The 144,179-nt window shown below is 41.8% G+C and overlaps 1 protein-coding gene, 1 long non-coding RNA gene and 1 pseudogene across 2 annotated transcripts; 2 read left to right on the top strand and 1 right to left on the bottom strand.

Moving 5' to 3' along the window:
• Positions 1-46,214: 46,214 nt before the first annotated feature.
• On the bottom strand, positions 46,215-110,752 carry LOC111178175 (uncharacterized). Its single transcript, XR_016394278.1, has 10 exons — positions 110,447-110,752; positions 86,429-86,536; positions 84,137-84,269; positions 76,695-83,854; positions 73,203-73,300; positions 69,147-72,509; positions 66,014-66,237; positions 53,257-53,412; positions 50,356-50,615; positions 46,215-49,824 (listed from the first exon to the last, which is right to left on the bottom strand). It is a non-coding gene; the product is annotated as an uncharacterized LOC111178175 (long non-coding RNA).
• Positions 54,254-61,673, top strand: LOC111176115 (aldo-keto reductase family 1 member B10-like; annotated as a pseudogene).
• A 46-nt stretch (positions 110,753-110,798) lies between the features above and the next one.
• BPGM (bisphosphoglycerate mutase) lies at positions 110,799-143,170 on the top strand. Its single transcript, XM_022580715.2, has 3 exons — positions 110,799-110,966; positions 122,936-123,597; positions 141,086-143,170. The coding sequence occupies exons 2-3, from the start codon at positions 122,997-122,999 to the stop codon at positions 141,262-141,264; spliced, it is 780 nt and encodes a 259-aa protein (XP_022436423.2). The 5' UTR covers positions 110,799-110,966; positions 122,936-122,996; the 3' UTR covers positions 141,265-143,170.
• The last annotated feature ends 1,009 nt before the right edge of the window (positions 143,171-144,179 follow it).

Raw genomic sequence — 144,179 nt, 5'->3', positions numbered from 1 at the left:
TATGTTGTTTCCCCAGCCTGTTCATTGTTTCCTTATTTTCCTTGTTGATCAGAAAAGTCTCATTTCTATTTTTGCTGCAACAGTAGTGCAGATAAATAAGTCTCCCGCACTCCAATTTAGGAATAGGTTACTGGTGAGATTGAGGGGTCTCCTCATTTGTCTGGGGTCCTGGTTTTGGAGGGGTGGAGTGGGGTGGGTGCAGGTCAGTGAACCTACAGAATTGCTAACACAGGTTTTGGTATTTGTAGGCAGCTTGGACTTGAGCCTGGACTTGGATGACATGATTGATAACTTCCTGGCTGCCAGCCCCTGTTTCATCCTCAGTGGCCAGCACCATACCTGTCCTGAGAAAATCTACTATAAGAAAAGATCTCTGTGCGTAGGTAAAGCACATGTAGTATTAGCAAGTTTGGTACCTTTATGGAAGAAGTGTATTCAGTCAACAAACTCATTCACTTATCCAATAAATATTTACTGAATGTTTAATGCCAACAGTTACTGTTTTAGGTCCTGGGATTACAGAGATAAACAGGACAGTCTCTGATCACATGCAGCTTCCTTTCTAGCTGGGGAGAGATAAATAGTAAACATACCTAAAAACAAGCTAATGTAATATCTGGCCAGATAATGTTAAGCCACTTGATGAAAACAAAGGAGGTGATCAGGATAGAGATGAGGGCAGGGTTGGCAGCGTTGGAAGGAGGATGGAGAGGGAGGTGATGCATGTGCATACCTAGAGAGACACATTCCAGCAGGTGAGAAGAGGCCTCCGTGGACCTTGACGGTGGTTGAGTTGTTTTGTGTGTACATGGGGTGGGGGGGAGGGGGCGTGGTGGAGAAGCAAGGAAGGATGGTGACTCTTCTTGCTTGCTTGTCCTCTGGCACAAGACGCCCCAAATGCCTAAGCAACAATCAGAGCTTATCATTTAATGGCACTCTTGCTGTTTCCCAAGAAAAGCATCTTCATTATGATAGTTTCAAGATGCAATAATTTGTGCTTTCCTTTCCTTGGATGGAATGTCCCAGAATGCCCCAACCACTGGACCCCTAAAAACTTTACTGGTGTGGCATGCATCCTGAGTCTTGATGGGGTTTACTTCCCAACCTCTGGAGTACATGTTTCTTTCCAGGGTTTCCAGTGTGCTAGCCATTTCTTGCTCAGACAGTCCCATTAGCATGCTGTCATTGGTATAGTGGATCAAGGTGGGATGTCCAGAGGTCCAGATACCTTTGAACTACAACAGAAAGAACGACAGTTAACTGAGCCCTGGGGAAAATCTGTAAATGCATACTGTTGTCTGTTCTGTCTGAATACAAAATGTCTTTGATCCTCCTATTGGTGGGAACAGAAAAAATCCATTTGCCAGCTAAACATAAATGCGAAGAACAATTATTGCAATAGACCATGGAATCTAAGCTGGATAAAGAGGGAATCAAGGACAAGGGGATGCTGACTGTCTAGGGAAGGTGGAGGTGATGGACAGTGAAGTGAGATAAGATTAGTGGATCAGGGGTCTTAATGGCGCCAAGGAATTGATGAAGTGTGAGTGTTAGAGGCAGGGGAAAGAGGTATTGGTCAGGATGCGATGCTGAAATTTGAGATTTAATGGTAGGAGATGTATTGGTAGTAACAGTAAAGAGAGGAAAAGTTCATAACAATTGAAGGGGGTCAACTAAATGAGATACCAGAGGCACCAAGAATTATACGGATGTTGCAAGTCTTGGAGAATGGTTACAGAAGGGGTGGTGAAAAGTGGAAGAGTGACCCTGGGGTCAGTAGAAGGGACAGTGGGGCTTACAGTTTGATGCCATGTACTTCAAAGTATCTGAGATGTTGAGAGAGGAAATAAACGAAAAGCTGCGATATCCCAGGAGGATATTCACCTCACTTTTAGGCTCAGTGGAATGAAGACTGGCAGAGGAAAAACAGCCCCCCTCTTAAGAGAGCTGCAGGGGAAGCATCGTCCTCCAGGGGGCGCTGGTTTTCACTTACAGCAAGTTCATGAACCCAACATTCAGAGAAGAGCTGGAGGATAAAGTACAAGGGCTTCTGGCAATGAGGCTTGTTGGCAGTGGTCTGTGGATAGTGTTTAATAACCAGGGCTCTGGGGAGCGGGGAGCGGGGGAGGTCTGATTTGCAGTGGTTGCCAGTTTCTGTGGAGTAAATCCTCCCCACACCCCTCAGTCCAACCTATTTCAAACTGCCCAACCTCGAGGGCCAAGATCAGGGTGGGTCAAGGGAGGCACTCACTCACAATTTGGTGCAGAGACAAAAAGCTCAGTAATCACGATGAATAAGATTTTAAGACGATAGTTTTTAAGGAAATAAATTTATTAAACAAACGACTGTGATGATTTCATATAGGGATAACAACGTTGAAAGAATAACGGGGTGGGGAGTGCCTCGGGGCGGGGGAGGGACTCCTTGGGTGTGAGGAGGCCCCACATTGCATTATAAATTTCGAATACTCTGCGAAAATCCTGAAAGAAGCCTTGTCTGCTGCTGCAGGCATCATCAGTTTGCTCAGAATCAGGGCTTTGAGTCACCAGTAGAATCACAAGACTTTGTCGAGAAATGGGAGCACGCTCCCGAGAAACTCACGGACTTTTGTTAAGAGCAAAGGAAAGCCCATTGTCAAAACAATTCGCCAAGCTTGAACATTTATGAGAGTGAATGAGTCATAAATCACTGTACATTTTTTAATATTATTTCTGAGAAAGAAATACATTTTCAATGCAATAAAAACCCACTACATGCACCATTAGGAGTGTATGTTTTTATGTGCATTCTTCCAGGGAGGACTTCCAAGCTTTCTTTTAGATTCTCAGGTGGGTTTCTGACCCCCCAAAAGTTAAGATTATCAGAGGGCAGCCTCCAAAAAATGTAAATGACAAATATATACACTATAAGCCCATCGACTGCAGCACGTCTACACACACATGCAACTTGTTTCATATATGTATATATGAAACTTCTTGGGGGAAAATGTTTTCTGAAACTATGTGATTCGTTCTGATTATGAATGCAGAAAAATCCCCAGCAAGTTTTATAGGAATTAAAATTATAGTAGAGAAAAGGCTCTAATTCCATGCTAACCAAGCAAAGGGAATTGAGTTTTCTAAGAGAACATTTCTCGGTAAACCTAACGACTAAGTAAAGGGTTATGTGTATACCATCCCTTCTTTGCCCCTTCTTCCCTTCTGCTGCCTGGATTGTGGATGTAATGCTGGAGCTCAAGCAGCCAGATGGAATCATGAGACAGTGTGGATAAAGCCGCAGGATAGAAGGAGCCTAGATTCTTTTAATGGTGCCGCTGCCATATCAGACCTGGAGTGCCTTCCTTCAATCTTCTTTTACATGATAGAAAAATATAAACTTCTGTCTTATTTATGCTACTTCTTGCCACAAACTCTGCACAGATGTTCCCAATTATGCATTGTAATCACCCCAAGAGGTAAGTATTGTTATACCAGTTTTATAGATGAGGAAGCCAAGACCTACAGAGGTTGAGTAGGTGGCAGGTTGAGTCAGGCAGTCTGGCTCCAGAACCAGTGTTGTTACTCCATGCCAGGCATTATTCCAAGCCTGTTAATTAAGTAATCCCTACAGGAAACTTACAAGACAGTTACTATTATTCCCCCAATTTGTGAAAGGAGAAATTGAGGCATGGGAAGGTTAAAAGGTACCACAGATCATAGCGAGTAAGATGGAGCCAGGGTCTAAGGCAGGTATCTGACTCTGGGATTCATTGCTAACACTCTGCAATACAGCCTTTCTCAGAGGGCTGCTTTTGTCCAGTGAACAGGCATCAGTCATCTGGGTAAACCTGATTTAGGACCATGTGCCCAGAGTTGGCCTTGATTTAACTCTGGCATTGAAGAGGGATCAGCTTTGTAGCATTGCCAATGCCCAAACTATATATAGACATTAATTTTAAAAAGGCAGAAACAAAAGCCAATATTTGCAAAAAGTTCTCCTCAGTAGTCATTTAAAAAATCTCAAAGAGGGCTTCCCTGGTGGCGCAGTGGTTAAGAATCCGCCTGCCAGTGCAGGGGACACGGGTTCCAGCCCTGCTCCGGGAAGATCCCACATGCCACGGAGCAGCTAAGCCTGCGCACCACAACTACTGAGCCTGCGCTCTAGAGCCCACGAGCCACAACTACTGAGCCCGAGTGCCACAACTACTGAAGCCCGCATGCCTAGAACCCATGCTCCGCGACAAGAGAAGCAACCCAATGAGAAGCCTGTGCACCTCAACAAAGAGTAGCCCCCGCTCACCGCAACTAGAGAAAAGCCTGTGCGCATCAAGAGACCCAACGCAGCCAAATAAATAAATAAATTTATAAAAAAATAAAAAATCTCAAAGAGAGTTACCCTTGTAGCAAAGCTTAGAAAGATATTTACCCAAATGATAATCTGATTTAATGCCCCCATATACGAAAGTTGTATTTGTGTATTTTAAGAGTATCAGAACTTGTTTGAGAAGCGAACACTTATCTGATGTTCAGAAAAATAGCATATTGTATGTTCCTAGCCTGGAAATCCCTGGGCAAACAGAAGTCAAAGTAATTGTCAACATGTATTAGTCACAGTCTGTTGGAGTTTGAGGGTGACTGCTCTTCATTTCCTGAGCTGAGAATAAACTGAGCCATAGACACAAGGATACAGAAATCAAATATCAGCTTTGTTTCTGACAAGCCTGAGTTGGAGAATAGGGTTTGAACTTTGCAGCCAGGATCCATCATGTGCCCCATGCACCCGGATTCAATGTGTCCACCAGGGCCATGTAAATCTGGACCACTGTGTCTCCCTTTCAGAGGTTAGTCAGTTACCTGGTGGAAAATGCATGCAACCCAAAGACAGGCTTGCTTTCTCTGACACACACACACAGAGAGAGAGAGAGACAGAGAGAGACAGAGAGAGAGAGAGGGAGAGAGAGAGAGAAGGTCTGGAAAAGGCTGTCCCAAGTATGCACGATTCAAATTCAGGAAAAGTCCTAGATTCACCGAATAAGTCACTCCACCACCCTTAGGGAAGAGTAAGTGAAGGGGCAGGTGAAAGGGAATGAATGTTGTCCTCTAAAGAGCTGCCGGAGGGCAGACTGTCCTACTTTATGGGGGCAACGTGGAATCTAGAGACATACAACCAAGAGGTCCTGCTAAGATGACTCGAGTGAAAGGCAATGCGCCAAGAGTTTTATATGACGAGGTGACAGGTAGTCTGACTCCAGAGGCCCCATATAGAAGCCCCACACTGTACGGGCATTTCCAGTGTGTGAAGGGCAGTCACCAAGGGCCATCTTGGATCAGGGGACCCATCTCATCAAAGGAGTCATTGTTCAATCACACAAATGCGAGTCATTGTTCAATCACAAGCGTGCATCCTTCTCTCCATCCTTAAAGTGGGTTCTAAAATGAAGGAGGGAGTGTGTGAAATCACCTCCTCTGTGAAGCCTACTTACATTCAGGTTTTATTAATTCAGCCTGTAGGTAGGCATTGGTGCTACCTTACAGGTGAGGTCTTTAACCCTCAGAGGGGTTAAGTGACCTGCCCCAGACTACAGAACTAAAAAGAGGATGAGGCCAGGATTGAATATTTTAGAAATGCCCTTCTCTTTGCCTCTTATTTCACTGCCAAGGAGAAAATGATCTTCCAAGAGCTTGAACCAGGTTGAGTATAACATTAACTGATCTGTACCTTAAGATCTCTCAGTAAGAGTGGTTATAAGATCTATAAATAAACAAGGATCATGGCGAGGGAGCTATGAATATGTGATGAGTTTAGAATTTTTTCCTTTTTCTGGCTCATCTAAGGGTTCAAAGCTGAAATCTCTTTCTCCTTCCTGTGAAATCTCATAACTATGTGATAGTCTTGAGTACCAGGTAGCAGAGATAATACATATCTGTCAGCCATACATCTCAACAATTGTTTCTTGTGGTAGAATCTTGGGGGCCTTGTGTTTCACAGTTACAGGTTCTTGATGGGCCAAGAAGGGTTCAGGGTGAGAAGCTCTGTGGAGCTGGAAGAGGTGATAGTGACGGGTGGCAGTGGAAGATGCATGCAGACACCACTTGCCAGAACTTGGGTGTGAGCAGTTCTCTGATTTTTCTTTATTTAAAAATATAAATATAAAATATAAAATATATTTTAAAAATATATATAAAATATATAAATATATAAAAATATATATAATATAAAAAATATAATATAATGTTACTTAGAGTAACATTAAAGTAACTAATCGTTTATTAATTTAATAAAGAGTTATACTTTTTTTTTTTTTTTTGCTTTACGCGGGCCTCTCACTGTTGTGGCCTCTCCCGTTGCAGAGCACAGGCTCCGGACGCGCAGGCTCAGCGGCCATGGCTCACGGGCCCAGCCGCTCCGCGGCATGTAGGATCTTCCCAGACCGGGGCACGAACACGTGTCCCCTGTATCGGCAGGCGGACTCTCAACCACTGCGCCACCGGGGAAGCCCAAGAGTTATACGTTTATAGAAAGAAGGAAGCACATGCATTGCCAGGATTTTTGCTAGAGATGGTTCATACATTATTCTCTTTAATCCTCGCAGGAACCAGCAAAAGTAGGCTGTAATGTCTCTCTTTCTCTCTCTCTTTTTGAGCTTTAGTACATGAAGATCCTTACACTCAAAAAGATTAACTAACCTAAGTACAAAAGTCCAAAACCCAAACTCCTTTCAACATACGAGAATCCATTCCAACAACTAATATTCTTAAAACACTATTGAGTTACAATGAGTTCTGCATACAGTGAGTGTGCAGTTCACATACACTGTCCTCTTAAGTGTTTCCCAGACCCCTCTTGAGCTACTTTTTGCTGTGCTCACTTTGCAGGTGAAAAAGCTGAAGCTCAAAAAAGTTACTTCTTATAGCCAATAAATAGCAGAGTTGGAATTCAAATGCAGAATTCAAATGACACACCATGTCAAACTCTGCCCAGGACACTGCCACTGCCACTGAAATCTGAGACACGTTCCTCTTCACCCGCAGGAAGCGTTTCTATTTGCATAATGGCCTCACAGACAAAACAAAGCTTGCTGCCTAAAGACAGACTAGGGGGTTTGCGTGCTCAGACTTTGAAAACCTAAATCTAAAAGTGATGGCTAACACCATTATCTTTAAAACAAACAAACAAACAAACAAAAACCCTTAGGTACACTTATGGATGGCAGCTCTGGAGAGCATTGTTAAAGGAAACCTTTGGCATCCATCCCTGTATGAGTCGGTGTTGTGCTAAGAACAGAACCAATAGGATGTATATATTTCTCTCCATAGATAGATAGACGGATAGATATACATTCTTTGTCTCTCTCTCTGCATATATATACACACACTCTCTCTGTTTCTCTCTATATACATAAATATATAATAAATATATTACTGTATATTATATATTATCTCCTTTAATCCTCACAAGAACCTGAAAAATTAGGCTATAATGTCTCTCTCTCTTTTTGATCTTTATCAGGATCCTTTAGCAAGATCAATAGAGAGAATTTATATATAGAAAGATCTCCTTTAACCCTCACAAGGATATCAATATGTCTATATATCTACATGTATCTATCTAGATAGATGGGGTGTAGATTTATTATAAGGATAAATGTGATTATGTGATTATGGAGGCTGCATGGAAGTCCCAAGATCTGCAGTCAGCAAGATGGAGACTCAGGAGAGCTGGGGGTGTAGGTTCCAGTCAGAGTACAAGGCTGGCATCTCAGTGCCAGCAGTCAGGTAGGCAGAATTCCCTCTTACTCCACCCTTTTTCCTATTCAGGTCTTTAACTGATTGGATGAGGCCCACCCTTATTGTGGAGGGTAATCTGCTTTCCTCAGTCTACCTATTCAAATGGAATCTCATCCAGAGACACCCTCACAGACACACCCAAACTAATGTTGATCACATGTCTGGGCACCCTGTGGCCTAGTCCAGTGAACACATAAAATTAACCATCACATTACCTAACCAATGACATTGGCATTAAGAAAGATAATGGAGATCTTCCACCACATACACCTCATTGCTCTCTTATGAGAGGCAGGGTAACTGGGCAAACATTATATTCGTAAAGTTTAGATGTTTGCACCAAGCCCATAACTTCTCTTTCTCTCCCACTCTTACTATTTGCTCTCTTCACACATCTCCTATATTAAGCTGCTCCATAATTCCACTTGGCAACACTTGTCTGTCAACTGAAATAAAAATGCACACATAAAAACTGTGAGTTAGGTTTTATTTGGGGTCCTTACTGAGGAGTGTAGCCCAGAGACAGCCTCGCAGACAGCCCTGAGGAACAGCTTGGAAGAGATAAGGGAGGAGCCAAGATAAATAGAATTTTTTTTTTTTTTGCTGGAAAAAACATGTAGTCAAACATCAAAAATACTACTGCTGATCACAAAGAACAGACATCTCAAGTTAATGATTTTAGTGCTTTTTTATGTATGGGAAGACGTAAGAATCTGAAGTTTTTCCTTAGATATGCATCTTAACTATCATTTGAAATTTGAAAGTTTTGAAATTTTTGAAATTTGAAAATTTTCCTTAGATATGTATCTTAACTGTCTAAGGGCCGGTATATCCAAAGCACAAAATGCATCCTGTTTTTCTCCAACCTGAATTCCTCTCAGGGCAACTACAGTGGCTAATGGCTTGAACCTTGTAGAACTGGAATTGCAGGCAACATTTTTTTTCCTTTACATGTCCATCTGAAAATAAGTTTCACTAACAAAAGTTAGCAATGTATGGAAGTGCAAGGGGCTGGGACACAGAAGGCTTGAGTTTGGATTACAGCTTTGCATCATACTAACTAACAAAGATTGAACTATATAAATGTATAAATATTCAGCTTTTTAAAATATAGGAAATGTCAAGTTCATGTGGTTTAATATAATAATGATAGAGTAAGGGGGTGATACTTATTATCTCATGTAGCTCTCACAAAGCTATTGTGAAATAGGTTTCTCATCACCTGCATTTTACTGATGAAGAGAAAGCTTCAGAGGGTTTGACCAAGGCCACAAAGCTATTGTGTGACTGAACTGAGATTCTAACCAGGTCTCCCTGTTTCCAGAGCCAACACTCTTCTAGGCTTCACTTCCCATTTATACTGTGAGTCACATAAGCATTCTAGGTCTCAGGCATCATCTCTTCTATTTATCCTACGCAAGAAGGAACTTGGGGTTTTCTTTTTTCCACCAGTATTAACAAAGGAGTAAAACCATAAAAATTGACAGAATTCATAAGTAATGGAATAAAGATTTAAAAAAAGTCAGGCAGACAACTAAAAGAATAAAAATAAAGAGTAAAGTCTAGCTACATGCAATAAGCATAGGGTATTACTCGTGAAAGCAATAACGATTAATAAAAACGTGTGATGCCATCTGTACTCAAGAGTCATTAAGTTATAGTATTTCTCAGTGAAAAGAACTGTCTCTTTATCAATGACTACAGGATATGAATTGTGATAAACAACACAGAGAAATAATGGATTCCTTTCTAGATTGTTAGTTAGCTCTGCGTTTTACTCAGATTGCATACTTTCTTGTCTATGCAGGAGATGGGGCTAAGGACAAAGCTTCCCCCTCTCCTGTCTTGAAGAAGGAATTTTGCAAAGCAATGCGTGTAACATAGACCCTCAGCCTCAATGGGGGACAGTATCCTTCCCGGAATGCAAGGCTTAGGTGATCCCAATGAAGGCCTGCCTCTGCCTAGGCCAGTCTGTGGGTCCCTCCACTTGGGCTTGGCACTAACACTTCCCAATCCCATGTCTGCCACAGCCGAGACAAAGCACCATAAATAATATATGTACTCCTCCCTTTGTACCCCTAGACCCTCTTCCAGGGCTGCCCAACGCGGCAGCTGCACTAAGAAGATGATACTTGATACACATATCGGCAAGGGGGTCTAGGGGTTGTGGCTGTCACAAGTACTAGAGATAGGACCCGGTAAGGCAGGCAAGGGTTCCCAAAGATGGTGGGCAAAATGAGAGACATGGAAAAACATTTTTTTTTCACAGTAAGAAACACCATGATCAGCCTGTGAAGGCCGCTTCTGCCTGACATGCCTCCCTAACCCCAGGCAGCTCTCTGGAGGGAAAGGGCAGAGAGCCATTCATGGGTCTCAAACCACATAAAATGGAATCTGCTCTCCATCCTGGATCAACTCCTAACATCCAGGATCAATTGTCTATAGGTGGGAGATAGTCATTCTTGAGGTGAAGAAACAGAGTAATCATTAATAATATCTATCTTTAAATAAGATTCTATTTGTCTCCTGCCTGGAAACCAGAAGCAAGAGGAACACAGCTTTGACAGGGAGTCGTCATGGAACTTAGAGTCGAACTTCTTGGATGTTCTTATTCTTTTTCCATTTCTCTCATGCATCTGCTCACTCTGTAATGCAATAAGGAAACCACCACAGGGGTTAAAAATACAGCAGAACAATAGAAGTGTGCAAAGTGGCAGGCTTACGTCAAGCTAAATTCAACCAAACCAAGTCAAGTTAATGCAGTTCAACAGTGCACCAACCACCTGCTTAGAGCAAATGTACAGAACTAATGGTGAGATGGCGGGGCAAGGGCAGTAGGGATGCACAGGAGGGAGGATGGGAAAGTTTTCACAGAGGGGGTCCTATTTGTACTAGGTAAGTTGGGCAACATGATACAGAGAGTTTGGGAAGGGCATTCTAAGAAGTGGTTACCTTGACATGAATGAAGATGCAGAGTCCAGGAAATGGCAAGTATCTTGGCATCAGTGGTCAGGAAGGCACTGGGGAAAGAGACGGGACAGAGAATGTGGCCAGAAAGGTAGACTGGTCCAGGCTGCATAGGTCTTGAGTGCCAAGCAAAGGAGCTTTAACTTCATCTTGTGGATGTGCACTATTATGGGAATTGTCTCAGAAAATCAGAGCTTGTCCATTGCTAAGCAGTGATTAAAGTGCTATCAGCAATGCTGCCTTGAGGAAACAACCATGGAATTTTCACCAAGTAAGTGGATGGTTCTGTTTACTCAGCACTGATTGGTGTGAGTGGACATACCATTGGTTATTATAGGTGTCATTCTTTTGTTTGAATGTTAGGGTTATTTCTTTGTTCACGTCTCTCAATGTTTTCTTAGTACCTAACAATTTCTAAAATTCTTGCCTAACTTAGCTATGCCAAGGGAATTCAGAAGAAAGTATATTTTTGTTCTTTATTGGCTGGAATTGTAAACTGTACTCAGGGAAATCGGGCATGGTGGTGACAAAGACATTAAATATTAGAACTCATGGAGGAAGGAGAAACTTGGGGGACCGAATCAGACTGCTGGGTCAGTTTCTCCTCCCTACCTAGAGTTTTCATTCATTCATTCACTAAATACATATTTATAAATATATTTCTTTTTATAATGTATATTATTTATACATATAATACATATTCAAAATACAAAATTTATTTAAAATATTTATATACTAGGCATCCTCTTCTCCACAAAAATTTTGTGGTCCTCTGTTTTCTTTAAATGAGAATCACACTGAGAACTGAAACCATCTATAACGCACAGCTTACTGTCTATGTCTACGTTAACATGAATTTACTTTATTCATCAGCCTACTCCTCCAGGAGATTCTTGCCCAGGAAAATTAAAATTGAAGATAACATTATTGTTCATGTCAGGACAATAAAAGACCCATCAACTCTTAATTAATACACAACATTAAATGACAGTTTATACCCTGAAAATCTTTAAATCCTATCCTCAAAACCTTTACCTTTCTGGATCCACCAATTCTAGTCTATTACATCCTGATTCTTCCCCAGTTCTAATCAAGCTCCACCTCTGCCCCCTCCTCCTTCAAAAGACCAGACTTCAAAAGTCTCAATAAGGGACTTCCCTGGTGGTCCAGTGGTTAAGAATCAGTCTTGCAATGCAGGGGATGCCGGTTCGAACTAAGATCCCACATGCCACGGGGCAACTAAGCCTGCGCACCACAACTAGAGAGCCCATGTGCCACAACTACAGAGCCCACGTGCTCTGGAGCCATCACGACAACTAGAGCCAAAACGAAAGATCCCACGTGCCGCAACTAAGACCTGATGCAGCCAAAAGATAAACAAATAAATATATTTTTTTAAAAGTCTCAATAAATATTCCAACTTTGCCTGTCCCCCCTGAGATGCTAATGAGACTCCATAGAGGCAGCATTCTCCCTTACCTCAGTCAGGTCAGCATCCTCTTATCAGCAGGTTGTTTTGGTCTTATTTTGGGAACCTAGCATTCCAAAGAAGCCTTTCTCTTAAATTAGTAGGAATATGAATGTTTGAGCTGGAAAAGTGTATGTGGGAAAAGGTTTTAAGCGATTGAATTGATTGATGTGCAGCCTTGCCTAGAAATCAGATCGCAATAGTAGGAAAAATCAGATGACTAGGTAAAAAAAAGAATTTGAGAGATGCATGGAAATTGTTAGCAACAAATGAGAAGAAGCAAAAGGAGTGTAGGAAGTTAGATCCTTTTGGAAAATGATTAGACAACTTCATCTTTTACTAAACAAATATTGTGATTATTATCTAATTATTAAGAATAAGCTGTGGACTAGGCCATAAACTTGGATTGTTTTGAGAATAATCTAAATATTATAGCAGTACTAAAAAGTAGAGAAATGGAATTTGTTTTGTTATTGGGCTTTTGTAATATGGTACCACAAGAGCAAATATTTAGACTGGTCAGTTTAATACTTTCAGTGGAAATAAGCTTTTATTGTTTGTAAATTAGCACAACATTTTCATCTCAATCTGCCAGAGGTTTAACACATATTGTGTAAGTACATGTTTTTACAAATTTATAAAAATATAAATTTTGTCATGCATAAACAAGTGCATTCTTGTAAATATGATCTGAAAATTTTTAGTGTTGTGGAAACATGTAAGTTTAAATTTAGCTTAAAAATTTTAGTACAAGATGGAGTGTTCTTCAGTTGTAATTTAACTTTGTATTTATCCCAACACGTTCACAGAATAATTGTAATAAAGTTTATGTGGAACTGAGGAAACAGGGAAAATTACTTGTAAATTGAAAATCCACTTTGCTTTTAGATTTGTGAATCAAGAAATTACTTTTTGGACAACTTCAAATTTAAATTTCCTCATAAATGTTCAACTTTGACATGACCCAGTTGTAACATTTTTTCTAGATAGTTTCTTTACAGGTGAATCATTTGAATTTATAACAGCCAATGATATGATGCTGTCAAGAGGATTGAACTTCTGGTTGAAGGTTGATACATCTCGATTGTGGCAAAATCAATCAATCAATCAACAATCCTTTTATATTTTGGTGAATTCACATGTGGATGCTTTCTTCCAAAGTATTGATAGAATCCTCTCAGTCCTGCACTGAAAGAGGAGAGCTGGCTTATTCATGTAGTATTATTTGTTTGATAAAGTGGGTTGATGTTATTAGGCAATAAAAGGGTTAAAATGTGGCTGGTATGTGCAAGATGTTTTTAGGGGGTTCCTGAAGCCAAAACTATTTCATAGTACTTCTAAGACAGCATTTTCCTTTTTGACTGTCATTCTCTTACAAGCATACAGTGGAGTTTTCAGAGGTTACATGGCATACAATATTGCAACAGAGTTAAATGCAGAAGATATGAGAATTTGGCTGTCTTCTCTTAAACCACACATTAAAGAGTTTGTAAAAATGCAAAATAATGCCAGTCTTCTCACTCAATTTTTGTATTTGAAAATAGTCATTTTTGCCTAAAAATATGTTATTTGTATAATATGTCATGGTTTTATTATTGTTATTTTTAATGAACTAATACATCAAGATTTCTTAATTTTCTCAGTTTTAATTTCTAACATAGCAAATATTAGTTAATATAGCACACATTAAACTAAAGCCCTTCAGGGTCCTCAATAATTTTTAAGCATATAAAGGGGTCCTGAAACCAAAAAGTTTGAGAACTACAGCCACAAAGTTCTACTACTGTTCCCCATTCAATGAGGAATCATTTCCGGCATCCCACACGGTTGGCCACCCAACCCAAGAAAAGATGACGAGTTCAGAGGTTTGGGAGGTAGCTTGCCAGTTTGTCGGACAATCATAACGTCATAATGTCTCTATTTTGTGCCCCATTGAACTCCTGAAAATATCTTCTTTTTGGTCTTAGTGCTTGCAGTCATAAAAGTTTCATATTGTATGATAGTTCTTCAATTTCTGAAGACAGTATCATCTCTTGGCCAGTTTATTCTCCAAGCATATTATTCCTATTTCTTTAGTGTATTCTCTGTCTGACATGATTTCTAACCTTCTCATCAGCACACTTCAGTTTTTTATGGTCTCAGCACACATAGGAAGAAAAGAGAATTTCTCTGGAAAGGGATCTTACCAGAGCCAAGTGTAATGAGGCAATAGCTTTCTTGATTGGTCATTCTATTATTTTATACTATTATTTTTCTTACTGAATTGCTGGTAGCCAATCGTTATCTCTTTTTATTATGAATTTCTCCAAGAATTAGGTCCCTCTATCTCTCCTATTCTGTGTTTGTGCAATAGAGTCTTTAAACCCTAACCCTGATTCAAACATCATCGTGCTGGGTTTGGTCCCAAGTTTTAGCATAGCACATTTTTTATCTTCCCTTAGATGAAAAATGGCAAAACTTTATTCCATTATTAATCTTCTTCCATTCTTGGAATAAGGAATTGGAATATGAAATTTTAAAGCAAGTAAACCAGCAAAAAACTGATGTTGTATTAGAAATAGAAAAGTTAAATAATATTGATAATTATGACCTACCTATTCAGTGGCTGTGGAAAGGGTAAAAACTGGAGTGGGGAGCAGTTTCACATCTTTTTAGGATTACCCGAAATAATCTTATCTTTTAGGCAAATTGCCTGAAATGACTGTACCAGGAAAAAGTGCGTTACTGGCTTTTATCTCCAAAGGGAATGTTAAACAAATCATCTTACTTCACCCTCCTTCCTAGATCTAATTTTAAGCACTGAATGTACTGTGTATTTATAGTTATCTTGACCCCCAGATGAATTTGTCTAACAGGAATTATTAAATTAACCTTTGAATCTCATTGGCTTTGTTGTGGGGCAAGTGAAAGTTATTTGGCACTCACCTGTCAAAGGCAAAGTGTACAAACCCTTCAGAGTGTCTCGCAAGGGCCAGGTAGGAGAGCATAACCCTGTCTGTTCCATTCAGGTGACTTTAATAACTCAACTTAATAACTCAAGCTTTTAAGTTGAAAATCCAAAATCAATATCTACAGTATCAACTTAAAGAAAAATGCACAACATGAGAGTTGTGAATTTAAGTTTTATTCAGGGACTTACTGAGGACTATAGCCCAGGAGACAGCTTCTAGTAGCTCTGAGGGAACTGCTCCAAAGAGGTAGAGGAGAAGTCAGTTTATATATGAATTTTTTTCACTAGGAAATACATGCAGTCAAGTATATATCTTGGTAAAAGATCACAAAGAACAGATATCTCAAGTTAAGGATTTTAGTGCTTTTCTATGTATAGGAAGATGCAAGAATCTGGGGTCATTGAGATTCTTCCTGAGATACAACCAACTAAGGGCCTGTTTATCCAAAGCACAGAGGCCCTCATCCAGTGCTTCTTCCTCTCAGGGTGCACTGTCTGGCAATTGCAGTGGGTTACAATTTAACCCTTGTAGAACTGGTGGGTTAAAGCTGGCGTGTTTTAACTGGTGGGTTAAAACAACACTCTTCGGTGTGTTTTTTTTTTTGTTCACAATAGTAACATTCAACACAACTTTTAACAAAGCTAGCTAGTGTGCTATACTCTTCACATTTGGATAAATTGCTCTGAAGAACAATCTCAAATTAAAACTAACATTGGTAAATTTCAGTGAACATGAAACCTTTTTTAACAGTTGCATTGAGGGCTTTCCCTGGTGGTCCAGTGGTTAAGAATCCGCCTTCCAATTCAGGGGACACGGGTTCAATCTCTGATGGGGGAACTAAGATCCCACATGCCCCCAGGGCAACTAAGCCTGTGTGCCGAACTAGAGAAAAGCCTGTGGCTGCAACGAAGATCCCACCTGCTGCAACTAAGACCCAATGCAGCCCAAAAAAAAAAAAAAAAGTTGCATTGAGACTGTGTAGGTTAAAAATGTATACTTTAAATCCTAAAGCTACCACTAAAAAATAAAGCAAAGAGTTTTAACTAATAATCTCACGAAAGAGATAGACTGAAATCATAAAAGATACTCAGTTCATCTAAAAGATACAGAAAAAGAAAAAAGAGAACAAAGAACAGCTGAGACAAATAGACAATAAATAGCAATGTAACAGATTTAAACCTAACTACCTCAATAATCACATTAAATGAAAATGGTCTAAACACCCCCATTAAAAGGCAAAGACCATCAGATTGGATAAAAAGCACAATACAACTATATACTGTTTATAAGAAGCATTTTAATTATAAGGAAGCAATTAGGTGAGAAGAAAAAGGGTGAGAATTATATTCCATGCTAACACTAATCAAAAGAAAGCTTGAGGGACTATATTAACATCAAACAAACTTACCTTCAGAGCAGATGATATTTCATGGATAAAGAAGGTTATTTCATAATGATAAAGAGGTCAATTAATCAGGAAGGTATAACAACACTGAGCTTTTATGTACCCAATAATAGACCTTTAAAATATATGCAGCAAAAACTGATAGAACTGAAAAGAAAACAAATCTGCAACTATACGAGATTTCAATATTCCTTTTGTAATAATTGATAGAACAAGTAGTCAGAAAATCAGTAAGGATATATAAAACTTGAACAACACAATCAACTTGATCAAATAAAAATTTATAGAATACCCCACCCAACAACAGGAGAATATATATTCTTTTAAATGCATATGGAATATTTACCAAGATAAACAGTAATCTTGTCCATAAAACAGGTCTCAATAAATTTAGAAGTATTCAAGTCATACAAAGTATGTTCTATGACCAAACGAGAATTAAGCAGGCTCATGAAAAGATGCTTAACATTGCTGATCATCAGGGAAATGCAAACAAAAACCACAATGAGATATCACCTCACACCTGTCAGAATGGCTATCATCAAAAAGGACACAAATAATAAATGTTGGTGAGGATGTGGAGAAAAGGGAGCTCTCCTACATTGTTGGTGGGAATGTAGCTACTGTGAAAAAAAGTATGGAGGTTTCTCAAAAAAACTAAAAATAGTAACTACCATATGCCCCAGCAATTCTACTCCTGAGCATATATCCAAAAGAAACAAAAACACCAATTCAAAAAAATACATGTACCCCAATGTTCATAGCAGCAGTATTTACAATTGCCAAGGTATGGAAGTAACATAAATGTCCTTCAACAGATGAATGGATAAAGAAGATATGGCATATATATATATATACAATGGAATATTACTCAGCCATAAAAAGGAATGAAAATTTGTCATTTGCAGCAACATGGATGAACCTGGAGGGTATTATGCTAAGTGAAATAAGTCAGACAGAGAAAGACAAGTATCATATGGTATCACTTATATGTGGAATCTTAAAAATACAACAAACTAGTGAATAAAACAAAAAAGAAGCACACTCACAGATATAGAGAACAAACTAGTGGTTACCAGTGGGGCAAAGGGAGGGGGAGGGACAACATAGCTGTAGGGGGAAAAAGGGTTATTATGGGATTTTATGGAATCATGTATGTGAAACTTTTGAAAATTGTGAAGCACTATAGAATTTAAAGATTCTTTCATTCAATTAAAAAAATTTTTTAAATTAAAAAAAACCCTCACAACATAACCAGTCCCGCAAACCAATGCCTTACTCTTTTTTTTTTTTTGAACTAAAGGGTGGAATTTAATCTTTTTCTTTTTTATATTTTTTTATACAGCAGGTTCTTATTAGTCATCAATTTTATACACATCAGTGTATACATGTCAATCCCAATCACCCTACTCATCACACTCCCACACCCCCCGCCGCTTTCCCTGCTTGGTGTCCATACGTTTGTTCTCTACATCTGTGTCTCAATTTCTGCTCTGCAAACTAGTTCATCTGTACCATTTTTCTAGGTTCCACATATATGTGTTAATATACGATATTTGTTTTTCTCTTTCTGACTTACTTCACTCTGTATGAGTCTCTAGATCCATCCACGTCTCAACAAATGACCCAATTTCGTTCCTTTTTATGGCTGAGTAATACTCCATTGTATATATGTATCATATCTTCTTTATCCATTCGTCTGTCGATGGGCATTTAGGTTGCTTCCATGACCTGGCTATTGGAAATAGTGCTGCAATGAACATTGGGGTGCATGTGTCTTTTTGAATTGTGGTTTCCTCTGGGTATATGCCCAGTGAGGGATTGCTGGGTCATATGGTAATTCTACTTTTAGTTTTTCTTTTTTTGTTTTTTTTTTTGCTGTAGGCGGACCTCTCACCGTTGTGGCCTCTCCCGTTGTGGAGCACAGGCTCCAGACGCGCAGGCTCAGCAGCCATGGCTCACGGGCCCAGCTGCTCCGCGGCATGTGGGATCCCCCCGGACCAGAGCACGAACCCGTGTCCCCTGCATTGGCAGGTGGACTCTCAACCACAGCACCACCAGGGAAGCCCTACTTTTAGTTTTTTAAGGAACCTCCATACTGTTCTCCATAGCGGCTGTATCAATTTACATTCCCACCAACAGTGCAAGAGGGCTCCCTTTTCTCCACACCCTCTCCAGCATTTGTTGTTTGTAGATTTTCTGATGATGCCCATTCTAACCGGTGTGAGGTGATACCTCATTGTAGTTTTGATTTGCATTTCTCTAATAATTAGTGATGTTGAGCAGCTTTTCATGTGCTTCTTGGCCATCTGGATGTCTTCTTTGGAGAAATGTCTATTTAGGTCTTCTGCCCATTTTTGGATTGGGTTGTTTGTTTCTTTAATATTGAGCTGCATGAGCTGTTTATATATTTTGAAGATTAATCCTTTGTCCGTTGATTCATTTGCAAATATTTTCTCCCATTCTGAGGGTTGTCTTTTCGTCTTGTTTATGGTTTCCTTTACTGTGCAAAAGCTTTGAAGTTTCATTAGGTCCCATTTGTTTATTTTTGTTTTTATTTCCATTACTCTAGGAGGTGGATCAAAAAATCTCTTGCTGTGATTTATGTCAAAGAGTGTTCTTCCTATGTTTTCCTCTAAGAGTTTTATAGTGTCCGGTCTTACATTTAGGTCTCGAATCCATTTTGAGTTTATTTTTGTGTATGGTGTTAGGGAGTGTTCTAATTTCATTCTTTTACATGTAGCTGTCCAGTTTTCCCAGCACCACTTATTGAAGAGACTGTCTTTTCTCCATTGTATATCCTTTCCTCCTTTGTCATAGATTAGTTGACCATGGGTGTGTGAGTTTATCTCTGGGCTTTCTATGCTGTTCCATTGATCTATATTTCTGTTTTTGTGCCAGTACCATATTGTCTTGATTACCGTAGCTTTGTTGTAGAGTCTGAAGTCAGGGAGTCTGATTACTCCAGCTCCATTTTTTTCCCTCAAGACTGCTTCGGCTATTAGGGGTCTTTTGTGTCTCCATACAAATTTTAAGATTTTTTTGTTTTAGTTCCATAAAAAATGCCACTGGTACTTTGATAGGGATTGCACTGAATCTGTAGATTGCTTTGGGTAGTATAGTCATTTTCACAATATTGATTCTTCCAATCCAAGAACATTTATTTACATGACACTGCAAGATATGAAATTCCACATGGAAATAAGAAACCCACTGAGAGGAGAAGCTTCATACAGTATGTACAGTTTGGAACTGTTCAAGTAGAGTTTCGTTGTAAAAAGTGCTACAATGACAAACCGCATTTAAAAAGAGTTCTTAGTAGAGAAACAATGGGACAAACTTATACCAAACATAGTACACAACAACTTTGTGTGTGTGTGTGTGTGTGTGTGTGTGTGTGTGGTACGCGGGCCTCTCACTGTTGTGGCCTCTCCCATTGCGGAGCACAGGTTCCGGGCGCGCAGGCTCAGCGGCCATGGCTCACGGGCCCAGCCGCTCCGCGGCATGTGGGATCTTCCCAGACCGGGGCACGAACCCGCGTCCCCTGCATCGGCAGGCGGACTCTCAACCACTGTGCCACCAGGGAAGCCCCATAACAACAACTTTATGCCTCAGATGTGCAATCTAAAAGTTGAAGGTCCCAGCAGTGCCATCCTGAACTTGGAATGTAATACTCTCTTAGCCCATGAAATACAACTTTCCTGATCCCCAGACAAAAGCAAATCCTACTCTCCTCTTCCTTCAACTCAACACAGAAAGGCATTTACTCTTAGAATTGTTAAAATTTGTCTAATAACCTTAGGGTTTGTTTAAGCTCTTGATTTGCCTTGGTAAACTATCATACACATTGTATGCCTGGCTGGGCTTTTGGAAGCATGCTCCCTGAATAATACAATTTCTTTCTCCTTTTATTTTCACACCCAAATATTCTCTAAGAGTCACAGATTTGTTGTTCAGGTGTGCTTTTTCCTTCTTTAGTGCAGTGTTATCTTTCTATTAAGTGTGCTTTCTTACAAGAACACACATCCTTCATTTACCAAATTCCGATTCATTTGTATTAAACTACCTAGTTCTCATTCCTATGTTTACTCCATGCAATATTGTTTTGGGGGCATCTGAGGTCCTAAGTAGGGTGGCTAATTCATCTTGGTTTACCTGGGACTTTTCCGATTTTAAAACTGAAAGTCCTGGGACTTCCCTGGTGGTGCAGTGGTTAAGACCCTGCCTGCCAATGCAGGGGACACAGGTCCGACCCCTGGTCCAGGAAGATCCCACATGCCGTGGAGCAACTAAGCCCGTGTGCCACAATTACTGAGCCTGCGCTCTAGAGCCTTCGAGCAGCAACTACTGAGCCCTCGAGCCACAACTACTGAGCCCACGTGCCACAACTACTGAAGCCCACGTGCCTAGAGCCTATGCTCCGCAACAAGAGAAGCCACCACAATGAGAAGCCCATGCACCGCAACGAAGAGTAGCCCCAGCTCACCGCAACTAGAAAAAGCCTGCGCGCAGCAACAAAAATCCAATGCAGCCAAAAATAAATAAATAAAATTTTAAAAAACAAAAAAACCTGAAAGTCCTGTGATCAGGAACTCTCCATGGTCCCAGGCAAACAGAGATAGTTTGGACACTTTAGTAAGAATTATTCCTGACAAGTGACCTTATCATATTTATTTAAGAAGTTTAAGCTCACCTCTCCTTTGCTGCCTCTTGTCATGTTTTTTTCATTGGATCCAATTTTACCGAGTTTCCTTCCTTTCCAAACTCTAAGCATCATAATCTATTAGAGTTGCAAGGAAACAGATATTGTCCGGTCAAACTCATTGATCTACAGGTGATCAAACTAAGCCTAGAGAGAAGTGAGCAGCTAAATTTACACCTCTGAAATCCTGTGGCAGTTATGCCTTACAACCATAGTATCTATAATAGTCATCGTGGCTAATACTTCTATGTCCTCAAGCCTTCCTGCTTGGTGGGGACAACTTGTCCTTTAAGATTAAACAAAAGCTTTCTCAGATTCAGATCCCATCTAATGACAAGTACCTGGCGTCTCTCCCAACGTCCCCAGGATTCTTGGTGTTCTCTGTTTTGCTGGGACCTCTAGGTCAGTCCCTGGCTCTGCTGATTTTCTGATGCTGGACATGTGCTCACCTTCTGTGTGGGGTGTTCTTTTCCACACAGTGTTGCTGTGGCTCCACTGCTTGGGACTTCAGCAGTTGTGGGCCTACTTTCCCTTCCAGTGTCCTTCCTTCCAAAGTCGTCATCATTGTGTTGACCAGGTCACTCTATGGCCATGCTCACCGAGGGTCCTCTTCCTGCCATCGCTAAAATCCTTATTGTGCTTTCCCTTTTAGTGTCTTTTTTTTTGGCCATGCTGCGTGGCATGCCGGATTGGCATGTGGGATCTTAGTTCCCCAACCAGGGATTGAACCTGTGCCCCCTACATTGGGAGCGCAGAGCCTTAACTGCTGGACTGCCAGGGAAGTCCCCCTTTTAGTTTCTTAAAATGATTTTTCTTTAGCTCATCCTTCAGTGTCAGACAAGCACATCTCTTCTAAAACTTGGAGTTAGTTTTGTTGGTCCAGATGGAGGACAACTCGAGAGTACATTTCTCCCACCCCAGTCATTCTTTTAATACATAATCAAGTCAGCGTCCCTAAGCCTTGACACCTCAACTTGATTCTACCCCAGGAAAGTTCCCTGCCCACCCCATACACTGCCCCTCAAAAGTGAGGCCTGGTCTTTCCTTCTCTTTTTACACCTGATTATTGGTTCCAAAATGTCCCCTTATGGCTTTATCCAGCAAATGGATCATAACCCCACGCAGAGGCTCTTGAGGCCCCCTCAGCATTTACCTGGGTCCCCACAGGTGCAGACCATGCTTTCTCAGGATCCCACTGCATTTAATGATCTCTAATAATATCTATAATAATTCCCAAGACCCAGCTTAGTTGCACCGATAACAATTTTCACGGTGTTACTATAAGAATAAAGCGATTTCTACCCCAAGCCCTAATCTAGTTTTGCTCATATAATTTATGTGATTATATGCTGAAGAGAGATGCTAGAATTACAGAAACACCCTGCACTGATTATTTGCTTACTCTTCTGAGGGAGCAGGGATGAGCTGCTTCTTTATCCTACAGTAGACAAAGGACTGTTTTCATTTCTCGACTCTTTTCTGTTAACCTATATCAGTTTTTGGATAATAAGAAACTATGCTCAGGCCTCTCAGATTGGGCCTACCCTGACCCGAGGAGCAGACTCGGTGGGCTGCAGAGGGCTGCTGGGGAGGACACTTCCTCTTCCCTGTGCCCTTATCACTCAGAGCCGGCTTCGGCTCAAGCTTTGAACCTTTATTCTACACCTCAAACAATCCCCCATAAATAAAACACATCAATCTCTTTGGGGACAGTGTCTCCCTAGGCCAACTTGTCTTTCCCTGGGAGCTGGCCATCAGGCACTTCTAGGGGTGTCCTGAAGTTCCTATCAGAAAGGCCTGCTCAGCATCTTGCATTCTGGCAATGAGAGCTTCAGCCTCTTGCCTGGCTGCAGGTAAATGCCCCTCCCAAGAGGGCTCTCACACCCAGCCAACACTGGGTAACACTGGTAACAAGGCAGAGTCATCCAGGAAAGGTCTGGTCCTAAGTCAGCTCCTAGCCACAGGTCACTCTGTCTCTCTCTGAAAAACTGATAGCTGGTCTGGGTGCATCTACTTGGAGGTAGGCGCTGGCAAGGGAAGCAGAGCTGCTCTTATACATGATGTGCTGTGCCTGCCTATGAACATGACCTTGAACGTGGTGTACTAGGTCTGACCCAGGAGATGAATGTGATAAAAGTCAGAGTGAGTAGGAGAGCCATGGAGATGTAGAACAGAAATTCAGACCCAGCCTGGGTCCATAAAGGTGCACAGATTTTACTAAAAAGCACAGGTTGTACCTACCTCAAGCGCTTCTGCGGTTGAAGAATGATCCGTTATGTGCCTTGCCAGCATCTCCCCGGTTTCCTTCTGTAAAGCCTTTAAAGATCATCTGGAAAGGTGTCCCCGGTCGCTTTCCCACTGTGCCCACCATGGATACTGTATCTATTCAGTTCTTAACTCATTCATTTACCCATCAGATAACGGTGACTGTCTTCACTGGAGTGAGCGCTGAGTTGAGAGTATGTAAATGTGCGTGGCTCCTGATCTTAGGAAGCTTCAGGCTAGTGGAAGAGGCTAAAGCTCATACACTTAGCAAGGTTCAGGTGGTCTGAGCAAAATGCTGAGAAAGCACAAAGGATTTAGTGATTGACTCCTGGCTGCTGCCTGGAGGGGTCAGGAAGGGCCTCACAGGGGAGGAGACATGGTGTCTACACCTAGCGGACGAGAGACCTTTGCCAGGTAGGGAAGGTGAAGACAGGTGTCACTGGGGATCTCACCAATGGTATAGGACCGTCACCACCGCGCCCCAGGCAGTCTCTGACCTCAAAGCCGACAGGTGGCTTCATCACCCTGGGGCCGCCCAGTGATGCCTCCTCCTCCCCTCCTCGTAGGCATTTTTCACCGTACACAGGCCGTTTTCTTTTTCTTTTTACATTTTTAAAAAATTTTATTTTATTCATTTATCTAATTTTTGGCTGAATTGGGTCTTCCCTGCTGCATGCAGATTTTCTCTAGTTGCTGAAAGCGGGGTTTACTTTTTATTGCAGTGCGTGGGCTCTAGGCACGCGGGCTCAGTATTTGTGGGGCATGGGCTTCAGTAGTTGTGGCTTGCGGGCTCAGTAGTTGTGGCACACTGGCTCAGTAGTTGTGGCACACGGGCTCTAGAGCACAGGCTCTGTAGTTGTGGCACAGCGGCTTAGTTGCTCTGCAGCATGTGGTATCTTCCTGGACCAGGGCTGGAACCCATGTCCCCTGCATTGGCAGGCAGATTCTCAACCACTGTGCCACCAGGGAAGTCCCCACAGGCCGTTATCTATCCTCACCCAGGAAGCAGAAGACTCTGGGCCCATTCATTCCCCAAGGACTGCACTTACTCTATGTGAGGCCCTGTCCCAGGCCCTCTGCAGGGGGAGCAAAGAACACGAGGCCCTGGGCCTGCACTGAAGAGCTGCAGTCATGTTAGGGGCTGTGCAAGGCCATGCAAAGGCATCAGTGTGAGTCACAGAAGCAAAGGCCATGGGTTTGTCATGGGGGTGCAGGGCCTTCCACATGTCATGGAACACAGTACTGAATATCACAAACACTAAAACTAGCTTTCTCAACTTTTCTCTGATTGTTTACAAGTAATGTGTTTACCCTGACAAATCTTGTTAGACTCAGAGTTTCAATGGCCAGGGTTGCTATGTTGATGGCAATGCACATCATCCATCTCTGATGTCATATCAATAATTCAGTGTTCACGACGTCAGTTTTTTCAATAGACATTATTTACCCAAGAACTCACCATCACCACCGTGACTATAGTTTTGTTGCCACTATATATTCCATTTTATTTTTCATTTAAAATATTGGTTGAATGCCCACCCTAGGTCCAGCCCTTTTCCAGGTGGGAAAATTCAAAAGCAGGGGCCATAGGAAGAGGCAAATACCCTTGAGATGAGTGACATACTCAGCGCCTTCTCCCCATATACTCCACCTTGGAATCCAGCCTTCTCTGCAGATGGAATAACAGACCTGCCTCACCCCTCAGACCTTCTCTACCAACTCACTCTCAAGATTTCAACTCAGCTCCAGGCTTTTTTTTTTTTTAATTTTTGGCTGTGCTGCTTGGCAGGTGGGATCTTAATTCCCCGACCAGGGATCAAACCTCCTCTCCTCCCCAACACCCCCTGCAGTGGAAGCCCAGAGTCCCGATCACTGGACCACCAGCGAAGTCCCATCAGCTCCAGGCTTTTAAATGCAAATAGCCGGAAAGACGTAGCTCAAGGATCCATGGATCATTTATGGCTCAAGGTGAATACATTTCCAGTGGGTGTGATTATGAAGAAGAGAGCAGAGCACCCATGGGGTCTGGGCTTGAGAGACCTGGAGCATTCAGGTGAGTTGTAGGGAGGAGGGATTGGGGAAAACGACACACGAAGGCATGCCCTGTTGACAAGATGAGTTCATGTTATAATTGCTTTTTAGTGTAGAGGAAACAGGGAAGAAAGTGCCCAGCGTGAGGGAACAGGGACACAGAAGGGAGGGAAGGGAGGAGGGAAGGGAGGAAGGGAGGGAGGGAGGAAGAAAGCAAGTGCTCCTATTTCACAGATACCTCCAAGCCTGGGCCTGGAGCAGGCCTGTTATCAGTTTCTCCCCTTCTCCTGCGTGTACTTCCTGAAGGAAGGGAATTCGGGAATTCATACGGTGACTTTCTTCCTGTCTTGTATTCTTTTTCTAACCCCCTGCCCCATCCCCCCACCCCACCCCGTCTCCCCGCAAAAGGGAGAGGGAAGGAAGGCAAAGACTAAAGGCAGGGCTGAGAGGAATGAGGGGGAAGATGCCTGGGGAGGTGTCAGCAGGCTCCTGCCTCTGTTGTCTGAGCACAGAGCGTCTCGCACCTGTGGGAGCATCCTTCATCCCACACTGCCTTTGGAGAGGCCGAGCTCTTCCCAGGCCAGCGCCCTGCATTCACACAGTATCAGCAGCAGCTCCCACAGTGACAGCCATTCTTCCCAAAGGGTCTCTCCCACAGTCCCGGGGCCGGGCATCCATCTCCAAGGACCCATTTGACAGTCCTGGGGAAACACTCTCTCACCAAAGTAACTATGAGGCTACAACTTAAAACCCCTTATTCTGCAGAAAGACAAATCTCCCCTGAAGAAGCTCCTGACAAGTACTCACCCCACAAAAGGAATTTGCTTCCGTTTGCTTTCTCCTCCACAGCAAGCTAAAGACAACTTCTTTGGACAGGGAGAGGAACTCTCCAGACAGAGCTCCTTCCTCAAAGATGCACTGAGCAACTGGGCGGGAAAAAGCACAAGGTGTGGGATGTGCTCCCTGTGGTGACATAAGGAAGAAAAAGGGGCTGGCTTGTTACTTTCCACTATTTTAAGGAATAAAGTTCCAAGTGGTAATAAACAAAGCAATCATTTTGGACTCATAAGCCATTGATTTCTGTATTTATGCAAACCAGCTCTGGACTGTGGGCTGTGGACAGGCTTTCAACATCTTTGGGGATCTGGCCCCAGTGTTCCCCTGCTCCGCAGTTACCTAAAGACAAACGTAGCTGGATGGGTGGAAACACTCTGAGGTCCTGAAGAGGGAATCTCACAGCTGTTCACCCCAGGCCACACCACCGGCCCTCTTCCAGCCTGAAAGCAGCAGGAAAGCCTGTGTGGTGCTGTAGGGTGCGTGGGTGAGGGTGCGGAGGGAGGCTGGGGTCTGGGTGGCTTTCTGGGTGGGGGGGTGTATGCAGAGAAGGGGTGTTTATCCTAGTGCTTTTCAAACTTCCATGTGAACGCAAATCACCTGGGAATCTTGTGAAAATGCAGATCCTAACTCAGTGGATCTGGGGTGGGGCCTGAAATTCTGCATTTCTGACAAACTCCTAGTTCAGGCTGATGCTGCCAGGCCCCCAACCATACTTTGAGAAGCAAAAGAGAGACAAAAACGGGAGGTGGTGAGGATTCAAAGACAAGATTTTCCCGGTTCCGAAAATGGCCTTGGTCTAGCTCTGGACCTGGGCCTGAGTTCCCGATTGTGTTCTAAATGGCTTTTAAGTGATACACCCAAGTAGGCTTCGTTAAAGCTAGTTTGTCTCTCCCCAGAAAGGATACCTGAGGGCCAGTTTTGTGTTAGATTTGCCTGGAAAGCCAGGTGTGTAGGTATGTGCTGGCCTCTGCTGGTCAAGTCTGGCATGCACATTCAGCTGGATGGGGCAATTTGGGGTCCACATCCAAAGTCACTAGATTCAGTCCTTCAAACACGTAGGTTCACTCCGTATCAAGCCTTTAGATAGTCACATTTTCAAGCTTTAACACAGGTTACTATTGCAGAGTTGGTTCTCCAGACTACATGTTAGATCTGTTAGGAACCCTTCATGGCCATTTAGTACTGGATGGTGGGTATGTCAGAATGACTTTGAAGTTTTTTTCCCAAGAGACAAGAATACCATTCCAAGCTGTTCTGGCAGGCAGCCCCTTCTCTCTGCTGAGAATCACCACAGCACTGCTATTTTTCATATGAATAAACTGAGGGCTCACAGAGGCTAAGTGATAGGGCACGTTGACAGTGGAAAAGCTGGCCCTAGAACCTGACATGGCATCTACCCACTCACATTTGAGTCCAGGTCATGGCTCTGTGTGAGGAGCTGGTCAATCCCCTTCAAGACTAGGATGGAGCTCCCCTTCAGAGCTACACCGACCCCTCCTGCCCAATAAATCTGTTTGGTCAGAAGGAGGGAAGAACGGGCAGCGGGCAGCCTCTCCTAATTTTTTTTTTTTTTTTTTTTTGCGGTACACGGGCCTCTCACTGTTGTGGCCTCTCCCGTTGCGGAGCACAGGCTCCGGACGCGCAGGCTCAGCGGCCATGGCTCATGGGACCAGCCGCGGCGCGGCATGTGTGATCTATCCCGGACTGGGGCACGAACCCGTGTCCCCTGCATCGGCAGGCGGACTCTCAACCACTGCACCACCAGGCAAGTCCTCTCCTAATTATTTTTAATGCAACAGCTCAGCTGTGGCTGTCTCCAGGCTTCCCTTGTCAAGGACAATGCTAGTAATGACCACTGAGAAACCCTAGAACTGGGAATTTAAGCCCCAGGACTTGCCTTTAAAGATTACCATGAAAGACAGGGGTGGAAGGGATCATGAGAAACCCCTCTTCTTATAAATAATAAAAACAAGATCCTTCAATGTCCATCTTACGATGAAGGGCAACTTCAACTGTGATCTTAAGCTTTGTGCACGTAACCCAGTTAATAGAGATTCACCAGCAGGCCACAAGGGACCTGTTGACCGATTGTCGGGAAAAGGGCCAAAAAGAAAAGCACAAGACAGTACGGCTTCCAGCAGCCAAAGAGAAAAGAGGCAAAAGAAAATTGATTGGTGGGAAAAAAAAATCCAAGAGGCCAATTCTGCTCTCTGTCTTTTACTGCTTACCCTCCTTCAAAACTGTTTTATGCCTTCTCCTTTCTCCTAAAATCACCAACACTTTTCCTTTCAAATTTAGCAGATGATCTCCATGCATGTTTAGAGACACTGATACATGGAGAAAATAGACAAGCACCACCTCCTTCACCCTACTGTCATGTCCACCACCTCCCCCCTCTGCTGTCCTACACCCAAGAGAAGCTTCCTTCCCATTGCAAAAGGAGACATGACTGTGGTCCTAATGAGGACTTTCTAAGGGATGAGAAAACAAGAATAGTTTAAGGGAATGAGTTCCCAGATTCTCATGGAGCCCCAGCATTGCCTAAGCGGGTCATGCAGACATTCTTGCTATGTAACCAGCCCCCGTGCCATACTCCTCTGCGGGCCTCACCAATACCAGGGGCAAATCATGCATATCATCACGGAGCTGCATTTCTTATTTCGTAAGACTGTTCAGGCTAATTCCAGGCCTGGTGGAATTAACCCTAACAGCACGGTCCACCCCCAATCTGCAGTCAAAGGCCTTTTTATGATAAAACAAACACTCTTAGTTTGACAGTACTTATTTGCCTTGTAACATTGCCTAATCAGATAGACATCAAACAGTACATACAGATTCCAAACATTTTCAATAGCCGGTGAGGGGTTCTTTTTAGATTTAAACAAATAGGTGAAGCATTCAGGGATTCTAGCACAAACTATCTCACATTTTTGTAGTTAACTTTACAAATCTTTTACCTCCCTGATCTTTAGCTATATGCACTTTATGCTATACATCTGTTGAATGGTTAAGAACTGTAGTCAATCATTAATTACATCTAAATCTTCAGACCAATTCTCCTCCATAGAGATAATGTCCTTCAGGGGCTTTAATTCAATTTCCCAGTAAATGTGATTACCATCATCAGTATTATCATAAGTATCATTAGCTTCAATGACACTAGTTTTATCTGTGCTTCCTGAATTATAGGAAGTAGTACTCTGGATATAAGGTTACAATTTGAATCAGATATAAGCACATTATAATTATTTTTTTCCCTCTCAACAAAATCTCTCTTTGCATATGGTATATGAATTACTTTCCTAATGCTGCTGTAATAAATGACTACAAACTTAATGGCTTACAGCAATGCAAATTCGTTATCTTACACTTCTGTAGGTCAGAAGTCTGACATGGTTCTCACTGGGCTGAGAGCAAGGTGTTGGCAGGGCTGCTTTCTCGTCTGGCGGCTCTAGGGGAGATTCTGTTTCCTTGCCTTCTCTAGCTTCTAGAGGCTGCCTGCACCCTTGGCTCGTGGCCTCCTTCCTCCATTTTCAAAAGCCAGCAATGTTGGGCTGAGCCCTTCTCGTGCTGCCATCTCTCGGATTCTCTTCTCATCTCTCTTCCTAAGCTCTTCTACTTATAAGGACCCATGTGATGACATTGGGCCCACCTGAATAACCGAGGGTAGTCTCCCCATCTCAAAGTCAGCATATTAGCAAACTTAATTTCATCTGCAACCTTAATTCCCGTGTGCCGTGTAACCTAACATATTCACAGGTTCCAGGGATTAAGGCGTGAATACCTTTGGGGGTTTCATTATTTCGCCTACCATTCCTTATGTATTATTTCTCGACAGAGTATGAACTTGAGGCCATGTCTTTGTTATTCCAGGATTCAAAATGTCTGAGTAAAAAAATAGAAAGTCTTGAGTACACAGCCAAATTCCTTTCCTCTGGGTATATGGCTTAAATAAATACTCCTGCCCAATAAGAAAGGTCCACAACAGGATCTATGGGAAACATTCTTGTCCTGTGTAAAATGTGTCCAGTGGAAAGAGTAATAAAACAACTACCTATAAAAAGGGCACCAGGTCCAGACAACGTTAAGGATGAGTTTTAGAAACTTTCAAGGAACAGATCATTGTCATGTCATATAAGTTGTTCCAAAATATAGGGAAGAAAAAAAGAGAGATTGAAAGAAGCCAGCCAATTGTTTTATCAGACTAGAAAACCCAGTAACAAATAACTATTATTCAGTGCACAGCATGTTCCCTCCGGTGCGTGCAAGGCCCCTCAATTTGTCATCTGTTCTCACTTTCATATTTTTCCCTTTGCCCTTCAACCCTGCTGCCAGCACCGTGTCGCCTTCCCAGACCTTGTCACGGGCCAGCACGCTAGTATATTTGCAACCTTGTAAAATGGGTTTTGATGCCTGTGTTTTTAAATTCCATAAACAACATGCTGTTAAAAAAAGTGTAGGGCAAGAAAAGAAAACTTGGCTAATCTCATATGAATTTAGACACAAAATTCTAACTACTTTTCCGGTACACACCTTGTTATATTACATGTACTATTATGTTCACATGTCCAAGATATTGTTCAGCAAAAAAAGTTGTCAAGAAAGTGCATGATATTATCCAAAAATAAATAAAGAAGTAAATAAAATGTGTCCAATTACCATGAGTTGCACGATGGGGGAAAGAGTTGTTAGCACTCAGTCATGGTGCTGACTCTGGGAAAGAGGGTCTCAATGGGCTGCATTCCCCAATTAAACATTTTCATGGACTGGGGAGCCTGTAAGTCCCCCACAAGCATTCACTTCGGCTTCTGCTCTGAGCACCCCTGGCCATGGTGCCTGGGATACCTCAGACTCCATTCGCATGAAGACATCTAATAACCCAGCTTGTGTGGACCTGCCAGCTTGTTTTCATTGCTGGGTTTGGGCATGTTGTCTTAATATCTGCCCTAATTACAGGGCCCATTTTATCAGTGCTGTGTTATCATCCCAGGTGACTTGCTATGTTTGTCCTTCTCCCTGGAATAGGATGCCTTCCAGGTGCCCTATCTATGTTATAAGGTCTTTTTCTGCAATATGTCTTTCCTCATGAAAAATGAACTCTGCCTGGCCCATTTCTCCTAGCCCAGCTCCTAATTCTCTTAAGGTCTCTTATTTTGAGTGGGCTGAATGCTGTTTGATCCTCCAGACATGTTGTTGCTGGTGAGTACTAACTGTTTTCATACAGTTAGGAAATAAAGTGAAGACCCCGAAAGATTGAGTTCATCAGGCTAAGATCAAATGAGTAGCAATGACCCCTAAGTGACCTCATGTTTGTAAAAGGCCTTCGGTTTACATGGCCAGATGGGGTTCAAATGCTAAATTAGACTCACAGGATCCAAAATGGCAATGCACAAATCTACAGGTTATTGTAGGAAAAGGATACAGTATAGAACAGCATCAAAGTAAGAATATCCGTCACAGCCAAAGCCTGCCTCACAGCAGAGGGTCTGCAGAGACTCCTGAGATCCCATTTTTCTCCCACTATCAGGGCTGTGCCAGGACATACTTTGTCTCCTGAATCAAGAACCACCAACTTATGTACAGGATCCCTTGGAATGAGGGTGTCCAAATGGGATCTCAGACAATGCTTCTTACACCTCACTGGCTTAATCAGCATTTTCTCGCTTACATAACCTGAAGTAAAGGAAAATTTACACTGAGGTGTAAAACCATCAATTTCACTGTTGTCAGCAAACAATGCTGACATACTGGTATGAACTGTCTTGAAAGTCCTCAGACCCAAGGTTACAAAGCAACACTATTAAATCATTATTTTCATGCCCAGAGACACATAGCCACATGCCACGTAGCCACATTTATTATTTTATGTCATTCAGGCCTATGGAGTTAACTCTCACAGCACACATGGATACAGAAACTGCTTTTTAAATAATCTCCATTTGTCTTCTTTAGAGATGAATTTCCAGTGAAATTTTATAGATTTTAATGATTTATAAAAAATTTAAACTATATTTATGTTTCTTTAAAAAAATCATTTTTGTGCTAATAGTAATGCTAATGATAACTCAATTCAGAAGAAAAACTTCCTGATCTTTCAAATTTCATGGTCACAGGAAATAAAATATATTAAAATTTTAAATCTCTATTTTTGTTGGAGAGAAACATGATCTAGTGAACAAGAGAAATGCTTCGAGCATAAAAAGGTGCTACATTAGGATAAAATTCCGTAAGGGTGGAAGCCTGGAATTATGAGTTAAAGGAGCAAGAGGCAAGATGAAAAGTTTCTAAATGTTAAAGAAAATCTTACATTTAGGAGTGAAGCTTTTGTTTTAAAATGTCAATATTGATAATCAACTGGGATTATGTCCTTTGCAACTCTTTCAAAAATTATATATTTTGCAACATTTCTTTGGACAAAAACATTAGATTTCAACATAAAGAGTGTGAGAAGGTTCATATTTTTTTCCAAATCCTCTTTGGAAAAGTGTGAAACATTGGAAGGCGTTGCCCTAAAGAAATTTACTCAGGTGTATTAGAAGAACTGTCAAAATTTTTCACAGTAGCATTTTCAAATAGCCAAAAAAATAATTATTTTTTAAGTGTAACAAACCAAATGTCCATTAAGAGGACTGACCCCTGGCATGAGCAAAATATGCCAAAGGGCAGGTGTACCCAGGTGCTCCAGAACTGGTCTAGTGCAGTGGTTGGCACACTACAGCCCATGGCCCAAATTTAGCCTGTCACCTGCTTTTTTGTTTTTTAAGATTTATTTATTACTTTATTTATTTTTGGCTGCATCAGGTCTTAGTTGCGGCACACGGGATCTTTGTTGCGGCACGTGGGCTTCTCTCAAGTTGTGGCACGGGGTCCGGGACGCGTGGGCTCTGTGGTTGGCGGCACACGGGCTCTAGGGGAGGCGCGCGAGCTCAGTAGCAGCGGCGCACAGGCTTAGCTGCCCCGCGGCCTGTGGGACCTTAGCTCCCTAAGCAGGGATGGAACCCGCGTCCCCTGCATTGGAAGGCGGATTCTTTACCACTGGACCACCAGGGAAGCCCCTGTCACCTGTTTTGTAACTAACATTTTCTTGCAACACGCCAATTCATTTACGTATGGTTCATAGCTGCTCTCATGCTACACAGCAGAGTTGAATATGTGGACACCACATGGACCAAGCTAATTTGCTCATTGGATAAGTTTTGGCTTTTTACAGAAAAAGTTTTCTGCCCCCTGGTTTAGTTCATCAAGCTGGGGGTGTGGAGGTGAGGCGGCAGGCACAAGCATCCTTTATTTTATTGTTTTTAAAAAATTCTTTTAAAAATTGAAGTCTAGTTGTCATGTTAGTTTCAGGTGTACAGCACAGTGATTCAGTTCTCTGTATATATGTTATTCTATACATATATTCTTTTTCATATTTTTATACATACATTATACGTTATTATAAAATATTGAGCATAGTTCCCTGTGCTGTACCGTAGGTCTTTGTTGGTTATCTAGTCTTTATAGCTTATTCGTACTTTATGTTTATTTTTTTGTAGGTACGAAATGTGGTATGTATTTTTATTTATTATAAAATATCAAAGAATACTTTCTATTTCCATACAACACAAAATTCTAAGGAGGTCGTAAGAGCACCCTGGACTATTAGAGCATAATTTTTGAGGAATAAGTTTTCTTTAGTATCGTTTCTCACTGTGTGCTCTGCAGTTAACTCGTGTCAAGGATGATCTACTAACAAAAGTATGTAGAAATAGGAGGATGGTGTTCCAGGATCAAAAAAGTTTAGAAAAACCACATCTATACCTCCACTTCAAGATTCACAATGCACATGATTAATGCATTAAAGGCTCTGACAAGTCCTGTGCAAAAGTGACCTGTTTACACTTGTTTAACCCTGAATTTTCCAAAAACTTTTGAATACATCCTTTTTTTTTTTTTTTCACACAACATCTATTCCCTGGGACATGCTTTTGGCAACTCTCTAATAATCTAATGGCAGCGGGAGGAAGAGAGGTCCAGAGAGAAGCAAAGGGCAATGACAGTGGTTTTGGGTGATTCTATATGGTTCTGTTTCTGTGGAACAGAAAGGTATGGATTGAGATAGGAAACACTTTAAAGAAAGACTCAAAATACTAGAACTATATTTGAACATGAGGAAGGAGGCAGGGAGATAGAACATGACCATTCTACACATTTGCATATCGGAGTGAATGGGGACAACTGAAGGGGAGAAGATTGTGGTGGCAGAGGCTGGACCAGTCCATCTGTGGCGCAGACTAAGTGCCTGCTGCCAGATCTGATGAGGCTGCTGCCTGTGTTCCTGCCGGTCAGGGAAAGGCAGAGAGGGAGCTGAACAAAAACTCTAGTAGATCAGCATGAATTTATTGCTGGATAAACCCACCATTGCTCTCTTCTCACAGGAGAGAGGGCAAAGCTCACCGGCTCTGCTGATGAGGTCTTCAGGAAACCTGTCAGCAAGCATACTCTGCTTTGGTTCATAAAGTTTTCAGTTATTTCTTGTTATTACAGAATGGGACAGCCAACAAATTTCCCTTCAGTGTGCTCATGTACTGTGGCCTGAGCCAAGGTCAGGGTTGGTGTTTGTGGAAAATGTTGTAAGAGGGCTTTGCATCCGCTGCTGCTTGTACTTTGTTTCTGAGCAGAATGTTGGAAAGGAGGGAAGATTCTTTGATTATTGGACTTCAGCCTTATATGTCAAGTGGGTCAGAAACTCTGAGCAAAGTGGAGGAATGAGGTAAGGACGAAACTGTGAGAGAAAAAAAACGAACACAAAAAAGTGCACTTGTCTGTCTTTGATCCTGGCGAGTGAGAAGAGCTGGAGAGCTGGCGAGCTCGTGGGGATGGCCCTTGGAAATGTCCTTATCAGCTGCTCTTCCTCGGGTCCAGGCCCCACTCCTGCCCTCAGGACCATCACCATCAAAACCCCACGGCTGATCCCTGTCCCGTGGAGCCGTCTAATCTTCCCTAAATACAGCCTTTTCCCTTATTTTCTTCTGACCTTAAGGTTGTCCCTGAACCATCTATAAAGAATACCTGTTTTTGAGATTCTGAACAAAACAACAGCTTAAAGCCATGCTTTCTCTTAGAGTGCACTAAGTCACGTAGGCTAAACTTCAAGGCTCACCAGCCTGAGCCTGGGCCTGCTCAGGCACCTGGGGGCCCTCGGCCTCCTGCCCTGGCCTCCCTGGCCTGTCCAGGCTACCTGCCTTGTTCTGTGAGAACACTGTCCTGACGCCACAGCTCTGCTCTTGGTGGCCCCCAGCCCTTGAGGGGCCAAAGCCATGCTGTGGCCTGTGCCACACATCCCCCTCCACTACCTGTGTGGGGAACCACGACCTCCGGGAGGGCTGGGACTGCAGCCTGGCATTGAGTGGCTGGCCCATGGTGGACACTAGTGGCTTAATAAATGTTGGGCAAAAAGTGAATTGATGAGAGTGGCAGCACCATCACCTGTGTGCCTGTTCCAGCTTTCGCTAGGTGAGCAGGAAAGGACAGGAAGTGAGAGGCTGAGGGAGGAGGGCCAGGGGCAGTGGGGAGTACGAAGGAACATGCATGCTTGCTGTTGGCCTTGTAGATTGCTTATAGTTTTGATCAAGCGACCTTTCTTCTGAAGTCGAAACAGTGGAGCCAGATTTCAATGGGAGTTTATCATGAAATTATATCATCTGAAGGCTGGCAGGAAGAGATGGGGGCAGGAACAGAAGAAATGCCTGAACCACGAGACCAGTGATGGTTATAGAAAGCTCTAACACCCAGACATCTGTACTTCTGCACTATTACAAGGCGATAATTATTTGTAAAGGGGGCAAGAGGACTGACATCTTGGAAGGGGTGGCCTTTGTGTCAAGTGCTCTACTTAATTTATTTAAGAGGAGACTTCCCTTAATTGAACTCAGATACTCAGCAAAGGAAATGTTTGATCATTACCAAAAGTGTTGGGGGAGGGGGAGCAGCCTGATAGTAACATCCTGTTTCTCTGTCTGCTCCATTTCTCCCACCTGGGTCTTCTCCAGCCATCATTCTACAGCTGTCGAGGCACCCTCTGCCCTCTGACCATCTTGCCCCACCTCCTGTGTTAACACTATCAGGGTGGCAGGGTTTTTATGGAATATACTAAAAGCCATGGGCCACTAGCACCGGGGCATGGAGTTATCTTGCTTCTTCCGGGCTGGAGCTGTTCCCTAATTCTTCAGGCTGCAGCCAGTCTGAGAGAAGGTTTGGCCTCCTCCCTACTTAATCCTTCAGTGTCCTCTGAGAGCTGTAGGAGCCTTGTGCTGGAACCCTGTCACTCTTCCTGGCCCCTCCACTCCCAGCCACCAGATCATACTGTTTTTCTCTCCTTTAACCTATTAAAACATGATCTAAGAATGGGACTCCTTTTGATCGTAAGGTAGATTTTTGAAAAAGTGTTGTTAGATTCTATATTTTAACATGGTTAAAATTCTATATTTTTACACCAATACCCATATGTGTATTGGCTTGTAGTTTTTTCTTTTCCTTCCAGTTTTACTGAGATGTAACTGACATACAATGCAAAGTTTAAGGTGTGCAACATGATAGCTGGACATACGTATATCTTATGGAATGATTATTGCAATAAGTTTAGTTAACATCCATCACCTTGCATATACTAAAAAAAATTTTTTCCTTGTGATGAGACCTTTTAGGATCTACTCTCTTAGCAACTTTCAAATATACCATATAGCAATGTTAGCTATAGTTATGGTGCTGTACATTACATCCCCAGGATTTATTTATCTGATAACTGGAAGTCTGTACCTTTTGACCCCCTTTACCAGTTCCCCCGACACCAACCCTCTGCCTCTAGCAACCAAAAATCTGATCTATTTTTCTATGAGTTTTGTTTTTTGGGGTTTTTTTAGAGTGCACACATAAGTGAGATCATACAGTATTTGTCTTTCTCTGTCTGACTTACTTCACTGAGCGTCATACCTTCAAGGTCCATCCATGTTGCCACAGAGCCTGTAGTTTTCTTTTGGTGAACTATCTTTGTGAAGTTTTGGTAACAGTGTCATGATGAATTCATAAGAGAAACTGTGAAGCTTTTCTTCTTTCTCTGGTAAAATCAAAACATAGAGGAATTATTTGTTTGTTAAAGGTTAGAAGGGAATTGACCTCTAAATCCATTTGGACCTGTAATTTTTTAGGGGGTGGGAGGGAAAGAGATACTGCTCTTTGACAAATTTCTCATCTTCTCCATAGTTAGTTATAGGTTTAGATTTTCTACTTTTTTTAGTACACTTTAGCAACGTATACATAAAAATATTTCACAATTTAAAATTTATTTGTATGGAATTATGTAAAATAATTTCAAAAAAATTTAAAATTTCCCCTATATCTGTGGTGATTTTTATTTTTGGGGAGAAGTATTTGTGACTTCCTTGTTGTTTTCCTTATTAATCTAGTGGGAGGTGTTGCTCTTTCGCTATTGTAATTCATCCTTATTTATCTCTTAAGAACATGTTGCATAGATTTAGCTTTCTAACCCAGTTTGATAGGCTTTGATCATGTACTGAATTAATCATATTAATTCAATAAATATTTATCATGCATAATCCTTAAAAGATACCAGAGGATTATTGTACAGATGAATTGTTTTACAAGCATTAGCACAATTCCAGAAGAATTGTAAGTGCTCAACAAGGGTTATTCTATGTAATAATAAATTGCGAATAAGACAGTGTCCCTGCCCATATAAAGATGACAGTTTTCTTTGACTTTTAATAGGTAACTTAAATGTATTCATATTATTGTAATGTCTTTTCAAATTTCTATTATCTAACCTTATTTTATTTTTGTCATGCTTTGCTGACTTTTTCCCTATTAAAAAAGTTTCCTTTAATCCTGATGGTTTCTTTCTATTGGTTTGGATGTTCTACAATCCATTCATTCATTTAGTTTTTTATTTGCTCTTTCTTGGATATTCCTTCCTTCACCTTTTATACCAAATTTATCTTCCGGGAACTTTCCACTATCAGCCATGCTGGGTGGTGGCAGCTGCATACAGAGAAGAAATGGGAGCACCAGCTTCAGAGGGTAAATAGTTCCCACTGATCACGGAAAAAAATGATAAATAACAGATACAGAGTAAAGCAGCAGGAAGACAGAGTGGTTGGCTATTTTTTAAAAATTGCACTGACTCAAAACTTTGAAGCAATATAGCAGGCTGTGTAGCCCACTCCCTTGAAGACCAAGACATTCACCAGCCACAATCGTTCATTCATTCATTCATACACGAAGTATGTACTGAACACCTGCTATGTACCAGGTACTCTCCCAGGCAGTGATGGTGGTGAACAAGACGGATAAGATTTCTTCCACGTGGAGTTTACATTCTTGTGATGGGAGAAAGAAACAAGAAGTAAACACACTAATTCAGATTGTAGTGAGATGACGTGAGAAATAAACCTGATGGTAGAGACTAGTTGGGGGGGGAGAGGGTAATCATGCCACTTTACGTGGGTTGGTCAAGGAAGGAAGCATCAGTTCAGGAGACAATTTTGCCAAGACAGGCAGAGAGCAGTCAGCTCTGCTAAGAGCCAGACAAGAAGATTTCAGGCAGAGGGAAAAGCAACTGCCTGTGCCCTGTGTTGACTAAACGAAAAACACACAATGTAAAAGTTATGAGTTAAATTTTATTCACGGAGCTTACTGAGGACTATAGCCTGGGAGAGAACCACTCAGAGAGCTCTGAGGAACTGCTCCAAAGAGGTAAGAGAGGAGCCAGGATGTCTCTGAACTCTTTTCTGCTTGGAAAAAAAATGTAGTCTGGCATCAAAAGATGACTGCTAATCATAGAGAACAGACATCTCAAGTTAATGATTTTAGTGCTTTTCTATGTACGGGGAAATGTAAGACTCTGGGGTCATTGGACATTTTTCCTTAGATATGTATCTTAACTACCTAGGGGCCGGTATATTCAAAGCACAAAATGCTTCCCGTTTTTCTCCATCCTGAATTCCCCTGAAGGCGACTGAAGGGGCTAATGGTTTGATCTTTGTAGTACTGGAATGGCAGGCAACATTTTTTTCTTTACCCCTAGGACAGGAAAGAACTTGGAATCTTTAAGGAACAGCGAGGAAGCCTGCAAGTGGGACACATGATAAGCCAAGGGAGAGAGTCACAAGATGTGGGAGGAAAGGCAGTAAAGGGACAAAGTGCAGAGGCCTTGAAGGCTCTATTGGAAGTCTGTATTTCACTGTGAGTGCAGTGGGAACTCCTTGATGCATTTTTAAGCAGGGGGTAACATGATCCATTTTCATTGTTAAAAAGGTATAGTGAAGAGAATGGTTTGTAACAGTCGTTCTCAAGCTTTAGCATGAATCAGAACGACCTAGGGAAAACACAGATTGCTGGGCCCCACCTCCAGTGTTTCTGAATCAGTAGGTTTGGGGCGAGGCCTGAGAATTTGCATTTCTAACAAGTTCTAGGTACTACAGACTGAATTCTGTCCCTCACAAATTTGTATGTTGAAGCCCTAACCCCCAGTGTGGTGGCATTAGGACATGGGGCCTTTGGGAGGTAATTAGGTTTCAGTGAGGTCATGAAGGTGGGGTCCACATGAGGGGATTAGTTCCCTTATAAGAAGAGACATCTCTTTCACTTTCTGTGCCATGTAAGGACACAGTGAGAAGGCAGCTGTCTACAAGTCAGGAAGCAAGCCCTTATCAGAGCCCAACCATGCTGGTACCTTGATCTTGGGCTTCTAGGCTCTTGAATTGTGAGAAATAAACTTCTGTTGTTTAAGCCACCCAGTCTGTGGTACTTTGTTATGGCAGCCTGACTAAGATACTAGGTGATGCTGATACTGGGCTGGGCCCACTCTGCTGAGAACTACTGCTCTGAGAGAACCAAGAATAGGTCCATGGAGACCAGTTAGGAGCTATTTCAGGGATCCAGGTGAACATGGACATGGTGGTACAGTTTCAATGGAAAGGAGGTTGAGAGGGAATCAGTCAGTTGATCTATAAAAAGCATTTACAGTCATAAAAACAAGAAAAGTCGATGTAGTTCCTGACTAAAATTTACTCTAAAGTTTGCAAAGAAATTCTACAACCTTGTTTCAACATTATTCTATTCTTCTTTTAAATATTTTAAAGTCCCAAATAAAAAGGTTGAGATAAATCGGTAAAACTGAGAACTGAACGTTTTCTCTGACTTACATAATGTGTGGGCATCTTTTTAAAATTCTTATGTCAGCATAGGATGTCCCTCCCTTTCTGTCCCTTTTTAAAGCACCTAATTAGGCATCCATCCATGAATAAAAATGCCTTGTGGGAGTTGTGGGATCCAGCACTATACACCAAGGGACCCAAAAGGAGTCTGCCCACCTGTGCATCTGGTAATACACAGACCTCAGTAAGGGCCATGGGACCAGGGGAGCCAGCAATCCTGCCCCAAACGCTCTTGGCTGTGGCCAGGGAAGACCTGGAGAGTGCTGACTTGGGAAAATACCCAAAGATGAGAGAGAATTTGTTGAAGTCCAGCCTTCCCAAGAGGAGATTCCAGCATGCTGTTAGAAAAAAATATATATGAGTTTGCACACAGTGGCGAGGGTAAGAGGAACTTGGCCAGTGCTGCTTTTCCCCCCAGGACAACACAGTGAGGGGCTGAGCTATCCCTCGGGGACCTCTCCCACGGGGAAAGGGGAGTAGTGAGTGAGTGCCCAGCTACCCCCAGCTGTGAGGAACACAGCTGGAGAAACCCATTTCTCTCCAGAAGCGCCCAGTGCACACAGGCAGGACCTCCATGGTGGGTGGGAGGGAGGAGATCAGGAAAGGGGCAGATGAAAACATCAAAGGCCATTTAAGGGATGCAATTGCTGCTGACTGAGCTCAGGACTCCAGCAGGAAGCTCGCCCACAAGCCACTGGGAGCACCTCCCCTGAGGATCTCTCCACCAGGCACAGGCACCCCCAAGGCCCCAAGACTAAACACACACCTCCCCTCACTCTGTTGCTGGCTTGGTTCTGAGTGTGGTGGCGAGAGAGTCTGGTAAAAGCAGTGCCATCAGAAAAACAGACCAGGATCCGTGGGCAAGGGAGAAGCCACAAACTTGGGCTATAGCGCCACCTTCTGGAAACAAGAGAGGTTTCAGCAGCCAGCCAGGTGAGTTTTAAGAACCAGAGAAGACAGAAAAGCTTAAGAATCCTGCCACAAAAGAAAGCAAGATGTGTGGAGCAGGTAGATACATATCAAGGCAGACAGAAAACCTCAGATGTAATAGCCCCAATGAAAAATACACCCCATCTGAAGGCAACTAGTAAAGCTCTGAGGAGAAGTCTGCTACTTCAAGCGCAAAAGCAGCAATGCAAAGCTATAAGGAACACGATGAATCAAGGAAACGTTGCACCAAAAAATAACAATAATCCTCCAATAACCGAGCTCAAAGGCACAAAATCTTGTGATCTAGCTGTTAAAGAATTAAAAATAGCTGTTCTGACAAAGTAAATGAGCTACAAGAAACAGAAAGACAATTCAGTGATGTCAGGACAAAAATATATGAACAGACTGAGAAATTTAACTAAGAGATATATATCATAAAAAAAGAACCAAACAGAAATTCTGGAGCTGAAGAGTTCAATGAGTGAAATGAAAAATGCAACAGAGTAGATCAAAAGGAAGACAGAGTAAGTTACCTAGAGAACAGGAACTTTGAAATAACCCAGAGAGGAACAAAGGGTGAATGAAAAAGAGTGAAGAAATCCTACATGACCTATGGGACTCAATGAAACATACAAATATCAGAATAATCAGGTTTCCAGAAGGAGAAGAGAGGGAGAAGGAAGCAGAAAGTTTATTTCAAGAAATAATTGCTGAAGAACTTCCCCACCCTGAGGAGAAACATGAACATCCAAGTTCAGGAAGCTAATAAATCACTCCTTATCTCAATGCAAAATGACCTTCTCTAAGACATATTATAATTAACCTATCAAAACTCAAAGATAAAGAGACCATGGCTATCATCAAGAAGACAGGACACAACGTGAGCATGTGGAGGAAAGGGAACCCTTGTACACTGTTGGTGGGAATGTAAATAGGTTCAGCCAAATAGAAAAGGAAATGGAGGTGCCTCAAAAATTAAAACTAGAACTATCATATAATCCAGCAATCTCACTTCTAGGTATATATCCAAAGAAAATGGAAACAGGCTCTCAAAAATATATCTGTACTCCCATGTTGATTGCAGCATTATTCACAATAGCCAACTTATGGAAACAACCTAAGTGTGTGTCAACAGGTGAGCGGATAAAGATGTGGTACATACATGAAATGGAACACCATTCAGCTTAAAAAGAAGGAAATCCAGCCATTTGCAACAACAAGGGTGGATCTTGAGGGCATTATGCTAGGTGAAATAAGACAGAGAAAGACAAATACTGCATGGTATCGCTTATATATGGAATCTATGAGAAAAGCCAAACTCATAGAAACAGAATAGAATGGTGGTTGCCAGAGACTGGGGGGGGTGGGGGAATTAGGAAGAAGTTATTAAAAGGGTACAAATTTTCAGTTATAAGATGAATAAGGTCTGAATTTCTTAATATCATCAAATATCCATCATTGTTCAAATATCACTTATTGTCTCATCTTTCAAAATGCTTAGTTTGAACTTAAATTCAAACAAGATCCTTTTACTGCAATAGCTTAATATAGCTCTCATGTCTCTTTTAATCTAAGAGGTCTGCTCCCAACTTCTCTCTTTTTTTCCATGGATTTTATTTATTGAAAACTGTCTTGTTTTTCCTATACACCTCCCCATATTCTGGATTTTGATTATTGCATCCTTGTGAAAGACTTTAGCTCATTCCTTTGTATGCTTTGTTCTGATATATATTTTCCTATACTTTTATTTAGAACCTTTGTATATACAGTCTTATGTTCCAGGGTTGGCACTTTTAAACATGATATATCTGAGTTTTTAAGACCAGTCATGATTATTTTAATAATGCTATTTTGGTTTTATTTTCATCATCTTATTTTTTGTTTTCTATTAGTTCCATTTTTTCTCTTTGGTCTTTGTTGCTCTCTTTTGAATTGATAGTAATTTTTAAAAAATTCCTCCAATTAAAAATATCTGTAGGTTTACGTGATATGTAACAGCTCTTTGCCCCAGAATTGTCTATCCCAGAAACCTGTGCATTTCCAATTTAGCATTTATCACAAGCATTTTTAGCTTACTTAAAAATAACAATAAACATTCATTGAGTGAAAAAAAAGATGAATAGGGTCTGATGATCTAATGTATAACGTGGTGACTATAGTTGATAACACTGTTGTATAATTGAAATTTGCTAAGAGAATAGAACTTAAATGTTCTTTCTCTCTCACACACACACACATACACACAAAGTGTAAATATGTGAAATGATGGATATGTTAACTAACTCAATGAGCAGACTCCTTTCACAATGTATACATATATCAAACTGTCATGTTGTACAGTTTAAATATCTTATAATTGTGCTTGTCAATTATACCTCAATAAATCTGAAAAAATAATAAATAAAAATATCTATTGAGAAAAAAGATAAGAGCAACTGAAACTTAAGTTTCATCATAAATCTACCTCTGTGAACATGACTTCGTGGCTCTGCACCATCCGGTTTCTTTATACTTCTCTGGCTTCATCCTTAGCTCTGCTCTGGGAGCGTCCACACACTGGCTTCCTCTGATGAATTTCAGGGTCTCTCACCGCAGGACCTTGGCTTATACTATTCCTCTGCCCAGAAAGTTGTGTCTCACCATTCTTGGAACTGTTCCTTTCCTCCTTGTTTCTAACAGACACATGAGTTGCTGCTTCCTCTCCCTCTTGGATACACTGATGTGGGAATATTACAGAGGGTGAAAAATGGTCACTGCCCCTCACTCATTCTTCTATAAAATAATTTTCTCTTAACTTGTATTTATTTTACACAAAGTAAAACTTATTATAAATACATATTCCTCAGACCAGATAAAAGAGAACTTCAGTTTCTTAAAAGTATAAAACCATGAAGCTGGAAAGTACCTAATCAAAGCTCTTACTAAATCTCCTGGCGTTGATCAAAACTAGCCACAAATTCTCTGTAACAACTCTCAACAAGCAGTGGAGTTTGTTTTCCCACATCTTGAATCTGTGTTGGCCCCGTGACCTGCTTTGACTGATAGAATGTGGTGGAATTAACACGGCAGATGTTCTAAGAATAGGTCCTAAAATGCTGCTGTCTCGTGAACAAGTGCAAGTTAGCCTCCTGGAGGATGGCGGATGTGTGGAGGGGGGTCTCGGCCGTCATCGCTGGCAGCCCGCAGCCAAATGAAGCTGAACACGTGAGTGAGCCCAGCTGACACCACGTGGAGCAGAGACGGGATTGCTGACGGATTTCAGCCCAAGTTGCCAACCCACAAAATCATGAGCAAATAAATGGCTGTTGTTATAACGAGCTCATATTTGACGAAGAAACAGCTGATACACCTTCCTAACCCCAGTTGTCCAATAAAGATCTCCGTTCTCACTGGCTCACAGTTTAAGTGGTTCTAGAAGAAATATTAGGAGGGATCACACACCTTTCTGTATTCTGTGAGTCACAAAGAATTTACTAATTCAATAATACTTGCATTGCCATGTCATCATTATGTGCTGGGACGGTAAGATGCCCCTATGTGGATTCACGAGATTTTACTAAAACCCAGTGGCCACAGTGGGTTTATGAGACATGCATATGTTACCTGATATTGAAGTAGATAATTTAACAAACATTAATGGAGTCTGAAGATTTTCCGTTCATAGGTGCAAATATCATGCCAATTGACTCCAATGAGCTATGTCATAACCCACAGTCTAGAGGTTAATGTTCACTTCAAGAGTCAATCAAAGCCAACTCACAAACAAGGGAGAACACAAAGACAGAAGACCCCCCTACCTGCAGGCTGAAATCTATGCTGTGCCATGCCATGAGTCTCTGTCATGTCCTCTGTATTGCTGACTACCCAACTAGTCACAGCTGACTTAGATCACGATTTGGCCATCTCGCAACTAAGCCTGGAATTGCAACCTTCAGCACTGATGCACTGCTATTCCTCTCTCCTCTTCTAGACCCCATTTCACAGTGGAAACAATCACAAGGCAAGAAGAGTCCCTTTCTCCCCTTCCTTCCTCCCTTCCTTCTTTCCTTCCTTCCTTCCTTCCTTCCTTCCTTCCTTCCTTCCTTCCTTCCTTCCTTCCTTCCTTCCCTCCCTCCCTTCCTCCCTCCCTCCCTCTCTCTCTCCTCTAGCTGAGATCCTTTAACACAAAAGTCCACCTTTCCAAATTCCAGTTGTACTGACTTTGTTGCCTTACCATGAACAAATAGAAACTTCTATTGCACTTCTATGTGATCTAGGGCTCTGAAATTAATTCAGGTCTGTTAGCAAAAACCTGACTGAACAGAAATGGGCCCTTTAGATCTTGTTTCTCCCCTGCTTTCATCAGTGAAATAGGATCTCCCAGACAGCAATAAAGAGGCCATGTAGTTAGAAGCCCCATGGACTTGTCAGCAGGATGGAGTTGAAAAGGAATGCTGGGGCTGAGGGGAAAGCCTTCTCATTGTGGGAGCAAGCACACACTTTTCAGAGAAAATCACAGCGGGTGTTTTGATACCTTGGACAGGTGCGCTGGGTGTGTAAGAAGTAAATGCAAGGTTTCAGGAAAAAAATATAAGAATAAAACTGAGCATACTGTTTCCATATGACCCAGCAATTTTGCTCCTTGGTATTTACCCAAATGAGCTGAAAACTTAGGTCCACACAAAAACCTGCACATGAATGTTTACAGCAGCTTTATTCAGAATTGCCAAAACTTGGAAGCAACCAAGATGTTCTTCAATAGGTGAATGGGTAAGCAAACTGTGATATGCCCATACAATGGATACTGGGAAAGAAAGAAATGAGCTATCAAGCCATGACAAGACATGGAGGAAACTTAAATGAGTATTTCTAAGTGAAAGTAGCCAACCTGAAAAGGCTGCACACTGTATGATTCCTACCATATAACATTCTGGAAGAGGTAAAACTATGGAGACAGTAAAGAGATCAGTGATTGTCAGGGGTTGGAGGGGAAAGGGGTAGGGATGAATGGGCAGAGCACAGAGAAACTTTAGGGCAGTGAAAATACTTTGTATGGTATTTTAATTATGGATACGTGTCGTTATATATTTGTCAAAACCCATAGAACGTACAACGTAAAGAGTGAACCTTAATATAAACTATGGACTTTAGTTAATAATAATGTATGGATAATTTTTGTAAACCTAAAACTTTCCCCCAAAATGAACCCTATTAATGAAAAAAAAATGTCATAAGGATGAGGCTGTCCCGTCTTGAAACGGTCTATGTGCAGGGCCCACATATCCATGAGGCCCAGCAGGCACAGGGACTAGGGCCCATGATATTTTTTAGGGACCCACAAAGATGTTTTAATTTCTTTAAAACTCAGGAGGAAAACATGAATATAATAACACATATATTGGGCTGGGTTTTTCTGTAACATCTTCCTTTAAGATGTTACAGAAAAACCCAAACGAACTTTTCGGCCAGCCCAATATAATCATAAATCCAGGCTTTATACCACCTCAGTCATAAAATATACTTTAAAATATATGATGGGAGAGGGGGCTCATAAAGGCACAAGTGTCCAGGACCCACAAATGTTATACTAAGGTCCTTGCTGTGTGGACGTGAAACATAATACCCAGTGAATTTGGTTGTGGGCCTGCTCTATGGCTGGGGCTCAGCTGGAAATGAGCTAAGAGCTTCACACAGAGCTGGGATGTTAAGAAAAGAAGGGGCCTGGGGTTGTTCTTGAAGAAGCCTGGGCAAACAGCCTACTGGAAAAAAAGTAAAAAGCAAATTAGAAACTTCATGAGCGGGAATAGAATGGGGCTGGTTGGGAAGCTAGAGTATTTTCTGTGTAGGGTAAGAAGCTGGGCTCAGAGGAATTAAGGCCTTAGGTACCAATTACAAAGGAACCTCCAGGTGGGAGCTGGATTCCTGGAAGCAGAGACCAGCTGAGACAGAAGAGTCCTGTTCTCAGGGTATGGGGATGCCAGAGGGAAAGACTCCTCTCTGGCTGGGTAGAGACTGAACAGGCCTGGAAAGCACTTCTGCTGGTTGTTTGTGTTTCTCACACACACACACACACACACACACACACACGAAATCATTCCTGGCAGAAAACCTGTGTGTGTTCTTTGTCCATCACAGATAAGATTGCTACGGCCTTGACTTAGACCCATCTCATGCCTCTCATTTTACGTGAGTAAATGAAGCATATTTTATCAGCCCCAGAGATAAGCAATCCAACCAAAGAGTGCTTTCATGAGCTACAAAAGCTTATAAACGTTTTTATCGCCATTCTTTTTTTTGTTTGTTTTTGTTTTTGCAGTTGGCGGGCCTCTCACTGCTGTGGCCTCTCCCGTTGTGGAGCACAGGCTCTAGACTGCGCAGGCTCAGCGGCCATGGCTCACGGGCCTAGCCGCTCCGCGGCATGTGGTATCTTCCCAGACCGGGGCACGAACCCGTGTCCCCTGCATCGGCAGGCGGACTCTCAACCACTGCGCCACCAGGGAAGCCCTATCTCCATTCTTGTAGCAAACTTACAAAATTAACAATGCCTGAGAGGAGTAGGTCTTACCCATAAATCCTCACTGAAGGCAATTAAAACCATCATTCCATTTAGTTGCTGCATTTTCATCAGTTTCAAAAGATCTTGGGTCGAGAAATACTACTGGGTCTGATCTGACTTCTTTGCAATGTGATATAATACAGTGGTTCTCCAACTTAGATGTGTGTAAGAATCACCTGGGGGGTTGTTAAAAAGGTAGATTCCCAAGGACCACATCCCCCCTCCACATTTTGGTTCAGTGGATGCAGGAATCTTCATTTTTAACAAGAATTTGAGTTGGTTTAGGTGCCAGTGACTGGTAGATCGTATTGTAAGAAATAAAGTAAGTCCTCAACATACTAACAAGTTCCATTCAGAGAGCGCGTTTGTAAGTCCAATTTGTTCGTAAGTCTAAGTTAGCCTAGGCACCCAACTAACACAATCGGCTATACAGTACTGTACTGTAATAGGTTTATAATACTTTTCACCCAAATAATACATAAAAACAAACACAAAAAATAAAGAAAACATTGTTACTCTTACAGTACAATGCAGTACAATACAGTCCAGTACCTTGAAAAGTACAGTAGTGCAGTATAACAGCTGGCATCCAGGGGCTGGCATCGAGTGAACAGGCAAGAAGAGCTACTGACCGGAGGAGGGAGAGGAGGTGGGAGATGGTAGAGCTGAAGGATCCTCAGCAATAGGAGACGGAGGGCAAGCTGAATTTCATTCATGCCTGACGTTGATGGCACAGGTTCTGGTTCCTTGCTGGATTCAATTCTATCTACCCTCTTGAAAAAATGATCCAGTGATGTCTGGGTAGTAGCTGTTTTTTTCTCGCCACGGACAACACAGGAGCGCTGCATTGCATTCTAAACAGCTGCTACAACCTTCATGTACTGTTCTATGTTCGGGTGCTGTGCCTCAGAAACTAACAGTGCCTCCTCAAATAAAGAAAATCCCCTTGCCATTTTCTGCGTTGTGAGTCTCTTCGGTTCTTCAGTTACTTCTTTCTCTTGTCTCTCTTCATCCTTTCTCTGGGCCTCCAGTTCCATCAGGTCTTCATTAGTAAGCTCCACGTTTGCATCTTTGAAAGTTCACAGCTTGAAGGTTCGTATGTAGGGAACTTACTGTACCTTCATGGTGCTCAAGGTATAATCTCTAGTGGAGAGAAGGGTTTCTCCACTTTTTGGGCACCTTAGGATCCCCCAGGGAGCTTTTTACAATGCCAGTGTTTTACCCTCAGACTTAGCAATTCCACTCCCATGTAAATATCCACCAGAAATATTCACCAAAAGATACATACAAGACTGTTTAAAGCATCACTACTTCATAATATCCCCAAACTGGAAAAATCCTAATGCTTATCAATCATGGAACAAGATGTCATAGAGTGGAATACGACACAACAATAGGAATAAACAAACTACAACTTCATCCAGCAACATGGATGAATCTCACAAGCATACTTTTCGATGAAAGGGGCCAGACACACAAGAATGCACAAGTACGGTTCCATTAAAACATGTAAGTAAAGTTCAAAACGGGGCACAACTGCTCTATGGTGTTAGAAGTCCAGAGAATGGTTGTCCTTGAGGGTCTGGGGAGGTGGCATGAGGGGCTTCTGTGTCTGTAATGTTCAGTTGCTTGCTGTGGGTGTGGTTACGTGGGAGCATTCACTGTGTGAAATTCATCAGCTTATGCCCAGGTCCTGAGCACTCGTCTTGAAGGGTATGTTAAACTTCAACCAAATATCTATTAATACTTAAGGCTAAAAAAAAAAAAAAAAAAAGTCAGTGTCTGGGCTCTACCTGAGTCCAGTTAAATCTGAATGTCTTGTGTGAGTGTGGGCGCATGTAGGTGGGAGGTCACAGGCGTCTGCAGTTAGAAGCTTCCAGGTGATGCTACTGTACAGCTAAGGTCGAGAAACACTGCTCTAGAAAAAGCCTAATCTGGGTCTATAGCAAAGATCTTTTACTTATTAATTGTGTGACTTTTAAGGTGACAAACTGTCCCCTCAGATAAACTGACTGACCTGAACGGTTTACCTAACCTCTCCGAGCCCCCTCCTCTATCATAAGAGGTTGATAATGATGTCTACTCAGTAAAGTTACTTTGGACGTTAAATGGGAAAATTACACAAAAGCACTCGGCATCATGCTGACCGCATCCCTCCTCTCCTTCTCTCCTTCTCCAGGGTGGTTCCTCTTCTATCTGATTTCTCCCTTGCCTGACAGACTTTCTCAGGGGATCGTCTACCATTTGGGCTGTCTTCCTCCTTGAGAAGAAAGGGTGTCTTTACCTGGATAAAGATGGAGTTTGCAGGCACAACGTGGTGAATGCACAGGGCGGAGCACCGTGTGGAGTATGTGGACTAAATGTGCATAACACAACACTGTTTATATAAACTCCAGGGCTTCCCTGGTGGCGCAGTGGTTGAGAGTCCGCCTGCCGATGCAGGGGACGTGGGTTCGTGCCCCGGTCCGGGAAGATCCCACATGCCACGGAGCGGCTGGGCCCGTGAGCCATGGCCGCTGAGCCTGCGCGTCCGGAGCCTGTGCTCTGCAACGGGAGAGGCCACAGCAGTGAGAGACCCGTGTACCGCAAAAAAAAAAAACTCCAAACACAGGCACACTTCATACCAATAAGCGTTATGAAAGCATTGACCAAATATGTTAGCATGATGTCCTGCATGAGCAATAGAAATAAAACAGGATAAATATGTAAACCCAACAGACAAAGAGGACTTTGTATGAAACAATGATGTTCATATTCCATGAGGTCAGTTCATGCACCTGACCCCCCAGAAACACATGAATGAGAAAACATAAACTGATATTTAGAAATGTGTATTTTTTATGGAAACAAAGACAAAAGCTCAGGAATCCAATACAGTTGGTTTCCTCCTACACTATCGGGAGCCCCATGCCTGAGGACCCCTTCTCATGAGAACATGGTTTTCTGGGAAGCAGAAACGAAGCTTGAGAGCCTTCTCCTGTTCTGGCAATCTTTTCCCCAAATATGTTTTCTCTTATGCTCTCGATGATTCATTTATCCTTAATTACAAAGTTGAATATGTGCTTGATCAGTTTGGACGTCTGGGTTGCTGGTCGTGGATCATTGTAAGTCATCAACCCGCACAAACTATGAGAAAATAGATGTTTGTTGCTTTAAACCATTAGGTCTGGGGATGACTTATCATGCAGCAGCAGATAATACAGCAGAGAGTACCCTTCTCACGCTCGTGGACACATCCTGTTGGCCATCATCTGCCGTCTGCCAGGAACCACCACTCCGTCCAATGAGTGTGTAAAACCTGCACGCGGTGGCACCATTTCTGGGCATGTCAGCCATCTCCACTAGTTATTAGTGTCCCCGAGAATCCCCAGTGCCATCCCCTACCAGATGCTACAGTCTCTCTCCTTCTCTGGTGTTTGTTTATAGGGGTAGCAATAAGTGGAATACAGGGATTGGGGTGTGAGGGTAGCAGAATAGCACAAGAGTTAGTCGTGGAGCCTCTGGACTCTGAAGGCCCGTTTGCCTCTTGGCTTTTCCAGTTGACCTTGTACCTCTTTCTCAGTTTTCTCCTTGGTATAAAATGGGATTAATAATCATATCTACCTTATAGCACGGTGACAATTGAATTGGAGAATGTGTATGGCACTTAGCACAGCGCCTAACTATAAACAAACAAATAAATGGCTCTAGAGCCCAATAATCTGTATTCAAATCCCAGCTCCACCATTTACCTTGAACAAATTACTTAACATCTCGATGTGTCAGTTCCTCATCTATGAAATGGAGATAAGAAACGTATCTACCTCATGAGGCTACTGGAAGAGTAAATGAGCAAATACATGTAATATTATGTAGCACAGGCCTGTTAACAGTAATAACAATAATAGCAAACCGTAATCAGAATCATCTCTCTCCTCACCTGACAATGACGGCTTTTTTTTGCTTGTTTGTTTTAAGCTAGGTAAGACCTGTGCCTGGGTCACTCTTCCTGTGAGATAAGTTCTGAAGCACTTATTCCTCATTTCGTCACAGAACTAAAACTTACTTTTTTTATATAAATGAGTTTGAAATTAATTTTTGATGGCATGAACTAAAAAATGGGCTGCAAGCAACTGCTTCTGGATGATTATATCCACTTCTGAAAATTTTCTGTATTACACCTCCAGCTTACACTGGCTTTCTCCTTTAGGTCAAAGTCTTGACTTTGATTTCCTTGTATTTCAGGATTAAAATCTACTACATTTAGGATTCCTTCTCTGTAGTTGTCAGCAGGGTTTAGGGGAGACTTGCAAAATCCCACAGAGTGGGAATGGTAGCCGGTGTGGATCATCATCTATACACTGGCTTCCCCTGAGATATGACTCATCTCTCCGGTGCTTAGGTGTGATCATCCATCCCTTTGTGCAGTCATCCAAGATGTCCTTATCTCCATCAAGCCCTAGCCATACAGCCCACTCTATAACCTCCATCCTGAATATAACCTCCCCTGAATATAATGTGTAGGATGAACTTGTACACGTCACAACTTTCACAGTCTCAGCCTTGAGATGTTCAGGGGCTCACGCTCCTTCGGAAACCTTACCCTGTAACTTACACACTCAAGGCCTATAAGGTAGCAACAAAATAATTAACAGAGACCCTCAAGCTTGTCTTGCAGAGTACCAGGGAAACCAGGTATGGAAACACTAACAGCCCCTGCCACTGAGCATCACACAGGCACACTGAGGGACTAGAATGATTGATCACGAACCTTGGACATCATATGCCGAAAATCTACCAAGTGTAACGTATGGAACTCTCCTGATATTGCACATGCCACTCATGAAGAGACATGAAGGACATTCACACCTGCACAGAGGACTCCTGAAACTTCCTCTTAACTTTCCACCAATCGTTTCCGAGCCGCCTCCCTGTCTTACTCCCTACTTCCACGATAAATACCCCACTCAAAAGCCCACTGGGGAGACAGGGCTGAGCTATGCCTTCTGTCTCCTCACTTGGCTGCCCTGCAATAAAGCCTTTCTCTTTCTGCAAAAGACCTTTGCCTCTTTTGGTCTTGCTGTTACACAGGGCAACAGCCCCACTTGCTCGGTTACACTTCCTTTCAGCCAATTTTGCCAGTGGACGTCAGTAACCCAGCTGTTCTCCCAATGGGACACCCTGAGACTACCTCAGGCCCACTCACCTGGACACCTCCTGTGGTCGTGGCGATCCAACAGCTTTGGGAACCAGGAGATTCCATCCTAGACTTGGGGTCTTCCCCACAGCCTCACCCCGGGAAACGAGGCACAGTTCTCCTCTGCTTTAGGATGTCCCAACTCAATAGGGTATCCACAGATGCCTGAAGATATTAACAATAATCACCTCTAAATGTGGGACTATGGATGGGTTTTATTTTCTTACTTAATCTATTCTTCATTCTCCACTGATTTTTCTTTTTATATTTTACAAAGAACATAATACTAAAAAATGAAAGTTGTAAATAATTACTGAAACATCACAAACAGTAAGGTGTATTATTCTATAAATGGTAATACAAAAAAAAAAACCTCTCAATTTTGAACCACATTTCACATGATAAACTAAAACAAATTTCCTTTGACCACATAATCCTGCTTCTGGAGAACAAGCCTAAAATTAATCAAAATGTGTCCAATGCTTTACTCACAATGCTATTCCTTGAAATATTATTTATAATAGAAACAAACTAGAAATAAACTAAATGTCTAAGAATAGGGAGAATGATTGAGTACATTATAACCATAAAACAGAATTTTTTACAACAACTAAAAATAGTTGATGTAAAAACAATTTTAAGAAGAGCATTTATGAATGTATAGAAAAGTTTATTTTGTGGTCCTAAGTTTAAAACTATATGTGTAACTGAGCAGGACCCTATGGGGCCTTCTTGGAACTGACCTCCCCGCATGTCCTCTGCCTGTCCCTTGTCAGTAGAAGAACTTAGGCAAAGAATAAATTTAATCAGAGAAGTGAGAAAATGCAGAAAGGAAAATAGTCAAGCAAGAAAAAATAATAATAGTTTAACCATTTAACAAAGTCGAGGACCTTTAGTTCCTCCGCAAGGGCTACAGATAATGTTCTGAGCCATGTCCTTCAAGCTCTATTCCAGATATTGAAACCCCCATCAAGTATAAGAAGTTAACTGTATGCTGCTCACAAGCATGGAGACCCCAGACCAGTTGGAACCAATAAGGTTGATGATGTCGACTCCCGATTTCCTCACCACCAACCTATCAGAAGAATGTCCACGAGCTGATCACACATCCCACAAGCCTCAGCACGTAGCCCCTTCCTCTTTTCCCTGTATATATACGCACAGAAACAGCACTCTTGTAATGGTATCATGAGTGGTGAGAATATAGATGATTAATATTTCCTTGCTTATAATCTACATTTTCTAGTTTTACTATAATGAGCATATATCATTTTGTTATCACAAAGCTTTTTTTCTTTAAGGAAGTGACAAGAATCACTAAATAAATATACGAAGAGTATTAGCATCCTGTCCAGGTGGTTAACAGATAAACATATTCTTATACTTCTGTAATTTCCATGTTCTGAGGGAAAAAATTTGCAACTGTTGAGCAATTAGATTGGAACAAATTAAAATACATGCACCTTTTTTATTTTCCATTTATTAAACTAGCAAAAGAAAAGAAAAATGGATAAAATCTCTAAGTGTCACTCTCATAAAATAATCCATGCATTTTGAATCAGGGAGAACTGGACACAAGGTTGCAATATTTGAAGTTCATTCACATGAATCAATATTACAAAAGGCTGAAAGGGCTTTCCTGTTCTTTCCAGGGTTGGAAATGCCTGCCCACCCCCAGCCTCTAGCTCCTCCCTCTGCAGCCAGAGTCAGCACCATTAAGCGGGGCAGAAGACAACTAATCTGCTCACTCATGACTATTTTGCACTCACCGTGGCCACCTTTGTGGAGCTCAGTACTAAGGCCAACTTGGGCCTGGGCACCTGGAAGGTATGTACGCAAGGATTTGGACACCTACTTCCCTCGAGGGGCTTTGGACATTTTCTCCTGTCAGTAGGGAAAGCTCAGAGGCAAGGGTTTGGAGAGGTAAATGTTGGGCCCTGGAGGCAGGACCGAGGTTGCTTTGCTTTCTCAGGGCTGATTCAGGCTGCAAAGCTCCAAGACTGGCTTTTTCCAGCAGTGGTGAGAGCTTTGCTAGCAACTATCAAGTTTTAAGCAGTTTGGGGACTAAAAAACACACTTGCTTTCCTGGGCACTTTCTCAGCAGCCATTCCCTCTCAACTCCCTCTGGCTCTGGGACACTTAGAGGGCCCTGGGTTGGCTGCTGTGGCCTGGGGGGTTGGGAGGAGGGGCTGGGAGGGCTCAGGAGGCTCTGGCACTTCACGCTGCCCAGGCAGCATCAGCAGTCCCTGGGAGAGTGTTGAGAATCAGAAGCTGAGACCCCACCCCAGGCTACTGAGTTGGAACCTGCTCTTTAACGATCTCCAGAGCATAGTAGAGTCTGAGAAGGCTGTGACCACAAGGAGGGTGGTCCCAGAGAGAGGGCCGCCTGGGCTGGGAGTCGGGGAGCTCGGGTTCCCCAGGTGTTGCTAGAGTGAGCTGGCAAAACCCAGAAAGGCACTCCCAGTGCTCAGGGAAGCAGATTGCGGAGCCTCTCTTAGGATAAGTTTAAAATGTCTTCCCATCACTTTCTAACTGCCTTCGCTCTCACTTCCATCCGTGATGGCGCCATACTAACTAGTTCCAGTTCTCTACTTACCTTCTTCCCTCTTGTCCCTCTGTTGAGTCTTTCTCCTCTGACTCTGTCCTTCTCTGCACCTGGTTTTCTCATCTCCTCTCTTGGGTTTGAAGGTAGGCTCCCTCCTAGCCCCAGGACTGCGTCATTCTCAGGAAGCTCTCTTGGATAATCTGGGCGAGCAGATTAATTCCAGCTTGATTCATCCCAGCTTCTCTTGCTTGAACAGGGCTGCTTTTCTCCAAATCAGAGCTTTGACTTTGACACAGATGTGACAAATAATTACTTCCAGATCTCCAGTGAATCTGCTCACCTCGTCTAAATTTACCCAAAAAGGGGACTTCCCTGATGACGCAGTGGTTAAGAATCCGCCTGCCAATGCAGGGGACATGGGTTTGAGCCCTGGTCCAGGAAGATCCCACATGCCACAGAGTAATTAAGCCCGTGCGCCACAACTACTGAGCTTGCGCTCTAGAGCCCTTGAGCCACAACTACCGAAGCCCGCGCGCCCAGAGCCCGTGCTCCGCAACAGAAATCACCGCAGTGAGAAGCCCACGCACCACAATCAAGAGTAGCTTCAGCTCGCGGCAACTAGAGAAAGCCGGCGCACAGTGTGGAAGACCCAACGCAGCCAAAAATAGAAAAATAAATAAATAAATTTATTAAAAAACCCCCACTAATCTGAAAAAATATAAAGCTAGATGAACTGGGAGATTGGGATTGACATATATACACTAATATGTATAAAATGGATAACTAATAAGAACCTGCTGTATAAAAAAATAAATAAAATTCAAAAATTCGAAAAAAAAAGAATATAGCACTCAAAGCAGTACTGTATAAAGATATAATCAATGTGATGCCAAGTATTTGGTACCAAGTGTTCATCAAAGATACCATATACTTTTGGTCTTTATTTTTGTACAATAATTACTTTTTAAAAGACAACTTAAAAGTTGGATTACTAAGTTCAACTATGCTTCGTCAATATTTCTTCTTCTAGCCCTACAAAGCAATACTGGATCTACTCTAATAAATGATTTTTCATTGGAATAAATAAATAAAAAGTTTACGCAAAAAATTATGTTCAGAATTTCAGAATTAGATGTAAGGATTATGAAGTGAAACATTTTCAAGGTGTAGGGATGGTGTAATTTTTAAGGCTTATGTGTTTACCAGTGAAGGTAAAGTAGGGTGTAGTGATTGGGAGGGGCATCCAGGGATGCTTCTTTCTTTTATTTTTATGTATTTATCTGGCTGCTTTGGGTCTTAGTTGGGGCATGCAGGTCGCGGTGCGTGGGCTCTTGGTTCTGGAGCGTGGGCTCTAGAGCGCTTGGGCTTACTTGCCCCACAGCATGTGGGATATTAATTCCCCAACTAGGGATGGAACCCACATCCCCTGCATTGGTAGGTGGATTCTTAACCACTGGACCACCAGGGAAGTGCCCAGGGATGCTTCTGAATGTGTTTATTATTTCATGATGAAAGAAGAGGTTTGAAAAAGATTTTGTGAAAGATCAGTATTAAGTGCTTTTTTTTCAGTTTGGCTTTCTAGATTAGACAGAATGTGGTATTTTTAATGCCCTTCCTCCCTCCCTTCCTTCCTCCCCTCCCTCCTTTCTCTTTCTTTTTTTTCTTCCTTCCTTCCTTTCTTTCTTTTTCTTCCTTTCTTTCTTTCTCTCTTTCTTCCTCTCTTTCTTTCTTTCTTTCTTGCCTTGTGGGGGTCGGGGGGAGGAATAAACCCCATTCTTACAAGGTTTTCTATTTCTCCTTTTTCTGAAACAACAGTTATATAATGCCTTGCATCCATTGACTCTTAGGTGTGTGCCCAGTGCTGTGCTGCAAACTTGACATTCATTGTGGCCCTTAACACAGTGACCTCATGAGGCAGGTGCTATTGTTATTATTCCCATTTTGTAGACTAGGTTTAGAGAAGTTAAGTAATCTGCTCAGGCCACACACCTAGTATGCGATGAGCCTGGATTTATGCAGTAATGACCATTTTCTCTCTCTGAAGATTCCTTTGAGTTACTTCAAAATCCAGTCTTCAGCCTGGTCATTAGAAAGAGGTTGCAGTCTCTTCCACACACCTGGAGACAGCTCCCGGCTGGAGGGTGAACCTGGATTAGAAGGGAGTGGGCTTGAGCTAGGATACGACATGAGGCTATAATCATAAAGTTAATTCACTTTCCTTCCTTCTCTTTTGAAAAGTTTTCCAAAGCACGTTTTCTTCCCAGGTGTCCCCTGGAAAAGGGGACCCCAGGGAAACCTTGGTTTGGAGAAGCTGGGCTGTATAGGAGAGCCTGTTGAAGGTGGTCTGGGGATAAGAGTCTATGATGGTCTTTTCTTTTTCCTTCCAGTCTACCCCAGGCAAAGTCAGAGAGGCTGTGAAAGTGGCCACTGACATAGGATGTCGCCACTTGGACTGTGCTTATGCCTACGAGAACGAGCATGAGGTGGGGGGAAGCCATCCAAGAGAAGATCTGAGAGAAGGTTGTGAAGCAGGAGGTGGGAGGACTGCACTTCAAGGCAGGCAGAAGTATTGGATTTGGTCAGCACCCGGAACTCTGCCAGCCTTTGCTCTAAGTACTCTGGTCATTTCCCCCGCTGCCTTTATAACATCCCTGGATACAAACATCCACACTCTAGCTCAGTATTGGTGTGCAGAGACGCTACTGCTACCTTACCCACCTTGACTGGGTTTTCCCTTTGTGGGGATGGCTCCATTGAGCCATGGCAGTACCCTTAGCATCCCCATTCCCCATGAGTGGGCTCCATCTGCTCCGTGGCAGTTAAAAGCTAAGGCTGCAGTCAGAAATGGATCCTGAAGCTCCACCTTTTTTTTTTTTTTTTTTTTTTTTTGCAGTACGCGGGCCTCTCACTGTTGTGGCCTCTCCCGTTGCGGAGCACAGGCTCTGGATGTGCAGGCTCAGTGGCCGTGGCTCATGGGCCCAGCCGCCCCGCGGCATGTGGGATCTTCCGAGACCGGGGCACGAACCCGTGTCCCCTGCATCGGCAGGCGGACTCTCTACCACTGTGCCACCAGGGAAGCCCTAAAGCTCCACCTTTCAGCACTGTGGTCTCAATGGTTGTGGCCCAGACGTTCTCAGCGAGCAGGTATTTTGGAAAATGGTGGGAGCGTTTTTTATTGTCATATATGAATTTCATTTTAGTTCAGTCTAGTAAAAGGCAAGTTACAAAATGTTATTGAAAATCCTTTCCTCCTGCTTTCCTCTCTCTCCATGGGCTGAATGGAAAATTCCTCTTCACGCTTTGGTTAATCCTTACGACGGTGGATCCTGTACCAGCTACTCCTGTCCCAGAGAGGACTAAGCCAAGCCAGGATCCCTGGGGTCCCTCTAGCACTGCCCAAAGGTGTCCCTTTCTATGACAGGCCATGGAGGAACTGGTGGACGAGGGGCTGGTGAAAAACATTGGGATCTCCAAGTTCAACCACTTCCAGATCGAAAGGCTCTTGAACAAACCTAGACTGAAATACAAACCAGTGCTTACCAGGTAAATTCTGTTTAGTAAAGGGTAAGGGTCCTGCGCTATTACTTCTTAAACATTTGGAGGCAAGTTCAGTGCTTTGCACTGAGTCTCATTTGAAGGTCAGTCATCAGGTACTTCGTTGGTCATGTGAGACAGCTCTTGGGGTCTGGTTTAGCCAGGCTAGCAGTGGGCAGTGTTTGGCTTCTGCTTGATGGTCTTTTATTGTGTGTAGAACTCCCTATGAGCAGCTCAAAAAGCAGGTGGACTTTCCTAGTGATGAGGATTGTTCCCTTTTACAGATTGAGTGTCACCCATACCTCAGGCAGGAGAAATTGATCCAGTACTGCCAGTCCAAGGGCATCACTGTCATGGCTTACAGCCCTCTGGGCTTTCCAGATAGACCTGGGCGAGGCATTTGATCTTTCTCTTGACATTCTTTAAGAAAAGCCATCAGATGGCTAGTGGGAAGCTGTTGCTTAGCACAGGGAGATCAGCTCAATGCTTTGTGACGACCTTGAGGGGTGGGATAGGGAGGGTGGGAGTGAGGCTCAAGAGGGAGGGGATATAGGGATATATGTATACATATAGCTGATTCACTTTGTTGTACAGCAGAAACTAACACAACACTATACTCCAATAAAGAGTATAAAATTATACTCCAATTATACTCCAATAAAGATTATTGGAAAAAATAATACTCCAAAAATTATACTCCAATAAAGATATATATTTTAAAAAAAGCCATCAGAAAGAAAAATACATGTAATGCAATGTGCCTGGCATACTCAAACAGTGGGGAAAGTATGGTAATGTTTCAAAAAACAGCAACATGCCTGACCCTCTGGAATTACTCCAGTTCAGCCACCCAGCACTGGATCAACCTTTGCAAAATTACTGACGCTTCAAAGCCCATGGGTAAGACGTGAAGCTTTCACATCCTGCTGCCTTGTCTCCCACATGGAGAAGACTGATGATCAGCCTTAGGACCATCGCTGGAGTAATATTTATTTACATATGGTAGCCATGGTGATTATTCACACCAGCCATCTTTCTCCCTCTAGTGCCAAGGGTCCTTAATCTAGGACTCTTCCCTACTGGAGGATCCCAAGATTAAGGAGATTGCTGCAAAGCACAAAAAATCCACAGCCCAGGTACAAGGTATATAGTTTCTTTTCCGTCCAGCAGATCAGTCTTGTGTTTTATTCCTTGTGCTGTCTTCATTTAACTCCTTGAAGGCGAAAAAAACAGGAAAGGAAGCCCACTGAGGCCCTTCCTTGAAAGCCTGTTTGTTTGGAACTCCAGGAAATCCCATGGTTATCACTGAAACAAGGATGGCATCTAACGGCTTCTGTTGAGTCCTGTTGTCCAGGAAGAAGAGCATGGCTATACAGCCAAAAGATCTGGGTTCAGATCCCAGTTCCACTACTTATCAGCCTCATGACCCCGAACACTGTCGCAAGCCACTTTCCTTATTTTTAAAAAAGGAAGGTTATGAGGGCCTCCCTGGTGGTGCAGTGGTTGAGAGTCCACTTGCCAATGCAGGGGATACGGGTTTGTGCCCCGGTCTGGGAAGATCCCACATGCCGCGGAGCGGCTGGTCCCATGAGCCATGGCCGCTGAGCCTGCGCATCTGGAGCCTGTGCTCCGCAATCGGAGAGGCCACAACAGTGAGAGGCCACCGTACCGCAAAAAAAAATAAATAAATAAAAAAATAAAATAAAAAAGGAAGGTTATGGAGTTGTTGTGCGGATTAAGGGAGACACTGGCAGAGGACTGACAAGCTTCTGATAGTTATAAAGTGCTCTGTCAATACTAGCTGTTGTACTAAAGATACAGTGAATGGCAGAGATGTTTTATTTTTCTGAAACAAAGTAGAGGGAGCAGTCCTTGTAGATAAGTAGAAACACCACGTCCCCTTCTGCACGGGTTCTGATCAGGTTCCATATCCGGAGGAACGTCGTCGTAATTCCCAACGTGACGCCAGCACGCATTGCTGAGAACTTTCAGGTAAGATTCCAGCTGGTTGGCCCTGGTTTTCTCAGTGGAGGAGGGGACGGGAGAGAGTCCCTCACCAGGCCTCTCATGCTGTCCCTGAGTTTTCTGTGGGCTCTTCCCCCTTCCCAGCACCTTGCAATCTCTCAGGCCAGGGAGCTGACCTCAGAGCTGAGATGAATGACTAAGGATGGGCTTGGGGAGCAGCTGGTGAGGTCCTGTCAGGTCTGAGCACAGCTGTACCTCTGATCTGATCACGGGGACTCTGCTATCTTGAGGATATGAAGATTTAAAAGAATAAAGAATAATAATAACCAACATGCATGGAGAATTTACCCCATGCCAGCACTATTCGGAATGCTTTTTGTATGTGTTACTCACTGAATCCTGCAAGCACCCCTTGGAGGTAGATACTCTTGCTCACATTTTACGGAAGATGAAATGCAGGAATGGGGAGGCCAAGGAACTTGCTCAAGGTCACCCAGGTTGTAAGTGGCTGAACCAAGTTTCAAAGGCTCTGGGAGATCTTTGGTTTCGCTGGCAATCAAAACGTCATCTACATACTGAAGTTAGGTTCCTTCGTATAACTGTAGGTCCATTAGCTCTTTGGCTAGGGCTTTCCTGAAAATGGTGGGGGCGTTCTTGAATCCCGGGGGGAAGCACGATCCCGCAAAACTGCTGTTTCAATTTGGTCTCTGGGTCATCCCATTCAAAAGCAAAAAATCCTGAGATTCGGGATTTAAGGGTGTGCAATAAAAGGTGCCTTGTAGGTCCCAAACCGTAGGGCCAGCAGAAATCCCAGGATAAAGTTGTAAGTAAGGTATAGGGGTTGGCTACCACCAGATGAATGTCCTCAGCTATCTGATTTATTGCTCTCAGGTCCTGTACAAAGTGGTATTCGTGGGTCCCCGGCTTCTGGACTGGTAGGATGGCAGTGTTGTATGGTGACTGGCAGAGGCAGATGAGGTTATGTTCAAGGAAGGCAGATATCACTGGCTGGATTCCCTTTCTGGCATGTTCCCTTAAGGGCTATTGTTTTAAGTTCGGGATCTTAGACCCTGGATGGAGTTTCACCTGTACAGGTGTTACCATCTTTGCTCTTCTTGGCCTCCTATCTGCCCAAACATCCTATCTTACCTTCTGCAGGATCTCTTCAGGAAATTCCAGGCACTCAGTCTTTCCTAGCTATAGTAATGTTGCTTGAAGCGAGCAAGTTTGTTCTGGCGGCACCTTAATGTCCATCCTTTCTTGGGAGAAAGTGACTCTTGCATTTAGTTTACTCAAGAAGTCTCGTCCCAGCAGAGGTATTGGACACTCAGGCATGTACAGGGAAACTGCTTCAAATAAGTCTCTCCTATCTGACACTCCAGTGGCTTCCAAAAGGGCTTTTGGAGAGGTTTTGGAGACAGTCACTATCTCTGAGGAGGCTCTGGCCGGTTTAGAGTTTAGCACAGAGAAGGTAGGTCTGGTATCAATCAAAAAATCAACAAGCTTATTTCCCACAGTCATTTTTACCCAGGGCTCCTTGTGGGAAATATCAGTGGAGCCAGTAGTTCCTAGGGGAGACCCTGGGCCCTGTCATTCTTGGTCACTATCAATCATCTGGGGCATCAGCGGAAGGGGCTGTGAGCAAATTATTTCCATATCTGCGGTTTCCCTGGCACTCTGAAAGACAAGCTTGGGGGTCTCAGTTCATCATTTTGTTTCTACCTCATGGGCCTTGTAAATGACAGAGTATGGTGTCACACTTCCCATCCACATTTTTATATTTTTGCTATTTATTTATATATCCATAAATAATCTATGAGATTGTTTTGGGTGTTTTATAAAATTAAAGAAAAATTTTCCTTCATGTGATTATGATTATGATTTCCTTAATTAAAAAGCTTAGTTATAGGATAAAAAGATTAGGTTCCTATTAATAAGTTATATGACATTTTTTGTTTCACTTGAATTTAACCAAACAGAGGTGAATTAAGATGCTGATATAGAGAAATATTTTAAAAAACAACTTCCTAGTTTTTCCTGATTTCACTTTTCACATTTACATCTCGAGCAATGAGAACTTTGCAGGCCTCAGACCCTTCAATCTCACAATTCTAACCAAGACAATGAATCCATCCTAAAATTTGTTCACTGATTTTGGATTGCTGGGAATAAAGCCACACTAGTCATCAGCTAGACCTGAATCCAGTCTAAGATACACACTACAGGTGTGTGTTAAATTAACTCTTTCTACTCTATGATTACGTGATTATGTAGTGCACTCGCCTTTTCTTACGGGGAGAGAGGTTGGGGAGTGATGGGGAGGGGAGGATGGTGAGGCGGGGTGTGGAAAAGGAAGGCAGCTTGTCATGGGAAGTAGGGGACCAGGGAGTGGGTCCTCATGTCCCAGGTATGTCTCTCCACCCGTATTTTTGGATTGAGCTGGAAAGATGGGTACCAGCTAACTGGAAATCTGGGAATCACTGCTGCTGTCCTACAAGTCCCAGGGAGTCTCAGGACTAGACTGGACCCATTAGTATTTAAGTCAGATCTGGTAAATGCCAGCCAGATGGGACCAAACTCCAACTGGGACCTGGAGGGATTTGACTTTCTCAGTAAGACCCCATAATGCCCAACCTCTCAGGCCTGCTTTAGTCATTCATTAACTTGCAATAATTGCATTTTACATGACTAGAATTTTGTACCCTACTTATTGCATTATTGTGAGATTTTGCTATTTTGCTCTATATTATAGAGTTAAAAGGGGTACAGATTAGAGAGAGGCTCCTGTAGAAAATAATTTCCAGTAAAATTTGAAAGGACCCTCATCAGTGAACACTGTTGGAAATAAGCTTTTTTTTTTTGCTTTAATATTGAGTACACATGAGTATAAGAGTGAAACATAAAACTGAACGTAAAAACCATGCAAAAATAATAGGCTGTAAAGAATCTTGGAAAAAAACATTTGCCATGAATATGACAGAAAACAGATGAGTAATTTTCTTACAATCAAAAAAGCTTATTCAAATCAGTAAGAAAAATCTAAGATGTCAAAAGAAAAGCTGGTGAATGAAAATTGGCCAATAAACAACATGAAAAGTTATTCATACTAGTAACCAAAAATGCAAATTATAACAAGCTATCTACACTATCAAATCAATAAAGCTTAAAATAAAAGAAAAATCTATCTAGCAAAATAAACATGTAAGCAGGTTTTTTTTTCTATGTGGTAACCAGTGAATTTCATGTTTGTTATTCTCTTACATAATTTTTGTATTTTCTGAAATAGGAAATTCATGTTTACAATCAGAGATGTAAACATTAAACATTTTTTAAGCATTAAAAAAAATAACAAGGATCCAACTCAATCAGTTATTTGACACACCTATGGGGAAAGTCAAATCAAAGAAACATTTTTACTTGAAGTCATTTTCATTCAGTTGGTCTTTCAACTTTAGAAAACAAACACCCTGAGTGTACTACACGGTGGAATGTGATTACATTGTATTTAAAATTCTTTCCAGTTTGTTTTTTTCTCATTTGTTGTCAGTAGGGTAAAAGTTTTCCCAGCAACTCCAGGGAAGTGCTGCCTTTCAGCACTTTTGTTGGTTCAAAATGGTCAGGCCCCACGTCAGTTAGAGAGAGACGGAAAGACCAAGGAGAAGACTTTGACCATTGTTTAAAAGTTACCCACGATAGGTGGTTGCAGGTTACCGTGTTTGTGGCCTCGGGCCTTTGCCCGGGTTACTCTCAATGCTTGGGATGCTTTATCTACCTTCAGATAGTGTGAGTGATTCTCTGCCTCATAGTCTTCAGCTCTTTGCTCATTTATCATCTACTCAGGAAGCCCTTCTTTCCCCACCCTATTTAAGATTAATCCATCTTCTCTGGGGCTCCCTCTTTCTCCTCTCTGTTTTCCTTTTTTCCATAGCATGTATTTACCTAACATATTATGTGTTTTATTTATTTGTTGTTTGCTTGCTTGCTTGTTCTGTTTCTACCTAATAGAATGTAAGCTCTATGAGAGCAGGAATTTTTGTCGTTTATTTTTATTTTATTTTTATTCTGATGTTTCAGATGAGAAAACTGAAACCAGGTCTCTTAATTGTTACAACCCATGGTGCCTACCTACCTACCTACCTACGCTGAAGTGATTCTATGAAGGACTCTACAACTAATCATAAATTATATTAATTACTGTTATGGATTAAATGTTTGTTACGGAATTCACATGTTGAAATTCTAACTCCTAATGTGATGGTATTAGGAGGTACGATTTTGGGGAGGGGATTAGGTCATGAGGGTAGAACCCTCATGAATGGGATTAGTGCCCTTATAAGAAGACACAGGAGATCTCCCTCCCCGCCCCCCCCGCCTGCCTCTCTCTCTCTCTCTCTCTCTCTCTCTCTCTCTCTCTCTCTCTCTCTCCTCGCTGCCATATGAAGATACAATGAGCAGATGGCCATCTGCAAATCAGGAAGTGCCAGATCTGCTGGCACCTTGATCTTGGACTTTGCAGCCTCCAGAACTATGAGAAATACATTCCTGTTGTTTAAGTTACCTCTAGCCCATGGTAACTTGTTATAGCAGCCCAAGCTGTCTAAAACAGTTACTAAGGGGAAAGAATTCGTTTACGGTGGAGAAAGGTGGCAGATACCTCTGGTATTAGTTTTCTACTGCTGTGTAACAAATCATCACAAATGGCTTGAAACAACATCCACTTACGATTTCACAGCTCTGTAAGTCAGATCCAACTGGGTTCTGCGCTCAGGGTCTCCCAAGACTGAAATCAAGGCGTTGGCCAGGCTGGAATTTCATCAGGAGGGAGGCTTCGGGGAAGAATTTTCCTTCAAACTCATTCAGGTTGTTGGCAGAGTTCTGTTCCTTGTAGCTGTAGGACTGAGGTCCCCATTTCCCTGTGGCTGTCAGCTGGGGGCTGCTCTCAGATCCTGGAGGCCAATCACAGTTATTTGCCACAGGTTTTCTCCAACTCAACAAGGTAGACCTCCCTGGAGTTGAATCCCTGTCACACTTTGCATTTCTCTGACTTCCCCTTTTGCTACCAGCCAGAGAAAACTCTGCTTTGTAAGGGCTGATGTGATTAGACTAGGCCCACAGATAATCTTCCTTTTGCCATAGATATAACTAAGCAAAATCATGGCAGCAACACCATGGGCCAAGGTCATAGGACCACCCTAAAATTCTGCCTACCACCCCACCTTAATCAAGTGATCAGTTTAACATTATCAGTAATAGGACAAATTGAAATTATGTATCACCTGCTAGGAGGCAATGAGAAGAAGCTAGCATCACATCTCTGATATCCCTGCCAAAGTTGTATAACTTGAATATAAACATGAGGAAACATCAAACAATCCCATCAGGAGAGCTGTTCAACAAAATCGGTGGTCATGTATCAAAATGGCAAAGCTGAAGCTCAAAGGGATGGAAAAATAGAGTATTCCTTTCTACAGCATATTAAGAATATAATTAATGTTTTTCAAAGTACACAGAAATGCCAAGGGTTTTGTCAAGGTCCCAGGCCACTCCTTTATATAGCAATAAGCAGGGTTTTAAATAGTTTTTTTTAATTTTAAAAGGAATTAATATTTACTGATTTTTTTTTACATATTTCTCCTAGAATTCAGCACGCAATAAATACATAGGACTACTTTTTAGTTTCTGTTTTTTAAAAAAAATCAGCCTTTTCTTTTTTATTTTTTATTGTCTTGGTGACCTTAGTCTCTAGACATGACCAGAAACAAGGTCATGAGGTTCCACTTTTTGAGGAGCCCCACTGCCTTCTATGTGTATTGTTTCTCTGCACTTTGCACTACCATGTCCAAACATCAATACAATCTAATCAATTGTTACATGGTTGGCCAAGTTCCCCACACCATGACTTTGCATATGCATCCTCCTCACCCTGTCTTTGGATCTGGGGCTTTGGCCTTCTGATCCAAGGCTGTCGCTCTCTCTCCCAGCAAGGCAAGGGCAGCGGAGTCAGAGGCGGCAGTCCTCTGAAAATCAAATTATCCACAAGCCCCAGCTCATTCTTTCTTTTCACAACCTCTTTTTCCTGTTAGTTATTGTAATAAAGCAACACACACATCACCGAAATATATTCTTCAGAGTAAATCAAATACCGAGTATTTTCTTATAAGTCCAGAAACAGGTTAATAGATTGAAGTTAGAACCTACAACTCTTCCAAAAGTATTAATAATTGCACATGTGCCAAAATAAAGCTCCCTCTCTTCTGCCTGCCTCTCAGATGATGTAGCTCTTCTTGGACCCCACACTTCCCACTTCCTGGCAAAAATGTGAAACCAGCTAGTTCTAAGGGCCCTTGAACTCCTGAACTAATTCCTTAATTTCTGCTTAGGATTTCAGAGGAAAAAGAATGATCTCAGGAAAATACATCCCTCTACTTCTTTCTTCCCTGATTTCAGAACTTCAGATGTGCAGCTTCTTTCAGATTTGCTTGGTTTATTTCTAAACCAACAGGTGATATTCAAAAGCAGAAAATACTGCTGTAACTGTTGTGTGCTAATGTTCCGTAACTTATTTCATTTCTACCTGTAAGCTGGAAGCCAAGCACCCAGACAAGGATTTAAATATTTGCTTCATCCTAACTATCAACCGTGTAACATCATCCAGTATGAATCTGTGAACTGAAAAAAAACCTCGCACAATGTGAGGGCTGTGAGTTAAGTTATATTCATGTTCTTACTGAGGACTATAGCCCAGGAGACTATGGCCTCTTGGTAGCTCTGAGAAAGTACTCCGAAGAGGTAGGGGGGAAGGCTAGCTCATATATGATTTTTTTTGGGGGGGTGCTGGGGAATATGCGCAGTCAAGTATGCATCTTGGTAAAAGATTGCTGCTAGTCATGAAGAACAGGTAACTCAAGTCAATGATTTTAGTGCTTTACTATGTATGGGAAAATGCAAGAAGCTGGATTCATTAAAGTTCTTCCTGAGATACAATACATCTAACTATCTAAGGGGCCTGCTCGTCAGAAGCACAGAGCATCCTGTTATCATCTTCATTTCCTCTGTCTGGAGCACAGAGTTTTTCACCCTGTTATCGCCTTAGTCTCTTCTGTCTGAAGTAAGGGATGCACTGTTGGTCAGCCACTGCAGTGGGTTCATATTCGTAGAACTGGATGGTGAGCGAAACACTCTTTGTTCTTCTTCTGCTTGCAAATCTACCAGTGGATAAGTGGCACATTCACAGCTGCATGCTCTACAAGCTCTGCTGAACAGATAGGTTTGTCTCCCTGGAGTTATGCCCTGCTTCTGTGTATGAGGTAGGCCAGAGCCAGCAGCTGAGGGAGCCCCAAGGCTAAAGGGCAGCTGTGCATTTTGGGCTGTGGCAGAAATGATAGGGCTGATTTAAGAGATTCACCTGGTACCAGCCAGGCTAGACTCACAGGCTATCAATGCTGGTGGGGCCTTAGAGGCACTGAAGGTCTTCCAGGTCTTCAAACATCACAGTCTGGCTAACGCCCAGCCTTCTCTTCTGCCAACTAGTATTCAGAATTCACTTCTGCCCACTAGTATTCAGAAAAATCTTGTGTTGAGAGAGGTCTTTCTTATGCTGAGGTAAAATTTGCCTTCCTATATCTTCCACTTATAGATCTCAATTCTGTATGCTGTGACCACACAGCATCCTGATCCTTGTGTAATAAGGAAGAACAAATCTGACTCCATATTGGATCTGTTTCTTTTACTTTAACCTTTGTATTCTATTGCTTTTGCTACAAGTTAATCACTAAAGGGATGTTGCCTAAAATATACATAATGGCCTATCTCTGGGAACCCTGCTTCCCATGCAATGAGCATTAAGTTAAAATACCTTTGTTTAGGGCTTCCCTGGTGGCACAGTGGTTGGGAGTCCGCCTGCCGATGCAGGGGGCGTGGGTTCGTGCCCCAGTCCGGGAAGATGCCACCTGCCGCAAAGCGGCTGGGTCCGTGAGCCATGGCCGCTGGGCCTGCGCGTCCAGAGCCTGTGCTCCGCGGCGGGAGAGAGGCCACTGCAGTGAGAGGCCCGCGTACCGCAAAAAAAACAAAAACAAAACCAAAAACCTTTGTTTAGCTCACAGGAAACATCCTGACCAGGCCCACCTGTGAATCGCTGCAGGAAAGAAGAAATTAACATAACCCCTCTGGAGTATGGCCAGAACCAGGAAATATCTGCAACAACTTATTGCCTTTTTTACTTTACCTCTTCACCTCCCCCTCTTCGTTCTATAAAAGAAACTAGCATCCAAACCTGGGTAAGACAGTTCTTTGGGACATTAGTCCACCATCTTCTCAGCCTGCTGGCATTCCGAATAAAGTCGCTACTTCTTGCTCCAGAAATTTGTCTCTCAATTTATTGGCTCGTCATGCAGCGAGCAGTACAAGTTTGGACTTGGTAATGCTGTGAAAACCCTCCAAATATTTGATATAGCTGTTATAGTTCTATGTTATACCCAGTTGTTTTGGGTAAATATCACCAATTAATTGATACAGATGAATGGATAAAGAAGATTGACAAAAAAAAACCACACACACTAAACACACTCACACACACACACACACAAAGAAGATTGACAGACGAATGGATAAAGAAGATGTGGTACATATATACAGTGGAATATACTCAGCCATAAAAAGGAATGAAACTGGGTCATTTGTAGAGACGTGGATGGATCTAGAGACTGTCATACAGAGTGAAGTAAGTCAGAAAGAGAAAAACAAATATCGTATATTAACTCATATATGTGGAACCTAGAAGAATGGTACAGATGAACTGGTTTGCAGGGCAGAAATTGAGACACAGATGTAGAGAACAAACGTATGGACACCAAGGGGGGAAAGTGGCAAGGTGGTGGTGGTGGTGGGATGAACTGGGAGATTAGGATTGACATATATACACTAATATGTATAAAACAGATAACTAATAAGAACCTGCTGTATAAAAATAAATAAAATAAAATTCAAAAATTCAAAAAATAAATTAAACGAATGAATTCATTTTAATAATTTAATTTATTAATACATTATCTCATAAATTAATTTTTAATATTAAATCAAGAGTAAATTAATTAAATTCAATTAATACAGTTTAAATTGGACGTGTCTTTAATTTAGTACTGATAGCTTTAAGAGACAACAAGGGTCAAGCTGAACCTTCGAGGATGCCAGCCAGTGCATTGGTGAGGTCATTTTGAAGCCAAGGTCTAGTCTACAGTGTTGCAAATTTAAAAGTTCATCTTTGTTAGTTTACTCAGAAGTGATCTGAGTTGGGATAATCCATAATAATCTAGTTCATAACAAACGGATAAATGGGGCAGGATTCTAAGTGACTGTTCTGAGAGAGGTACCCATCATGCAGTCTAGAACATACATGTATCTGCTAGTCACACATTATCTTTTCATTAAATAGAAAGCCTTTGAAAACTACTTGAATATCGGGAGAGATTATAATAAAAACTTTATTCTGAGGCACTTACCTCTTGACTGAGCACCCAGCTGAGCACACTGGCCTATGCCTGCGGGCCAGTGAATGGATTCTCTTTCCATAGTGCTGAAGGGGGAGTCTGACAAATTCTGGATGAATGATTCTTCTTGTTAAATATTCTTTATCTGCCACAAATGTGCTTCATCATCACATGTCTGTATTTGGCAGTACGTAGTAGTTAGGAGTCTTGGCTCAAGTCAGTTAAGTATTTACTAATTGAATGACTGAATAAATGAATCAGAAATCATTGCACAGGAAGAACAAGGTCAATTAAAATTGGACAGAATAGATTTTATGTTAGTTTGTGAATTTTTCAATGAAAAGTTTGAAAGCACTGTCTTTGCAGATGAGATTTTTAACAGCTGCCACCCCAGTCCTAAGTTAGGAAACACTCCAGCCATCAACATTTGTAACTGTTCTGGACTAAATATCTGTGTACCCCAAACTCATATGCTGAGACCCTAATCCCCAATGTGATGGTATTTGTAGATGAGGCCATAGGAGTTAGATTAGATCATGAAGGTGAAGCCCTCATGATGGGATTGGTGGCCTTATAAGAAGAGGAGAGAGAGAGAGATCTCTTTCTCGCTCTGTATGCACCCAAGGAAAAACCACGTAAGAACGTAAGGAGAAGGTGGCTGTCTACAAACCAGGAAGAAGATGTTCACCAGGAACCGAATTGGCTGGCACCTTGACCTTGGACTTCCTGGCCTCCAGAACTGTGAGGATAAATGTCTATTGATTAAGCCACCCAGGCTGTGTTATTTTGTCAGCCCGAGCTGACTAAGAGAGTAACATATCATTCAGAGTAGTAAGTTGATTCTGAGATGAGATGTAGGCTAGCTGTTTTCTTACTTTGCCTTGAAAAGGATGAAATTTCTGATGTCTTTCCCATTCAGCTCAATAAATGTACCATGGAGGACTCTGTAGGTCCTGTGCTCTGTCTACAGTGGAGAGGGCCTGCAGAGGAGGACTGGATGGATGGTCCCAGTCCTCCAGACAAAGGAGGATGTGAGGTCATCTGCTGTGGTAGAGGAGCTGAAATGCAGAAAGGGACTTCAGCGAGTGGAGAAGGCTTAGAATTGCTTCTGTGAGCAATGCCCCAAGGAATTAACTAAGGATGAAAAGAGGAAACTTCAGCAGCCTTGAGGTTACCACTGAGGTTACATATCATGGACTTAGAGTTGATCCAATATGTAGACTTTTGTAACTTTCTGCAGGAGCACCTGGCCGCCTGGAAGGAGAGAGACAAGAGGGTCGATTCCATCTAGCACTGGGGATTGGCAAGGCAGTTAAGAGCAAAGGATTCCAGGAGGCTTGTTGACATTAAGTAACTAACCCTCAACTAGAAAGAGCTTCAGAGCAGTTGGGCAAGGGATGTTTCAAAGCAGGAGGAGACTACCCACGTGTATAGGTATGAAATGGTTACACACAACGAACCTGGGAGAACCCTGCCATCTCCCCCATTGCTTGGGTCTAGCCACTTCTCTGGTTTATACTTACATGAGGATCAAGATCTTCTTGTCCCCTGCTGCCTGATCTCCCTGTATGCTCTATCCTTTGTTTAATTCCACTTCCCCTTCAAACTTGAGGCTCCCATTATAAATAACAATGACCATACCTGACTTGGTGCCCAAGTTGGTGGACAGTTTAGTTGAGACTCTGCTGCCACCTGGTGGTCCTTGGTCACTTCAGATGTCCACGGTATCCAAGCTAGGAAGAGGCAAGTGAAACCAAGACAGAGCTGAATACTCATACCTGAATACTCGGGTATGAGCATTCAAGGGGTCTGGAGTCCATGTGAGGTTAAAAGAAAAATTAGTAGGTATGAGAAAGACAGAAAAATAAGAGTTTGTGGCCTAACAGAATTTCAGAGTTTGAAATCTTGATGACAGAGGAGTATTAAGTATCAATACCAAAGGAGTAGCCATGGTTGTGTGCTTCTAAAAATGTCCTGAAGACAATAAAGTTGAAGGTCAAAGAATCCAGGGCCAGGTTGTTGCAAGCACCATTCACATTCTCCACTTGGAGATGAACATCCCTGTGTTAGAGTCCATGTTTCAATAATATTTTCCATCTCCCACACTTCCCAACACATTGTCTACAAAATGTTGGTTGAATTGGTTTGAATGTTGAAAAATCACTAATGGTGATTGCAGGGGGTGGAGTGGAGATGACAGCTGGGATCTGGCTGAGCTAGTTTCAAATACTTGGCTTTCTCAAGTTAAGTAGCTGCTTTCAACATTTCAGTGACTGCTCCAACACATGGCCATTGGGAAAAATCTCCCCTTAACGTGGTACTTTACAGTTTCACGTATATCCTCCTAGGGCAAGAAAGCATCCATGATGTTGCTATGCGCTCATTGCCTGAAATGGGCAAACCACACTCAGAATTGCCCTTCTTACCTTCCCTGCCATTTATTTTCCACCGTGAACTTTCTGTAAGGAAGATTTTCATCCAGTTCTTAACATAGTGCTCGTGGATCCCAGGCTTTGGGGAGGCTCTGAAATCAAATGCAAAATTCTATGCTTGTGAATACTTGTTTACTTTCTCTCATTAAAAAAAAATAATTCTTAAAGGAATGTGTGGCCTATGAAAGAAGAACCCTGACTTTAGGCAATTTGACTTCCTTTGATCTCAGGCAAGTTTCTGTACCCTTCAAACTCCATCACCTCTTTCCTTCTTTCTGAGTTTGTAAAAGTTTTTGGAAGTTAATTACTCTACTTTCCCATCCTTCTCCTGGGAAGTTTGCAATTCCTGTACCTCTGCTTCCTGGGTAGCTCTGCTCTTGACCACACTGTTCTCAGTCAGTTGGGTCGTTGGCTGAACCAGAAGGGTTCCCTTCTCTACTCCCTGAAGGGTAGAGGATTTCTAGAGAATTTTTCATTCCTTACGTAGTGGATTCTACATTTCTTTTCTTTTTCTTTTTTTTTTTGCGGTGCACAGGCCTCTCACTGCTGTGGCCTCTCCTGCTGCGGGGCACAGGCTCTGGACGTGCAGGCTCAGCGGCCATGGCTCACGGGCTCAGCCGCTCCACGGCATGTGGGATCCTCCCAGACCAGGGCTCGAACCCCTGTCCCCTGCATGAGCAGGCAGATTCTCAACGACTGCGCCACCAGGGAAGCCCCTGATAAGAATTCTTAATACCACTTCCCACCTAAAAATTAGCAAAAAATTCCCAGAGTCATTCAGGGTTAAATAGTGGATGAGGGTAGTTTTTCTTGTTCAGAAAAATTTCAAGCTGAAAAAAAAAACCACAAACTTTACCATTGCTAAGCTATCAAACTGCTGTTTAGTTGAGCAAGTCAGGATATTCAGCTTCTATTGCTGACAAAAATTAATAGAACTGAAGTTGTGTAAGTATACAAGAGTGAATAAAGTTAATTTTTTTTTACAGTATTGGTTCAATAACTCATGATAGATTCAAATATTGCCTTTGAAGTATCTGCTGATGAATCACACAAAGAATAATCACAGTCTTTAATATCCTTCTTTTCCACAAGCTTTGTAAATTTGTCCAACTAAGCCTTTTCCTGCTCCACACCAATTTTTATCACCAGGAGTTGTATACATCTTAGCAGATTCCACTTCAGGTTGTACTAAATTCGAAATTTTCTCAACTTCTTTGAAAATATTCTTGCTTGTAGCTCAACACAGACTGTTCATAGAAGCCAGTTGTTCAGTCACTTCAAACTTGGCATTGACACATCCAAGTAAACAACAGCTGACCAGCATCAGTACCATCTTGTCAATTCATGAAGATACAAGGAAGAATACTCAGAACCATTAACATTTTTTTTTTTTTAAACTAACTATTGATGTTGCTACCAAGGTCCTCAACTCCGAACAACTGTTCATACCAAAAGGCTGATCATCTTAAACAGGTTTATTTTCTCTGGACACATTTATTCAGCTTCTATGATCAAACACAATTTAATTAACTTGCCATCGGTAAATGGCTTTCCTTGCTTGCTAACAAGTGAGCCACTCAGAAACTCACTTTCTTTGCAGCCTCATTTACATTTTTAATTCTTGTGAAGAAATTCTGCTATAATGAGGTATTCTATTTTAAATTTCCTAATTTTTCCGACTGTTGCTTTCCTGTGAGTTTGGGGTATTGTGATGAGTGCTTAACCTGGAAATGTTGACATATCTTGTGTTATTTTAGCACAGTTATAGTGTCATTGCCTAATAAATATAATTCAATAACAAACCAACCACCCTCCACCAGTGATTTAAAAGTGCAACATTTGAAGTCCACTTTTCTTGTTTAGATGTGAAAACATGTCTGGTAACGTAAAATAGAACAAAATAAAATAAAATAAAATGGTATAACAAAATGCTTAGCATTTGTAACACTGTTTTGAGTGGGTTATGACTCATTGAGTGATAAGCATGAAGTGACGAGAGTTCCACATACGGTCTCTGTTGCAACTTTTCAACTCTGCTGTTGAAACTCAAATGTATCCATAGATAATACATAAGTGAAAGAGTGTGACTGTGTTACAATAGAACTTCATTGACATATACTAACCCTTAATTTCAAATATTTTTCACATCACAAAATATTCTTCTTTTGATTTTTAAAAACCATTCTTAGCTTGTGGACCATACAAAATAGACACAGGCCATAGTTTGCCAGCCACTGGTCTAGACCATTGTACCTCTAAAAGTTCCACAGATCTGTCAGGTTCCTGAATCTTTGTAGGGTTTATTTCCTATCACCTGAGGTGCACATTTCTTAATTAGGCATTCAAAGCTCTTGCCACTTTTTGTTACCAGGTCCAACTGGCATGGTGTCATCAATATAGTGGACCAGTGACCAGAATGTCCAGGCAATCAAGGTCCATCATTATCATCCATGATCTATATACTTTAAGTGATGATCAAACTGGTGCACTGAATGGGGTACTATGGAGAGCATCACTCCTGCATCCTTGAAGTGGTTGAGGGTGACATGAATCACTGCAGGATGTCCTTTCAATTTACTATCTTTGCCCAGGGATGGGGATCAGGGAGGACTTTTAGGGGTTTCCACTTAGCCTTTCCTACTATAAAGATTCACTCCACAGAGAACCAATGTGAGGGTTCTTCCAGTTGTTAAATATTCCACAGCCCCCTGACTTGGGGTAGGACTCCATATACCAATTGTTCTCTAATCATCCCCACTCTAATAAGGAGGCTGATGCTATTTTGGGTTGCTTGGTATTCATGTTGACTTATCCACAGCCTTCAAAATACCTGAATATTCACTTTCCCCAGTGTGTAGTTAATCTGGTAAATGTCTGCAGGCCCTTTTGAGGAAGGATTGCTCATAGCTATGATAACTACTTGCTATGGTGTTTCAGGGACTTTCTTCAAGGGGACATGGCTCTTCAATCAATGGATTCTGAGTCTGAAAACTGCCTCAACTCTTGAAACTGGACAAGAGACCATGATTTTCCATTGTGGTACTGACTGACTCAAGATCTTTCTTGGATATATAAATCAAGCAATTGCCTGCCTTTATAGCTTGTTCCTAGGATACCATGGTTTGTTAGTCTTTGGCACAGATTCCTGTGGTTCAAGTCCCCTTGCTCGTCACTCTGACCTTGTTATCCATGAGGATAATCGCACCAACCTGTCTTCCTTTTAGACTTATTGTATCAATTAACACAGCAAATTAATTCCACCAATCCTACCTTCGCTCTGACAATTATATGCTCTCAACTTGCTTCTTCTACTCCAGAGTTCTATCATCCCCCCTGACACCAGGGGGCCCAGTTTTCCCAGCAGTATTTCCTACTTGAACTACAACCATGGCCTACAGAGGACAGAAAACACTGAGTTTGTTAAGATTCTAGTGTCTCCCTCATGAAGCATCACTTCTTACTTTAGTGAAGAGAGTGTTCACTCACCTTCCTGAGAAACATAGTCATCTGGTGATTCTCTGCTGTTGCACAAATAAGTCAGTTCTAATAGGCCCGCCTTTCTGTGCCTTTGACCCCTTCCTCTGCCAAGGAATTTCCATCATCTCCACCTCATTTACTGTAGGCATCCTTTTTTCCCAAACTTTGAGGAGCTATTCCAGGAGTTTATTAGGAGTGGCTCCAGGTGCCCTTGCCAGGGCAAGCTGCGAGAGGAGAAAGCAAAGAGCAAGGGGAGTGAAAGAATAGACCACATATCTTTTCCCACTGGTAAATCCTCAAACCCAAAATCAGTTCTAAGCTGAGGGAGGGGAAACACTTTGAAATGGATGACAATTTGAATTTTCTGGCTGGAGAGTATACCTTTTAATACCTGAAAAATCAGACTATTTAATACCCAACCGTGAATAGAAAGTGAACGGGGAGCCATTGGATCTGCCCATGGTATCTCCAAGGAAGAGTGAAGGGAGAGCCAACAGTGTTTTTGAAGGCAAAGGTAAAAGAAAAATAGAGCGGTTCCCTCATTGTACATTATCAATTATAAATGGTTCAAATGACCAGTTGAAAAAGTGTTGAAGTACAAAATTGTGTTGCTACCTTCTAGTTCATTGAGTTGTTTTTTCCATTTAGGACATGGGCTACAATGAGCCATTATGCAAGTGAAACCGCTAAGCATTCTGTTTTTACAAACACAGGTAACAAAATATATTCAATCTGCATACCATAATATGTGAACTGGTCTTATTAGTTGAGAAGTAGTGACATAAGGGCCATACAAAGGTCTTAGCCATGAAGTCTGGAGCTCAGTGAAGGGAAAACCTCACCCATGATATGGGGGGTGCTGGTCAAAGCAGCTTTCATGAAGCAGGTGATATTTAAAAGGACTTGAAATGCTGAGTATGATTTTGAAAGATATATAAAAAGAAGTCTTTCCAAGTAGAACGACAGGAAGAGGCACAGTGGTGTGTTACTAGGGATGAGAAATTCAATTTAGGTGAAACAAGGACTGTAACGGCAAACAGTACATCCACGTAGGGATGTCATGGAAAACTAAGCCTGAAAAAAACATGTTTGACTTGTACCTGGAGAGTCCTGGACAGCATGGAGCAGGATTTATACTTCATATGGAGGCACAGGAGTGACTGATTGAAATTCAAATACTTTCCCTAGTATTTTTCAAAGAATTTCCTGAATATGATTTTCAAGTTGTTTTTAAACCGAGTCTCAAGACAGAGCAAGTGGGAGTAAGAATCTGCTAAGGAGCCAGTGGGCAGGTAATTGCCGAAGCAGAGCACTGAAGGGGGGTGGGGTGGGGGGTGACTGGCTGTACCATACCACTCGGATGGGAACGACCTGGCAAACAGAGAGAGCCCTAAAGATCGGTCTCTGTCCACCAGCCAGCAACAGCTGAGGTGGAAGGAGGCAGGTGTCTCTTACTCAGGCACTGCTTCTGGATTTGGCATCCTCCAATAAATCCCTCTTCCCTTGAAGTCCATCTCCGGCCCTGTCCCAGTCTGCTCCTGGTCTGAGTACAGAAAGTGAACGGTACACCACTGTGTCAGATCCTGGAAACAAAGGGCCTTCTTCTGAAGTTGATTGCTTAACCTTCACGTTGAATACTGGAGCCCAGTATCAAAAGACTATGCTCATATTAGCAAGCATATACTTGATCTTCAAATGGAAGAGAGTCATTAGAATGCTGCTAAGGTGTTGAAAACATATCGATAATTGTCTTAGAGAGTTGGTGCAGGGAAGTAATGTGACAGCACGTGTAAAGTGGTTATCACTTCCTGGCACAGAGTAGACACTCAATATTAAGTTCCCTTTCTATCATTTTTCTATAGAAGGGAGGGGCACAGAGTAAGTAATTTATCTCTTACACACTCCCTCCTTGAATCTCCCTGCCCAGCGCAGATATACCCATCACTATATTCGCCATTGCTGCGGACACGCTTCAGGTGGATGGTCTGAGCCTTGTACCTTCCCATCCCCTTCTTCTGGACCCCTGTGGCTTGATGCTGTTCCTCTATGATGCAATGCCTGAAGCAGTACTCAGTTCCCCAGGTATGGGCTGATTAGTGAAGGAGAAACAAAAAGGTTTCTTCACCTTGGCCTAGATACTACAATTCTGTTTTTCCAAGCTAAGATTTCTTTAGGGTTTTGTTTTGCTACGTTTTGTTAAGAAGCCACAACTTGCCATTGACTCATATTCAGCTTCTAGCCAACGGAAGCCCCTGAGCCTTTTTTTTTTTCCATGTGATACTGTTAAATCATCTCTCCCCCACCCAGATCTTGGACAGCTGTTTGTTGTTCTAGATCTGAGTAAAGGATGTCTGTTAAATTCCATCTTGTTAGATTAATTTTCTCCATTCTAGCCTATCACAACATAAAAATTCTTGTTAAGTAAGTGAAAAATTAAATGCAGTGCATTGGCATACAGATGTCAGACTAAGGCCCAAAACATCAAATCATGGAAACCCCTCTAGCAGCAGAGTATAGCAACAACAAAACACCATAGAAAAGACATATGCTGTAGTTTTCTTAACAAAAATGACCCACGAGCCATATAACTCACCAGTGTTAGTCTCTGTTAACTTCCCAACATGCTAGACTCAAAACTATTTTTCAGAATATATTAATTAAATCTCCAGAACATATGATTTCTTATTACAGTCCAGTATTTATATATTTGTATTTATTTACTTTTTTTTGAATGAAAGATTTTTACAATTCTATAGTGCTTCATAATTTTCTTTTTAAAAATATTTATTTATTTGGCTGCACAGCACACGGGATCTTTAGTTGTGGCATGTGGGATCTAATTCCTGACCAGGGATCGAACGCGGGCTCCCTGCATTGCGAGTGTGGAGTCCCAGCCAGTGGACCACCAGGGAAGTCCCTACAGTGCTTCATACTTTTCAAAAGCTTCACACAGATGATTTCATATAATCCCATAATGACCCTTTTTTCTCCTACCCCATATTGTCCCCCCCCTTCCCTCTTCCCACCTATGTAAATAGTCTCACCTATGTAAATAGTCCTTTTTATTAAACTCTCTTCAAATTACAAAGTTCCTTTGGGGACTGAAACTGATACAAGCTGTCAATCAGGATTCAATGGATAAAATAGAAATAGTTCTGAGTATTTTAAAAGAGAGAAATTTAATACAAAGAATTGGTTACATGGATATTGGAAGACCTGAGAGGCCAAATAAGTAAGAGTAAAGGAACCCAGAAATCAGCAACAGATGGAAGCCACTACCATTCCTATGACGGAGGGACAAAAAATACTGTGCTCTCAGATCCTGGAGGCTGGAGTGCCCTGGAAGAAGCTAGAAGCTAGTTCAAAGGGAACTGGAGCCATAGGAGAGACACGCTGCTGCCTGGAGGTGCAGGCTGAGACAGGAGAAAATATCCCTCCCTCTTCCCTCCTCCAACTCTCCAAGCTTGTGAGTTGACTGAATCTGACCAGAAGCCAGCTAACATAGGAGTCTGAGAAAAGCAGCATGCAGGAGAAAGCAGAGCTGCACAAGGTCGTGATCAGAGAACATGCACCTCATACCACACAGAGAAGACCCTTCTAAATAAGGTGATATTTCAGTAGAGACTTTAAAGAAGTAAAGAAGCAAACCATGCAGATATTTGGAATAAAAATGTTCCAGGTTGCAGGAGAAAAAGTGCAAAGGCCCTAGGAAGAGCATGTTTAGGGGCACAGGCAACGAATGATCCTACAACAGAAACAGCACGGGAGTGGTAGGAGATGAGGTCAGAGGGAAAGACAGGCAGCAGACCATATAGGGCTTTATATGCCATACGATGGGCTTTGGCTTTTGCTCTGAGATGAAGTCACTGGCAAGTTTTGAGCAGAGGAGTGACATGATCTGACTATGGTTTAAGAGGATCCTTGTGGCTGCTGTGAGGAAAAGAAACTTTAATGGGGCAAGAGACCAAGAGAAAAAACAGTTTAGAAATTATCTCAATAATTGAGGCAAGGTAGCTTGGGTGAGGGCCAACAGGTAGAGGAGAGGTAAGATTTGCACCTATGTTGAAGATGGAGCCAACAGACGTCGTTGTTGGGTTATACGTGCATGTGAAAGGAGTGGCATCAAACTGACCTCAGCTTGAGAAGTGCAGGTTTGGAGGGGAAACCAGGAGCTCACTTAGGGACACATGAAGTGTGACACGGCTATTAGGCACCCACACACAGCTGTGAGGGAAGGCTATTGAACAGTGATTCTGGAAGCTGGGAGATGTTTGGACCGGAGATGTAAGTGTGGTGGTCACGGCATATAGACAGTACTTGTCTTAGTTTGTCTACCTGTCTAGAAGCAGACCCTGACAAGAATTTGAGCGCAAGTAGTTTATCTGTGAGGAGAGTTCAAGAATTACCAGTAGAGAAGAAAAGTGAGACAGGAAAAGGAAGAGAATCAATAAAATGTGCATTACGAAAGAAGTCATCTCTGTCGGCAACTGAAATTTGTCCCATTGTGGAATTCTGGGAGAGAATGTCGAACAGGCTTCCAAGGAATGTAATAGGGGCGGGGCAGGCAGTCCTGCTCAGCCATTGGTCGGCATCGCAGTGGGCCCCTCTCCCAAACGAGCGACCGTTAGTGAGCAACTGTTACGGAGCAACTGTTAGCAAGTGACCGTTAGCAGTCCCACTCAGCCATTGGTTGGCATCTCGGTGGGCCCCTCCCCCCTTCCTCTGTATAAAAGGAGCCCGAATTCGGACTGAGAGAAGATGGTATTTTTGAGACACTAATCTGCCATCTTCTTGGTCTGCGGGCTTTCTGACTCAAGTCGTTATTCCTTGCCCCAACAACTCGTCTCCCAATTTATTGGCCTGTTGTGCAGTGAGCAGAGCGAGCTTGGGCTCCGTAACAGGTATCCTAACTGAGGGATTGGAAAGCTAGGTTAATTATCCACCAAACTACCGTCCATCTTCGGTTGAGGGCTGCTCTGGGGGCATTAACTCTCCAGCACTTCCAGCTTCCTCACAGGAGAGCCCCTCGCCCCGGGGGCCATTAACCCCTCCCCTAACCCAGGGAGACTCAGAAGAAAGGTTGCCAGCAAGCAGCCTTCTGTGTGTACAGGCGAGTCTTGAAGGGATACAGGTGGGGCGGCCACAGCGTGAAATGATCTAGCATCACCCCAAAAGCGAGTGAGGTTAGAGAGAAAAGGTGTCCAAAGCTCTAAAGCATTCCAACATTTAGAGGTCAAGGAAATGAGAAGAAACCAGGAAAGGAGACTTTGGAGAGGCTGGTGAAAAAGAGAGTGGAGTCGTGGAAGGCAAGTTTAAAAAGTGCTCCTAGCAGGAAGAAGAGAGTAACTTTTTCAAACAGTTTTGTTGTGGAGAAACTGAACAGTGGTTGGAGGGAGATGTGGGGCTCAAAAGGGAGGGGTGTAAGAGAGAGAGAGAGAGAGAGAGAGAGAGAGAGAGAGTGTGTGTGTGTGTGTGTGCGCGCGTGTGTGTAAAATGGGAAAGGTTGCAGCACATTTGCATGTTGATGGGACTGATCCAGTCAAGAGGGAAAAACTGATGAGGCAGGAAAAAGCGGGAAAAGTACAGATATCCTTAGTAAATGAGAGGGAACATGGGATCAGTGCACAACTGGAGGGGGCTTCCTTAGGAGCACATGTTCATCGAGAGAAGGCAGAAGCTATGGCCATGTAGAGAGTGGGGGAGTGTGTAGAAATTCTCTTCTGAATTGCAATATTTTTCACAGAAGCAAGGAAGTTAGCTGATATTTGAGAATTGAGGAGGAAGAGTTGTTGGAGGATTGAGAAGAGAGAAGTCATGGAACAGTCATTCAGGATTGGGAATAGATGAGAGAAATGGAGAGAGATGGCCAAGTAGCACCAAAGGCCCACTTGAGCTTAGTGATCATAATATAAAGTGAGAGCAGTCAGCAAGGTTGGGTCTTTCTCCAGCCATGTTCAGCTGTTGCATGCAGGCATGGAGTAGGGGAAATTAGATTTGACCAAGGTTTAGCAGGCTTTATTTATGACCCCCAACCTGCAGTTTTACTCCAGGAAGACATTATATAGTAATTAGCTAAGAAATAAAATTTTCTTGGCAAAGTCATCCTGAATTCCAAGATTCTTGGGAATATGCTATAAGCAAAGAGAGAAAAGTGATTTGTGGGAAAGTAAGGTAGAAGTAGCTTTACTCAATCCATTTTGAAAGTTTGAAATTTTGTTGCTCTACAAAAACTGATCTGGGATTTTTCAGGAAGCAATTGGCTAACCCTTCTACCCTCAATAAACGTTGTGAACTAGTCCTCCTCGCTGAGCCTCTTGGCTCTGGTGGACCCTGCAGCTACCTATTAGCTAAGGGATCAGAACCCAACATTCCATTTAACTGTTAGTGTTGTAAATAATCTGTTCCCATTCACAAAAGGATGAACATATGACAACCACAGACTGTAAAAAGCAAAAAAGGTGTGTTTTAAGTAGCCCCACCTTTCTCCAGAAAAAATGTTTACTCTGGACCTTTTGCAGGTAGAGCTCACATCTTTGATGTGCCTCTGGTCAAAGATTCTAGTAAGAAAATTCTGGATAATCTGGACCTTTGTTTTACTCCTCGCCAACGGGAGCTACGGTACTGTGGCTTTCCATCCCAGTATCCAGTTTCTGGACAAGGTCTAACAACCCAGCTACAAGTGCTCAGAAGCCACCGGATGTGGGCAACGAAAGGGGGGACATAGTGAGTTGAATACTGCTCCCCCAAAAGGTATGTCCAAGTTCTAATTCCTGGAACCTGTGAATATGACCTTGCTTGAAAATAGGATCTTTGCAGATGTAATTAAGAATCTTGGGATGAGATCATCCAGGATTTAGGATGGGCCCCAAACTAATGACTAGTATCCATATAAAGAGAGGGGAGAGGGAGCTTTAAGACACACAGAGACACAGGGAAGGAGGCATTTTGAAGATGGAGGCGGAGGCTGGAGTGCTGCATCTATAAGGGCCAAGGATTGCTGGTAATTACCAGAAGCTAGGGGAAAGGCATGGAACAGATTCTCCCTCAGTGTCTTTAGAAGGAACCAAACCTGCTGACACCTTGATTTTCAGACCTCTGGCGTCCTGAACTGTGAGAGAATAAATTTCTGTTGTTTTCAGCCACGCCTGTGGTAACTTGTTATGGTAGCCCTAGGAAAACAATACAGGGAGTGAACTCATAGCTTAGTAAAGTGAAGAATACATGGTCAGGAAAACCACAAGGAAGCATTCCTGGGACCATGGAAGGAGGCTGGGACCACCTGAGGTTCTTAAAGCCTTGTGGCATTTCCCTTAAATTCCTTCTAGAAGAGTATGGCTCCTCCTCCAGAAATCATGTTTCTGGACAGTCTGGAAAACCTGCAGTAATTTTGAGTCCATTGTCCCATTTCCATGAAAGTGTTTGCAAATATTTTGCTCCCCAGGAAGTCCTACCCTTATGATTTAACCAGCCTGATTCTGCAGTCGTGAAATTTCTGCTTGCAGCAGGGCTGAGCTGAGAAGACCATCCTTGAGGAGGGCAGCCTCCCAGACACTTGTCTCTCCCTGGATTCCTGACTTGTGTCATCTGGAATGAAAAGAAATAACAGCCAGCACTGCAGTTTGATGTACTGGTGCTTTTATTCATTCTCTTCTCTGCCTGAAGTGCTCTTACTCCACTTAGGGAGGCCCTGCTCACCCTTTGAGACTTGCCCAAATGCCTTCTGCTCTGTGAAGGCCACCCTGGAACCACGGAATTGTTCTCTTCAGCATTCCCACAGAACTTGTGCACTTCTGTTGAAGGACTTATTAAATTTAATTATAGCTTATTATGTATTTGTCTTACCTGAAACACTCCAGAGGAAGTGTTATTCATGTCTGAATCACCAGCGCTTAGTCTAGAAGCTAGCTCAATAGATGTTTTTGGTATAAACTAAGGAAAGCAATATCTTAGAAAACATCCAGCAACCAAACTCAAGAGTTTCTTGAAAATATACAACTGCTCTTATTTAACTTCATCTATTTTGGATTTCAAGCCATTGGAATTTGGCAAGGAACAAAGTAACATAGAAATTAGTGTGTCCTCTATGAGTAAAGAGTTCAGTGAGTGTTTACTGATTTGCTGTTATGGTCAGAGGAGAACTTCTCTCCAGGAGATGAAAAGGGCAGTGTCACCCCCAGCACTGCAAGCTTCTTGAACACGAGGGAGGGAGAGTCTTCCTATTTTGGATTAAAATTTAGCAAAGGCTTTCCAGAATTAGCCACCAAAGAAGCACTCTGAGCCATCTTTCCTTTATCTGGTCACTGAAGAAAGCTAAAATGTTTACCACAGATGGTGTTCAAAGTGATGTTATCACTCCATGGTCTATCCAAATGCCTCCTCCCATCATATTTGGTTTGGAGTTGTACCTGGAGTTTTTTTTTTTTTGCGGTACGCGAGCCTCCCACTGCTGTGGCCTCTCCCGCCGCTCCGGACGCGCAGGCTCAGCGGCCATGGCTCACGGGCCCAGCCGCTCCACAGCACGTGGGATCCTCCCGGACCGGGACACGAACCCGCGTCCCCCGCATCGGCAGGCGAACCCCCAACCACTGCGCCACCAGGGAAGCCCTACCTGGAGTTTTATACATTTGAAAATATTCAGAATGAATCCTCAGTTGCAAAAGAAAAATGGGCTGTGCCCTAAGCTTATATGTGAATATGCTCCATAGAAAAGATGAAAACATCCAAGTGAACAGAAGCTGAGGGCATAAATAAAAGAGGAAGGTTTGGATAGGTAAGTATGTGTGTTCCCATGGGAACATACAGCTGCTGCCAACAAAAACCATGGGAAAAGGCTAGAGACTCTTCCTATGATTCAGGAATTTGTAAAGAAGTTAAAATACATGTGAATCATTTCCTTTTTCATCCACCACAATCATTACTATCAAGTCAAAATCTGTCCTAGCATCATAAGGAAAACCAGCCTGTTGTGACAACTGTAGATGTTTGCACTAAATAATCTCCCCACCAAGAAATCCAACAGCTTCTAATATCCACCACATAACATTGAAATGGCCTTCACCTATTAAGACCCTCACGATCTGGCAGTACAATCTCTAACCCACTTAATTCATGACTGCTTCCCCATTTTGATCAAGATGGTCTCCTCACTACCCCCTACAGACTACCCCATGTATCATGTTTATTCATAACTCCAAACTTTACTCATGCTGTCTCCCAGTGCATTTTCCTTTTTCTTTATTCAAACCAACTTATTCAAGTCCAGTCCCAGTATCATCTGATCTACATGGTTTGTCATGACTGCAAACTATATTGGTATCTCTCTACTCTGAATTTCTATACTGTCCCTCGACAGCTAGAATCCCAAGCTAATGTTTCTTTTGAAATTAACTTATTTATAAACACTCATTGGCTTCACACACTGTGCTGGGAGCATAATGGAGATTTCTTGAAGATCTTCTAGCTGTTTTCTTTGCTGGGCTCACCATTTTAAACAATTCTTTCCTTCCCAAAGATGACCAAGATAACTAAGGACTTTTTGCTCCTTTTCAATCCTATGCAAGGGAAGCACTTTTTCCCCTCTCCTTGGGCTAAGAAAGATTAGTAGATACTAAACTGGCAAGAGCTGTTAGAATCTTCAACTTTAACCCCTTCCAAATTGAATAAACCTCAGTTAAAGTGCAAATTAGTCACTAATTAAGGAAAGCCTGTGTAGATAAGAAAGTATTCATTTTGGATCCTTTTACCTCTTTTTGGCTATCCAGATTGTGGAATCACAAACAGGGATATTCAGTGGGATGTGCTGATTCTCAGCCCAGGATTCAGAATGACAGTAATTCTTTTGGGATCTGAACCTTGCAAGAAAAAAAAAATGGACAAGGCTAGATTCAGGTCTCAAGTCTGGCAATCCCAGTTTAGTCATGAACAGATAATGAAACCTCCATAACAATAACATTTGCTTAATATCTGAAACCTCCAAATGCCTCTATTTCTAGGGCAATATCATCTCTGTTAATAAGAAACTTTCTAGATGCCAAGAAATTTAGCCTATTTTAAAAAGTCACTCTAGTTCACCTGCGATGAATGAGGAAAACTGAAACCAAAATTCTCCTCCCTTTAACTGAACAAATTGTAGCCTGCCTTTGAGTGACTTTCCTGTAGTTTACCTGCTGTGGTAGATTATTGTCAAAAATATTTACACCTTCTCCCTTTCACCCCTTGACCTTGGGCTTGGACATGTGACTTGCTTTGGCAGATGTGACATAAACAGGGACTTGAAATGTGCTTGAGTGGTTGGGCTTGCCTCTTGTACCTCTGTCTTCACCATAAGAAGAGCACGTCTTAATTAGTCATCCATCTAAGGAGGGTGAAGAGCCACTGCCCAGCTGACCTGCAGCTTTGTGAGATTAAATGATTATTATTCTAAGGTACTGAGCTTTGGGGTGGTTTGTCACACAGAATTTGGGGGGCCATAGCTAATTGATATATATACCAATAGCTACACAAATGACCAGATTTTCCCCAATTCTGTTTCAGTTCCCAGAAAATACCATTCTTGACCCTAAAAGATGCAAGTATATTTTTCTGTGAGCTTCTAGATCAAATGGCACAGTGTGCTTCAGACAAACATGTCTATTTTTCTTCTTTTTTTCTAAATTTCTGACATCATTTCCCTCTGAGCATTGGGAGTGCTCAGAGGGAAATGTGATGTCTCTGTTTGCACAGGTGCTTACTTGATTCCAGGCTCAGAGAAATGACTGTGATCCCTAAATCTGTCACTGTGTCATGGACTGCTGAAAACTTGAAGGTCGGAGGCTATATTAGCCAGGGGCTCAGCAAGAAATAGAGAGCATACCCAACTTTATTGTGTAGAGGCTTTTCAATAAAGGAACTATTTATAGAGATATAGGCAGAGTTAGAGGAGCCAGCGAGGGATGTTGAGACTCCCCCAGGGACTAGGGACAGAGGGGGCTGTTGTAATCCCCAGCCTGAACAGCAGGGGAAGTCAACCCTATTTCCAGAGCCTGGTTGACAGCTGGAGTCAAGAGGGGACTGCCCAACCCAATCACAGCTGTAGTTCTGGTGACGAGGCCACTGATAGAACCACATTGAGGCAGTGAGTGAGTGGGAGGGAATAAACACCCTGGCAGCTCTCTCCTCCCACGATCTGGTCTACTGCTGGTGCCTCCCACTGGTCAGAGGGTGACACAGTTCACAGAGGCCAGCGTCCCAGTACAAAGAACAGAGCAGAGAACAGAGAATGGATCTGGGGAGGATCAAAGAATAACCAGGATAGATGTTTATTAACGCCTGCCCCAGTTTCCTCTGGAAAGAAAACATGGGTGGGGAAGGGAGGATGAGAAAGGTGTTATGTTTACAAGGATACTGGTTACAGAAAGCGTACAAAGTCTTTCATTGTGAATTGATGAGCAAAGAGATGGGGAATTAGAAAATCTGGGACTGGACTAGTAGGTATCTTTGCACTGCACTATGCTGACTCAAGGATTTCTTTGAAAGTATCATGACACAAACCTGTGGCACTAGGAGTTTTTTCCTTCTTCTTCTTCATATAAACCGTAGAGTATATTTAATTCAATTAAACATGAAATTAGAATAAGGTTCAGTCCTTATCAGGTAGCAATTACACTGTTAAAAAAAACCCAGTGAAATTAATATTAAATTACCTGGAAGACAATTATTTGAAGCGGGCTACGGAACTAAGCTTCAGGCCTGAATCTCTGGATTTGGGATTGGGATTGAAGAAGAAATATTTTAATGGCTGGAAAGTAAAATTTATCTTGGTGCTAGAAGATTTCTAGCATCTTGGGCCATGGGACCCTGATGTTGTTTCAATTTTGTGATACTCTTACGATTCTTGACCTATAAAAATATTAAGTGGAGCTGTTTACCAAACTTAACTCATGGCACATCCATAAACCTAAACTTGCCAGAATATTTTAGCTGTCATTGTGTTCATGTTTTTGAAGGAAGAGTGTGTGGAGGGCAAAGAATGCTGAGGACTCCTGGGTCCACACATACACACATGCCTGTACATACACCAGCGTCAGCCATCTCTCTTCCTTCAGCAAAGCTATCCTCACTTTCCATTTCTGTTTCCAAAAATGGGCAAAGGTGAGTAAAACCAAAACATCAATACGTTAAGAATGTCTTTTATTATACACAGAGGTATCTTAATATGCTGAGAAATAATATACATTATACGAATTTGCTTTGAGAACGCAAGTAGCTAACTATCCATCTGAACTCAAATATGTGGGACAGACTTCCTTGGTTTGCAGATTATTCCTTAAACTCGATCTTTACCTGAGAAGAATTCTCTAACAATAATACTTCAGGGATAACACCAGGTAAACTCAAAGCGAATTCTAGGTCTTTAGGATTGCTGGATGTGAAGTGAAGCATTTAAACTGTTAGAAGATTTATTAACGGTATGTTCATTATTTATTTATTTGGCTGTGTTGGGTCTTCGTTGCTGCGCGCGGGCTTTCGCTAGTTGCGGCAAGCGGGGACTACTCTTTCATTGCGGTGCGTGGGCTTCTCATTGCGGTGGCTTCTCTTGCTGCAGAGCATGGGCTCTAGGGCACGCGGGCTTCAGTAGTTATGGCTCGCGGGCTCTAGAGTGCAGGCTCAGTAGTTGTGGCGCACGGGCTTAGTTGCTCTGTGGCATGTGGAGTCTTCCCAGACCAGGGCTCGAACCCGTGTCTCCTGAATTGGCAGGCAGATTCTTTTTATTATTATTTTTTTTTGCGGTACGCGGGCCTCTCACTGCTGTGGCCTCTCCCGTTGCGGAGCACAGGCTCCAGACACGCAGGCTCAGCGGCCATGGCTCATGGGCCCAGCCGCTCCGTGGCATGTGGGATCTTCCCGGACCGGGGCACGAACCCGTGTCCCCTGCATCAGCAGGCGGACTCTCAACCACTGCGCCACCAGGGAAGCCCGGCAGGCAGATTCTTAATCACTGCGTCACCAGGGAAGTCCCAATATGTTCATTCTAATATTATTTTATTAGTTTGCTTGATATTAAACTAGCCTAGAATAGGTTTCTCCAGAACAGACCCTGAGACTAGGATTGAGGCTAGTTTATTTGAAAGATGATCTCCAGAAGCATTGGTAGGGGAGGGGACAGTGAGCCAGGGAAGGGAAGGTAGCCTGAGGAGGATGCATTCACAAGTATGTTACTACCATGGGGAACTGGGGCTCATTTCCATTGTGCAACCCTGGGAGGTGGTGGAGAGCACACCTGAGAATTGTCCCACCCCAAGGATGAGAAAGATGGAGAATTTAGCTACTAACTCCCATCTGTCATGGGAGCTGTTCCCAAGGATGTTAACTCCCTGGCACTTCCAGTCAGCCTGGCACCCAGCATGCTCCTGTGGTCAGAGAAGCTCTCAGGCTAAGGGATGCAGGTACTGGCAATAGAAAGCTATCAGTGTACAGGAATCAGTATCCTGTACAGTACAGGAATACTGAGTGCCAAGAGGATATGAGTGGTGCCAAAAGTATCTACTTCAGAGGCATAACTGATTATAAACACATTATTTAAGCTTCCTGTTAATGGGAGGAAACCAGAAGGCCAGAGCAACCAAGGGTGGCAAGATAAGGAAAGCATAAACTGTAATCTTTGTGATAGCAGCCCTACTTTCTTCCCACACAGATCCTTGCATGCCTCTCTTCAACCCCCAGGCAGTCACTGAAGGTCAGGCTAAGAGAGGCTTGAGAAAATTTTTGCTTGTCTTCATAGAAGACATTGGAAACAGGTCAGAGGAGGAGCTTTACAGAGCACAGCCAGCAAGACAATGCAGTCCCTTTCTCGTCAATGGGAACTTCGTGCCTATATTCCAAGAAAATAATATTTCTTTCTCATGCTGTAAATTTTTTACATCTTTACTGGAGTATAATTGCTCTACTATGTTGTGTTAGTTTTTGCTGTACAACAAAGTGAATCAGCTATATGCATACATATATCCCCATATCCCCTCTCTCTTGAGCCTCCCTCCCACCCTCCCTATCCCAAAGGATATATTGGGGTATATATCCCACCCCTCTAGGTCATCACAAAGCACCAAGCTGGAGGAATCAGGCTCCCTGACTTCAGACGATACTACAAAGCTCCAGTAATCAAGACAGTATGGTACTGGCACAAAAACAGAAATATAGATGAATGGAACAGCATAGAAAGCCCAGAGATAAACCCACACACATATGGTCACCTTATTTTTGATAAAGGAGGCAAGAATAAACAATGGAGAAAAGACAGCCTCTTCAATAAGTGGTGCTGGGAAAACTGGACAGCTACATGTAAAAGAATGAAATTAGAACACTCCCTAACACCATACACAAAAATAAACTCAAAATGGATTAAAGACCTAAATGTAAGGCCAGACACTATAAAACTCTTAGAGGAAAACATAGGCAGAACACTCTATGACATAAATCACAGCAAAATCCTTTTTGACCCACCTCCTAGAGAAATGGAAATAAAAACAAAAATAAACAAATGGGACCCAATGAAACTTTAAAGCTTTTGCACAGCAAAAGAAAACATAAGACAACCGTCAGAATGGGAGAAAATATTTGCAAATGAAGCAACTGACAAAGGATTAATCTCCAAATTTACAAGCAGCTCATGCAGCTCAATGTCAAAAAACCAAACAACCCAATCCAAAAATGGGCAGAAGACCTAAACAGACATTTCTCCAAAGAAGATACACAGATTGCCAACAAACACATGAAGGAATGCTCAACATCACTAACCGAGAAATGCAAATCAAAACTACAATGAGGTATCACCTCATACCAGTCAGAATGGCCATCATCAAAAAATCTACAAACTATAAATGCTGGAGAGGGTGTGGAGAAAAGGGAGCCCTCTTGCACTGTTGGTGGGAATGTAAATTGATACAGCCACTATGGAGAACAGTATGGAGCTTCCTTAAAAAACTAAAAATAGAACTACCATATGATCCAGCAATCCCACTACTGGGCATATACTCTGAGAAAACCATTATTCAAAAAGAATCATGTACCACAATGTTCACTGCACCTCTATTTACAATAGCCAGGACGTGGAAGCAACCTAAGTGTCCATCGACAGATAAATGGATAAAGAAGATGTGGCACATATATACAATGGAATATTACTCAGCCATAAAAAGAAACGAAATTGAGTTATTTGTAGTGAGGTGGATGGACCTAGAGTCTGTCATACAGAGTGAAGCAAGTCAGAAAGAGAAAAACAAATACTGTATGCTAATGCATATATATGGAACCTAAAAAAAAAAAAATGGTTATGGAAGGGTAAGCTGTGACAAAGTGAGAGAGTGGCATGGATATATATACACTACCAAACATAAAATAGATAGCTAGTGGGAAGCAGCCGCATAGCACAGGGAGATCAGCTCGGTGCTTTGTGACCACCTAGAGGGGTGGGATAGGGAGGGTGGGTGGGAGGGAGGGAGATGCAACAGGGAAGAGATATGGGAACATATGTATATGTATAACTGATTCACTTTGTTATAAAGCAGAAACTAACCATTGTAAGGCAATTATACTCCAATAAAGATGTAAAAAAAAAATGGTTATGAAGAACCTAGGGCCAGGACAGGAATAAAGATGCAGATGTAGAGAATGGACTTGAGGACACAGGGAGGGGGAAGGGTAAGCTGGGACGAAGTGAGAGAGTAGCTTTGACATATATACACTACCAAATGTAAAATAGATAGCTAGTGGGAAGCAGCCGCATAAGACAGGGAGATCATCTCGGTGCTTTGTGACCACCTACAGGGGTGGGATAGGGAGGGTGGTAGGAAGATGCAAGAGGGAGGAGATATGGGGATATATGTATAGCTGATTCACTTTGTTATAAAGCAGAAACTAGCACACCATTGTAAAGCAATTACACTCCAATAAAGATGTTTAAAATATATGCTTAATATATCATCACTTCTCATCATTTTCTATTTTAAAACAGATTACTGCCAATGCCATGGGTGGTTCCTAAGAGTTTACATTAAATTTCCTTCATCTCAATGCAATGCATTTGTGTGTATATGTGTAAGTGTGTGAAGTCAGGGGTTTCCGTAGACTTAGAGTGAGTTACAGATTTCTGTTTTAGGAAAAAGTTTACAGATAAGGGAGCTGAAACCAGGAGAAATGAAGTGACTTGTCCAAGGTAACAAGGTGTAAGACCACCACTCAGGGGCTTCCCTGGTGGCGCAGTGGTTGAGAATCTGCCTGCCAATGCAGGGGACACGGGTTCGAGCCCTGGTCCGGGAGGATCCCACATGCCGCGGAGCAACTGGGCCCGTGAGCCACAACTACTGAGCCTGCGCGTCTGGAGCCTGTGCTCCGCAACAAGAGAGGCCGCGACAGTGAGAGGCCCACGCACCACGATGAAGCGTGGCCTCCGCTTGCCACAACTAGGGAAAGCCCTTGCACAGAAACGAAGACCCAACACAGCAAAAATAAATTAATTAATAAACTCCTACCCCCAACATCTTCTTAAAAAAAAAAAAAAAAAGGCCACCACTCAGACCTGATTTCCTCAAATTGAAGTAGACTATTTGGCAATGTGCATGGATATGAAATGCTTTCCATTAGCTACATCCATACTGAATAACTCAAGATAACTTTATCTTGGCAATTCACTGAATACTACACAAATACACAACTGTTCAAAAGGTTCCCAGTGCACTAGTAGAAATATTTTGCCCCATGGAGATTCCAACACTTTAACAGGGGGATATCTTCAAAAGATTTTGAAAAATACTGCCGATTCACCACTTGCAGATGCTTGTGGATACAGTTATTAGAGTCCATAATGAACTGCTCAAGACCCTTTCTTCTCTTTATCTTCTCTTCTTACCCATATCTTTACTTGGGTGTCACCACATGCTCTTTACACTAGTTTTTTCAAGTGGTGGGTTATAATCCATTTAGTGGGTCATGAAATCAACTTAAATGGGACACAATCAGCATTTTAAAAAATGAAATTAATTAGATTAGAAAATATCAGCGTATAACACAGCAAGCATTATTTTATGAAATTTTTGTTTCAGTCATATACGTATGTGTGTGCACTGGGTGGCAATTTTCTAACTGTGGATTACAGTCAAAAGCACTTGAAAGTCAATGGCTCTCAGAGGGTCTCATAAGGACTTTAAAATGCTTTAACTCTGATTACCCCTTTCTCAACTCACATGTTGTGTTGGGTACTATTTTTATAGTAACACAAATAATCATTTATCACAATATACAATGCCTGGATTTACCCACGTTTGCTAATTACATCTGTGAACTTTTTTTATTACAGTAAAACTCACATAAAATTCACAGTTTTAACCATTTCACAGTGTACAATTCAGTGGCATTTAGTACATTCACAATGATGTGCAACCATCATCACTATCTGGTTCCAGAACATTTTCACTACCCCAAAAGGAAAATCCATGCCAGTTAAGCAATTACTCTCCATTCCTTCCTCTCCCCAGCCTCTGGCAACCAGTAACCTGCTGTCTATGGATTTGCCTACTCTGGACATTTCAAATGGAATCATACAATATGTGACCTTTTGTGTCTGCCTTCTTTCACTTAGCATGTGTTTGAGATTCATCCATATTGCAGCAAGCATCAGTACTTAATTCATTTTTTGTGAATAATATTTTATTGTATGGATACACCAGATCTATTTATCCATCATCCATTGATGGACATTTGGGTTGTTTTTACCTTTTGACTATTATGAATAATGTTGCTATGAACATTTGTGTCCAATTATCTGTTTGAATAGCTGTCTTCAGTTTTGGGGGTTATATACCTAGGAGTGGAATTGCTGGGTCATATGGTAATTCTTCGTTTAACTTTTTGAAGAACTACCAAACATTTTTCCACAGTGGCTGCACCATTTAAAATTTCCACCAGTAATGTACAAGGGTTCCAATGTATCCACATCCTCACCAATACTTGTTTTTTTTTTTTAAATTTTTATTGGAGTCTAGTTGATTTACAACGTTGTGTTAGTTTCAGGTGTACAACAAAGTGAATCAGTTATATATATACATATATCCACCCTTTTTAAGATTCTTTTCCCATATAGGTCATTACAGAGTATTAAGTAGAGTTTCCTGTGCTATACAGTAGGTCCTTATTAGTTATCTATTTTATATATGGTAGCGTGTATATGTCAATCCCAATCTCCCAATTTAACCCTCCCCGCTTTCCCCCTGATAACCATAAGTTTGTTTTCTATATCTGTGATGTTTATTTATTTATTTATTTTTGGCTGCTTTGAGTCTTTGTTGCTGCACGTGGGCTTCTTCTAGTTGCAGCTAGCAGGGGCTACTCTTCATTGTGGTGCACGGGCTTCTAATCACGGTGCCTTCTCTTGTTGCAGAGCATGGACTCTAGGCGTGCAGACTTCAGCAGTTGCAGCACGCGGGCTCAGTAGTTGTGGCATGTGGGTCCTAGAGTGTGCGGGCTTCAGTAGTTGCAGTGCATGGGCTCAGTAGTTGCGGCACACGGGCTCACTAGTTGCAGCACGCGGGCTCGAGGGCTCAGTAGCTGTGGCGCATGGGCTTAGTTGCTCCGCAGCATGTAGGATCTTCCTGGACCAGGGATCAAACCTGTGCCTCCTGCATTGGCAGGTGGATTCTTAACCACTGTGCCACCAGGGGAGTCCCTGTGATATTTATTTTTATTTAAAAAATAATCATAGCCATTCTACTGGGCATGGAGTGGTATGTCACTGCAGTTTTGATTTGCATTTCCCTAATGACCAATGATGCTGAATATCTTTTCATGTGCTTGTAGGCCATTTGTACATCCTCTTTAGAAAAATATCTATTCAACTCATTTGCTCACTTTGTGATTGTCTTTTTGTTGTTGAGTTGTACAAGTTCTTTATAAATTCTGGATACTAGACACATCATTTATATAATTTGCAAATAATAGCTCCCACTCTGTGGTTGCCTTTTCACTTTCTTGATAATGTCCTTTGATGCACAAAAATTTTTAATTTTGATGAAGTCCAGTATATTTTCTCTTTTGTTGCTTGTGCGCTTGGTGTCATATCTAAGAAACCATTGCCAACTCCAAGATTATGAAGATTTACCCCTATGTTTTCTTCCAAAGGTGTTATGGTTTTAACTCTCACATTTAGGTCTTTGATCCATTTTGAGTTAATTTTTGTATGTGGTGTAAGATAAGGGTCCAACTTCATTCTTTTGCATGTGGGTATCCTGAACTTGATTTTAGAATCATTTTTCTTCTTTCTAAAGTGTATTCTTTTAAAAGTTCCTTTAGGGAAGGTTTCTTGGAGGTAAATTCAATCTATGTCAGTCTATGTCTTTGTTTCCCTTGTCCTTGAAAAAAGGTTTTGCTAAGCCTACAAATCTAGGTTGATGGCTATTTTCTCTTCAGAACTTTGAAGCTATCATTCTCCTGTGTTGTGGATTCCATAGGTGCTATTGAGAAACCTGATATCTACTTGTTGTCCTTTGTAAATTATCTACCTTTTTCCTCTGCCTGTTTTTAAGATCTTCTCTGTCTTTGATATTCTTTGGTTTTACTAAAATATATCTGGGTATGACTTTCTTTTTATGTATCTATTCTGTCTTGGACTCTATCTGTGGATTCATGTCATCAGTTTTGGGAAATTCTCAGCCTTTGTGTCTACAAATAATGCCTTTTTTTTTTCTGTTTTCTCCTTCTGGAACTCCAATTAGATGTGTTATATTTTCTCATTATATCTTCCATGTAGCTGACCTCTCTTTCAAATTTACTGCCTTGTCTCTATGCATTATAGTCTGAGCATTTCCTTCAGACTTAATTCTCTCTTCACCTGCATATATTCTGCTGTTTACTTCATCCACTGAGTTATTAATTTCAATAATTATATTTTATTTATAAAGGTTCTAATTTATTTTTTTGAAATATGCCTTTTTTTGAATTTTATTTTTTTATACAGCAGGTTATTAGTTATCCATTTTATACATATTAGTGTACGTGTGTCAATCCCAATCTCCCAATTCAACCCACCACCATCCCCCCCGCCCCCCGCCACTTTCCCCCGTTGGTGTCCATACATTTGTTCTCTACATCTGTGTCTCTATTTCTCCACTTTGCAGAAATCCCAAGGCTTAATTTTCTAATCCCAGTGCTGGTATTGACATTTTTCCCTCAAGGCAATCCTAGCCTTTCCATTTGTTTAAACTGCTCATCATTCCAAATTTAGTTGTTTTCATTTTTGGCACATGGGGATACCACTTATTTCTTGTATGTCAGTGATGTATTAAAACTATGTTTGAAATTTATCCAGGTTCTAGTCATCTCGTAGTGGGAGAGTCATTCTGTCTAGTCCATCATAATCTTAGCTGTGAAACGCATTAGAAAAATTTTAATCTATATCAGTTGAAGGTTGTAACTTTGGAAGAAAAAAGAAGTGAGAAACAAATAATAAGCCATGTAGATGTGCTGAATAACAGGATTTGGTTTCTTGGACCATGATTGTATCATGTGTCTTTTTCTAGAAAGAGAGACAGCAGAACAGATGAAGAAAAGTTAGTTATAAATGGGGCTAAAATGGCTTGAACCAAATTCACCCTAAAGAGCAAAAAAAAAAAATGTCATCTTATAACTGACTACTTAAAATAAGTCACATTTTCATGAGATGATATGCTTCTTGAGAATAAAGAATATATTTCTCCCATACTACTCAGGGCCCCAACATAGGATAAGTACTTATGTACTCTGTGGGATCCAAGACTGCTATATTAAAAAGATCTTTAAAGGTTATGCAGTTTAACATCTTAAATTTACAGACAAATAACTTGGATAACAGTTTTAAGCAATTTATCCTGAGGTCACACAGCTACTATAGCAGATCATGGGAGTAGACCCCAAATTTCCTGACTCCAGGCCATGCGTGTGTATTACACCACACTATATCATTGAATTGAGTCAGTATGAATTGTTCAAGTGTGTGGCACTGCATACCAAAAAGAAGGGGGAAAATCCTCTCTTTGAACTAGTTGTTTTTCTTCTTTTCCTTTTACAGAACTGATGACTTCATACATAACCTTGTTTGCTGAAAGAAGCACATATTTTCTATGAATATAAATACTCTATTGTATATTTTTTAAAAACAGTTTGCACTGTAAGGGCAAATTTAAAAAAATTTTTTTGGTAATAGTTCAACTCCTAATCTCTGTGGTTAAGGATACTGCCCAGGAGTAAGCAAGAAATAGAACTTCAGTTAGAGATCAGGAAAGAGCTGATTTGTGCATAAGAATCAAGGTGTCTCAGACAGAGACATAAATAGCAAAGAGGTGAAGAGGGAAAGAGCGAGCTGTACATGTGTGAGGCGGTCAGGTTGGGATCTAAAATTCTAAAAGATGGATATGCTTAGCTGATTTGGGGGAAGTTCTGAAGAGGTGAAGACTCAGTGTACACTGTCTTTGTCTATTTTCTACCTCCCTTCATGGTGAGGCTGAGTAGAACTGAACTGGAGTTTCCTTAGTGATTCTTTAGTAAAAGGCTGCCACATGGTCGAGGGTTTGCTTGTAGCACTATGAACTCTCATTTGACCATTAGGTACTCAGTTGCTTTACACAATACTAGCAATCCAAGAGAACATGTACAGGGCATCTTAATTTCCTTCCCCAGTAACAGAAATGAGCTATGCAGGCAGGGTAGGGAGGATGTATAGGATAGATGCAGCTGGGCTGAGTAGAGCAAGGACCCATCAAGGACAGGTGTATGTATATATAGGTGAGGAGAGCTAGAGATGTAAGTAACATAATGACAACTCTGGATGTCCAAGAATAGACATAAGACTTTCCCACAGTTCACAGCCAGGATTAGTAACAGATCATCTAGAAAGAAACTACCCCTGTTTTACTACTTAAATAGTCCCATTGGGCCACTGATGGACTTAGCAGGGAATGATAAAAGATGGGGCAGATACACATAGAGAGGGTGTGGTCAGAGTGGATATGGGGGGACTAGTCAGGAGGTAACTGCAGCCAAAGTGAAATGATACCATCTTGAATAACAAAAGGGTTGTAAGTACAGTCAAAAAGATATTTGAATGTTCTAAGAGAACACTACATAAAATTTTGGTGCCATAAACTTGAAAGAAATGTCTGATTACATAGGAAACACAAATTACAAAAATTGACTTAAGAAGAAAAAGGAAACCTTAGTAGACCGGGTTGCACCAGGGGTGAGAGGTGGGATTGAAAGGGTAAAAAGTATGTAAAAATGTCTACCCTCTAAAAAGTTCCAAGCTAGAATGATTAATCAAAAGAATGCTATCAAACACTTAGGGGACTTCCCTAGTGGTCCAGTGGCTAAGACTCTGCACTCCCAATGCAGGGGGCCCGGGTTCTATCCCTGGTCGGGGAACTAGATCCCACATGCCTTAACTAAAAGATCCCATATTCCGCAACTAAGACCCGACACAGCCAAATAAATTAATTTTTTTTTAAAAAAAGAAAAAACATTCAGAGTGCAGGTAATATCTATGATATTCACATTATTCCAAAGCATCAGAAAAGAAGGCATTTTCCCAATTCATCTTACAAGGTTAGAATAACCTCAGGACCAAAATCTTCCCAAGAATCATTCAAAACTGTAGAACAGCCTCTTAAAAAATATAAACTAAAAATTATAAATAAAATATATAACAACTGATTCTAATGGCATATTTGTAAACCACAGTGCGCCCAAATATGCTTTACTTCAGAAATTAAAAGATAGTTAAATACTAGAATATCTATAAAGTGATCAACCAATGAATTTTATTAATAGAATAGAAGATTAAAAAGAGCAGAAGGTCAGGAGCCAGTCATTATAGCAGAAATCAGAGGCTGAAGAAGCAGCCAGGGGGTCCAGTCAAAACAGGTGAAGAGGGTTATTCCAAGCAAACAACAGGGACAGTGAGAAAACTAAAGTATACGGGTTGAGTCGGTAAATTAGACATTTGGTGATCTTTCCTGTTGTTTTTTCTTTTTCCCTTAGGGGTCCTTCAACTACAACAGGAAGATCCTTCCTAGCACAAATAATTCAAGCTGTTTAGTATTCCCCATGAGGCTCCCATTGGTGTGCTACCAGTACAGCTGGAATTTAAAAAAAATTAGTAATATCTAATAAAATCACAGATTTCTTTGTGAAGCTGGCTGGTGATGAGAAGTCATATTAGCCCAGAGATTATACCCGTGAGATGTTAAGATCTCTAAGGAGAACTCAGTAGATCAACAGACATTTGGGTTAGATGTCGAGAGTGGGCTTTGGCTACTGGTGGCCCCAAGGAGGAAATCTGCCCTCGTCACTCACTCGGTGACCTTGAGTCATTTACTTCAACTCTTGAGTCTATATTCCCATCTGTAAATGGAGATAACGTGACATATCTCTCAGGGTTGTTATGAGAATTAAATGAGATAATGAAAATGAAGAAGTTAGAACAAAGTCTGGCCCATAGTAAGGCATAGTAGCCCTTATCTTACATTGATTATTATTGTATTTGTTGAAACTGAGGCCAATCGCCAACCCCTTCATCACACATGCTTTCTCCTCTGACCACCGGAGAGCACATCAACATTGCCCTTCCCAAGTGAGAAATGCCCTTAAGTTCTGCAGCCTGAGACCTCAGGAATGCTCTGGTTAAGCCACTCTTCGTGAATTTTGTCAGAAGAGCAAACCAACCTTCTTGAAGGGCATAAGCAAAGTATCTGCTTTCCTCCTGATATGTTAGTTCAGCAAGGAGTGGGCAGGATATAAGTTAGTGATTGAATATAAAATTATATATAAATATTGAGATACACTAGGTTTCTGGCATTAGGAAGCAAGGTAATTTGAGGTATTAACTTTCTTTTCCTTTTATATTTTAGAATATTACTTCTTTGAAGTACTATTCTATACATATTTTCATTTTTTCCTGAAAATAACACTGTGAAGTACACAGGACAAAGTACATTTTACCTGTTTAACTGGTGTGAAAATTGAGGCTCTGGAAAGTTTAGTGACTCATTCAAAGCCAAAGAGATATTTGGTGTCAGAATCTGAACTGCCACCCAGATCTTAAGACATCATGTACAGGAATGCTCTTTTGTTTCTTTCTTTCCCTCCCTCCGTCCTTCCCTTTTTATTTCCTTCCCTCCCTTCTTTTCTTCCTTTCTTCTTTTCTCTTCTTTCCCTTCCCCCAGCTCCTCCCCCTTTTTCTTCATCATGCAATATTTCACATATATATATGTCTGATCTAAATAAAATGAATGCCCATTAACCCACCATACTACCAATACTTCTGAAGCCCCGTGCATTCCACCCCCTACTGTAATCACTATCCTGGATTTTGTAGTTATCGTTACCTTTTCTTTCCAGTTTTATCATCTTATCACTTATGTTTCCCTACAAATATCTATATTGCTTTATTCTGCATATTGATGAACTTTCTGTAAATGGAATCATACTGTCTGTATTCTTTTTGGCTAATATGCCTCTGAGATTCATTCCTGTTGATGTGTATAGCTGTAGCTCATTTTCACTGCTTTAGAATATTCCATTGTATGAATATACTGCACTTTATTCATCTGTTCTCCTACTGATGGGCGTTTGGGTTGTTTTCAGTTATGTGTTATTCTAAACAAAACTGCATACAACTCCAGTTGCACATGTGCAAGAGTTCTTCCAGTGAAATTACTGACTCATGGAATGTACCTACCTACGCTTTAGTGGCTAATGCCAAATTGTTTTCCAAACTGATTGTACCAATTCCCATAAGCATCTGAATTCCAATTAGTCCCCATTTTCATCAACCTGGAATTGTGAGAAATCTTAGCCCATTTCACACCTTGTGCTCAGATCTTGGATTCTAAACACCACTCTCTAATGAAAGGAACCAGAGTTCCTTGGGGAAATAGTTGATTCCAGGGCCAAGGCAGGTAATATATAAGATGAGACTAGAACATCTTTTGCCAGAAAGTAAGAACATGCTCCAAAAACAAAACAAAACACAGGGGCAAAGTAACTCCTAAGTGCCAGAGCTGGAACAATTTGAGCAGCAAAACATATAATTACAGTATTAGATTATAATCCATAAATAAATGAGTCCACACTGATAAAAATAATAAATGAAATAAATAAATGGTAGAGATGGGACAACTCTTCCTTACGGTAGAACTTGAATTAATAAATGTAAAAGGAAAGAGAAAAATATAAAATCACCATGAAATACCACAATAATAATTGTTGTAGCCAAATTGCATCAATAGATGATAAAACTAGTGGGTAAAAGTTTGAGGAGAAATAAAGTTTCATGACTTCAAAAGATCTCCCCCAACATACTTATTAATTACAAAGGGAAAGATGTAATTTTATGGTGGAGAAACTTGGCAGAAACCACGTTAACCAAGTGATCAGGGTTAATACCACCAATAATAAAATATATCAACATCATGAACCCTGTGATATGATGCAGTGAAGAGAACACAATATTTCATGGTATTCTCACCTAAACTGCAGAACCTGAGTTCAATCATGAAAAAACATTAGGCAAACTCAAATTGAGAGACATTTGGCAAAATCATCTACACTCTTCAAGAGTATCAAGGTCATGAAGGACAAGGAAAGACTGAGGAGCTACTGCAGACCTCAGGGCACCAAGGATAACTAACAACTAAATGCAATGTGAGATCCTAGATAAGATCCTGGAATAGAAAAGGGACATTAGTGGGAGATTAGTGGCAAAATTTGTATAAGGTCTTCAGTTTAGCTAGTAGTACTGTACCAATGTTAATTTCCTGATTCTGACGATCGTAGTATGCTTATGTCAGATGTTAACATTAGGGGAAGCTGGGTGAAGGATACATGAAACTCTGTACTATTCCAGCAACTTTTCTATCAGTCTAAATTTAGTTCGACATAAATTTTTCACCAGTCCAAAGTTGTAAAATTGGTAACTAAGTATGGAAAGAAATAGGTGTCATAAAGGTAGGAAGTAGAATATCAGCTGTATGCCTGATATAGTTGTTGGATAATGTGGCTCAAGTATGAGGCAACAATAAGCTTCTTAATACCATCCCCAGACCTAGACACACTGACTATCCACCCAGACAGGCAGCACTAGACCCTGAGGTCTATCGGGCAAAGGCAGTGGCTTTACAAATAAGATCATTCATGCACTTTCTCTCTGAAACAAGCCAATTGCAGGAATCTGTCCACATGTGTCTGTTTCTAAAGCCAGTGTTCTTAAGAAAAAAAAAAACAGTTTGAGATATAATTTATATACCATAAAAGTTACCCATTTTTAGCATATAATCCAAATGAGTTTCAGCGAGTTTAATACAATTGTGCAACTATCACCACAGTCCAGTTTTGGATTCTTGCTGGAAGTCTACTCATTTCTTAACATTGCTCAGACTTTACCTCTTCCATTATGTATCTATAATTCTCACATCCCTGCCAACTCTTCTCACCCCCAGCCCCTCCCCACACACACTTAAGAACTTCCCCTCCCCCATCCAACCAAAACACCCTGTGAGTCCTCAATGATTGCACTTGCACATGTATTTGATGGACCGTGATTCATAGTTCATGAGTTGGTTTCGCTCTTACTGGGCCATGCTCCTGGAGGATAAAGATCATGTTTCATGTATCTTAATATCTCTTGCTCCTGGCACAGCTTATGGTAGGCATTAATAATATTGTTAATTCTCTTCCTTCATTCAATGAATAATTGGTTACTTTTTGGATTGATTTGCTGGTTGGGACCAGACCTGTGCATTTCTGAAGGTTTTACTTATTTTCTCCTTCTTCCTTTTCCTTTTCTTGTCCTTCTTTGTCACCCATTTTAGAGAAGGTAGAGAAGCAACAAAGCATAAAGAAATATATGTGTTTAGGCAAAGAGGAATATATATATATATATATATATATATATATATATATATATATATAAAGCAACAGTTACCAGTTTTGGATAAAAAATGAAATATTTACCATAATATTTTGTTAAAAGTTGGTCCGTTATTAATATTTTGCCTAATATAACTGACTTTGAATCTGAGAACATAGGTTTTTTCCTAATGGTCCTAAAAATAATTTTCAACAGTAGGGAAGTTTTAGCAAGCTATAGATGCTTGGCCTTTATATAATTGCTTAAAGTTTCGAAGGCGAAGAAATGTAGGTCATTTGGCATTGCAGTTCTCTGCTCCAGCTGTCACTGAATAATCATGGATCACAACAACCGGAGTTTCAGCCCATCATCTCTCCAAGAACCATCAAGTGTTAGAGCCTCTGCCATTACTCGTAAGTCTAATAATAGTCTATAGAACACCATGTATGAGAATAGCCTTTCTTGCTAATTTTTATATCCTGTGGCTATCGACAGGAGACTTACCTGTTCCTCTTATCTGACCTCACAGAGAGATGATGGCAGAGACTAGTTAGGAGACTCAACTGGCATAAAGAGACCAACACTCCAGTGGCCGGAAGTCACTGATGGTTACCAAACTGGTAACAAATTCTGTACTCTCATTATTCTTTACTTGAAAACTCACTAATAAGTGAAGGCAGTCAAACTATTTTCTAAATTTATTTAATAAGGATTCTGTAAGGATTTAAATGGGGAATATAAAGAACTTTGTCTCATTCAAGCTGGAGTAACAGTCTACAGGTAAAGTAGCTTCTCTCTTCTAGGTACAAAATAGTACCTAGAAGTAGCTAGAAATGACAGATCTCAAAGCTACCACAGAACATTCTGGTAAAAAAATTCTGGGACCTCAGGTAGCCTCCAAAATGTTTATTATACATGGAAAAGATATTTTATATGACAGGGCTTAGTTTAGAAGCTGAAAATGATTTCATCTGTAAACAGATTATCTTTTGCCCGCTATTGTGATTTTTTATATACTATTTTAGATTTCTTTATTTTTCCTTGTGTATTTTTTAAATCTCTTAGGCTTCATGTTAGCTCACTAGCATTTGTGGCCTGGCACCTGTTTTGACTACGTAATCATGTGTCTTTCCCTACATAGTGCAGACCCTGAAGCCTTATCTGCTAGGACCAGCCTTCCGCTGCCCTAGGAGGGCCTCCCAGTTGCTTGCTGTATCTGTTTTTCCCCAGAAGAAAACAAGAGAAAATTAACAAGGTTGATTTTACTCTCTACATAAGAAATTATATTGGGCCCTTAATCTATTGTTGAGACTATTGTTAAAGTTAAAATTTACTGAGCTCTTTCCATGTGTTAACTTATTTAAACAATATAGCTTTATGAGGTAGATAACCTTACCATGGCCCATTATACAACAGAAGGAATAAGGCAAGGGTGTTAAAAAAAAAAATTTGCCCAAGATCATATGGTTAGTACTGGACTGGAACCCAGGCGGACTGGCCCCAAAGCCCACACTCTTAACCCCTGCACTACTGAATTTCCTTTGAACCTCCAAATCATGTTTTCCCCCTGCTGGACAACAACTAATCCCCAGGAACACACTTACATTAGAGATTCAGCCTGGGAATTAGGAAAATTGGGTTCCTATTCTGCGCTTTAACTACCTGGAAAGGAAGAGCATTCTAGGTAGGGAAAATGCTTGTGCCAAGGTCTAATGGCCATAGGGAAGAGGAAAGAAGGCCAATACCAGGGACAGTGGGAAGCTATTGCAGTGTTTCAAGCTGGGGGAAGGAGGGGGTTAGCTGTACCATGATCACAAAGATCACCCTGCCTGGCTAAAAGAGAGGAAAAGTGGATTCAGGAAGATTTGTTAGGAAGCTACTGAGAAAATCCATGCAAGAGGTGATGGTAGTTTGGGCTAGGGTACTGGTATAGTATGGGGGGTGGGGCAGGAAGGATGGAAAAAAGGTATCTTCTTGGGACCTCTCTGGTGGTCCAGTGGTTAAAAATCTGCCTTCCAGTGTAGGGGACACGGGTTCGATCCCTGGTTGGGGAACTAAGATCCCACATGCCTGGGACAACTAACTACTGAGACTTCACGCTCTGGAGCCCCCGTGCCACAACTAGAGAGAAGCCCGTGCGCCGCAACAAAGATCCCGTGTGCTGCAACTAAGCCCCAGCACAGCCAAATAAATAAATAAATACTAAAAAAAAAAAAAAAGAGCGAGAAAAGTTATCTTCTTGATTGAAACTGATTCTGATTATATATTCTATTATATATAGAGCCTTTAACAAAACATTCCAGAAATTACACTTCCAAATATGTGTTACTGCCTTAAAAGTGTCATATTGGTAGGTTATACACCCATTTTAATGATGCTGCATGGCTCTAAACAATTCTGTAAAGCCTCTTAGAAATTCGTTTAGAACCAGGTTGTAACCAAACCAGAAAAACAGACTTATTGCTCTCTACATAGTCATACTTTATAAATCCCCAAAGCTAAGGAACTATGTGTAACATTGTTAACTTTATGCAGGCTTTATGAGAACTTCCTTTTATGAGTTTGACCTTCCAAGGCATATAGTGAGGACACTCTGGGAAGAAAACTAGCAAATGTTGGGCAGGGGTGAACAAAAGCTAAGTTGTCTGATTCTTTATCAAAGAACGAGGGTATATTCTTTTGGCAAAGAGGGAGCCAACTTGGGAAATCCAGAGGCAGAAGAAATCCTTGGACAGTCAGGAGGGAATTTTTTGTTTGTTTGTTTGTTTGTTTGTTTTTGCGGTACGCGGGCCTCTCACTGTTGTGGCCTCTCCCGTCGCGGAGCACAGGCTCCGGACGCGCAGGCTCAGCAGCCATGGCTCACGGGCCCAGCCGCTCCGTGGCATGTGGGATCCTCCCGGACCGGGGCACGAACCCGTGTCCCCTGCATCGACAGGCGGACTCCCAACCACTGCGCCACCAGGGAAGCCCGGGAATTTTTTTTTTAAGGGAGCAGATAACCAATAAATCTTAGGATACTGACAACAAATTTCTCACAGAAAAAAAAAAAGAAGAATGAAGTTATAGCCATCCGTTTTTAGAAGAAGTAGGAAGCATGGTGGGGAGAGTTCAAATTTCAGAACCAAGTCAAACTCAGACTTTCTAATTAGCTGTGCAGGTTTGCACAGATTGTCTCTGTGCCTTACTTTCCTCATCTGTAAATTGGAGACACATATGCCAGGAGTTTTGTGAGGTTTTATTAATTGAGCCCTGATTTCCAACCCCTCCCTCAATTTCTTTCACCTCAATACCTTTTCTTCAGGTTGAAGAGCAGGAAGCTCTGGGGGGAGCAGGGGTGAAGGGGCTACCCTACAGGAGCTTTCAGGCTTCCCTGGCTTCAGCTTTCTTAGCTCTGCAATTCCAGGCCACAGAGAAAAGAATGCCTGGCGACTTTATCAGCCTCTCTGCAGAGAAGGCCAGCAGCCAGTACCTTTGGTTCAACAGACATTCCCAGAGCACCCTGTCATTTAAGGAAAGCAGCAGCACATTTACGTCCCTGAATCTTTGAAAGAAACTGAAACAACCTCAACGCCCAAGAGTAGGAAACTGGTTGAACTGTGAGACATAATACCCAAAGGCACAGTCACCTGATGGAATTTTAATCGAAGAAGAATATTAAATGACATGAGGAGATGTTCATAATGAATTAAGTAAATATTGCCATGAACCAGTATATATACTACGGATTCCTGTCTTTTTTTTTTTTTTCCCTTTCTCTTTCTTCCCTTTGCGATACAAGGGCCTCTCATTGTTGTGGCCTCTCCCATTGCGGAGCACAGGCTCCAGACGTGCAGGCTCAGCGGCCATGGCTCACAGGCCCAGCCGCTCCACAGCATGTGGGATCCTCCCAGACCAGGGCACGAACCCGTGTGTCCCCTGCACCGGCAGGCGGACTCTCAACCACTGCGCCACCAGGGAAGCCCGGATTCCTGTCTTTTTAAAATAATTGATTTATAGGGAAAAAATAGAAGGAAATAAAAATTAACAATAAATTCTAAGTGGTAGGAATGTGGGTGTTTAAAATTTTTTCTTTTCTAAGCCTTATGCAATAAACATAATAGTTTTAATATAAAGTATAATACATAAATCTGATATAGCATTTGAAAAACAACTCCACAAGGAGAAATTATGACAACTTCATTCACCCCTTGATGCTCCACGTTGTACAGTAGGGAAATTTCATATAGTTCAGACTTCCCAATACCAGAGGCTCCCAGCCCCGCAGTGCATCTGTACTCTCTTTGGCATTCACATCTTGACAGTCACCTCTCTGGGTGGCAGCAAGATAACTAAGGAAATTCCTGTCCTGTAATCTCTGCAGGAGGCCAGGTCTCCATGTGAGTAGAGAGCAGGGAAAGGGGAGGAAAGCACAAGGCCTAGACTTTCTTGAGTTCTTAAAACAAGAGTACATGTAAGTAGTTAAAACACTTTACATTTATCATTACTGTAGTTGTTAAGAATAACTACCATTTACTGAACACTTTCCTTGTGCCAGGTACATCCTGCATTATCTCATTTAATTTTCACAATGGCCACTTAGATATTATCCCTATTTCACAGATAAAGACACAGGCTGAGGTCAGACAACGTGCCAAAGTTCCCAGTGCAAGGAAGTAGCAGACGTAAGGTGTTTCAGAGGTTGCAAAACTATTTCAACATGGCCTCAGTTATTCTTTGCACTACTCTGTGAGATGAGCATTCTGTTTTAACTTGTAAAATGAAGGGACAGATGGCTTCAAAGTCTCTTCTAAGGTTCTACATGGCTGATCCCAAAGGGCATTTCCAGTTTTTCGTTTCAGTAGAGGGGTCGTGTACTGAATAGGTCAATAGGTGGGAGCCAAACACTTTGGGCCTGTTACACTAGATTACGGGGAGCATATTTTAATCTGACCCTGAAAGACGGTAGCGTGTGGTGGGAGACTAGATACTAGCAGCAAACAACCAGATCATAACGATAAGATTGTCAAGGAGACAATCTGTAAAGGGGATATAGGATCAACTACTTTCTGGAGTTTGCTGGAGGGAAGGAGAGAGCCAAGGCAGAATAGCCTAGGTCTCTGGATGATGTTTTGATGCATGGTGGACCAGCTCAACCCCACCTGCAAAGGCCCTGTGTAAATAGCTGTGAAATTTAGGCCCAGTATGTAGGCTTTCATAAAATTGTATTTTATTCAGGTCCTGAATAAGACAATCTGCTACTAATTCTTAAAGTACTATATGTGTTAACATTGACTTTTTGATACACTCACATAACAGAAAGAAAGACAACATGGCTATAATACTTTACTGCATTTTCATTTCTTATTTGGATGAAAGTGGGACTACACCAAAAGTTGTTTGAAGTAGTGAACTGAGACCCTGAGTTATTTTCATACTATCTATACTGTTTGCTACATCACAAGTAAATTTTCATGACTGGTCTCAATGGAAATAAATTTTCAAATTAGTAATCTTGATTTAAAAAAATATTGCTTTTGTGTGTGTGTGTGTTAGGGGGGAGCAAGAGGCAGCAGGAGAGGAAGCATTTTCCCCAGAATTATGAATTAGCAACCTTGGATCCTTGCCCAGGCTCTGCCCCCAACCAGCTAAGTAATTTTGAATAAACTTCTTAAATTTCAGATTCCTCACCTGTACAAGGAGATTCTAAAAGGCAGGTGATGTTTGATGTTGTTAATGTTCTATGTGACAAACCAGCATTCCACTGGTATACATAACAGTAAAACAAAATCCAGTGAGCCCTTAAGTCCAGATAAGTATCGCTAAATGCTATAAGACTGACACTTGTCTTTATCCTGTCTTTATCCTCCAGAGTATGGATGGTGGGCACTCTAAGTAGGAAGCTTTGATGTTACACTAGCAGAAAAGGTTTCCCTTCACTTTGTCCTCACCTGGTACAGAGAAAAGGAAGAGGAAGTGGGTACGAGTATAGGATTTGGAAGCTGCATTCTTGGGAGTCAAGACCGGAAGCCGCCTCCTCCAGTTGCTCTGACCTGACCTCTAGTTAATCCCGTACAAGTTTAATTTGACTGTCCCTAGATGGTACCTATCACCTGCTGGGATCTGTCAGTCCTTGGATTTGTGCTCTCCCAGAAGTAAGGGTCTGTTCTTTGACATCCTAGGAGGAATTGTTATGCTCTAAGAAGGATAGAGGAGATACAGGACTAACTACCAATGCTTACATCTTAACGAATTCAATACATAATGTGTCACAGGGTTAAAAATGTGGAAATTAGCTTTTCAAATTTATGTTTAATTATTCTGAGGACCTGCTTGGCCATCACGTATCTACTGGACTTGTTATGAGGATGAAATAGGAAAAACTCAAAAGAGGATACTAAACACTAGGTAGGACAGCTTTTAGAAATCAAGAAGCAGAATTTCCCATGTGGTCAGGCAAACAAACCAATCATTATTTTCACACCCACCCAAAGGTTCTGACACTTTATGCTTCAAAGGCTTGTGTGGTAGTTCAATCCTACTTGAAGAAGCTTACAAGGCCCTGTACCCAGCTTCGAGTATTTTCATAGATTTCCCTTGTTCAGTAACCGTGGCCCCCCAATTTATCATTCTCATATCACTCCATTCTCTCTTCGTCTGTTCTAAGCTTTTAGTGCCTTCCATGTTCACTGTTCTTCCCCCAACCAAAATAATCTCGGGGGATTGCCTAAGGGGAAATCCCTATAAAAGTATCAACACTAGGAGAGAGTGAGGACGAGTTACTGCCCATAAATCGGGCACTTTAAAGGCTTTTGCTTTAATCACCGTTTAGGACTTAAAACCATGAGGAAAGGAGGAGCTTTCCTCCGCGAGGAGTGCCCACCTTCATCCGCCGACTGCAGTTTCCCAAGAGTAAAGGAAGGCATCACCTCATCACTTCCAAGATTCCGTCGACCCTTCTCTACGTTGGCAGGTATTTCCTTCACGACGCCAAACACGTTCTAACACCTCGACCGCTTAAGCGCTCCTGAAGTTTTCCAATTGCCGTGGCGACGCTCCCGGCTTTGTTTTTCTACTTCCCTAGGCAGAAGCCCGCCCACTAGCGTCAAAGCTAGCTCCTCACTGGCCCGAAAGTGTGCTCGTCTCCTCAGCAAGCCATTTAGAGCCTTACTTTCTACGCCGGGGATTTGAAAAACGGAAAAGACCTCGACCTGTTCCTGGGAGTAGGGTGGGGCTGTGAATGAGTGACAGCTTGACCCTCCAATAGTCAGAGCCATAGGACCTGCCCCTTGTGGCTCCGGGGCTAGAAAAGAGAGTCGATGCCGGCAGCAGCGATGAGTTTTGGGAGGTACTGGCAGCTTGGCGGTTCCGAGGAGCGGCTGCTGCTGGTGGCCTTTTTGCAGGTGAGTGGTTTTAATATTGCTGTTGCGAACGTTTCCATTTCTCAATGATGTGGTGGTTTATTTTGGCGTGCGGGAGGGCCAGTTCCTTTCCTCCCCGGGTTCAGTCTTTGATGGGAGTCTGGCACTCGCGCGTCCACCCCTCAAGCTCCGACCCTCACTTATCCCCCAGGTCCCGCTCAGCTGTCCCTTTGTCAGAATAAGCCTCTCTGGTCTGACAGCCGAAAGGAGGATTCCGCTTGGTAGAGGTACCTTGACGGCAAGAATAAACGAATTGAAGGGAGTGATGAACTCAACTCCCCTGGACGTCTGAGGCACGGGGTGACAGAGCCCCGTAAATAGTAGGGCTCCCACTGGAAGGGAGCTCGGTGTGTTTTCAGGGCTGTGCCACTATGTTGAGGGCCATGGCAGACCTGGCCCTAAAAGTCTCAGTAGACAGAAAAAACTTGAACGTCATGAAAGGAGAAAGGTGAATATCTGCAATGGTTTATGGAGGGTTCTAGTCTGGAGCTAAATCACAGGTTCTTCGAACCACTACAAATGAAAAAATAAGTGTATTTCTTCTCCTTTCGAAGGGATGGGGGCCATATTACTGGAGAAGGACAACAGAAATGTGTAATGGAAGTGAAGTTCACAGTTAACGTTTTAAGGATAATTGGTTGTTAGTTAACTTATTGTAACTCTCATTCCCCTACCACCTCCCTTCCAAATTATGGAGGCTTTATAGCTTGTGAGTGGTACCAGAATGTTAACTGACTGAATGCACACTTTTGGGGAAAAAAATCAAATGCTATCTTTCACCAGTAGCTATTAGGGTTTTCTATAATGAAAGCAGAACACATGTCATTTTGTCTTTTATTTTAAAACTGTCTTCCCTGAGGCCAGGGGACTAGGTTTGATCCATCTTTGTGTTCCTGTAGCACCTCACACACCACAGATGCTACTCAATTGTGGTGGGGTTGAGAGAAGCATAATTCAAACAAATGGTGTCATGGAAGGAGCTCTGAGTTGGCAGTCAAGGCACCTGGGTTTTAGTCTTGAAGCTAGTTGTGTGATCTTAAATCATTTCAGTTATCTGTCTCTTAATTTTCGCATCTTTAAAAAGTGGATGTCGCATTGGATTATTTCCAAGGTCCATGCCTGTGTTCAAAGTCTGTTTTAAACTAAAGATCCTTAGACGTTTTCCACCACAAGTACATCAGCAAAATCTCATTGCAGTAAATTCCTAACCAGTCTGTTAGCAAATAAAAGTTCCCAGCTACAACAGTAGTACCTGTTCTTTTGTGTCCATATTTAAACCAAACCAAGTGGATCATTGTAGAAAATTTGGCTTCTGTCCAGAATGAACATTGTACAGAAGTATAATGTGGCAGAAAATGTCATCCTTTATTCCATCACTCAGAGGCAACCACTGTTGGTGTCCGGGTTGATCTTTCAGTCTGTCTTCCTCTTTTGCCTCCTATGGTTGGTTGAAATTAAGTGGCATGTTTCATTTTAAGTAATGACATCTAAATTCAGCCATGCCCTCATCTTTGTGTGTCTGGTGCCTAGAGCAGAGAGGACATGCCAGTGTCTGAACTGTTAGGTCACTTGAACATCCTTGGAATGAAATCTGGTGTGAAGGGATATTTATATGGGGAAATAGGACTAAAAGTATCACTTAATAACAAAACTCTTTAACAGAAACTTGACCACAAATATGGATAAAATATAGTTTATAAAATGTAAAATAAATGTTAGCCACTTCACTAAAGCATTTGGATTGTAGAATATTGCTTAGTATTTGGTATGCTTCTAGGACTGTATCTTACTGGCAACGCCTCTTTCCTGAAACACAACATTTGATTGCATTCCTACTTCCACTGTCTAATTTAACCTTTTCTCCTTACTGCCACCCTCATTTTGCTTTATTCCCAGCTTTTACTTCTGCTCATACCATCAGCAAGTCAGGATCGCTCTCAAGGGCCTGAGGTCTGTGTCAGTGTTCATGTGTTAGTCAAAGTCTGCTCCATTCAACCCAGAATACCTCACACTCTTTGGTAGACCACTTCACCATAATCTCATTTAGTCTTCTTCATAGCCCCTTGAGAATAGTAATTAGATAGGAAGGAGGTGTCACGAGTGGGTGTTGTGCACATCAGTGATGCCACGCAGGCTGGAACAGGCCACATGCCCCAGGCACACACATATGCCATTACACGTGTGTCCCTTTCCTGTGAAGAGGGGTCTACCTGCTATGGTTTGTTACCTTTGTAACAAGTGGTTAATAGGTATAAAGTTGGAGAATGACAGGGTAATAGTGTCTGGAAAACACCTGTAAGTAATAGCGTTTGCTCCTGGTAAAGAGTTGTTCTTATAATGCAAACACAAATGGAACAGTTCCCATAAAGCTTTAGGAAAAGTAATAGATTATGGAACAATAGGTACTTTTGGATATAGTCATGTTTGAACTTTTCGTAATGAGCTGGGCTTGGGGAAAGGCATATTTTAAGACCCTAAGGAACTGAGCTCCAGATTTTATTTCCACTGTTCCTTTTTAATCTATCAGAAACACGGTTAACCTCTCTTTTTCCTATCCTCACATCTAGCCAGCCTATCTTTATAGAGTTAGATCCCTAATGCAGCAGAGGTTAAGAGTTGTTCAAAGGTATGTAGTGAGGATTTGGACCAGGGAAAACATCCAAGTGGTCTAGGGTAGGATTTGAATATTTAATATTTAAGGGTAAGCTTTAGCTCAAAGCAACTCTGGCTCTGCATGCCTTATTTTATATTACTTCAACATTATATCATTGATCACATTTCTTACTCAATTTTGAAAACAGTAAACAAACTGTTTAGACTGGACTTTATCCTTTAATTTTCCCCACCTGTTCATGAGTTGCCATACTAGAGTATTAGACATTATTTTTCAAACACCTGAGGAAAGGAGGAAGCACTGTCCTAGGAGCATTGGTTTGGGAGAGAGGACGAGACTCAGTTATGGTGGGTGAGGGAGAGGTACGTGAAATTATATGGTTTAATGAGGAGCAGGTGTAGGAGGCAGCAGCAAGATTTTTAGCTACATTTGTTGATACTACCTAGAGATTCTGGAAGTATTGTAGAAGTAACCTCAGTAAATGCAATGGCCTGATGTGTACCAGTCTCCTACCTACCTACCCACCCTCTCCATCCCTACCTTGCCAAAAGGATGCTAATCTTGAAACATAACCCGACTTTACGGTGACATTTATGGAAAGGATATTTTTTACCCTGTCGCCAATTTAGTTGGGAAAAAATGCATATACGTATATGTATTTCAAAAGGTCTTTGAAAATATGAGTCACCTGCAAATTGTGTTTTCTTCAAATCGCCTATTTGTTTCTTTTTTGCCAAGGCAATTCCATAGCACCCATTCCTGAGCAGGTATACATTCACCTGAATTGTGAAGCATTTATAAAGATGTCTAATAAAAGTAATGCATGTCAAAATGACAGATTATATTTTTGAAGTTGGTTAACAAGATGAATAATTTTTTCCCTCTTCTATCTTGAACCCATTATTAAATAATTCGATGAAGCAAAATAAACTACTCAGACTGATTTAAATGTGCTCAGTACTATCTTCTGTGAGGGATAAAAATAGTTATGAATGGGATTCCATTATTCAAGGCACTTGCAGTTCTGGCCAAGAATGAAAGCAGGTGATTTAATAATGTTGGGATTATCCCATGACAGGATGCTTAAAGGTTCAAAATGCTGATGTGATTAGTAGATCTGAATAATCCCAGCTAGGCCAGGGTTTGGCAAACTAAGGCCTTCTGACCCACTACCTGTTTTTGTACAGTCCCCAAACTATGAATGGTTTTTAATGGTTGAAATAAATCAAAGTATAACAATATTTCATGTGCATGAAAATTATATGAGATTCTAATTTCTTTGTCCATATGTAAAAGACAAAAAAAGTTCCAATATGTTTATTGGAACACAGCCTTATTTATTCATACATGCATTGTTTATGGCTGCTTTCAGCAGAATTGAGTAATTGTAACAGAGACCACATAGCCCACAAAGCCTAAAAAATTTACTCTTTGGCCTTTTACAGAGAGAGTTGCCCCCACCTGAGCTAAGCTGGAGTGTCTTTCACATCATTGCCTTTACCCCTTTTCAAGAGCCATTATGCTTGTCCAGGTCTTCATTAAATGTTACCAGAATGGTTGCAAAAGCCTCACAAGTATTCAAATCCCTGGTTTTCCCATCTCTCTTACTTGTAAGTGCTGCCTGATCCTCCTAAAATACACATTATTAACCCTTTAATGATGTCCCAATACTTACAGAAGAACCTGTGTTCTTTGGCACAAGGGGGCCACTATTCAGTCTTATCTTTCTAGACTAGTCTCCTCCTACTTCCTTGTTATACCCTATACTTAGTTTAAGGTGGTCATATAATTTTCCAGATGGGACCTTCAAGTGTGAAAGGGGCCCTATAATAAGTATGTTGGGAAAACAGGCCTAAACCAAGACTGTTCTAGGCAAACCAGTTTGAATGGCTCACCATTTCTCCATAAACACCTATTCCCTTGCCCTCTACTCACTGTTCCCTTAGGCTGGAATTCCTTTTCTTTTTTCTATAAATCTGAATCTTAAACATCCTGGAATTCTTTTTCTTTTTTCTATAAATCTGAATCTTAAACATCTTTTCAAATTCAGCTTAAATAGTGTCATGTCCATGAAGCATTATTCAAGTAAAAAATCTCTCCTTGGGGCTTCCCTGGTGGCGCAGTGGTTGAGAGTCTGCCTGCTGATGCAGGGGACACAGTGCCCCGGTCCGGGAAGATCCCACATGCCGCGTAGCGGCTGAGCCTGCGCGTCCGGAGCCTGTGCTCTGCAACGGGAGAGGCCACAACAGTGAGAGGCCCGCGTACAGCAAAAAAATCTCTCCTTTTCCATCTCCCATGTACATGAACTGCTTTCTCATGATGTGGGTTAATTTCTGCTTTAGTGATACACACACGTATCTTTTCCCCCATTAGTCACTTGGAGACATCATTCATGTTGGATTCTATATTCCTCACAGGCCTAGCATTATGCCATGTTCAAATGGAGTTTGTAACACGTTTGAAGAATGAGTTAATTGACCAGACTTGGTAGACTGATGAGTATTTGGGAATGTCAATGTATAAATCATCCATTTTAACGTAATTTAAGTAGTGAGGGTTTCCAAGGACTGAGGACAGAGCCTTGGGTGCCAATATGGCGGCGGAGCAGAGTGGGTCAAGGCATATGTATAGGCTTTGGGGTCCAGCCTGCCTGAGATTGAAATCCAGCTCTGCCAGTTACAGTCTTTGTCATCTTGGGCAAGTTAACCTCACCTCTTAGGTTTCTGCATCTGTAAAACAGGAGTAATTATAGTAACTTCTCCACAGAATGGTGGTTGAGGATTTAAATAGTCCCAAGCACACGGTGAGCACTCTGAGAAAGGTAGCGGCTATGGTGTTATATGCTGTCTTCATCGTCATAGTACTGTTGCTGGCGGGCAGAAAATACAGATTCAGTAAGAAAGAGAAAAAAAAACATCGTATATTAACGCATATATGTGGAATCTAGAAAAAGGTACAGATGAACCGGTTTGCAAGGCAGAAATAGAGACACAGATGTAGAGAACAAACATATGGACACCAACTGGGGAAAGTGGTGGGGCGAGGGGGTAGTTGTTGTTGTTGGTGGGATGAACTGGGAGATTGGGATTGACATATATACACTAATATGTATAAAATAGACAACTAATAAGAGCTTGCTGGGGCTTCCCTGATGGCGCAGTGGTTGGGAATCCACCTGCCAATGCAGGAGACATGGGTTTGAGCCCTGGTCTGGGAAGATCCCACATGCTGCGGAGCAACCTAGGCCTGTGCACCACCACTACTGAGCCTGCACCCTGGAGCCCGTGAGCCACAACTACTGAGGCCCGTGTGCCTAGAGCCCATGTTCCACAACAGGAGAAGCCATTGCAACGAGAAGCCTGCGCACCACAACAAAGAGTAGCCCCAGCTCGCCCCAACTAGAGAAAAGCCCGTGTGCAGCAACGAAGACCCAATGCAGCCAAAAATAAATAAATAAATAAATTTATTGGAAAAAAAAAAAGACCTGCTGTATAAAAAATAAATTAATTAAATTTAAAAAAAAGAAAATATAGATTCAACACTGGGACATAACAATAGAAGAGCTGGGAGAAATGCAGCACCAAAATCTTAGAAGATTTTTTCTTCCCTTGATAGAAATAGTCAGCTTCAGAGGGGTCAAAGCAGTGTAAGTCCTGAGTAAAGATGGTCTTCACTTAGTAAGAAGTAACCAATCAGCAGTCTTTTGAGAGCATTTCAGTAGAGTGGGCAAGGTATAAGTTAGGTGTCAGAGGACTAAAAAAGTAATGGCCAGAAGGAAGGGAAAAACAGCCAAGAGGAAGCGGCAGGAAGATGAGATGCAGCGTCATGTAAAAGATATGTTTGTTTACTAAATTTTTCTCTTTCAGCCACACCATACTTTAAAAAGGAAGGAACTCTGGGGTATGGTAATTTAGTGACCCGTGTGGCCCTTTGGGGGTATGAAGTAAATCATTGACTAAAATTAGTGCTTAATTCAAGTGCCAGTAACCCTTGCCAACGGATAAATGAGGACCCTTAAGAACCAACTCCAGCGTGGTGAGCTTTACCAAAAGCAACACAAAAAAACAAAGCTTGATTTTTAGAAAGGATAGTTTTTAATTCTTAGCATGGCACCTTATTATAAGTTGGGGGTGACTATTGCCTGACTTGACCTTGTGATTTGAGGTTCTTCAGGCAGTCATACGCCGAGCCCTCCTTTATACTCACCTTGTTTGTGTGCATTTCATGAAATGTCTGCCTGGGTTGGGGAGACAAGCTGTGACTGGAGATTCTCCTGTGAAGGGAAGCCTAGTGAGCCTAGATGCTCACACCCAGACTCACAAATCTTCCGTGGTGAGGCAGAAAGAGTGCGGGTGTCAGAGGCACAGACCTGGATCGCAGTTCCAATTCCATTTAGTGGCTTTGTGTTTTTGGACAAGTCAATCAGTGTCTCTCTTTTCTCTGTGGAGATTATTATGGCCTTTCATGTTTAGTTGTCTAGTTGTTATACTAAACTGTAACAAAAGAAAAATATAATGGATGATTATTCTTGGCGCTGCCTTTGCCATCAAATACATTGGAATTCTTGAGTTAAAGCTTCCTAAAGTCTCGGGCCTGACTATTTTTGCTTTGGTAGTTACCACTAAAAATGTCAGGCCTTAGCCTTATTGGCACAAGCTAATCCTTTTTGCCTAACTTTGATTCAGTCAACACACCTACTAAGTACCTAGTATGTGTCAGGTGTCATGCTGGGTTCTAGAGATGGGGCAGCGAGTCAGACCAACCTTGATGCAGCTTACAGTCTAACAGGGCACACAGATGTGGAACAAGTGATCTGTCATAAGTGACCCATCACAACGGCACCTAGTGTCCTAAAGCAGGGGGCTGTGGAGGCACCTCACCACTTCCCAGTGGGTGGGAAAGAAGGGCAGAGAAGTCTGCAGAGGCTTTAAAAGCATTGTCCTCAGACCAGCAGCCTCAGCATCACCTGGAAGCTTGTTAGAAATACAGATTCTCAGGCCTGCCCCAGACCTATTCATTCAGGCTCTGGAAGTGGGGCCCAGCAGCCTGTTTGAACCAGTCCTCTTGGTGATTCTGATGCACATTAAAGTTTGAGGACGACTAGCCTAGAGGAAATAACATTTAAGCTAAGCGCTAAAGCTACACCTGTCAATACAGTAGCCACTGGTCACGTGTGGCTACGGAGCCCTTGAAATGTGGTTAGTCGAAATGGAGATGTGCTTTAAGTATAAAATACACATCAGGTTTCAACTTACTAAGAAAAAAAGAAAGTAAAATACCTCATTCAGAATTTTATATAGATCATATGTTAGAATGATAATCTTTTGAACCTAAAGGGTTAAATAAAATGTATTATTAAAATTTCACCTATTTTTGCTGCTTAGTACGGCTTTTAGAAAATTTTAAATTACAAATTTAAAAAAGCCACTTATATGTGGCTTGCATTGCATTTTGATTGGACACAGCTGATTGAAAGGATAACTAGCAGGCCCCCAAAGCAGGGAGGGACTGAAATGGGGGTGGAGGGGAGGGGGGTTGGGTGAAGGTTCTGTGTAGGAGACAGTGTGTGCAGAGGTCCCAAGGCCAGAAAGAACATGGCATGTTCAAGGAAATAAAACCAAAGTCTTGCAGGTCACATTAAGGATTTTGAGCTTTGTCCTAAGATCAACAGGAAGTAATCTGAGGGTTTTAAATAGGGTACTCAGTTTTCAGGAAGTTTGTAGCTAATATATGAGGGCAAGAGAGCTACAGCTGAATATTGCAAGGCTCAGAATCAAAGCTCCCCCCACCTGCCCAAAAGATGGTGGGGATGGAGGCATTTGGACAGGAAGTACTATTGAGAGGGAGGGAGCGGGACCCTGCTCGTCAGCAGCCCCTGCCCCAGGATACGAGGCACGAACACCCCTGCTGAAGAGAGAAGCAGACACCTGGGAATAGTTTGGTGTTCAGTTCATTTTCAGCTTGGTTAAAGTTGAGAGCTAGAGGAAACATTCCAGAAGAGTCCAAAGTTGAGTAGGAGTTTGATTACAGAGCTGGGACTCTGCAGGGCACTGGCGAAGTTTTGGTGAAGAGAGGGTCAGGGACAAGGAAGCCTGGCACACGTGGGGATTAGAGGGTCTGTGCTTTGAAAGAGTGTGCTGGACAACTACAGAGGAAGGCTGGGGTTAGAGCCTGGAGGCTTGGGGTCTGACCGGCTCCAGGGGGCAGGAAGGCGGGGCTGGGGGGTGGTGGTCCTCATTCACCTGAGGCCTGGAGGAGGTTTCTCTTTAAGTCACAGTCATACACTAGCAGACTCAATCTACCCTCAGAAATGTCTTGTTTAGCTCACATTTTTTAAATGTATTCAAATTAGTTGCTAGTATTTGTATTAGATATCACATAAAATTCACATTTCCAGTTCTTTTGAGAATTGGAAGATTGAGGACCCCAGTTCTCAGTCTCACAGAGAAATGGGCTGGAGCTAAGTAGCAGCTACTCCCTTCATTTTTCATTTGAGCTTCTGAGAGCTGAAATGATCACATTAAAAAAAAAGACATTTATTTACCCTAAAAACAAAACAGAATCCACAGGTTCTGTCTGGTCTGAGTCTTGCATTCTCTCCAGTCTTTGTTTTCAGCAGCCCTGGCTTCTCCTTGTTCTCCAGAAAAGTTCTAGAATGGTACCCTTAGCTCAGCGAGACCAGATTATACAAATGCTTTGTCCATGCACACATCAATGTCCATTGCTTCCATCAGAGAAGCGCATGTTCCCTGCAGTTCAGCACTTTTCCTACCACCTTGCAGCCCCACAGCACTGCTCCTCACAGATCTGCCTGAAACTTTAAATGAAACTGACTACAGTGTTATGTTTGTTGACACTTGACATACCAGCTCCCACAATGATTAAATTGTAAAGAATGCAAACTATAAACCTCAACAGCTCCTTTGTGAATATTCAGTAGTTAATTAAATGGCAAAGATCAGTTGATAGCAAGGAGGAGAGAGGGAAGGGACTTTCTGTTGACCTGAGGTAGATGCTGCAGTTTGGTACCTTATCCTGTATTCGCCCTCTGTACACCGGAGTAAAGCGCAGGTGGGTATTTATTTGTAGAGTCCTTGTGGCTGTAGCACTATTTCTCTGCTCCAATATATATATTTTGAGGGGAAGAAACAGAAATTGTTTTATTCCTTTAAGTAAGCAAATAGAGCAGATTAAAATACTGCTGAGCTTGGTGATTGTTGCCTCAGTGTTCATGATATTATTGCTACATTTTTTTTGTTGCCTCCATATAGTTTCTAATCAAAAGATGATGGAGAAGTGCCTCTGCCTATAATATTTGTCTATCACACCTTCTTCATTTGAAGGGAAAGTAGCTTCATCAGCCTAAGGAGCTCTTGTTTGACAAGACACAGTAAGGGCTGAGGTAGAGAACAATTGATAACTTCTCTTTTCCCCATCCCCCTCCTCACCACCACCGAAAACAAAACAGTAAATGTTGCGTGGGCATGGATCCAGTTTTTGATGGGCCTGAAACTTCTAGTACTTAGTGGATTGGGGTGGGCCCTTTACAAAAAAAAAGCAATACAGGAGTGTCTTCTGCTGATTAAACACACACACACACACACACACACACATTCTCAACGATGTGAATTCATTACTGAAACTTGAGCATCATTAGTTTCATGATTATTCCTCTTCCGGGCACCGGTAATCCCCTAGCCAAACACTGCCCAGTTCTTTCATCCCATTCTCTGTTCTTCTGCCACCCGATGCCCATCTGGGCTGAGAATAGAGACATTGCTTTCCCTCTGGAAAGTCTTAGCTCTGCAAGGTACCTTCACCTGAGTCCTTAGCCCAGCTTCTTGCAGTGACCTGATGCTTCCCCACTTCACATGCACTAAATAAAGCGTCAAATTTTATTGATACCTGATGAGAAAGGGAAGTCATAAACCTAACCATTGTAGCCTTTCAGCCACTTGCAAATCACCTCAATCTGCTTCCTCCCTTGGGCCCTCTGTTGGCCCTCCACTGAAATTGGAAGCTTTGTTTTAAAGACATTTTCCCCCCTTGAGAATCTCTAGGAATTACTAAAGGAAGGAAGAAATTAGATCTAGATTCCAATTAACTTTGTCATTGATTGTTATATAACTGTGGGTGAATCACAGTTTAAGTGGGACAGAAAATCTCCAGTTAATGGAAGTTGCCAAGAATGGCAGAAGCCCAGGCCCTGATGTTCATATAATCTCTACTCTCCAGTGTGGAAAGTGCTGGGCTGGAGGTGGAAAGCGCTGGGCAAGTAAACTGAGCCGGGTTTGTCAGTGTAGATCTGTCCACTGCAAGGAGAGCGAGGCAGGCTGATGCAGCCAGTCCGAAGATTCTCCAGGGGACAGAGTGGGCCCAGCAGATCTTTGGGCTGGCAGCTTCACTTAGGAAGTTCAGAAACACTTTAGGGTTGCCTGTCCCTCTTTACTAGAGTCTTCGCCTGCTGAGATGTGGCTGGCATGTGTAGGACAGCTGAAGGGTTGGGAGAAGGAGAGGGGGGCCTCCTTATCAGTGTGCTTCCTTTCACTCCTACAGACCTGCTTCTGGTAATCTGTTTCTACAGGCAGCATCTCTCAGCTGCTTAATTTGATAGCTTGTTTTGCATCCAATTTATTCCTGCCAAAAACTCTATCTTGAGGCAGGTGAAAGATTATTTAGGTGAGTACCATATTGGGTGTTAATGTTGATTTAAATCATTTTAATGTTTAAATGTTGAACCTTAGGTTTTCTTGTATGTGATGTAGCCTGTGGCATTGAAGAGCTAGTTGCCACCAATCAATGATTTACATACCAGATGAATGTGGTGGTTTATTGAATTAACATGTTTAATAACTTCGATAATAAGACGAGACTGGTAAATTATTTCTCCACCAGAGGGGGAAACAAAATGAGAAGGGTGCCTTCAGTCTCGAGTCAGCTTCTCAGACCTGGGAGTTCCCAACTACGAGTCATCCTTTTAGACACCTAAAGCTCATTCTATTAAATCCTGTCTCCTGGAAGCAGAAACTGCCTTTTGATCTGGTGGAAGTGTAGCATATGCCAATAGAGTGAAGTGTTCTGTTGTTTTGTGTCATACAATTAACTTTCTACCCAGCCATCAGAAAATTTGTCAACTAACTAGGTTCCCTGTAATTATCTGTAGACTCTGCCTGGATGTGCCACAGTATGTATGAGTTGCCGGATGTCTGATGTCAAAACTGTTCAAGGAATCATTCCAGTGTGTTTTAGAAACTGGCTGTTGAAAAGTTGTGCTTCCACCCCCAGGTGGTTAGTTGAATGAAGAATATAACTTATACTTTTTTTCTTCTCTTTCTAGATGTATTGCTGTCACTGAACACTGGCCCATTGGAAAGCACTAGAGAAGCTCAGCCATCAGTATGTCCAAGTACAAACTGATTATGTTAAGACATGGAGAGGGTGCTTGGAATAAAGAGAACCGTTTTTGTAGCTGGGTGGATCAGAAACTTAACAGTGAAGGAATGGAAGAAGCTCGGAACTGTGGGAAGCAACTCAAAGCGCTAAACTTTGAGTTTGATCTTGTGTTCACATCCATCCTGAACCGGTCCATCCACACAGCCTGGCTGATCCTGGAAGAGCTGGGGCAGGAGTGGGTTCCCGTGGAAAGCTCCTGGCGTCTCAATGAGCGTCACTATGGAGCCTTGATCGGTCTCAACAGGGAGCAAATGGCTTTGAATCACGGCGAGGAACAAGTGAGGCTGTGGAGAAGGAGCTACAGTGTGACCCCACCGCCCATAGAGGAGTCCCATCCTTACTACCACGAAATCTACAACGACCGGAGATATAAAGTGTGCGACACTCCTTTGGATCAGCTGCCACGATCCGAGAGCTTAAAGGATGTTCTGGAGAGACTCCTTCCTTATTGGAATGAAAGGATTGCTCCTGAAGTATTAAGTGGTAAAACCATTCTGATATCTGCTCATGGAAATAGCAGCCGGGCACTTCTGAAACATCTGGAAGGTACCATCTTTATGCTACTACTTACTGAAGGTTGCTACTGGGCCTTAATCTAGAAAGGAACTGGTTTCTAAGCTAATAATGCACAGTTTACGTAATAGACTTTCCTTCCCTATTACCTTTTGTCCTTTCAGTCTTTTCAGGATCCTTTTGTTCTATCAGTCAAAAATCCTGGGCCTTTTACATTCGTGTTATCTGAAGCAGTGATTCTCTAACGTCAGCAAGCATTAGAATCACCTGGAGGGAGGGAGCGCTGGGACCACCACTGGTTTCTGGCCGCACCCTTGGAGTTTCTCAGTCTGTAGGCCTGGGGTGTGGCCCAGTAATTTGTGTTTCTAAGGAATTTTCAGGTGGTGCTGATAATAATGCTTGGGCTTCTCCAAGTGCTTGAGAACCACTGATCTAAAAGATTCTGTGGCTTTTGTTTTAACAAGGTAAGAGGAGGCTAGGGAGGGAAGAAATTTTTGTAGAAATGGTATGCAAGGTAAGTTTTTTTTTCTTTTGAGTCTTTCAAGTTAAATAAAATCATATAGACTTCAGTTTTGCTCCCGTTCTTCCAACTTTAAACAATCATTGCTGTGTTTTCAGACCTAGGTTTCCTGAATAATTGTTTTGTTCCAGTCTTCTCTTTGTTCCAGACCAGGCTTAGTCATCGACTGGGAGAAAGTTCAGGAGAAGGAAAATAAAAAGATGGCTTATTGGAGATAATTAGTAGCCTTAATTTTATTTTAACTCCTTGATGTTATGTTCTAGAAAGTACTGTGTTGTTACCTTCCTCTTAAGTAACATGAACTAAATGAACTCCTCTGAGGACTTGAGCTCACCAGTTTTGGGCACCAGTGATTGCACAGTGACACCTTCAGGGGGTTTCTCCCTCCCCTCTCTCCCTTCACTAAATAATCCCGGACGGTTGTGCGTTTTGAGTGATCTGCTCTGTCTGGTGTTTTCCTGTCTATCGTCACTGTCAGCAGTTAGCCCACTGGCGTTAGAATGCATTTCTCCAACATTCCCTTTTCATTCTGCTTTACTTTTCTATATGAGGCTGTGAAAAATGAAAAAGTTGACCTTGCACATGAAATAAGTGAAAATAGGTTATTGTTAACAAAATGAACTGATCTTTATAAGATTTTAATGTAAACCTTTTAGCATGTGTTTTTTTTCCCCCTAGTTTTTATAACATGGCCAAGAGCCAAGTCATTATTACTCATATACCTGACCTCCATTCATTGTGCAGAGATCTAAAATCTACAGGCTTTATTGGCTATTTAAAACATCATTGGCCAGACATGGCACTTGATCTGTTTGTGTATGTGTATATATCTTATTTACTCAACTATATAAATGGTATTATTCTTCCTTGTTCAGAATAGTCATGTATTTGATTAAATATCTATATATAACTTCATCATTACTGGATTTATTGTAGTACTTTATTGTTTGAAGAAGAGTTGACGCTCCTCTTAGGACAACAACAAACTGAAATTCAGAATTTCAAAGTTTCTGCCAGAAGATGTATTCTCTGTCTCCATGCCAATTCCTTTTTTCCAGAGATGGGACTTAGATCTCTTTGTGGCCAGATTCCCTTCCCTTAAGAAAAGGCCATCATCTCCTTCAGGATCCTCTTTTCTTCCCCATCTCAGCTAGGAAATCCTCCTTTTAAAGACAGTTTCCTGCTGGTTAGTACCATTTACCCATCTTCAGGTTTAGAGCACTAAGATTATTCTGCAGCCCCGACCATAGCGTATTCTAGATACCCCCTTCCATTAGTGTGTTGGTAACATAACCATTTGTTACTGTTATTTTTGAAAGAAATAGGAAGGTTTAACAAATGGTGGTGAAGAAGACTGCCACCATTGTAGGGATGCAGGGAAAACTACCTGTCGAGGGCAAGGTAACATAGAAAAGCTGACTGTCTATATTTGAGGGAGGTTTTGAAACCATTAATAGTTTATTGAAAAACAATCAAATGGTATAGCTGCTTGGGAAAACAATCTGGCAGTTCCTTGACGGTGACACATAGAGGTACCATATGATCCAGCAGGTCCACTCCTAGGTACATACCTGTATTCATTTCCTAGTGCTACTGTAACAAAGTACCCAAAACTGGGTGGCTTAGAAAAACAGATAATTGTCTCACAGTTCTGGGAGCTGGAAGTCCTATATCAAAGTATTGGCAGGGTCCTGCTCTCTCTAATGACACTAGGAGAGAATCCTTTCTTGCCTCTTGTAGTTTCTGGTGTTTGCTAGAAATCTTTTTTTTTTTTTTTTTTTTATGGCCACGCTGTGCAGCATGTGGGATCTTAATTCCCTGACTGGTGATTGAACCTGTGCCCCCGGCAGTAGAACCACTGGACTGTGCTTAACCACTGGACTGCGAGGGAAGTCCAGAAATCTGTAACGTTTCTTGGTTTGTAGATGCATCAGTGCAACCCTCCATCTTCACTTGGTGTTCTCCCTGTGTGTCTCTTCTTCTTGTCCAAATTTTCCTATTTATAAGGACACCAATAATATTGGACTAGGGCCTGCCCCAGTGACCTCATTTTAACTTGAGTACCTCTCTAAAGACCTGTTTCCAAGAAAGGTCACGTCTGGGGTACTGGAGGTTAACTTCAGCATATCTTTTTTGGAGGAATGCAGTTCAACTCATAACAATACCTAAGAGAAGTGAAAACATATGTCCACACAAAAACTTGTACACAAACCTTCAAAGCAGTATTACTCATAATAGCCACAGCCACAGTGTGGAAGCAACCCAAATGCCCATCAACAAGTGATTAGATAAGTTAAATGCAGTATGTCCATACAATTAAATATTATTCTGCATTAAAAAAATGAAGTACTGACACGTGCTATAACATGGATGAATCTTGAAATCATGATTACATGAAAGAAGCCAGGGCTTCCCTGGTGGCGCAGTGGTTAAGAATCTGCCTGCCAGTGCAGGGGACACAGGTTCGATCCCTGGTCCAGGAAGATCCCACATGCTGTGGAGCACCTAAGCCTGTGTGCCACAACTGCTGAGCCTGTGCTCTAGAGCCTGCGAGCCACAACTACTGAGCCCATGAGCCACAACTGTTGAAGCCTGCATGCCCAGAGCCCGTGCTCCATAACAAGAGAAATCACCACAATGAGAAGCCCGCACACCGTAACAAAGAGTAGCCCCCGCTCGCCGCGACTAGAGAAAGCCCTGCGCACAGCAAAGAGGACGCAACGCAGCCAACAATAAATAAATAAGTAAATTAATTTATTAAAAAAAGAAAAGTCTGCCCTGTTTAAAAAAAAGAAAGAAAGAAAGAAGCCAGTCACAAAGGATCATGTATTGTAGGATTATATTTGTATAAAATCTCCAGAATAGGCAAATCTATATAGACAGAAAATAGATGATTTGTTTCCTAGGACTGGTGTGGAGGGGAAGAGGGTGGATTGAAGAGTGACTGCTAATATGTGCAGGTTTTCTTACTGGGGTGGCGAAAATGTTCTAAAGTTGACTGTGGCGATGGTTGTACAACTCTGAACATGCTAAAAGCCATTGTATATGTTAAGTGGGTGAATTGTATGGTATGTGAATTATCTCATTAAAGCTGCAAAACAATTTAACCAATGAGATTTAAAGATGAAAGGATTTGACATTGGCCTAGAAAGCAATAGTTTAGGGTAAATACGTGGAAGTGACAGATAACAAAGGAGATATGCATGGATGTGGAGTATAGAATAAAGAAAAGAATTAAAACACAGCTTTGACCATGGGGGCAGAAATGTGCTTACAGGGATTACTGAGAAATAAGCAGGCATTTATCCTCAGGCTTCATTTAACTTTTCTTCTGAAGGTCTTTTTTTTTTTTTTTTTTAATTTGGATGTACAGAACTAAATTAACTTTCAGAGATTAATGAAGTAGAAGCGACATTAAATTATAACTCCTATCCCTATCACTATAAATAGGCTATATAGAAAATTTTTGGAGGGGGTTTTTTTTTTTGCAGTACGCGGGCCTCTCACTGTTGTGGCCTCTCCCGTTGCGGAGCACAGGCTCTGGACGCGCAGGCTCAGTGGCCATGGCTCACGGGCCCAGCCGCTCTGCGGCATGTGGGATCCTCCCGGACCAGGTCACAAACCCGTGTCCCCTGCATTGGCAGGCGGACTCTCAACCACTGCGCCACCACGGAAGCCCCTAGAAAATGTTTTTATTTGGGGGACAATTGATTTAAAGCAGTGGTGTTCATACTGGAAGAGGTAAATTGTACAAAGAGTAGGAAGTATGTGTAGAGAAAAGTGTGAGGCTGGCAGATGCCTGAAGGAGAGGAGAAGGGAGGTGAATGGGAGGGAGACAGGGAATAGAAATGGTAGGCTGGTGGCCAGGGAGGATGGCAGACATTCAGGGAAAAAAACTGGCAGAAAAGTCAGAATATACCACTAGGCACAAGCGAATAGCTGGGGAAGCAAATGAAGTGGAGTGAGGATTGCGGTTTGTCCATAGGAAGACATAAGAGTGGTTTGTAGTCTCAGCTCAGCCATCCTGGGGAGGAGAACAACTTTGTTCCCTTTTGGCCTATAGTACCCCCTGGTGGTACTGTTGTTAAGATTCATCAAATTCTTTGATGTTGCTGAGATTCCCTGTACTAACTTCCATGCCTCACATGGAAGAATTACTTCATGTGCCTGAAATAGACTGGACTAGATTTTAGGATCACATCATACATTAGTTGTCATCTTTTGTTTTAGGGGTCCTCTAAAGGCCAATCTCCACTAATAGAATTCTCTTGCAGTGTGTACTGAAAAATGAGATCCAACTATTCTATGTCACAGCTCTAAGAATTAAGCATAAGTCACTTTCCCAAAGATCAGAAGAAATAGTGTGTTATTTCTCCCATCATTTCTGTTAATTTAGTGAGATTTCAGCCCTTTTAAAATTTATTGTAGACGTATGTGCTCACTGGAATAAGAATACTAGCATCTGTCTTCTAACTTTTTTTTAATGTTATTATTTATTTAGTTTTCTTATTAGTCATCTATTGTATACACATCAGTGTATACATGTCAATCCCAATCTCCCAATTCAGCTGACTACCACCACCACCATCGCTTTCCCCCCTTGGTGTCCATACGTTTGTTCTCTACATCTGTGTCTCTATTTCTGCCCTGCAAACCAGTTCATCTGTACCATTTTTCTAGGTTCCACCTATGTGCGTTAATATACGATATTTGTTTTTCCCTTTCTGACTTACTTCACTCTGTATGACACTCTCTAGATCCATCCACGTCTTTGTAGATGACCCAGTTTCGTTCCTTTTTATGGCTGAGTAATATTCCATTGTATATATGTACCACATCCTCTTTATCCATTTGTCTGTTGATGGGCATTTAAATTGCTTCCATGACTTGGCTATTGTAAACAGGGCTGCAATGAACATTGGGGTGAATGTGTCTTTTTGAATTATGGTTTTCTCTGGCTATAAGCCCAGTAGGGGGATTGCTGGGTCATATGGTAATTCTATTTTTAGTTCTTTAAGGAACCTCCATACTGTTCTCCATAGTGGCTGTATCAATTTACATTCCCACCAACAGTGCAAGAGGGTTCCCTTTTCTCCACACCCTCTCTAGCATTTGTTCTTTGTAGATTTTCTGATGATGCCCATTCTAACTGGTGTGAGATGATACCTCATTGTAGTTTTGATTTGCATTTCTCTAATACTTAGTGATGTTGAGCAGCTTTTCATGTGTTTCTTGGCCATCTGTATGTCTTCTTTGGAGAAATGTCTATTTAGGTCTTCTGCCCATTTTTGGATTGGGTTGTTTGTTTTTTTAATATTGAGCTGCATGAGCTGTTTATATATTTTGGAGATTAATCCTTTGTCCGATGATTCATTTGCAAATATATTTTCCCATTCTGAGGGTTGTCTTTTCATCTTGTTTATGGTTTCCTTTGCTGTGCAAAAGCTTTGAAGTTTCATTAGGTCCCATTTGTTTATTTTTGGTTTTATTTCCATTACTCTAGGAGGTGGATCAAAAAAGATCTTGCTGTGATTTATGTCAAAGAGTGTTCTTCCTATATTTTCCTCTAAGAGTTTTCTAGTGTCCAGTCTTACATTTATTTGAGATATTTCTTGTTTCTTGAGGTAGGCTTGTATAGCTGTAAACTTCCTTCTTAGAACTGCTTTTTTTGCATCCCATAGGTTTTGGATCGTCGTGTTTTCATTGTCATTTGTCTCTAGGTATTTTTTGATTTCCTCTTTGATTTCAGTGATCTCTTGGTTATTTAGTAATGTATTGTTTAGCCTCCATGTGTTTGTGTATTTTACGTTTTTTTCCCTGTAATTGATTTCTAATCTCATAGCATTGTGGTCAGAAAAGATGCTTGATATGATTTCAATTTTCTTAAATTTACTGAGGCTTGATTTGTGACCCAAGATGTGATCTGTCCTGGAGAATGTTCCGTGCACACTTGAGAAGAAAGTGTAGTCTGCTGTTTTTGGATGGAATGTCCTATAAATATCAGTTAAATATATCTGGTCTGTTGTGTCATTTAAAGCTTCTGTTTCCTTATTTATTTTCATTTTGGATGATCTGTCCCTTGGTGTAAGTGAGGTGTTAAAGTCCCCCACTATTATTGTGTTACTGTCAATTTCCTCTTTTACAGCTGTTAGCAGTTGCCTTATGTATTGAGGTGCACCTGTGTTGGGTGCATATATATTTATAATTGTTATATCTTCTTGGATTGATCCCTTGATCATTATGTAGTGTCCTTCCTTGTCTCTTGTAACATTCTTTATTTTAAAATCTATTTTGTCTGATATGAGTATTGCTACTCCAGCTTTCTTTTTGTTGTTGTTGTTGTTGTTTTGCTTTTTTGCAGTACACGGGCCTCTCACTGTTGTGGCTTCTCCCGTTGCGGAGCACAGGCTCCAGACGCGCAGGCTCAGTGGCCATGGCTCATGGGCCCAGCCTCTCCGCGGCATGTGGGATCTTCCCGGACCGGGGCACGAAGCCGTGTCCCCTGCATCGGCAGGCGGACTCTCAACCACTACGCCACCAGGGAAGCCCTCCAGCTTTCTTTTGATTTCCTTTTGCATGGAATATTTTTTTCCATCCCCTCACTTTCAGTCAGTATGTGTCCCTAGGTCTGAAGTGGGTCTCTTGTAGACAGCATATATATGGGTCTTGTTTTTTTACATCCATTCAGCAAGCCTGTGTCTTTTGGTTGGAGGATTTAATCCATTCATGTTTAAGGTAATCATCGATATGTATGTTCCTATGACCATTTTCTTAACTGTTTTGGGTTTGTTTCTGTAGGTCCTTTTCTTCTCTTGTGTTTCCCACTTAGAGAAGTTCCTTTAGCATTTGCTGTAGAGCTGGTTTGGTGGTGCCGAATTCTCTTAGCTTTGCTTGTCTGTAAAGCTTTTGATTTCTCCATTGAATCTGAATGAGATCCTTGCCAGGTAGAGTAATCTTGGTTGTAGGTTCTTCCCTTTTATCACTTTAAGTGTATCATGCCACTCCCTTCTGGCTTGTAGAGTTTCTGCTGAGAAATCAGCTGTTAACCTTATGGGAGTTCCCTTGTATGTTATTTGTTGTTTTTCCCTTGCTGCTTTCAGTAATTTTTCTTTGTCTTTAATTTTTGCCAATTCGATTCCTATGTGTCTCGGCGTGTTTCTCCTTGGGTTTATCCTGAATGGGACTCGCTGCACTTCCTCGACTTAGGTTGCTATTTCCTTTCCCATGTTAGGGAATTTTTCTAGTATAATCTCTTCAAATATTTTCTCAGGTCCTTTCTCTCTCTCTTCTCCTTCTGGGACCCCTATAATGCGAATGTTGTTGCATTTAATGTTGTCCCAGAGGTCTCTTAGGCTGTCTTCATTTCTTTTCATTCTTTGTTCTTTAGTCTGTTCCGCAGCAGTGAATTCCACTGTTCTGTCTTCCAGGTCACTTATCCGTTCTTCTGCCTCAGTTATTCTGCTATTGATTCCTTCTAGTGTTTTTTCATTTCAGTTATTGTATTGTTCATCTCTGTTTGTTCTTTAATTCTTCTAGATCTTTGTTAAACATTCCTTGCATCTTCTCGATCTTTGCCTCCATTCTTTTTCCAAGGTCCTGGATCATCTTCACTATCGTTATTCTGAATTCTTTTTCTGGAAGATTGCCTATCTCCATTTCATTTAGTTGTTTCTCTGGGGTTTTATATTGTTCCTTCATCTGGAACATAGCCCTCTGCCTTTTCATCTTGTCTATCTCTCTGTGAATGTGGTTTTTGTTCCACAGGCTGCAGGATTTTAGTTCTTCTTGCTTCTGCTTGCATGTCTAACTTTCAAGAGTTCATGTATGAAGGCTTCCTGTGGTACTTGACAAATTCTTAACCTAAAAGAAAACATCCTATTGAATTTGGATACTGACTTTCCAAGACTCCAAATATTAAGTGAATCTCCCTTACTTTAAGGGGAAAATATAGATTTTTGTTTTATAGGAAAGATTACTGGCTAATTTATTTGTGTGTATGTGTTTATTGTGTTAAAAAATGTCATAAAATGTAACATTTTAATTGCCAATTTATTTTTATAGTGAATTTATATGACTACACACCCCCCTATTTTCTGGTTAATACCTGTTATCCGTTGCAATTATTAACAGCATCTCCTTTCACTTTCAACAGTGCCCAGCTTGGAGGATTATATGGCCATGTTATGAGAAAGTTAGCTTTCATCTGTATTAAGAATGAATCTTTGAAATGGGTGTGACCAGATTGCATATTCCCTATAAATATGAAAGTTGCTAAATTCTTTGAATTGATTACAAAAGTAAAAATGCATGTCGTTGTAGACTGATCTGATTCCTAGTCATGTTTTCTAGATATGTTTATGTAAGATTCTCCCATATAAACAGGATCTTTCAAGGAAGTGGGCAATTTTTCCCCATATTGTCCTTAAAATGCTTGATAGACTTCAAGCATCTTACCTTCTGCTAGGGAGGAGTGTGGTAACTGATAGAATCAATGACAGCATACTGTCCTATCATAAAAATACTTTACTGTAACTTTGAGGTAGGAAGAATGATGACCCAGTCACATAGCTAATTAAGAAATTGGTCTACCCTGAAGTCTCCAAGTGCCTTAAGATCTTTGACTAAGAGTATACTAGTGTTACTAATTTACTCTAGATTGTATGTACCTCAGCAGTGGAGAGTGTTGTTAGTTCCTTAGATGTTATTTTGTTTCTCAAATATTTGGTGCTATGATTTTACCCTATAGTCAGTCAAGTCCTGCCTGACACTTCTTCCATTTGTGGGAAAGAAGACAGATGCTGTTGAAGGAAAATGAAGCCCAGACAGACCTCAGATGGCTTAGCCATGATCGCGATAAGTAGTTGGAGTCATGAACTCCGCCTAAACCCAGTTCACTGAGTCTCCACACACAATTACTGCCTGGGCTGTTTTGTTTTAAACTTTTTCTAAAAAGTAGCCCTTCTGTTGATCTATTCTGTTCAGAATAGTACGTTGTGAGAAGCTGAGTCAAGAGTATCTTTGGCAAGTAAACCATAAAAAGGTAATTTCATGCAACTAATTGAGTCTTACATTATTATTGCTTTTACCTTAACATTGTGGTGTGTGAATGACACTCCCTAGTATAGCTATACCAGGTGGCCCTTTTTTGAGCGCACACTGTGTGCTAAACGCAGTTCTAGGCATTTTACATATGCATCTTGTTTCTTGTAGGAACTAGAACAAGTCTCTGAACTCACTGGAAAGCTATGGTTCAGTATTTTGACTTTGTTCAATACTTTGTTTTACTCTGCTATTTAATGTAGCTAAGCCATGTTTTTTAAATTTCATTTGAGCAATTGTTGACTGTTTGCATTTTATTTTGTTTGTTTGTTTTGGTTTTTAGATTCCACATATAAGTGAGATCGTACGGTATTTGCCTTTCTCTGATTTCACTTAGCATAATTCCCTCTAGATCCATCCACGTTGTCACGAATGGCAAGCTTTCTTTTTTTTAATGGCTGAGTAATATTGTATATATGCACCACATCTTCTTTATCCATTCATCAGTGAACACTTAGGTTGCTTCCATATCTTGGCTATTATAAATAATGCTACAGTGAACATCGGTGTGTGTGTATCTTTTTGAAAAAAAATTTTTTTTTCTTGGCCGCAACCATATGGCTGTGGGACCTTAGTTCCCTGACCAGGGACCGAACCTGCGCCCTTGACAGTGAAAGTGCAGAGTCCTAACCAGTGGACCACCAGGGAATTATATGTATCTTTTTGAATTAGTGTTTTTGTTTTCTTTGGATAAATATCCAGAAGTGAAATTGCTAGATGATATGGTAGTTCTATTTTTAATTTTTTGAAGAACCTCCATACTGCTTTCTATAATGGCTGCACCAATTTACAATCCTACCAGCATTGCACAGGGTTCCCTTTTCTGCACATTCTTGCCAACAGTTGTTATTTGTTGTCTTTTTGATGATAGCCATTCTGACAGGTGTGGGGTGATATATCACTGTGGTTTTAATTTGCATTTCCCTGATGATTAGTACTGTTGAGCATCTTTTTTATGTGTCTGTTGGCCATCTGTATTTCCTCTTTGGAAAATGTCTATTCAGGTCCTCTGCACATTTTTTAATCAGGTTGTTTGGTTTTTTGATGTTGAGGTATATGAGTTCCTTGTATATTTTGGATATGAACCCCTTATCGGATATATCATTTGCAAATATGTTCTCCTATCCAGAATGCTGCCTTTTGGTTTGTTGATAGCTTCCTTGTCTGTGCCAAAGCTTTTTAGTTTGGTGTAGTCCCATGGAATGCTTTACTTTTAACTTAATAGTAGTTCTTAATCCCTTCAGAATAAAGAAGACTTAAAACAGATATAAGAAATATTATATAGTGAGAAAATTCCTGCTTAAGGGACTGCTTTACTGATTTGTGGCAGCATAAACAATTGCCTAACAAGTCCAGATTACAGCAGGGCCCACCTCCCACCAAGCACCACCACGAACACTCCTAACCCAGGCGTAGTGTCTAACAACACCCTGTTCCTTAGCACTCCAGACAGGTGTGTGTTTCTCTGCGGTTGGCGTAGTCACTTCGTGTTTGTTTCCTGCCGGCTCACATTGAAGGAGAAGCCAGGTACTGAACTGAAGCATTGGATGTAGTCTGCATCTTGCCAGCAGAAGTGGATTGTTTAGTCTGGGTTCAAGAAAGGACTAGGCAGGGCTTCCCTGGTGGCGCAGTGGTTGAGAGTCCGCCTGCCGATGCAGGGGACACGGCTTCGTGCCCCGGTCCGGGAAGATCCCACATGCCGCGGAGCGGCTGGGCCCGTGAGCCATGGCCGCTGAGCCTGCGCGTCCGGAGCCTGTGCTCCGCAATGGAAGAGGCCACAACAGTGAGAGGCCCGCGTACCGCAAAAAAAAAGAAAGGACTAGGCAGTTTCAAGTTTGGAGTAAGAGTGGCATGCAAGACAGACTTGACCCCTGAAGAACTGTGTGCAGCTGCACATATAACAAGGCAAAGAAGTGACGAGGTGAAATTAGAGACTCGAGGAAAGGTCAGCTGGGACTTGCTGTGGGGATGGACACTGACCAGTCAGTCACCTTTGGTATGCTGTAGTGGGATATTTTCAGAAGTAGCAGTCAGGCCTCTCTTCTGTGAAGCAAATGCTTATCTAGTAGTGTGGCTAAGCTTTCTCTTATTATAAGTATAATTGATTTATAGAAACCTTCATTTTTAAAAGTTGTAGGCCACTTAACTATAAAATTAGATGTAGAATGGATTCTTCTCTCTACGTTATTCTAAATTAGAGGCCGTTATACTGTCATCATGGTACATGATTCAAATAACCCATTTCCAGTTGTTCCCCAGCCAATCTTTAAATTGTACATGGATAGCATTCAAACCTAAAAGAATTCTAATTAAAAATAGGTAAGCCATATATGAAATTCAGAATCTCTTCTGTCAGCTCTTATTTTGGCAATAGAAGAATACAGTACTCTTATCACAGATCACCCATCAGTGGGGTTTGGATTGTGACTAACTCAATTGGGAAAGGGAAGCGGGGCATGGGTGGAACCTCACAGCTGAATGATTTGATTGGAGCTGTTTTCCTCTCTCTCTGTCATCCTCAAAAATAAGCATTATGGAATTGGGGTTTCCTCTTGTCCTGTAACAGACCTGTCTCCCTGAACATCTTTCCTCCTGTTTCCTGATATTCAAAGATTTTGAGCACACAGTTTGGAGAACACCAAAGAAAATATATAGACGACAAATTTAATTTGACTTTTTTTCTTAATAAGGTAATAAAGGAAACACAATCTTTAACCAAAGCTTCAACAGTAAAGGACTAGATTTAATTTGAAAGCTCAGAGAGTTCAGATTCATTCATTTCAGCTATGTGCCAAGGGTCCATTAAATCAGGTACTGTACTATTCTTGGTACAGGGATACAGCACCTAGAATTGGACATACAGAGTCCTTACTTTTGAGGAGCATACATCTCCCTTTTGATTTCCTTCTGAAACTTAGCTGGTACTGTACCTCCGAGAAAGTCCTCAGAGTGCTTTCACATATAGGCTTTAGGCATTAGCGTTTCTAGTTAACATTTTATTCCTAATAGCCTTTATTTGTAAGAAGTAGATTCATATAATACATATAGTTGTAATGTTGGATCATAAAGCTAAATCATTTCTGGATCCTAGCAGCAACACATGATAGAATTCCTTACAATAGAACAAACATTTACTAAAGTCTTGCAGCATATAAGGCACTGTTTTGAGAGCATAGGTGACACAAGGATGTATAAAACATGGTCCCTTATAATCCCAGTGGGAGAAGTGAGCATTTGCTCAGCCACTTCTAACAGAAGGCGAGTGGGAGTGCTGTATATATGTGCAGTGATCTTAATTACTGTCTGTGGTTCCTGTTCCTGCTACAGTGACTCAGGGGAGTCATCAAAGGTACAGATTTGACTTTCTGAAGTTAGTCCTGTATGCAGAAAATGAAGTTGTTTGAATTTCTTCCTGTTTTGGCTTTGAGCTACTCCTTTGACTTACCACCAAATTTTCATTATTTCTTATTTAAAATATCCCAATCATTTAAATGGATAGCAGTTAACTCCCAGACGCTCCTACATGAAGATTCAAGAATTAAAGACAATGGTTGGGGGTTGGTGAAGGGGCAGTGATAGAGATGGGTTGATGCAGGATTAGATGTTTCCCTTCAGAACATTCTTGGATGCTGTATCAAACAATCTAAGCCATTATCAGAGGATGTGATATCTGGCCATGCGTTTTAACTTTCATATGATGTTCCAGTTAATGAATTTGTAATACGATATTACATAATATAGTATCGATTCAGTTTGGTTCAATCCAATGCAGATGCATTTTTCTAGCCTTAGGAGTTCTGCTTGCTTGACTCTCTTAGGACAAAGAATGTGGCTTATGCCAAAACTGAGTAATGAATAATGGCTTCATTGTGGTTTTTCCTCATTTGCTATTTTAAAAAGCCAGTCGCTTAAGTCTCATTGACTGATTATTAACCAGTCTAAGTATTTTAAATATTTGGAAGTAATTAGTCTGCTGTGTGAATGGCTTGAGTAGTCATTAAAGTGGAATGTCAACTTTATTTATTGGAAACATTTCTATTTTTGTTGAGCCCTCCTTTCTTTATAAGTGAAACATTATAGTTCTCGTGGCCTTTGTTAGTTGGCTCTTCCATTTGGTCCCACACAAAAGTGGGTTTTTATCTAAGCCATAGGCATGAGCTTGAGAGTGGTGCTCTTAAAGAAAGGGCTTGTTAGATCTGGTTAGATCTGAGGCCATGGTCAGATGAGTTCCATGTGTGCCCCTCTCCCCCTGCCAAAGACCCAGAACTTTTTTCTGAGGTCACAGACTGCAAACCCTCAACCTGGCCCATCATGATCCCAGTGTGTTAGGTATTTCAAGGGGATCAGACAAATCTGTTGATCCCTTTACTAGTCTTGAAAACATGAGAACACTTGGTGCTGGTGTCCAGTTAGCACCCAGCCCTTCACAAGGGCAGAGCATGAACACAAACATTCTCCTTTCTCCTTATGCTGTGGTGGAAATAGCCATAGACAAGTCAGACGACCAGAGTTGAAGTCCTGGAATTTGGGAATTTAAAAAAAAGGTATAATTTTACTACCTTAACAGTCTGGTGACTCGAAGAGTTTTATTTAACTTCTCTGGATCTGTTTAGTAGTTTTTTAAACAGCTTTCTTGAGGTATAATTCACATGACATACAGTTCACCCATTTAAAGTGTTCAGTTCAGTGGCTTTTCACAGAGCTGTATTTTCACAGAGTTGTATATTCACAGAGTTACCCATCTATCACCACAGTCAATTTCAGAACATTTTCATTACCCTCAAAAGAAACTCCATACCTAGCTATTACTGCCCAGTCCTCCCATTCCCTCTGGCCCTAAGCAACCCCAGATCTATTTATGTCACTATAGATTTGCCTATTCTGGACATTTCATAGAAATGGACTCATACGATATGTACTCTGTGACTGGCTGCTTTCACTTAGCATAATGTTTTCAAGCGTTGTCAATGTTTAGCATGCATCAGCACTTCTTTCCTTTTTATTGCCAAATAATATTCCATTGCATGGATCTGCCACATTTAATTTACCCACTCATCAGTTGATGGACATTTAGACTGTTTCCATCTTCTGTCTATTATGAATAACGCTGCTGTGAGGGTTCGTGTACAGGTTTTTGTGTGGACATGTGTTTTCATTTCTCTTGGGCATATATACCTAGGAGTGAAATTGCAGGGTCCCATGGTAATTCTGTGCTTACCTGTTTGAGGAATTGCCAGACTTGTTATCCAAAGATTCCACAGGATTTTATACTCTTAATTTTACAGTGTATTAGGATTTCAGTTTCTCTATATCCTTAGCGGTCACCTGGCTCTAAACCACGTGCTGTTGCATTCCTCTCTGGCTATCTCCAGGGGATGTGGGTGGCAGCTACTATGCGGCCAGCTGACAGATCTGACCTGAGAGGGTCCGAGGGCTTTTAGAATCCCAGGCAGTCATCTCCCAGCTAAACAGCTGGCTGTCTGGTCTGAATTTATCTGTTCTTGCCAGCTTTAGTTTGGGATGGTAATCTTGTGTAGGGTTGCAGTGTGGGGATGGGGGCTTGGCAGGGCAAAGGAGTGTTTTAGTAGCCTACCCTTTAAATCTTCTACCTAGAAGAGAATTCATAGTACAGAAAGAAGAAACACTTTGCTGGGCTATACTTTCTCATGTATGTTCTCTTTTAAGTCCATTCCTCCTGCCCCACAGGGTTTGTAATAGTGGTAGAGAAGAGTGTGTGTTTCTTTTTTTAATTAGACAGAGGCAGTGGAGGCCCAGAGAGGTTACTTACCTAAAGTTATATATTATACTTGTTAGTATTTGGAAGGGGACTAGCAAAGGAGGAGATGGGATGGGTACTTAGAATAGACCCTGACTTCCAAGTTATGATCCTTTCCATTGTTTCATAGCTGTTTGAGTATACAGCTTGTGCATAAGAGTTCTTAGGCAGCTCTTCTGAACCTAGAAATGAAATTCTAATAAAGAACCACCCCAGCGGCTGAGATCCAGTGCTATGATTCTGTGACTGGTGCTCATAGTTATGACCAAAGTTAAAATGACACAGTGCATTGATAACTAACTGCTACTAACTTATTCTGCCATTCTCACCTTCCAAGATGGACCCTTGCACTCCCCTCAGAACTTGCTCTACCCTGGGTCCTTTCTATTAATAAAGAACAGAAGTATATGGTTAGAATTTAGAAGTCTATATAATAAAAGTGTGGTTTTTTTTTAATGTGTGTTTTTAAAGTAGATAATTTGAGTACTTTCAGTCACCTTTTAATTGGCTTAACTCCATGTTTTTAGGTCTCCTCTCTTCTCTTTGCCCATTTTGAACTCAGAGGAACTTGAAAGACATTGTGCACTAGTTACATATACCTGGGTTTAAATCCAGGCTTTGGTATTTACTGCCTGTGTGACCTTGAGTTGTTTGCTTAACCTCTCTGTGTCAGAAATTGTTACATGGAAAAATAATGGTGCATATCTTCCTAGGATTGCAACGGTGATTAAATAAGTTAATACACATAAAGTGCTTAGAAGAGCACCTGGCATGCGGAATGTACTCAGTACATGTTAGCTGTTTATTGTTTTTTAAAAACACTCATAATAACAGAAACCTTATCATGACCACTGCTGCTACCATCCTTGCTACAACTCCAGCTCTTCTGGTCAAAATTGAACAACCTATGATTCAGGTTATCTATTTATTAAAAAAAATTTTGTGGGAGCGCACTGTACGGCATGTGGGATCTTAGCTCCCCGACCAGGGATCGAACCTGGGCCCTTGGCAGTGAGAGCGCAGAGTCCTAACCCCTGGACCACCAGGGAATTCCCTGATTCAGGCTATTTAAAAAAGAACTGAGGGAATTGCCTGGTGGTCCAGGGGTTAGGACTCCACGCTTTCACTGCCTCGGGCATGGGTTCAATCCCTGGTCAGGGAACTAAGATCCCACAGGACGCGCAGCATGCCGAAAATAAGTAAGTAAGTAAGTAAGTAAGTAAATAAATAAATAAATAAAATTTTTAAAAAATAAAAAAAGAATTGAAGGTGATTTGTCCATTACACATACCTTTCTCTCCTAGCAGTTGGGCTGTTAAGGGACAGCAGGAGAACGAGACCTGTTTACAAGGCATGTCGATCAACCTTCTTTTGATTCCTCTTGATTGTATTTCCTGAGCACCTAGGGGAGAGTTCCTCCTTGACTGGGTCTAGCCCAGGGCATCCCATGCTCACTCAGTGTTGGAAAACCAGCCACTTTCTAATCAATTGAACTAGATTTTGAGGTTAATTTTAGCCAGCCTGGGGACAACATATAAAAGGAAAAAAACCGGAAAACCCCCCTAGTTCACTTTCAGATTTTTCAAGATTGATTTCTGCGGAAAACCAGTAACACATGTGAGCATGGAGAGAATAATTTTCATTTCTTTAAGATTTAGATAGGAAACAACCAGGAACAGTTTGCCCCAAAAGGTATTTACTGTCCCAAGATTTAATGTAATTTGAATTTCTGTCTTAGATTTTTTTTTAAAAAAAAACTTCTGAGGGACTTCCTTGGTGGTGCAGTGTATAAGACTCTGCGCTCCCAATGCAGGGGGCCCAGGGTTTGATCCCTGGTCAGGGGACTAGATCCCACATGCTGCAACTAAGAGTTCGCATGCCGCAACTAAGGAGCCTGCCTGCCGCAACTAAGACCTGGCACAACCAAATAAATAAGTAAATAAATAAATAAAACTTCTGGGACGCCCTTGGCTTCCAGCAACTATAGCTGGAATCCCTCACAGTACCTGGTGTGGTTCCAAACATGCAGTTAATATGGGACTAAGTGAATGTGTAGTTAATTAAGTAAACACAGCTTCCTCCTGGGTTGTCTTTAACGCCTTGCTCCTCCCTGTCTTAATCTCCAGGTATCTCAGATGAAGACATTATCAACATTACTCTTCCTACTGGAGTCCCCATTCTCCTGGAACTGGATGAGAACCTGCATGCCGTTGGACCTCACCAGTTCCTGGGCAACCAAGAGGCTATCCAAGCAGCCATTAAGAAAGTAGAGGATCAAGGAAAAGTGAAACGCGCTGACAAATAAAATCTTTCCCACGTGCTAGCTAGGGATAGCTGCAGAAGGAGTGGTATGCGGTGTGTTATGGGTGCTGATCTCGCTTTTTTTTTTTTTTCTCCCCCGCTGATTTTTCCTGATTTTTCCAGATCTAGGCTGTGGGGTAGAGTTTGTATAAGTAACTAGGTAACATATGTTGGCCCAGATAAAGGCTTTAGGATGCCTGAGTGCTAATGTCATAAGCCTTATGCGTTAGCGCCTGCCGGCCCCGTTTGAATTAGTCACTAAGTTAGTCACCAGTGGGGCTTAATCAATGTCATAAGTTTCCAAGATGGGGGAGCAACAAGTGGAGGTCAAGTTCAAGGTATTCCTCATTCAATAAATCAGTATAGAGTGACCACTGACAGGCACTACTTACTCCAATAAATAGTTCACAGTTATATTTACTGAGACTTTCTAGGATGATAATAAAGGGCATTAGATAACACACTATACTTAAGTATTTATTACTAGTCTTTTCCTCTAGGGAGAGGGATGCTTTGATAGGTTAAGACCAGAGGCCCATTAAATGGGAGAGTCATGGATGGATTCCTCCAAGACAGCCAACAACAAACACCAAGGCCCTTTGCCTCATAACATTTGGTGGAATTCCTCTCTGGCTGCTAGAATTAGCAGCATATAGACAGCTATAGCTGTTCATGTTCTCTTTTTGTTTTATTTTTGTTTTTTAAACTTTAATTTTGGGGTCTTTAAAATTAATTTAAAAATAAGTTCTGTGACTGAAAATGGTACCATCCCAAGAATTTCCATATGATTCATAAATATTAAGTATAGGCTGCTGAATTATTCTCTGCTCTTATCTTCCTATAACACAAAGAGTTGTACTTATTTCAACACATAGACATGCCTAATTCTCTAAAAATTGAAGGTCAGGTCGGGGGAAGGTAGAATATAGTGGGTGTAATTTTATTCACTTGAACGGGGAAATGGTATATTCGCACTTGTCATGTACATTTGTTCTTTATCTGCTGAGGGCAAAACATTATGGTACGTAGTCTATAGTATTCAGGGTAGGCCACAGACAGAATTGACTGCTTATCAATCTTAATGATATAGGATGTTTTTAGATGCTGGAGATAGGTAAGTGATCATTTCTTTAAGCTACTGCCTTATTTCAGAGCAAGTGACATATATTTCAGTGATAAAGTCATGTAAACAATTTACAACTATAAAAGCTGTTACAGATATCACCAGTTTTTCATGGTTTTCCATTGGTGGATTAGTTTATTTGTATCCATTTTATAGTAAAACTGTCATTAGAAGGAAACTAATTCTAAAACCCTTGCTACTGCTTGCTTGGTTTCTACTGATCCTTAAATCAAGACTTAGGGCATCAGCTGAAAAGAAGAAATGAACCTGGTTTGCTCACAGCTGGCTGCATCTGTGATGCATAAGGACATGGAACGTGGATGCTTGACGTTCCTGACCAACTACTGGCTTTTCTGCCGTAGTCCTTCTTTTCACAGTTCTGTTGCCTAACCAAATAACACTGTTTATAATTCAGAGATCAGGGCCAAGAATACAACTACCAGATCTTCCTAGAATTCCAAACCTATGGCTAAGCTTCAACTCAGACCATTTTTGAACAGCTTCATCTCTGGAATTGGCATCTGAATTTTCCAGCCCAAGAAGTGACCATGTCTTAACACAGCTTAAGAGCCTAGAGTTGGATTCTTCCCTTGTCCTGCATCTAGATATCCACCTCCCGTGGACACCTGGCAGCATGATGTGCTCCTGCACACAGAGCTGTGCTCACACCCCATCACTGTGGAATCTTACAGACTTCCTAAGAGAGGGATAATTTTTGCTGACACTTTCTGGTACAATTTGGTTTTTGAGATCTTGGCTGAAATAAATGAAGAGATATTTATGAAAATTTGCTGTAAAATTATTTTTAACGACTCCAGCACTTCAACCTTGAGACCACCTAGTGAATCTGTTTTCTTTGCATGGCTTACAAGGGATCCAGAATTTTTTTTTTTTTTGGGGGGTACACGGGCCTCTCACTGTTGTGGCCTCTCCCGTTGCGGAGCACAGGCTCTGGATGCGCAGGCTCAGTGGCCATGGCTCATGGGCCCTGCTGCTCCGCGGCATGTGGGATCTTCCCGGACTGGGACACGAACCCACGTCCCCCGCATCGGCAGCATCGGCAGGCGGACTCTCAACCACTGCGCCACCAGGGAAGCCCGGATCCAGAATTTTTGATGTAGGTATCTTGAAATCTGCCTAACCTGCATCCTCATCTTGGCATCCTTCTGTACCACGTCAAGCTGGGACCAAAAAATGGGGATTTTTTTAAATTTAAAAAATGATAGCTTATCCAGAAATTTGGTCCTTGGAGAGGGCAGCCCATCCTGCCGCCAGGTTGGGCTTGCCCTGGAGCCAGTTAGACACGTCTCTTTTGCCCAGGCTGTAATGATTGTTTCATGCAGGTCCCGTGTGGTAAGATAAGAGCCATAGCAAGATGCTACTCCTAGAGTTTTAATTTTTAAATATCTCAGATGAGTAGTGTATCCCAGTACACTCAGACTTTGTTTTTCTGAAAGAACAGAAATTCTGCCTCAGAAAATGGAAGTTCTTGCATCATTCAGTACTAATTTGAGCACTGAATTAACAAAGCATCCTCGGTTAGAGTACATAATGTCGTGTATGTTTCCTTGATAAGATGTATGAGGCAAATTTCTTAACATGATCTGGCTATTTCCAAGCTCAACCAGATTGTTTTGCTCCAGATTTGCAGACTATTTCTCATCTTGGGTCATGACCACTTTTATTAAAATGCAGTCCCTCCATGTGCACATTAATGGCAGTGGTTATTTGTCTTCTGGCCTGGGAAGCCTCCCCAGGCTCTATAGTTTTGTTGTGAAAATGCTTTTTTTTGGTCA

The sequence above is a fragment of the Delphinapterus leucas genome, chromosome 9 (genome assembly GCF_059928025.1).
Source record: "Delphinapterus leucas isolate spDelLeu-1000000601 "Yukka" chromosome 9, BTC_Dleu_Yukka2, whole genome shotgun sequence".
Lineage (NCBI taxonomy): Eukaryota > Metazoa > Chordata > Mammalia > Artiodactyla > Monodontidae > Delphinapterus > Delphinapterus leucas.
This window is presented reverse-complemented; position numbering and strand designations above follow the sequence as displayed.

Excerpts from the sequence above, each read along its gene's own strand:
- BPGM (XM_022580715.2), top strand. The coding sequence starts at position 122,997 with ATGTCCAAGTACAAACTGATTATGTTAAGACATGGAGAGGGTGCTTGG. Across the intron at positions 123,598-141,085 it reads ACTTCTGAAACATCTGGAAG|GTATCTCAGATGAAGACATT; the intron begins GTACCATCTTTA and ends CTTAATCTCCAG.